General features: G+C 46.3%; 4 protein-coding genes across 5 annotated transcripts; 1 reads left to right on the top strand and 3 right to left on the bottom strand.

Annotated features, from left to right (window-relative positions):
* Nucleotides 1-15718: 15718 nt before the first annotated feature.
* Nucleotides 15719-18276, bottom strand: LOC144116034 (heat shock protein hsp-16.2-like). The gene has a single exon (XM_077650697.1). It carries the CDS (start codon nucleotides 18091-18093, stop codon nucleotides 17437-17439), a length of 657 nt encoding a protein of 218 aa, XP_077506823.1. The 5' UTR covers nucleotides 18094-18276; the 3' UTR covers nucleotides 15719-17436.
* An 18467-nt stretch (nucleotides 18277-36743) lies between these two features.
* Nucleotides 36744-37827, bottom strand: LOC144116033 (heat shock protein 30-like). Its single transcript, XM_077650696.1, has one exon. It carries the CDS (start codon nucleotides 37701-37703, stop codon nucleotides 37125-37127), a length of 579 nt encoding a protein of 192 aa, XP_077506822.1. The 5' UTR covers nucleotides 37704-37827; the 3' UTR covers nucleotides 36744-37124.
* Nucleotides 37828-38497: 670 nt separating this feature from the next.
* LOC144104505 (uncharacterized) lies at nucleotides 38498-93644 on the top strand. Its single transcript, XM_077637578.1, has 5 exons — nucleotides 38498-38573; nucleotides 71686-71834; nucleotides 92272-92401; nucleotides 92732-92864; nucleotides 93446-93644. Exons 2-4 carry the CDS (start codon nucleotides 71686-71688, stop codon nucleotides 92801-92803), a joined length of 351 nt encoding a protein of 116 aa, XP_077493704.1. The 5' UTR covers nucleotides 38498-38573; the 3' UTR covers nucleotides 92804-92864; nucleotides 93446-93644.
* A 1483-nt stretch (nucleotides 93645-95127) lies between these two features.
* Nucleotides 95128-105393, bottom strand: LOC144104494 (uncharacterized). 2 transcript variants are annotated; one of them, XM_077637556.1, is made up of 3 exons: nucleotides 105296-105393; nucleotides 104832-105012; nucleotides 95128-95646 (listed from the first exon to the last, which is right to left on the bottom strand). In XM_077637556.1, exons 2-3 carry the CDS (start codon nucleotides 104843-104845, stop codon nucleotides 95190-95192), a joined length of 471 nt encoding a protein of 156 aa, XP_077493682.1. In that variant the 5' UTR covers nucleotides 104846-105012; nucleotides 105296-105393; the 3' UTR covers nucleotides 95128-95189. The 2 variants fall into 2 exon arrangements, with proteins under 2 accessions (XP_077493682.1, XP_077493691.1); XM_077637565.1 differs by lacking the exon at nucleotides 105296-105393 and having other exon boundaries at nucleotides 104832-105255.
* Between the last annotated feature and the right edge of the window lie 38786 nt (nucleotides 105394-144179).

Here is a 144179-nt window from a genome sequence, read left to right as displayed (position 1 = left end):
ATCACGCGTCCGTTGCCGACGAGTTGCGCTACAGATGTTGTTGTCTTTCTTCTGCACGATATCATCCTTCATCATGGTGCACCACGGCAACTCCTCGTAGACCGCGGCCGCTATTCCTTGTCGAAAGTCGTGGACGACATCATTCGGTCCTGTTCCACTCAACACAAACTTTTCACTGCCTAACATCCTCAGCCTAATGGCCATATATCGCAATCGCGTATAATTCGTCCCGCCATGACACTTGAGGATCTTATCCTTTCTATCTTTTGTTCGCCCGCCATCCTCACTTGCCTTTGGACGCGTTGTTACCGCCCACCATCGCTACGCCCACGGAATACCACAGGATACCATTACACACGCCTCCATGGCGTGCCAAGTTTCTCATGCTGGTCTCTCCGCCTCTCAATTCAAGCAGAATTCCATTTACGACCACCGATATCGGGCCGTCCACTTCTCCTCGGGGTCCTTCTTCGTCCTGTGGTGCCCTTCTCGCCGCGTTGGACTGTCTGAAAAACCGCTGCCCCGATACACCGGTCCTTACCGAGTCGTCCGCCAGGTGACCGACGTCACGCACGACATTAGTCCTGTATATTCTGCGACGTCATCCACCCGCCCTGTGACTGATGTCGTCCATGCGGCTCGTCTTAAGCCATACCACGCCGCTGATACGCCTTCTCCTTAGCACCTGGACGGTGCTTTTGCCCACGGGGTTTATGTTACGACTGTAGGCTTGGACAAAAATGAGCACGAAGCATGGTGCTTGCGTGTGTGGTGGACGAGGAAGATGAAATGTACTCGGGCACTGGCCCTTATTCTATGGCTCCTCTGCTCTCTCTTTCTGTGTATATCAATCCTCTTCTGTAAAAAAATATTTCTACTCGTTACAATACTTTTAAAGAAATGTCACCTATAGCTTCGCGTTTTCAGGAGACAAACCTAGGGCCAAACCAAAACATCTTGAAAAACTTCGAAATTTTCCGACGAGATAGAGAACGGGAGAACAAGCTCTCAGGTGGCATTACCATCATAACGCAAAGCGGTGACCCTGCACGAGAAATATCATTGAAAAGAAATTTTGAGGCTGTAGCAATCAGTGTAGGCACAAAACAGTAACAATAGGCTCTCTATATATATTAGTCCATCTCACAGTTACTGTCCGCGATATGAAAAACCTTTTCCAACAATTGCATGAAACATATTTGGTAGTTGGGCATCTTAATGCGCAATCCCCCGTTTGGTGCAGTCAGCGCACAGACACCAAAGCCAAACAATGGAAGATCTTGTACTTACAAATAACATATGCCTAATGAATACAGGGAAGCCAACATATTGCTTTCCCAGCTCAGAAAAATGAGCTCTCTCTTTTTAAAGTTCGTATCACCATCAGTTTTTAATGGTCTTAATTGGGATGTTTTAAATGATCATCGAGGAAGCGACCACTCACCGATAGTTTGAAAATTATCATTCTCAATCCAAATCACGCCAGCACGACCTCAGCTCTGCAAACTCGAACTATCTGACCGGTCACTGTTTTCCACAAATCCCGCATTACATAAAGAATTCGATGATGGGCTCGGCATATATGAAATAAATTAAAAATTTATCAGCTGTATAATTTCTGCTGCAGAGACACCAATTCCACAAATATCAGGACAAATGAGAAAAAAAATCTCACGGTTTGGTGGACCCAGGAGTGCAGACTAAGAAAAAAAGAACAAATCAAACCAAGAGGAATATTTCGAAGGTACCACACAGCAGAGAAGCTGTTATTATTTAAAAGGGGAAGAGCTAAAGCCCTTCGCATTCGCAGAAATGTCGAAAAAACGTCTTGGAAGAAATATACATCTACAATAAACAGTTCACTACCGTGCAAGAAATTTTGGGATCAGGTACGGAAACTCAGTGGCGACTTTTCTGCCTACACTTTTTTTCGTTCTGTGCACTCCTGGTACACGAACATCATTAGAATACCAGGCAAACATATTAGGTGGGCACTTCGCTGCTGTTTCCAGTTCTTCCAACTACACACACACATTTCAAATATACAATGTCATAGCAGAAAAACAAAAACAAAATTCGCACAAGCGCATATATACAGAAAATAAGTACCGAAACATATTTGTTATCCAAATGGTAGAATGTGCACATTCATAACAATGTACAACAAAAAACCGCATTCAATCAGACCTCACCCGCTCAGCTTCGAGGATAATTGCCAAAATTTGGAAATACTAGACAGCCGAGCCACGTTAGAAAACATAATAATGAAAGACCCGACATATGTGCTACACAACTCGCAGTCGTGAAATCAAGAATGTCAGCATACCCCACTAAGACAGGATAAAATTAATACTCAGTAATCTGAAGGTTAAATGGCAACAAACCTGGGAAAATTAAGTAAATAACAAACTACGTTCGGTAAAGCCCGTACTGGGTGAATGGAAAACCTGTAGTTACCAGGAGCGTTTCATAGGAGTAATTCTATGCCGTCGCCGTACTGCACACACACACACACACCTTACACGCAACTTCCGACTAACAAAAGACGACAATCCTACTTGTGAAAAATGCGGAGATGAAATACAGTACACCGCGTTATTCTCACGCACAGAACTTGAATAACTGAGAAAAAAAGTATTTTGCTCCATGCTAAACTGAACACATTCCTCTTCACCCAGCATTCATTTTAGGTGAAGATGCACTTACTGATATGCCATCTGTTCTTAGCTCTATAAGGAGAGCAGGCCTCCTTGAAAAACACTGAATCCTGGCCCTGTGCCTTGCTACATATGATGATACACCACAGCCACCTTCTTGTTGCTCAGAAAAAGGCTGAGGTTTTTTTTTATTTGATTGGTTGCGAGCCTCGATACCCTTGTTCAGCCAAGGGTCGTCGCTGAGGTTACCGGACCTTTTTTTAAAACTTTCACTAAAAACAAATTTTAAAGTTGCTTTCCTTTGTCATTACTAAAAAGAACGAATTAACCTTTTAGGCCCTCTACATTACTGATAAGTTTTGCATATTTGTAAAATTCAGCAGAAAACGATTTTCCAACACGTTGAACTTGGTGCATGATAGCCTTAGATGCTTATGCGCCACAAACAGAATGCTGCAACAATATTTGCGTTGTTCGACGCTCCCATGGGGAGCAACGTGCCTTGCCCTATCATGGGGAAATATTGCTTGTTTATTGTTTATGGGGTTTAACGTCCCAAAGCGACTCAAGCAATGAGGGACGCCGTAGCGGAGGGCTCCGCATAATTACGGCTGCCTTTATGTGCACCGACATCCCACAGCACATGGGCCTCTAGAATTTTCCCTCCATATAAATGCAACCGCCGCGGTCGATATCCTAACCGCGTCTTTCGGGTAAGCAGCCGAGCACCATAACCACTGAGCCACCGCGGCAGCAGAAAGTCTGGATGGAAATAACAAAAATAGGGTTGCCTTTTTTGAACGGCCCTATAACTATGAAGAAACATCTGTAGTGTCTGATGCTTCTAAGAAAAGCCAAACGTCCGCAGCAACCAAAAATAAAAGTATATGGTATTTGCCGAAAGCTGATTGGCGTGAACTCAAGCTTTTGTTGAAGAATGTCTGCTTGGGCCTCGTGTTTTATAGACGTCTTTCGTAACTTTAATGTTCTGTCCTGGCTAGCCACAGCGCTCCTGGCTGTGCCTAAATGCTTTACAAGACTGCTGCTACACAGCGAGACATGTTTGTATATACACGGTCTCTGTATATTTCTCCCGATCGTTCTTGTCGGCCGGAGCTAGGGACAAGTTTATTTTCTGCAACCAGCATGAGTTAACCTGTGTGGTTTAAACAGGTTGTGCAAGACTAAACAAGAGGCTGTACGCCGATACAATGAAGGTGATAAAAACCAGTCTGCTTGTTTTTTTTAACCCTGGCCAATGTATCATTCCCAGACAACCGGGTTAGTCTCTGGAGCCAGCAGTACAATTCGAAAAAACTCCACAGCAAAGACATCTCCCGAGAGGGGGGGGGGGGGGGGGGTGAGCAGAACTTCTCAGCCCTTCGGAGATTTCGAGTGGTAGAGGTGCGAAAAAGAGCTCCGCTACTGGGTGCTTGCAAAAGACGCCTGCAGAATTCTGCTTCCTCACAATTAGAGCCTCAAAATAAAAATCTGGAAAAGCACTCGCCGTTGTTCTAAGCAAAGATAAAATAAATATTAACACTGCAGACGTTCTGTTGCATTGTTCATATGATTGTTACCGTTTCAAAAAAAAATACCTGACGTGCAGAATGTGCTTGGTTTTAGGAGCAGGTGAAAATAGTATCGGTTACTCAGATAATCACAATTAACAGGTGCACTGCTTTTAAGTAGCAGGTTTCAGCGGAGAGCTCCTTTCATGATAATTTGACTTAATAGCTCAAAGTCAGGTTCGGCGAGAAAAGAGGGATAGCGTACGTGTGTTTTGGTCTATACAAGATGAGGGTCAGGGCCCCAATTGTCCGAGCATTCCATCCAAGGAAGACCGAGCACCAGGCAAGGGGAGAGTTTGTACACTGTGGAAAACCGATGAGCAACCGGTCCTGCTTTCAACAGGCACGAGGAGGATGCTAACTCTAATGCTTCTAATGCTTCCACAGGCAGGAAACATGACGCTCCCGATACGATTGTGTCGTTTCATGCGACGGGAGTCCGACTGCGTTGACGGTGATGCGCAAAATCTCTGAGCTACGTGAACGCTGTTATTGCTAAGCTGACCGAACCTCTAGCTTCACTGTAAAAGTTCAAATCATTGTGCCGCTCTCTCAAGACCTGGTCAAGAAATTAAGAGCCTTTCTTCGACTAGTTTCTGTTTCAGCATATTTTAGCTTATTAATTGAGTTTATTATTTATTTATTACAATAGCTTCAAGGCCTTGGGTGGGGGGGGGGTGTTACGGAAAGGGGTTGAAAAAAAAAATTAAAGTCATAATGCAGCAAAACGAAAATAAAATGTAATACAGCAAAGAAAAAAGCGTAAGCTTACACATATTACAAGATCAGATAAAGTAACAAGGCAGACAAACACAGTTTTCAGCGGCAGTTTTAAATGAAAACGTGAAAAAATATGGGCAACCAAGGTGGGCAGGTGGTTCTTGTGGCTGGCCGTCTTCGGTTTGACTGAATTAAAATATGCACTGGTCCTGCAGTATGGAATGCTTACTTTATAGCGATGATCTTTGACAAGTGATATTTATGATGGTTCAGAAAGAAACCCCTCTATAAACTGGTGGTATTAGCTTACTATCCGTTGCCTACAAAGTATTTACTAAGGTAATCGCTAATAGAGTCAGGGCAACCTTAGACTTTAATGAACCACATGATCAGGCAGGCTTTCGTAAAGGATATCCCACAATAGATCATATTTACACTATCAATCAGGTGATAGAGAAATGCGCAGAATATAACCACCCTCTATATATAGCCTTTATTCATTACGAGAAAGCATTCGACTTAGTGGAAACCTCAGCAGTCATACAGGCATTGAGTAATCAGGGGGTAGAAGAGCCTTGTGTCGAAATACTGGAAGATATATATAGCCTCTGCACAGCTACTATAGTCCTCCATAAATTCAGTAATAAAATTCCAATAAGGAAGGGCGTCTGACAAGGAGACACGATCTCGACAATGCTGTTCACCGCCAGTTTGCAGGAGGTAACCCGAGGCATTTATTTATTTATTTTACAATACTGCCGCTCTCAGCCGAGAGCCTTGCAGAAGGGCATGGACAATGATTTCTTGTAAGCGTACAAGTATACGTGTCAGTGACACTTTCACAATTTCACCAGCGCTGCGACTAGGAACAAGAACAGAGAAGGAAGACAAGGACAAGCGCTTGTCCTTGTCTTCCTTCTCTGTTCTTGTTCCTAGTCGCAGCGCTGGTGAAATTGTGAATATGTACCAACTAGCTCAAACCACCATTTTGCGTCAGTGACACAAGTCACGGAGAAACAATATAATTCGTCAAAATACAAGCGACAAGGTAATAGAAACACACAATAGAAAAAACAACCTAGTGTATAATGACAACAGCGGTGCACGTCATAGTCACAGGCAAAAACGGGAAAGTTTAAAGAAGCAACTGCATTTCAATTCTACTTGTTGAAAGTGCTACTTAAAATAGAGTCGGGAACAAACATTAGAAGATCTTAATAATTTTTGTGATTAACTCTAACTGTAAAACAAACCCGGATAATGAATTTGTCGTTGTTGGTAATGATGAGCTAAGTTCATTTTATTCTCTGATCACGCGAGAAAAAATGAGATCCTGAGTGTGTCGTTAGAGAAAGAATACTCATTTAGCGTATGCTCGTGTTGATGCCGTGTTTTTCTAGCTTGCGAATATGATATGTACTGGGGGGTATTCATTTTATACTGACGATGCAGAATTTCAAAAAGGAACTTAAGTCGAGCTTGTTTTGCTCTCGTCGATAGTGTGTTAAGGCCTGAACAGGCTAAGAGACGCGAGGGTGAGTCAGTAGGACGGTATTTGCTGTGAATGAACCTTACGGCTCTTCTTTGTACGCCTTCAAGTTTAGCAATGTTAGTTGCTGTGTAAGGAAGCCAAACTGTGTTAGCGTATTCTAAAATAGGTCTCACAAATGTTTTGTACGCCATAAGCTTAATATTCATTGGAGCGAGCTTTAGGCGTCTTTTTAGATATAATAACTTTCGCGGTGCAATAATAGTTATGTGTGTTTCCCATTTGAGGCTTGATGTCAATGTTATTCCTAAGTATTTAGGTTGATCGCCCTTTGAAAGAGGCATGTTATTGAATTGCGAACAGTTGGGAATAACAGTAAATTGAGAATACCTAAATCTGCGATTCGCTGATAACATTGCCTTGCTGAGTCACTCAGGAGGTGAACTGCAAATCATGATCAATGAGTTAGACAGGCACAGCAGAACGCTGGGTCTAAAAATTAACATGCAGAAAACCAAGGTAATGTTCAAAAGTCAAGCAAGAGAACAGCAGTTCACAATTGGCAGCGAGAGCCTGGAAGTTGTAAAGGAATACGTCTACTGAGGGCAGGTAGTGACAGCAGATCCGGATCATGAGAGGGAGACAACTAGAAGGATAAGAATGGGGTGGAGCACATATGACAGGTTCTCTCAGATCATGAGTGGCAGTTTACCAATTTCCCTCAAGAGAAAAGTGTGCAACAGCTGTATCTTACCGGTACTCACCTACGGGGCAGAAACCTGGAGGCTAACGAAAACAGTTCAGCTTAAGTTAAGGACCACTCAGCGAGCCCTGGAAAGGAAAATGATAGATGCAACGTTAAGAGACCGGAAGCGGGCAGAGTGGGTGAGAGAACAAACGCGGGTTAATGATATTCTAGTCAAAATCAAGAGGAAGAAATGGGCTTGGACAGGGCATGTAATGCGAAGGCAAGATAACCGCCGGTCCTTAAGGGTAACGGAGTGGATTCCAAGAGAAGGTAAGCGTAGTAGGGGGCGGCAGAAGGTTAGGTGGGCGGATGAGATTAAGAAGTTTGCAGGCAAAGGGTGGATGCAGCTGGCAAAGGACAGGGTTAATTGGAGAGGCCTTTGCCCTGCAGTGGGTGTAGTAAGGCTGATGAAGATCATGATGATGAGCATGCTGATTAGGACAAAACCTTAAAGATTTTGAAGGAATTTACCCACATTGCAATATGTGACATGTTCAAACATTTTGTTTTTCACGGGACACTGGGTGACGATATGGATCTGTGATTAAGGGTATAATAAGCAGCACCAGACTATTATTTGGTACCATCTTACGCAACTTCCAGTCCCCGGGCAACTGTCTTCAATCCAAAGATTGCGAAAACAGTGCACACAAGCAAATGGAAGAATAAATGCTTATTAGTTAAAAATTTTTAACTTATGTCATCAATTCCCGAAAACCAAGAAACCTTGAGGTTACTAATTAGATTTTGTATACCAAGGCTGTCAACCACTATTAGGTCTATTAATGAATTTGAACCGAGCGAAAAGAGGGGAGGGAAACTTGACCGCTCTAAAAAGCTTTAGAGAACTTGTGGCGGGAGCAGCGCAGCACGAGACAAAGAAGAGAGAAGCGGGACACGACGTGGTCGTGTCCAGCTTCTCTCTTCTTTGTCTCCTGCTGCGCTGCTCTCGCCACAAGATTATGCACCAACCAGCCCAACTTTTCTCCTTGTTAAAGTTTTAGAGAAGGCGTCATTGAGCAATTTGAGGACACTGTTATGGAGGGATGGCTTCGCCCCTGTTATCGTTTAGAGCCATTTCTTTATGCTTGGGATCAGCAATGATATTCCAACATTTTTGGCGTTATCAGTCAACAAAGGCGGAAGCGTGCTGCGAAAAACAAAAATCCTCTTTGGCGTCTTTCAATGCTCTTGGATGATCAGAAGCTGTGGCACCGATATAAATCCTAGTGATCAGAAAAATCGCTAATTTTCGCTTGGCGATAAAGTTTTCTTCACTGAAAAGACGTTTTAAGCAAGCATAAAACCATTGGGAACGATGCTGGCATGATATTATGCTTAAATGTATGCATTTCTGCTCGAGAAAATTAGCCTTTTCTTTGAAGAGATGCCAATTCTTATCCACAGTATCGTTAGAAAAGTTTGGAACGTGCTCATCTAAAAGGGTCAAGTAATGAACAAAAAAAACCTGCTTTCGAGTAATCGCTTATTTATTCGGGATTAGGTTGCATATGTGTGTTAGTGCCTTTAAGATTGAACTGATTGCTGGAGTGGTCACTGAGGTCTGGCATAAATGTCAATGAATGAACTAGCTCAGCAAATGCAGTTGCAAGATCAACAATATTGGTGAAAGTAGGTGTAGTGCGAGTTGTCTAGGTAATTAGCTGAGAGAAGTTGAAGTCTGCATAGAAATTTATGAAGCCAATTGTGTCTGATTAAGAAACCAGAGCGGAGGGAAATGCAAAAGTCCAATTTAATTTTGGCATCTTGAAATCGTCAACAACAAAAAAAAAATAGCGAAGAAGGAAATCTAGCCAAAATTTTGTTGAGCACTTTATAAAGGTCGCTACAAAATGAACATTTGCAGGGGCGAGAGCATGCGCAGAAGATTGTATCTTGATTATAAATGCGTGTACAGGCGCATACGATTTCTCCAGAAGAAAGAAGTGGCACGTGTTAAGAATGCATATGGCCTGCGGTCCCTATCAGAACACCTCCTCCTGTTCTGTTGCCACGGACACATCCATATGTAGTGAGATTCTTTTAGCAGTTTAGAATTTCATCATTCGATACCTTAGAAGTCAGCCAGGTTTCGGTGACGACGTGTAACCTGCACATGTCGACGAGAGTACACAAATCATCCCGCTTGGTAAGAACACTACGAATGCGAGAGAACAGAACACATACGTCATTTGGGAGCTCATAAACCTCATGAACGATAATTTGCAAGGCTTGTCTTGACTAAAGCTCTCCTATCATGTACTGGCGTTTGTACGTTCTTAATCTACGATGTCTCATTCAGTTCTATTCAACTTGCATGATCCTTTGTTATGCTACCCTTCACGATTCAGTGCATCCTACTCCATGTGCCAACTGCTTTAGCGGTTTCTCTTGTGCTACCAAGTGTGTAGTTTCCAAACGTATCCTTTGTCTGGCGACAACTCACAAGCTAAGATGCTAAACGCTAAAATTTAATTCTGAAATATGTTATGAAGCATATGTATGGTCTGCGTTACTCCGACACCTGTTTTAAAAGCCCGGCCCTCGCATACGACAAAATAAAATGTTTTTTTTCTAAATGAGCAATATTCAGAAAGACAGGCTCAAATGACAAAATTTGCGAAAATCGTACTGGCGCGAAAAGTCGGAGACGACCACATACAGGACTGACTGGCGCCAACTTCCAACTGAGTTTATTGTTCGAAAAAGCCACTTTATAATCACACGAGCCAAAGGTACAAGCAAAAAGATAAAAGCAAAAAAGCAAAAAAGATAAAAAGGTAACTTAACAAAAGACGCACCTGCAAAAATGACAGAAGCAAGAACTACAACGTTGGCAGTGATTCGCAAAGAAAATCAATCTCTTCTTCTGATACTGACACAGGAGGCTTACTCACATAGGTAGGCCCCCTCTGCTTGATATAACACGCTTAAATTATTTTGCGTTCTAGTTTGTCTTTGGACCTCAAAATGAATCTTGTATTTTCAAAACACGAACAGCATCTGCAGCTTTTTGTCTCCGTTTTTTTTTGCGCCAGTACGCTTTTACGCAAATTATGCCATTCTACAACCAACTAGTTCAAAGAAAAAAATATTGCAGCAATGGAAAGCTTATCCAAGTGTTATCCAAGCTTGCAAGTGTCAAAGGTGCCCACTAACACCTAGAATTCGTGAGGGCCAATCCGGTCGTTAAAAAAAAATTTAACCATTATCCTGCTTCTGTACAATACGCCAGATCCATTAGTGACTGTCTGAGCAGAACTTGGTCACATCTAGACTTTCACATTGAAAAAAAACATTATTTCCATAATTTCTCATTAAACCTTGGCGTAGACTTCCTCTAACATGTAAACACATCGCATAAGAGAGCACTACCCATTCCGTTTCTCTCAGTATGCGTTTAGGTGGATTTGTCTCGTTTCGAGACAAGCCTCTTCACATATTTAATCTTCCTCGCTGAGTTCCTACTTATTCGCCTTCCTTTCTGGTCTGCGCTGCTGATGTGCCGCGCACCCGATAACCCTAGCTCAACAATTCATCCCGCGTCGTGAGGTTCAGCAGCCGAACGCTGTAACCACTGAGCCACCACGGCTGGTTTCGCTACGGTGCTTCAAGTTCCAGCGTTACGGGCGCTTCAAACAACGATAACTGTTGCATGAATAAAACGAAATACGGTGAACCTAGCGCGAAAAGAGAAGCGACTGAACACAGTAGCAGTTTGAGCTAGAGTGCCTCGATGCATCATTCCGTTGGTAACGAACAATATATACATACACCTTACTTGAAGTAACTGTAGCGCAGGTCAGAATCCGAAAAAAAGGAGGCAGCGTCAGTACATACTACGCACAGCACCTCCGCTCCGCCGACTGCCGCGTCGATGCAATTCCAATAAATGTTGTGCAGTCGCCCGCGGCGCCACCTTCTCTTCTTCGGACGCTGCTCGCCGCACAATAAAAGAGCCGAAGGTAGCCGAGCGCGCTGTTTAATGCTAACAGGAACAAAGGGCCTGATGAGAGCAGTTATCGCCGTCTACCAGTATGCTAGAATGCGTTACGCATTTTCTCTTAAGCACCCGTTCTCATGAAGCTTAAAATTTCATATATAAAGAGAATTTTTGCCGGAATAGCCTTTGCGCTGCAAATAAGGGTAGACACTGCGGAGCGTCCTGAGTGTACTAGAAGAAAATAAACCTCTGGCAAATAATTATGCCCCACCCTTTAATAAGTTCGTTCCAAGCGGCCGATACTATTGCGTGTCCACTGGTTCGTCAAAGACTACTTACTGCGGCAGTAAGCGAGCAGCGTTTATTCCGCGTTCCAGCGCTTCTACTTAGCCACAACAACGGCAATTTTTAGGATGCATCGTTAGTGGTGGGAATGCATGGCTTTCAGGAGCGAGCATTTGCAACTTGCGCTGGCCAATGTAGGCAAAATTTACGAGTTTGAAGAATTATATGCAGACGTGTGACATGCTGCGATGCACAAATACAAGGCGCTGCTTTCAAGTAACGACAAATTGCGCCAAAATATCTGGAATAAAAAAATCTGTACGAATAAGGAACATATCTTTGCATGGAAACAGCGCAGCAGACGGGACCGAGAAAGGAAGACACACACACGGGCGCTGACTATCAACTGAAAGAAATTTATTGCAGCAACGTTAATATATAAAGCTCATACATATGAAAAAAGCATGAAACCTTAAAACTAGGTGACAAGATTCTTGTAATCAGCCATCGAGAAATCTGATTTCTTTTCTTTCCATGTTAACAGAACGAGTACTGACGCACTTCTCCCCTCGTTGATGTGTGGCATACACCTTAAAAAGTTAGCGGTCAAGCTGGTTCTTTTCGCGTTTAAGAACCTTGGTCCTGTCCAAAGTAGCAGCGCACTGGCATGAGGTCACGTGTTCAGGCAAGTTCTTCCTTGCGCACTCTTTTATATCTTTATTATGCTCTCGGAGCCTGTCATTCAAAAAGCGCCCAGTTTGTCCTATGTATGCTGATCCACACGATAAAGGAATATCGTAGACGAATTCCTTTGTACAATCAATGAAAGCTTTTTCGTGCTTCTTTCCACACTGTTTTGGCACCGTATCTGCTCAATTGACCAGCTTGCTAAGTTTTTCCAGCTTGTTTGGAGCAGAGAAGACCAACCTGACGTCGGGTCACCCTACATATGCGCTCGAAGTGGCATTCCTACGTTTCGTGATTTTGTGCACGCCTTTTTCGGGGAGTTTTACTTTCCTTGGCACGAAGCGACAAATCCAAAAACAAGTTTTATTTTCCTGCGTTCCGCGCCGAATATACACCCAGTCTTCATAGCCGAGGAGCCAGATTTCGATTTTCGGTATCCAGATCCGCTAACTGGAAAATGAACACAGTGTCTTCGACATGCCTTCAAAATACCGGAAGAATGCCCTTTTCGGGCGCAGTCGCTAAACTTTGGGCTGCACGCCTCCCTTTTTGGGCGGTCACGACCTCCTCATTTCTGCCTTGCTGCATGGCAGCTGGTTTTGAGTGAGCGATTGCGCTCGTTTGCACCGGCACATGTGTCGCAGTGCTTGAACGTCGTTTCTGGGTCGTGCAGAAATCACATTATGAAAAGGGCACGCCCACATGGCGCTCTAACAGCCTTTTCTAAGAATGGTCGCTGAGGGCAAGCGTCCACCATGACACGACAGGCGGCGATGTACACTTGTTGACGGGCGAATCTTGATGGAATCGCGCAGTATCACGCGTTATTCCGCGCCTTTCCACGCCCGTTGTGAGACTTTTGTGGAAAGCAAGCTTTCAAAGAAAGGCTTTCAGAGTATGTTACACGCCTGTTTTAGCATATTTATCTGCAGGTATCACCAAACAAACCGTTTCTTCCGTGATATTTGTACGTCACTATATACCACATCTCTCAATGGTTCTCTTCTCTATCGCACAAGTTCCTCGTATCAGAGACGTGTACTACATATGAAGCTTGATAAGTTGGCATATCTCCTGATTGGTAGAAATAAACTCGAAAATGGAATGGTGTGCTTGCGTCTCCTACGCAACGTTGTTACTTGTCTCATCTCTGTCTTCGCCACAGCGCTCTTGGCCGTGTCTATTTCTGTCCTCGTATAAGGCTGGCGCCACTCAGCGAGGCAAACGTGTGCATAAAGGTTCCGCTGGAGTTGGGAACAAGTTTATTTTGCCTTAAGAGGTGTTGCGAAAAGAAACGCCGCAAAATGCACAGGACGCCGCACAATGGCTGGTAATGTGGGCCCTATCATCTTTAGTTCTCACAACAACACATTAAGTCGAACAGAGTCATTGCGCGCTCAGCACTTAAGAATGCACATGGCAGATACATGGCGGCAAAGTGCATTCACATGCGCGTAATTTGCCATTTCCCCTTTTAGTGGCGAAATGCTGGTTTCCACCACTCCGAATGCGACGGGCTTGTTTGAAAGGAGCAGGGTTTAGGCAAAGTATTAAGGAAGCCTTTGCATAAGACTTCATTAACTATGCTAAGAACAGCCCCTGCACGAAAATGACCAAGAGAAGAAAGGAATGTTGCCGCGATTCGACATACCCTTTTGCACCAGCACATAAAAAATTCGTTGAACCGATTTAGTGTGCACGTTGCTACAGAAAAAAGCAAAACGTTGCAACGGGGCAGAAAACTGAGCTAGTTGGTACACGTTCATTAAGAGAAATCCAGGCGCTCACAAACAACGACACAGAGGAGACACAACGCTTGTCCGCTCTGTGTCGTTGTTTGTGAGCTCCTGGATTTATCATAATGAGCAAAACGTTAAGTCTGCGCATGTTGCCAGCAGCGGGAAAGGGTTCAGTTAGAAAACGCAGCAATTAGCCCTCATCCTGCAGTGACGGTCCACTCTTTGGCTCTTCCTTAGACGTGGGCGGAACGTGTTGGCTAGACAGGATGCTGTTTCAGCGAGAGGCATTGTGCGCGCGCACAGCTGCAGTCGACTTGACTGGGTTTAGTAATACATTCTGGGGGGCTAGTTGGCGCTTGGCTTTGAATAAATGGTCAGGCGCACAACAGACAACACAGGAGGAAGACGAACGAAAGCTGCCGGTCATTATTCAGGCCATCTTAGCATCCAGGTTCGAGAGTGCTATTCACCGATAATTGCGTCCTCCGTGTTCGCCACAACTCCCATTACAACTACAAAAATTAAAATTAAAATCACGAGACGGCAAGAGCCGCATGTTTTTTCGACCAATTACCTGTCATTCACGGTTTAATTTTTATCGATTTATTACGTTTCAGTCTTTATTAGTACCTGCACGTGTGCGGCTCCTTGCTGTTAGTTTCCCTTGTTCTTGCGTGTGCACACTTTGATAATTTCTTTCCCGGATGCGGGCACCGCCCGATGGAAAGTAGAAATCAGCTGAGAAATCTTTAACGCGTAGTGCTATTCGCTTCGTCTGTTTGTGCTGTTATGGCTGTAAGTATGCGCATGAGCATGCGCACTGTCATGTTAACACGTGACATAACATTAGCGTGTATTGAACAGAAGCAATGAGGAAGCCGCGGTGTCTAGTCCCTTCAGTTTTGTGGGGTTAGGCAGCATCAGGCTAGTTCTGTCCAAAGACAGCACCTTAATGTGCTATTCTTGACACTGATTCAACGAAGACTGGTGTAGTACCATTGCTCTGTAGTTCTTCTGCCAAGAAACACTTACTATAATCATAAAAAGATCGACCTGGCTGCGAGTACAGTAAATTCACCACTTCAAACAAGAAATTTTTACATCGAAGCTCACCGACTTAGCGCAATATTTTGCAAAAGCTGATTGGCATTAGTACCCTAGAAGCACCATTTTGACGTTTCAAAGGCGACTACCCGTATGGGCGTTTCACAGGCCCGTTTTGGAGTCTATACGCTCAAGAAAAACCCGATCTTCTTCCGCTTGCGCTCTTTGGTTCTGTCGCGTTCTCGGCGCATTTCACAGACTCAAGGGATCGCCTGCACGAAGCAAATGGTCCAGTTCCCAGTGTTGTCCTGTTCTCAGTTTAAACCCTCTCTTGGTTTCGTGGAAAGAAAACGCGCACAACTGGGTCACAGCGTAAGTCGACACCTCAATCGCGCTTCGAGGTACGTGGCGGTGGTCTCCACTTCAACAACGTTTTACACAGCTTCCATTGACCGCCTAAATTGCTGCTGCTAAATGATTTGCCCGAAGCTATTACAGCGTTCGCTATAAGATGTGAAAACACAGTAGTCAGTGAGCCAGTCGCTCTTGTCAAAAAAGGCAGAAACGGACAATCAATAAAATCAATAAGTAACATCTAAACTCGGCATCACATTCCAGTTGGGGCCACTTTAAAGATGTAAAACAGAAATATATCGGAGTAAATACCTTAGAAACATATCTCTCCGATGCATCAATTTTAAGTCTAATCGAAGCCCATCCCTATAGATTATTAAGAGCATTCGGGTTTAACACGCAGCATTCGCGTCAATATCTGGATGACCCGTGAAAATTATTATTGCGCTTGTTGTTTTCAAGAACTAAGATGTAACAGAAGTTTTTGTGAACATGACAACAAGTTTATTTATTCTGTAAACGTTTATATATTTGTACAAAAAGAGATGTGGGCAGAAAAATGAAGGGTAACGGTTTCAAGTGACGCTTATTGTACAGCAGAGAGAGCTTCAGCATTCGCCTCTTACAAAGCACGGCTTAAATTTTTGGCATATATTACATAAATCAAGAGAAACTGGCGCAGAAACGAGTCCGCGCGTAACATTTCAATCACTTAGTGTAACAAAGAAAAAGAAAAGAACATGCAGAAATAAACGGTGCAGATCTCACCAGAGAAATATTAGCTATCCTAGGTTAACTCAAAAGTACAGAAAAACGGTATAAACAACTTGATAATTGCTATCATAGTGTGAACCATTTACAGTTCTTTGCAGTACTAGACTTCAATACAAGCAGCTCGGAAAATCTCATGCGCACTTATAAATCTACGTTTCTTTCCCTGATGATAAAACGTCTGGTAATGATCTAAGGAACTTAAAGCTCATACCAAAAGCGCATTTTTATACTGTGAAACGATGTTTTGACATCAAGGTCACAGCTTACCTTCACAATGGCTTGAAGTTCAAAGCGCCTCTAAAAGACCGACAAAAAAAGAGATACTTCACAAGTATTCGAGGAATGCCAGTTACGACTGAGTTTTCACGATGCAGCAGTTTGAAACAGAGACTTGAATCGTAGTTGTGGAGACACCAATGCCCCTTCGTTGCCTGAGCTGTAAATCACTTGCAGAGCTTCTGTATTTCCTGTCACTGCTTGCAAGAAGATCGAGAACACTGAAAATGCAGGCAAGGTCACACAACCTGTGGACAGCGTGTATTAAGAAGCAAGGTAACCATTGCCAGTGCTGGTAATCACGAAAAAGATTTGAGACGTTTTCGTGCTCTAGAGATTTTTCGTACTACACTATAACAGTAGTGTTCATTCAAAAATTAGGAAAATAGAATTACGTGACTACGCACGACCTCAAGAATATGAGTTTTGCCATTCGTTTCTTTTTCAGCTATGCTGGAAATGTTCTAAACACAGCAGCAGTAACGAGACCCTGAGTTCACTACACGCATCAAGCAAACAAGGCCCCTCTGCCAGCTTACCTTTGAAGCACATAATTCTTATTTCGCTATGGCGTACCAGTGACGACAACAAATGCTGACAGTTTTGCGATTTTTGTTTTCCCACCCATACGTGCGTTTGCTAACGTCTGCTCTTTTCTCAGAAGCTCACATATCACATCCAGCGCGTATTCGCTCTGCTTAACCAAATCTGCAGCACTTCAACGAGCACGGCACTCTCTCGAGTTAAGGTTATTATCAAGAACCCGGCGCAAACAGAATTTCGAGAACAACACACAGGACACGATCCTCTTTAAGAATAAGCGCCAGTTTGCGTTCCTTCTTCAGCATTTCGCTAACAGCTTAGTGCATCTGATTAACGTTTTCTGATATCTCTAGATCAAGTGCACCATTTAAGTGCCGTTGCGGGATACAGTGAAAGCACGATCTACTAAGTGGCAACGCACTGAAAGAGGCTCGCTGCCTGGAGTTGGTACAGAGAACGGGGCACGCAAAAGCACATAACTGCCTACACGGCTAGCGCCGCACAGAAAATACGGAGTGGGGTGTGCGGAGCTCAGGTCGGGTTTCCGTGCGAGGTGTCCTCGAACTGAAATCCGATCCGAGCCAGCCGCTTTCCTCATCATTTCGCTCAGTAGTCGTTGACATACAGGTACGCCTCGGCCTTCTGGTCTCCTTCGGGCTCGGCCGTGGCGTGCTGCACGGGCTGCGCCTGTGAGCCATAAGCTCCCGGTAGAAGAGCGCAGATCTTGAGCCTGCCGTCTGCGGTCAGGTTGGAGGTGATGCTTTCAACGTCCACGCCGTCCGGCAGCGAGATCTCGCGGTGGGTTTCCTTGGTGCAGCCAGCGCGCTGCCGCTTGCAGTGCACAAGGAGTCGGCCGTCGATGGCCTTGACCGTAATCTCCTCTGGCTCGTACTCGTGCACGTCAACCTCCATCAGGAGCTTGTTGTGCTCGTCCACTGTGGTCTTGACCTCGCGGAAGGCCTTCTCGAATGACGGGAACGTGGGCGCCGGAACGATGTCGCGGAAGAAGTCATCGAAGTCGTCGAAGCCGTACAGAAGCCGCGACCGCATGGGAAAATGGTTGAACATGGAACTCAGCTCGCGGCGCAGGTCGTGCTCGGGCCTCGCCGCTGCCCGCTCCAGGACTTGTTGCACGTGACGCCGCACCTCTGTCCGGTACGACTCCTGTGGGACACTCTGCAGGGAGTGGATAGGGATGACGATCTCGCTGCGTGCCATCGGAGACTCCAGCGCTTCTCTTCGGGACCAGGGCGACCTGTCCATGGTGGTGCGGCACCCCCCTCGGGGTATTTATGGACGAGCGAGGCTCTATCGGGACGCTGAGCGCAAGCAAACCGCGGGGAGATCTGGCGCGCCGGCGTCCAGAACTCTCTGCTGCGAAACGAAGGCGAAGAGCCCGCCGCCCTCTTTTCCTCTTCCTCGAGCTACGTCACAAGCTGGGAGTACGGGGGTCTAAGTTTAGAAAGCGCCACTTCTCAAAGCGGTCTGACGAGTGGCATCTGGCAAGGTTACACCGTACCCTGCGTGACGCTGGTGGCGCCCTCCATTGCCTGTTAGGTTAAGCGCGATGGAAAGCGTGGGGCTTGTCCAAACCACTTGAGCCAACTCTGCGTTCGTGGAATGGATACCAGCTGTCGCGAGGTTCGCATACGAGCTGGCAAGGCCAGCAAGGAAGCCAAAAAGTGAGGCTTAGCGCCCGTTTATGATGGTTCAGCCGCTGCCCGAGGATTATCTTAAAATTTCCAACTGCTTTTAATAACGGTAACGGGGACAAAGAAAATCAAGAGTTCTCTCGAAGTAAAGAATGGACTGCAAGTGACTCATTTCGAGAACTTGATGCCAGGCTTTCGCATTGCATTCGTTTGCCTTCGTGGCGCAGATTTCCTGCTTCTAGACGCGTTTCATGCAATCATGTTGGTTGCGCGAGGAGCTGACTCACATGCTGCGTCGGCAATGCGCACGTGACGTACTCATACGTCCGTGGCTTTCATCACCTCGGGAAGTGAATTAAGGCAGACAGTGCGTCTTTGCTCTTTCTTCCACCGGGCATGACAAACGCAATGGAATACCGCATGTCGCTTGGCGTCAGCGGTATTGAGGATAGTGTAGCCAAGATTGCGTGTCCAGTTCGAGCACTTTTAGCCACAGAAATTGGCCGAAGCGCATAACCGCAGCGGATACTGTGGGCTTTATGCGTGTTTTATACGACGTTCTTTCCTCAGTCGTCAAATTAAACTTCCCATTTCACGCTCACTTCGTTAGGGCAAAATACGCATCACATGCGAGAGAATACAGCAGGGAAAGCAGAAGCAAATATGTTAACAAGATACATATATGTGGTGTGCTACGTTCCGTAAGGCGAAGAGAAATAAATGCAGCCAGCTAATCAGAGCGACGCTGATACGCAGCCAATAGGTGTTCCATCGCGTTCAAGCAGTAACCACAAACGACATTTCCGCAAGCTGCGTTGCGCCTGGTACTGGATTAATCCTAGTGCTCTCACCTCCGACCTCAGTTCTATGCGCTCCGATTCACGCAGAATGTGAACTGCCGCAGTGGTTCGTTCGATATGGTGCTCCACTTCTGAGCCAAGGACGAATCTCGGCCGCGCCGGTCGCATTTTGATGCAGGCGATGTCCGTGCACATTACAGAACATGTGGTCAAAATAAATCAGGAGCCTCCCCTAAGGCGTCTGTCATAGCCCATCTGCCGCTTCTGGACGTTAAACATCACGTACCATACCGCACATAGGGGAGAGCGCAACGAAAGGCGACACAATTCATCGCCTTATTTTTGTTCGCGCGCATCAACGAGGAAGTATAGAAGAATTATTTGGTGCAGTCCTGGCATCCCGGTCAGTAGAAATAAAACGCCTAGCTGAAGTAGAGTACGATAAAATATAATGCTTAAAAAATTCAGCTGATTTGCGGTGTTAATCAAATGCGAAGTAGGGTGCGCTAGCACTGCTTACCCCTGCTCAACTTTTATAAGCGGTGCAAAGTCCGCCGGCGTTCTATGAGGCCGCTCCGCCTTCTCATCGGCTAAGCCCCGCGACGCGGCATCGCCATTGTCTCCTATGCGCTTCAAGGAAAGAGAGAGAGAGCGAGAGAGCAGAGGAGGCTCCCACGAAGTAAATGAGACAGTCTTATTCCCAGCTTAATCTTATATGCGCAGTAAAACCTTTCTCGGTTTTGAGAAGAGGAAAGGCGCATATCTAGTTCACTTTGTCGGCGGACGCCTCAAGCGCCCCACGAACGCCGACTAATACCCCTGTCACACGGGCATTTTCGATCCTCATTAAGACAATGCTCACCGAACTCAATGCAGATCGACGGTTGTCACAGGGCCACTTTCAAGCGAAATCGAGCTCGATCCTGCTTGACTCGATGACGATTCCTCAAGAGTGTTTGAGGTTCCAAGCACAATCGAAAGGACTCTCGCTTTCATGAAGCTATAAAAATAAACACAAATTAACAAAACAAAACCACAATTGCTGTTTTTGTAATTGATTAAAATGTAAGACAGAACATTTTTCAGGGACTATGCCTGCTTATATGCAAACATTTGAAAATAATCTCTACACGGCGCTCCAGGCTTCGCCGCCAGTATAACCAAAGATGGCGTTCTCCTGCTCGTCGCGCGGAAACTGCGGAGCGAGCGCGAAACAGCCGCTCTCATCGACTGCTGGCAGGACCGCCTAAATGATTTGCGGCGCCAGAAGCGAAACGCGCAGTCTATGCTGAAATCGCGGAGGCGTTGGGAACCCTCTGGTTCCATTGCACAGCGGCAGAGGTGCGCACAAGTTTAGAAACCTGACGCATATTCACAGATGTACCGATCTGGCTACGGATTTGTCTGCCGCTGCGACCGACTGCACAGTGTTGCCGGACATCGCCATGTTATCACTGTCTACGGAACATTTGGCTCCACCTAACGCACATCATGGAAACTTCTCAATGAGCATCGAAAATGCCCGTGTAGCACCGGATGTTTCGAGCGTGCTCGAAAATCTCGATGCAGATCGAGTTCAATGAGGATCGAAAGTGCCCGTGTGACAGGGGTATTAAACACTGAGTTCCAAGATTTTAGTCGGCGTTCGTGGTGCGCTTGAGGTGTCCACCGACAAAGTGAACTCGCTATGCGCCTCTAATTTTCTGAAAACCGAGAGAGGTTTGTTTAATATACCGCCCGGCTCAGGCCTCAAACAGCTATCGGCGAAATCCGTGATTGCGGCTCTAAAATTCTAAATGTAGCATTTTGCCCCATACTTTTGGGGTAAAATGTGCCAGTGCACTTAGACGCATTTCTGAAATGAGGATATTATGCAATCTTGCATTGAACGCCCGGCTTCATACTCCCTAAACAGAAAACAGTATAGAGGTAAGTAAGCTTCCCTCTGGCAGACTCCATTTTCTAAAGGGAGTGCGCAGCTTACAATCTTTTTTACTCCCTGATAGGCGTATTCGTGTTCACAGTGTGGACGCGAGCACGGCACTGAAAACACTCATCCAGAGAGAACCCGGCACTGTTTTGTTATACCACCCGCTATAAACTGGGCAGTTTGACAGCCAAGCTGCGCGTTTAATGTGCCTTCGCAGGTCTTAAACTTCATGCCTTCTTCGCAACCATTTTGGGTTTGTTGTCCCGTGTGTTACCCTCTCACCTACTCCCTGACGAATGGACACGTTGATTTGCTTAGATACTCAGTACCTGTACACAAACTTCAGATGGGATTTCACGTCAGTCTGAACAGTGTTTTTACGCACGCGTGTATGCCCGCACGCACTCACATCGCTCTCACCATTGTTTAAACTGTTTTTTTTTATTCTTTTGCAACAGACGCAACAAGCGGCCTTTTTTTACCTCGTAAAGAAACCAGATGCGAGCAGCTGTTGACGTGTAAGGGCAAGGCACAGATCTTTGCAATATTTATTTATTTATTATTTTTTTCAATACTGCAAACCCAACTGGGCTTCTAAGAGAGTAGAGTACATTATGACACGCATTCTATAGGCAACAAGGGGGAAATATACCAAGCATACAAGCTGAACACTAAGCATCAAAAGAAACAGAATAAATTTATTGCAAATAAAACAAGAATGGTTAAATTAGACGTCACAGATCGAGGGGGGAGCAAAAAATATTTAGACAGGGAAGTTAGAATCTATCATTATCTAGCTTATTCCATTCAGTAATTGTCGTAGGGAAGAAGGAATATTTATAACATGTATTGCAAGTGGAATAAGGATTTATTCTTAGGGCGTGTCTCTGTTGTGTAGAGTATCCCGCAGAAATGAAGATTATATGTGGAATGTCTACATTGTAATCGCCTTTGATTAAATTATATAAAAATTTTAGGCGCAAAGCTCTATTTCTGTCGGTTACAGTTGGAAGTTTATCCCTGGTTAAAAGTGGTGTGATTGAAGTGCGCTCAAAACTGTTATGGATGAAGCGAATTGACTTTTTTTGTGGGTGTTGAACGCGATTAATATTGTCACCGATAAACGGTCGGAGCACTCAAAACCAGGTTTAATTAGACGTGCTAGGCGAGGACGAAGACGAAAACCTCTAGCCCCTCGAGAGCGCATGGCATGGCAAGTCCCATCTAAAACAGTTAGGCCGCGGTATGGCGCCACTGGATTGACAAGGGACGGCGCATGTGTTCGGCGGCTGGTGTGGACAGGCCTGAAGTGCTAGCGGGCGTGGTACGGCTTTATCCGTGCTACATGGACGACTTCGGGGGTCGGCCGTCTAGAGGAGCGAACTGTACCCTGGGGAAGAACTTCACAGTTCACCTCACTGACTTCGCGGAGTACCTCGTAGGGGCCAAAATATCGGCGTAGAAGCTTTTCGGAGCGCCCACGCATGCGTATTGGGCTCCAAACCCAGACTTGTTCGCCGGGCTGGTAACTAACAGCTCGGTGGCGGAGGTTATAGCGGTGAGCGTCGAGGGCTTGCTGGTGCCGGATGCGCTGTCGGGCGAGTTGGCGGGCGGCCTCGGCGTGACGAACGAATTGGGCAGCACCCATAACAGATGAGGTACTACTAGTCGGGAGGAACATGGCGTCCAGCATGGTTGTGGCTTCGCGACCATGCACTAAACGAAATGGAGTCAAGCGTGTCGTTTCTTGTAGAGCAGTGTTATAGGCAAATATGACGTAAGGGAGAATGGCGTCCCAGTTGCGGCGGTCTGCGTCAACATACATGGAAAGAATGTCGGCGATCGTCTTGTTGAGCCGTTCGGTGAGGCCGTTCGTTTGAGGCTGGTAAGCGGTTGTTTTGCGGTGACTGGTGCCGCTCAGGCGCATAACCTCCTGCTTAAGGGCCGAGGGGAATACCGTTCCTCTGTCAGTTAAAACGATGGCGGGTGCACCGTGACGAAGCACAATATTTTGAACGAAAAAGTTCGCAATTTCGTCAGCGGTACCCCGAGGTAGACCTTTAGTTTCACAGTACCGGCTGAGGTAGTCGGTGGCGACCACAATGTAGCGGTTACCCAGCGAGGACTCCGGAAATGGGCCGAGTAAGTCCATGCCGACTTGGTGGAAGGGGACATGTGGTGGATTATTAGGCTGCAGTAGCCCGGCTGGCTTAGTCGGCGGCGTCTTGCGACGTTGGCACTCGCGGCAAGTTCTGACGTAACGCTGGAGAACTGAAGCAACGCTGGGCCAGTAGTACTTTTGGCGTATCCGCGCCAAAGTGCGATAAAAACCCATGTGACCAGAAGATGGGTCATCATGGCACGCCTGCAGAACTTCGTCGCGCAAGGCCACAGGCACGATGAGCAGATATGCAGCTTCCGTTGGGTTGTAGTTTTTCTTATACAGAACGCCATCGCGCAAACAGAATGACGACAGTCCACGTGAGAAGATTCGCGGGGGTGACGCAGCGCTTCCTTCAATATACTCAATGAGAGGCCGTAGTTCACTGTCGTCCCTTTGGTGTTGAGTGAGGGCGGACGTGGAGATGGCGCCGGGAAAAAAAGAATCGTCGTCGGGATCAGCTCGGTTGTCCTCGATAGGAGCACGAGACAGACAGTCGGCATTACTGTGCTTCCTACCGGACTTATAAACGATGGTGACATTGAACTCTTGAAGGCGAAGGCTCCAGCGTGCAAGCCGTCCCGAGGGATCTTTGAGGTCCGCCAGCCAATACAGCGAGTGGTGGTCACTGACGACCCTGAAAGGGGGGCCTTATAAGTACGGGCGAAATTAGGTCACTGCCCACACAACGGCCAAGCATTCTTTTTCGGTGGTGGAATAGTTTGCCTCAGATCGTGACAAGGTGCGGCTCGCGTGTGCGATTACGCATTCGAGACCATCTTGCCACTGCACAAAGACCCCACCGAGGCCAATATTGCTGGTGTCTGTGTGCAGTTCAGTGGCGGCTGACTCGTCGAAGTGTCCAACCATTGGCGTCATTTGGAGAGGAGTTCGGAGGTCTTCAAAAGCCTTCTGTTTTTCCAGCCCCAGAAGAACGGTTCGGAATCTTTCGTGAGGCGGGCGAGGGGCTCAGCGATCTGGGAGAAGTTCCGCACAAAACGCCGATAATAGGCGCAGAGACCCAGAAAGCGGCCCACGCTTCGCTTATCGGTGGGCACAGGAAAAACAGCCACGGCGGCTGTCTTATCGGGGTCGAGGCTAACCCCTTTAGCACTCACGATGTGGCCCAAAAACTTCAACTCTTGGAAAGCGAAGTGGCACTTATCGGGCTTCAGGGAAAGTCCGGTCGACCGAATTGCTTCGAACACAGCATGCAGGCGTCTCAGGTGCTCTTCAAACGTATCAGAGAAGATGACAACGTCATACAAGTAGACGAGACAGGACTGCCATTTCGGATCGGTACGAACGGTATCCATCATCCGCTGGAAGGTTGCAGGAGCCGAGCACAGGCCGAAAGGGAGCACCCGGAATTTGTAGAGACCGTCCGGTGTAATAAAGGCGGTCTTTTTCCGGTCGCGTTCGTCCATCTCGATTTGCCAATAGCCGCTGCATAAGTTAGCGATGAGAAGTACATGGCGTGGCGCAGCCGATCCAGGGAGTCATCAATGTGCGGCAGAGGATAAACATCTTTTTTTGTGACTTGTTTAACCGTCGGTAATCAACACAGAACCGTAGGGTTCCATCTTTCTTTGCTGCTAGAACAACAGGCGACGCCCACGGGCTCGTCGACGGCTGTATCACGTCGTCCTGGAGCATTTCTTGAACATGGCGGCGAATGGCATGACGTTCCTTTGAAAAAATCTAGTAAGGCGGCTGACATAACGGCCGCTGGTTGGCGTCGACTATAATTCGGTGCTTTGTGAGCGATGTCTGCCTAACCTTAGAGGTCGAGGCGAAGCAGTCACAGAAAGACTGGATTACGCTTTCGAGGCAGCATTTCTGATTAGACGGGAGGTTCGGGTTCACGTCAGTTTTTATGTGAGTGGCCGGTGCCTCCACTGATGCCGAGGCTTCGGACAAAGCGTACTGTCCCGCGAATTCGCCGAGTTCTTCGATATACGCAATACCTGTTCTACCAGGCAAACACTGAGGTTCACTGCCAAAATTGGTTACCAAGAGCTCGGTTCGGCCATTGTTCAGCTCGACGATTCCGCGAGCTACACAGACTTGCCGACTAAGGAGCAGTGACATGTTGGTTTCAGCGATGCCACGAGTACCAGTGATGTTGTCGCAATCTACGGTAACAAACATGCTAGCTCTTGATGGGATTAATACGTGGCCGTCAAAGACGCGTAACTTAGTCCCGCGTGGCTCGGGATCGCCATCAACAGGGGGTTGAGTGGAAAATGACACGACCAGCTCCTGAAGGTTGATGACAGCACCGTACTCCCGAAGGAAATCCAAACCAAGTATCAGGTATTTGGAGCACTCCGGTAGCACAGCAAAGCAACCAGGGAAAGTAGCACCGCGGATCTGGATTCGTGACGTGCAGACGCCAATTGGCGTAACCACATAGCCGCCGGCGGCGCGGATCTGGGGTCCAGACCAAGAGGTCAGAACCTTTCTGAGGGCCGTATCTAGCCGACTGCTCATTACAGAAAAGTCAGCGCCGGTATCCAAAAGTGCGGTGACATCGCGATTATCAGCGATTACTGGGATATCGGCAGACATCAGTCGGTCACAGCCCGTCGTTGTCGTTGAGGTCGTCGGGTGAGGTCTTCGTGGGTCGGATCGTAGACGCGAATCGTCGGGTACGACTCTTGACTTGATCCAATAGCGGCGGCCCTACCCCCGAGGGACGCCGTCTTCAGTTTTCCCGATGTGGGGACGCGCCTCTGAACTGGCTAGAAAAAGACGTACGGCTTGGCGAAGAAAACCGCCTTGGGGATGGCGAACGGGACTGGCGTCGCCGCGAGGTCGTTGGCTGCACGTTATCGGACAGATACTGCTCGATGTCCCGCGGCCGTTCTCCGTAGCGTGGTCAAGGTGCGTCAGGTGAAAACCCCCTTAAGCCCATTATGCGGTAGGGGCAGTGGAGGAGGATTTGGCCGGGCTCCCCACAGTGGTAGCAGAGCGGCCTATTATTTGGCGTACGCCAAACGCGCGCTTTGCTCATGGTGGACAGGGGCTCCTGCGGTACGACGGGTACAGATGCAGTTGGGTACCGCAGTGAAGGCACAGGAGTGACGGGAGAAAAGGCTTGACTCACTGGCCCAGGACGACTTTGTAGTGCTTGGCTGTATGTCATCACATAGGGCGCTGGCTGCGGAGCTGGTGGCGACTGATCAGCTCGCCGGACTTCATCTCGGACCACGTCCGGTATGGCAGCGACGCTAGCCTGTGGAGCTTCGAAGTGAAGGTTCTCGAGTTCTGCGCGCACCAGGCTCCTCACAAGCTCTCGAAGCTCCTCAGTGGGTAGCGACGTGGGCGTGCAGTGGTGAGCGGCTTCTACACTAGCCTGACGGCCGTAGTGCGCGCCCCGTTCTTGCAGAGAACGCTCCATGTTTGTTGCCTCCTTGGCAAAGTCGGCCACCGTTCTTGGCGGGTTACGTACCAATCCGGCAAACAATTGCTCTTTGACGCCGCGCATTAGGTGGCGTACCTTCTTGTCCTCCGGCATAGCAGGGTCGGCGCGATTGAAGAGTCGCGTCATGTCCTCGATGAACATGGCGACGCTCTCGTTCGGCTACTGCCACCTCGATTGCAAGGCGATTTGAGCCTTCTCCTTTCGTTCGCTGGTGTTGAACGTGGCTAAGAGCTCTCGGCGAAAGATCTCCCAGTTAGTGAAGGAAGATTCGTGGTTCTCATACCACGTCTTGGCCGAGTCCTGTAGTGCAAAGTACACGTTCCGCAATTAGCGCTCGCCGTCCCACTCGTTGAAGCCCGCCACACGGTCAAAGCTGGCCAACCAGTCTTCGACGTCCTCAAACATCTAACCGTGGAATGATGGGGGCGACCGAGGCGTGTGAAGGACGAACGGCGGGGCATTCCCGGAATGCTGACTTGTCTGGCTAGCCGTGGCGGACGTCATGGCCCTTGCTGGTCTTGCGAGTTGGCCGACCACTGGTTGTCGGCCTCGCAGGCGGCGGCTGGCCTAGTGGACTGGTGTTGTAGCCACGCGTTGAGAACTGACGTTAAGAGTGTCCTCGAGGTCAGCGTACATGGATCGTCACCCAGCACCTCCACCAAATATGTCACCGATAAACGGTCGAAGCACTCAAAACCAGGTTTAATTAGACGTGCTAGGCGTCCAAGACAGCAGGCAGCTCGAGCGAGGAAGAAGACGAAAACCTCTAGCCCCTCGACAGCGCAAGGCATGGCAAGTCCCATCTAAAACAGTTCGGCCGCGGTATGGCGCCACTGGATTGATTGGAACTGTGACAATATGTATTTGAGTTTCTTTTGCGTATAAGTGGGCTTTTTCTTCATGCTTGCGAAGCTGTTGCCCATTCTGATTTTTTTCGAAATTGCATAACACTTTGGAACAGTGGCAAATTCCTTCGAATGCACGAACGTCTTTTGAATCGACGGATGACGGTTGTAAAACTGCCTTCTAATGTGTTATCCTCGTTAAGTGCGTTGCCAATTATCATCAGTGGGCGCTAGTTATCATGAGATCCCACGCAAACCAGACTGAAAATCATCGAAGGAACAATCATCAAACCTTGGAAACAAATTCTGTGTTTATACCATTTTTATACATAAGACCTCACACTTTTCTCAACTTTAGATTTTCACTTGCAGTGTTCATGACATCCTCCGTGATTTTTCCTTGGCTAGAGTGTCCTGCTCCGCAGAGACGCCTCGCGGTATTTATTCACGCGGTTGCAGAGGTCGGGAATTCATCTCGGGATATCGCTATGCACCCGTTTTTTCATAATTTTGCTTTGAATAACTACCTCGTGCTATCGCACACAAGCCAAAGTTTTTTACTAGCGCCTCTTCCATATCCTGGTTGTTGTTATGGCACGTTCAAGTCCCATATTTATTCTTTTTACTGTTGATAAAAAATGTGGAGTGCAATATCTGAACATTTCACTAGTAGAGTGAGGGGTACTTACTGTGATAGTATGTGCTATTTTAGAGCGGCTGCAATGTTGGAGAGGTTTTTAACGCTGGATAGAATGACACTGAACACTTTAACACTCATAAATGGTACTGTTTGACGGATGTATACATTGTGTGCTATAGGTAGTTTCAGACTACTGTAATCACAATGTCTAGCGTTGCATGAAGTACGTAGCAAGATTGAAGAATTATGAGATGCACTTGCGTTTGCAATGCTGTTGCCAAGAGTGTGCAGTCTTGTCCTGTAAATACGAGTTAAATGAAAGCGCATGATGTTCAGGTATTCGTTACGTGCTTCTGATGACAAATGCCATGGTACCGACGCTAATATTATTACTGCTTTTTCTGGAAAGTAAGGGGCGGTGCCAGATAGGTTGCATAGCAAGTGGAGCCCCATGACTGAAAGCAGTATGTTACATGACAATGAACTAACTGAAATAAATGCTTTCGTGCTTTAAATAACGTGGCGCAGGTGGAGGTTAATTTCTTGCGCAGTGTTTCTATGAGAGAAATCTAGTTAATACATTTACCTATAGTTATTCCTAAATACTCGTGTCTGCCAAGTACTGACCAAGAGATGAGTACTTGGCAGATACAAGTACTCCGACCTCTAGCGAACATGGTTAGGCACCTGGTTTCTGTCACCGGTGAAAACTAGAAATTTAGCTTTCTCAATGTTAAGTTATAGGTTGTCTCTAAACAATTTCACTGTGTCGTGCATCTCGGAATTTGCAACTATCTAGGGTTCTTGTAGTGACTTATGCGTTAAAATAAGAGCTCTCTCATTGGCGTATAAAACTGGCTATGACAGTGAAGGGAACTGTGGTAGTCCCTATTAAATATTGAACAAAATTCGAAAATTCGGTGCCAAGAACTGAACCCTGTGGCAGTACAATTTTAACCTTTATTTATTGGAGACTGGTAGCCATTATCTTCACATATTGAGTACGATCTGTAAACAAGCATATGAAGAAATCATGAGCGCATAGAAACCGCGGCATTTTAATTTTATTTATATAATGTTTTTATATACTAAGTAAAAGGCTTTTTTAACTCTAGAAATACGCCTAATGCAACTTTCTCATTGTTAAGTCCACTATTATCGATTGCTGCCAATGAAAGTACTGCGACAGATGTGAAAAGATGTTTACGAAACCTATGTTGATTCCGCGTAAGTACGTTATATTTGTCAATAACTTCTCCTATTCTCCTAGCTGTTCGCTTTGAAAAAGTGTAATCATGCAGGATAACGTTGCAATTCGCCTGTAGCTCGTGACAGAATTCGGATAACCCGCTTTGTATGCAGGTGTTTGCCTCCCAATTTTTAGCAGTTCGAGGCAAACCCCTGTTAAGAATGGTTGAAGATATTTTCTGAAATGTGACATAGAACATCAGTGTCTCCCTTTAGTGAGTTTACAGACATTTCATCATAACCCATAGCCTTATTTTCTTTCATTTGGAGAGTGACGCTACTTAAATCCTATGAGGCAGTTTCTATGAATGCAAACGTTATGGGCGATACTTGCACAATGTGACACTTGCGGGTGATTTTAATGTTGATATAAGTAGCAATAGTACTTATAAAACAGATTTTGAAAATGCATTGCTTTCTAATGGCTGCATAAGCCATATTGTTTCTCCCACACAACTAACGACGACAACACAAACAATTCTAGATTTAGTAATAATGAATTATGATGCTAACCTTGTGAGTTCCGGGGTTCTCATTTATTCTATTAGTGACCACTTACCCGTATTTTGCAGCATAACATTTAGTACTCGGCCATACCTCCACCATAAAGTGTAATATTTATCAACCCGTTACACCTACCCTCTTAGAAGCTTTTTATCAGGAGTTGGAAACAGTTTCCTAGAACAGCGTCCTTCAGGCAACAAATGCGAACGTAGCTTATGATGCCTTCTTGAGTTTGTTTCTTCCGGTATACCAACGTCACTTCGTTTTCAAACGCCATACGGGCAATGAGAGATGTTGAAAACCGTGGGTGACAAAGCACCTACTGAAAAAGATTGAAAAGAAATAAAGTCTTTATTAAAAACATTTATGCGAACTCGTACAGCATCTGTTCTCGCTACACTAAAAAAAAATTCGTAATGACTTGACTAAGCAGCTAAGAAAAGCAAGAGAACTGTACTATAAGAATATGTTCGGTTCCAAAGCAAAGCGCACCGACTAAATGTGGAATAACTTATATGCACTGATGGGTCGGAGCGAGAAAAAACAGATAGTTGAAGAAATTTCCCATGAAGGGCAGAAATTAAAAGAAGAATAAATGATACATATTTTTAATGACTACTTCGTTAACAGAGATTTTACTAAAAACCAGAAACATCATACAAAACTTCAGGGCAGGAAAATTCCAGCACAATATTTTTTGAACCAACACATGCAAATGAAGTGTGTTCTCTTTTTTTGAGTTTAAATAATTCTCATAGTGATGATGCTGATGGTATACAAATAAGACCCGTGAAATATGTGATACGTATAATCAGCATCATTCTAGCACACATTTTAAATCTATGCATTTCTACAGCTGTTTTTCCTACAAAAATACAAGTCGCCCATGTGATAGACTTATGAAAAACAGGTGCTAGAAATAATGTATCTAACTATAGACCGGTGTCAATCCTTCCTGCCTTTTCGAAAGGCCTCGAGAAAATAATCCATATCGAATATTGTGCTTCTGCAGCAAGCATAATACAATAACTACTTCGCAATATGGCGTTTAAGGGTCAGGTCTACAGAGCTGGCGCTGTTGGACCATAAGGAATATATTATAAAACATTTTGAAGAGAAACATATTGTTATAGGTATTTTTTGTTGATTTCAGCCAAGCTTCTGCTTATATTAGTCATAATATCCTTTTTGGAAAACTGCATTATTATTGTATACGGTGACATGTTTTGGCTCCGCTAAAAAGTTGCCTATCAAATAGATTTCATTATGTCGACCTCAATGGTTTCACTTCTCACAGAAAACAAACAATTTCAGGAGTCCCACAGGGTAGCATTTCAGACCCTGCCCTATTTAATTTATACATTAACGATATTGTGCACACCTGCTCAGATACCAAGTTTTTTGTGTATGCCGACGACATGAGTGCTAAGGTGTCATCACGTTCTGAAACTGAAATAAATACTAAAGCAAATAATTTTCTGCGCAAATTAGACTCGAGGACTTCCAGCAGTCAATTAAAAATTAAAGCAAAGAAAACAAAGGTAGTAGTTTTTCGACCAAAAGCTAAAGAAATTTCGTCACAAGGAACCATAATATTTAGATCCGCAGCCATTGATGCGGTAGATAGCGTCAAGGTGTTAGGGTATATTTTTACATTGAAATGATCATGTAAACAGTATAATAAGCAAACTGAGCTGCATAACTGAAATTTTAAATCGCAACCGCGGCACTCTTCTAAAAAAAGTTAAACTATTGGTCTACAACGCTCTCTTTTCTCCCATCTAAACTACTCTCATTTAATCTGGGGAACTACCATAAAAACAAATCTGTTGAAGCTTGAACGTCTACAGAACAAAATAGTACGAATAATTGAAAACGCTGAATACACAGCACCATCTTCACAAATATTTGCTTCGCCTAATTTATTGAAAGTAAGAAATATATACAAATACAAATTATTCAGGCAGTACCGTTTAAGTGTCCAACAAGAGTCTCCAGTTTTTGCGGAATAAAAACGGAAAAGGCAGAACTAAAACCTAAATATCCTACCTAGAGCACCCGAACTCCAGAACGACGGAAAGTTCCATGTCACAGTGCCTATAGACAGCAACACTCCGGTATAATCTTCCGCGATTATTGAGTGCTTTAGAAAAAGAAGGAAGTGATGTACTCAATATGTATTTTCCACATATGCACAAATATTTTGCTGCTCATACTCCCTTGTGTGAATAAACACTAAGGTTCATGCTCAATTATATTACATTGTTTTATTTTTCGAAGAAGCTTTTCAGGTGTCCAAAAACAGTGCTCTATTGAAACTGTTATTTATGCTTATTTTATTGTCTGATGCGATATACTGCTCTTTTTCTTCACTTTTTGAAAAAAAAAAGTTATGACATTGTATCTCTGTCTATTGCTCCACTCTGCTGCTGTGTGCACTGTAAGGAGGCGGAGAATTTCTCAAGCCGCAAATGTACGGCTTTTCCCACCGCCTCCTTCCACTTCTTTGTGGAAAATAAACATGTATGTATGTATGTATGTATGTATGTATGTATGTATGTATGTATGTATGTATGTATGTATGTATGTATGTATGTATGTATGTATGTATGTATGTATGTATGTATGTATGTATGTATGTATGTATGTATGTATGTACGTGTGTATGTATGCGTGTGTATGTATGTATGTATGTATGTATGTATGTATGTATGTGTGTGTGTGTGTGTGTGTGCGTGTGTGTGTGTGTGTGTGTGTGTGTATGTATGTATGTATGTATGTATGTATGTATGTATGTATGTATGTATGTATGTATGTATGTATGTATGTATGTATGTATGTATGTATGTATGTATGTATGTATGTATGTATGTATGTATGTATGTATGTATGTATGTATGTATGTATGTATGTATGTATGTATGTATGTATGTATGTATGTATGTATGTATGTATGTATGCATGCATGCATGTATGTATGTATGTATGTATGTATGGGGTTTGTGGCAGAGTCATACCCCATGAAACATGAGGTAGAGGCAAGAAATGGTTTGCTATTTGAATAACGTTTTTGCTAAATGCTTCAGTCAGATATGCATGATCAGTGCTTAAAAACCAGAAAAACAGCGTGTTGGGTCGATCATTTTGTGACTGAGTTTATTACACGCCATAACCCTTTGGAATTACGGTTTGCCCTGCAGATTAATTTGGTGTGGTTTTTGCTTTTTGCTAAAAAGTTATCGCCTTTTCCGCTCTCCCCTTTCTATCTCTCTCACCCTTGCCGCGTGTAGGGTAGCATACTGGACGTCGCCTAGTTAACCCCCCCCCCCCCCATGTTTTTCCGTTCATTTTTTCTCTCTTTCTCTCTGCTTTAGGCTCATATTCATTAGTGAGAATGATAGGTTTCGAGCTATTCTGCAATTTTCTTTAGAGTAAAGGTTTCTTTATTTTGCTTCTTCTTCCTATGCCAGAGTTACTTCATTAATATTCGTGACTCATAGTACTGAATCATCCACCCAGGGAGATATTGGAACAGTAAAGTACGCTGTTCTACGAGTAATGCAGTTCATACTAACGCAGCCTCATTTTAGCATCGAGAAGCTTTTCGTAAGGTGCATGAACACCGTCGTCATACGCTTCCAAAACGCTCTTGTTTGAAGCAGTGCACTGGCTTTTTGGTAATAACATTTCAGCGCACTACCGACGGTTGTGTTACCCATGCGCGAAGCAGCGCGGTCAGGAGATATGAAGATGGGAATATGGTCAGCAATGGACTATGCTCTTAAATCAGCCTGTACACGGTACACGGTAAAGATGTACACGCTAGGTTAGGGAAAAAGACCTAGGTGGTATCCGTGTCGGAACAAGTGTATGATTTCTGAAGCCGTAGGACGAGGCCACGATCTGGTGCTCCATGTTCTCTCGAATGCCTATGTTAATATTAAATATCTTGATATTATTTACCTTCTGCGCGCATTCGAAGACTCTTCTAATCTTTCTTTCATTTTGTAAAAAAGTTTTGTTGCTCGTGAATCTGGTGGTCAGTATATCACCTGGCAATGCTTTTGGTTAAGCAGATAGTATCTCGTATTGTATTTCGCTGGTTGCTGCGTGTCGGTTTATTTTTTGTATGTCAGTTTCGATTATATATACTACACCCACCCCCCTCTCGACCTTCAGCAATTTATTGTTAGGTACATTCATGAATTCATTTTCTTACAATAGAATCGCTGACAAAATAATAATGAAATAATGAGCATTCCTCTGAATTATTATAGATAATATTGAATCAAGATTTGATAATATTGAAATGGTGCCCCGGACGATACATTGAAGCAATTATAGTTTACAAATTTACAATACCTGGTGGCGGTCTGCCAGCCCTGCTATTCTCTAATAATGCTTCCAGAACTTCCAATCTGCGTCTAACACTTTCCGAAAAACCTGTGGTGGTGGCTGAGTGGCTATGCACGGAGTTAGGATGCGGATTGAAAGTTCGCGGGATCGAATCCCGACCATTGGGGCAGCGTTTCGATGGAAGCGAAATGCAATACGAGCTTGTGCTGAGCATTGTCAGCGCACGTTGAAGAACCCCAGCTAGCCTACTGCCTGCACTCTGGCTGCTTGGTCTGCCCATGTCTTGAAGCGCTGCAAGTTTCGTCGTGACGAAACAACTTGCCCGATGAGGCACCCTCATCAAGGCCTAGATAAGTACGGACCCCTCCATTATGGCGTGCTTCATAGCGCATGTGTCGCTTCGGCACTAAACCATACCACAATTTCTGATGGAGTCTTAAAATCTCTCTCTCCACGCCACAATTTCGGCTTTCCCTCGCCAGTTTCAGTGGTAAAAAAATGCCGTCTGAAATACTATTTAAAGCCCGCTTACTGTTCGGAAATTAAACACCGCTTGCCTAGCGTTCCTTCACTTTCAGTGCTGCACTGACTGGAAGAATTACCCGCACTGGTGCCAGCATAGCGCTAGCCATCCTGTGACCCATCCTGTGACAGCGGCGTACTCTCCATGTCGCAGACTCCTTTCCGTCGCTGCTCCGCTTCATGCTGACGTGTGCCCCGAGATCGCTGCCGGGCGACCTGCCGGACTCGTTGGTTGCAGCTTACAGGCCACAGCCAGGCCCAAAATTAGGCGTCACATGCTTTTTGCAGCAATTAGACTTACTGCTGCGGAATGCCTCCCTTTCTTGTTTTCAAACATGGTTGCAAAAATTGATAAACACTTATGTTGTCGGTTTGGATCAAGACATACATGGGCGTTCAAATGAACTATTATGTACGCAAATGTGATTCCCTGGATTCTTTTCCCGAATAAGTGCGACAAGAGGGGCACTCAAGATGTTCCTATCGAATAAAGAAACGCCTCTTTGAGAATCTGCAATTCCAAGCGACGCTCTGAAAGTCAGCAGGCTCGCGATCAGGACAGCCGCACAATTCCTTTCAGTGGAGCTACCTCTCCACACCTGGTGAAATAAAACTTTCAAAGAGCGAAAACTGTCTAGCTCATTCTGACAAAGCACACGCTGTTGAAGCAAGCAAGGCACATAAGAGGACCGCAGTACTAAAGACAGTCATGAAACAGGAAAGAATCACTGAAATAGAATATAGGTACTAGCGTCGCTATTATTTACTTTGGAAAGTAAGCTTAACATTAAACGTCACTTGATGCTTACCACACTTCCTTCGGAGCAGCGCTTTCGAAACAAAAATGTGACAGGCCTTTTGAGGCTTGACACCGCAGCTAAATATAACACATGTCTCTAAACACACCTATAAACACGTAAAAACAGGGTGACTTTCTTAATGGCTTACAGACTTGTGTTTTAAAAACTCAGCGATACTTGGGTACGATCTGATCAGGTAAACTGTACAGCAAGGTGAACGTTATGCTCTTTATATAGAGAAGTAATTAAAAGACTAATTACCTAAAATAACGGATGAACTTTTGATTATTGATTTTTAGGGAGCAAGACTATAGCCGAAATTGAAGACAATCAATACCAAAGGTGAGTTCAGTTTATAATTTTTTTTATCGGCATATGGTTTGAAATATCGAACGTCAAAAATACACGTTTAACAGGTGGTTGACATGGCTTTCATGCGTTGCACATTTACGAAATGGTCTCGCTCGCATCTTTAATACCGAAAATACAGACGCCTTTGGTGCGTTTCATCAAGTAGGAGCATTTTCTATCGTTATTTCAGTGACGATCCACCTTGCAGTGACTCATTTTTATACATATGCAGCGCGGGAAACCCAAGTCAAGTACATTCAAAATGCGTAATTTTGACGGTAAATTTTTCAAACCACATTGCCGACAAAGAAATTTAAAAAAAGTGCTCACCTTCGATGTTGAGGGTTTTCGGTTTCGCTATATAAAGTTGCTTCCTAACGTTAAAAATAAAAAGGTTGCTTAGGTAATTTTTGTGTAAACGTCTAATCATTGCACGCTGTCAGAAATGTGTTGTCCGTCTTGCTGTACAATCCACTTGCGCAGAGCGCACCGACCTATCTCTTACAGTTTTAAAATATGTTAACGGTAAAAAAATTCGCACTTAATAAGGTAGGCATACCATTTTCAAAATAAGAGTTGAACCCGGATGTATGCAACCAAGGGCAGCAAGCACTGAACTCACAGAGGCATGTGACATCGGCGCTGGCTGCCCTGGACAGAGAAACAGACACGCTTGGTCGAACAGTAAATAAACAACTTCATTGCTCGCTGACGGGCACGAGTGTACAACGACGTACAAAAGAATTGATGGAAGCCACAATAAACGAACGTCAAAGGAGAAAACCACAAGAGAGCGATTGCTAAAGCGCGAGCTTCGTCCGTCGCTGTTTGGCGTGGATCGTGCAGAGCCGATCGCGGCTGTCTAGAGAGTTCTACTACCTATCGAGGCGAGGTCATTGAGAACCTTCCCCCCCCCCAAACAGAGCAGACGCTTTCGCTGGAAACGTCCCTTTAGGAAACAAGCGGCGAAATTTTCTCATAGCCGGCAGTGAACCAGTCCGGCCACGGAGTATGCCAATGTTCTCTAGACGAGGCTGATCTACGTCCGCCGCTGGCGCTCATCGCTCGACGGGCTTGGCGCCGAAGTTGTCGCGGCTAACGCTGCGCTCGATCTCGCAGCGCACGGGGATCAGGTACTCGATGCCCTGGCTTTTCTCCACGGGAAGAGGGATCTGCACGATGAGCTTGTTCTCAGGCGTCAGCTTGCACGCGATCTTCTCGACGTCGACGCCCTCGGGCAGCACCACGTTCCTCTTGAGCTCGCGCCTGACGGTGGTGTCGCCTTCGCTCTTCTCGTTGAAGGCGCGGATGGTCATGTTGCGGCCGACGGCCTTCAGGGAGATGTCGTCAGCCTTGAAGCCTTCGACGTCGAGCTCCACGGAGATCTTGTCTTTGTCGTCGCTGGGCAGGACTTTGACTTCCTTGACAATACTCTGCTGGCGCTCGGGCCTCGGCGGTCCCCCGCTCGAGCCGAGCAGCTTGTGCTCGGGAAACATGTCGTCCAGGTAGCGCATGCAGTCCGGGAACTCCTTGGCGAAGTCATCCATCTGGCGCCGCACATCCGCGGCGCTGGAGCCTTCAAAGACCCGGTGCACCTTCTTCACCTCGGTGCGGGTCTGGGTCGTGGCGCTCGACATATCGGCTGGCAAGTCTGCTGGCCCAAGCTGTGCGGGGAGCGTCTGGAGTCGACTGAGCGCGGGAGTACTGGCGGCACGTTCTGCGCTCGTCGCGAGGCGATATATGTCTTGGCTCGTTGGCCGTTCTTCTCACCCTTTCTTTCTTTCTTTCTTTCTTTCTTTCTTTCGGAGCCTTGCTCGCCCACTGCGAGCTTTGGCAGGCTTGCGTGCGCTGCTGGCGCGCTGGTTTCAGTTTTATTTATAGCATTACCGGCGCCGAAAGGAGGCGGGGAAGGTGGCCCGCGGAGGGTCGCTTCCAAAAAAGCCGGCCCTCCCTCGCAACTTTTGCGCACTTTTCATTGCTTTCCTGCTATTTTCATGCGCAAGAAGCTCCTTCGGCCTTACTTCATCGCCGAGCGCGCTCTCTGTCTGCGCCGGCCATCTTGGACCCGGCGCCGAAAAGTGACAAACAACGGAGTAATAAGCCCCCTCGCAGCCAAGGGCGTCAGGGCCATGTCATCTGTGTGACGTCACGCGTACTCCATGCGCGCCACGAGAATGAAAAGCGGTCGTCCGGTGTAGGAGCATGAGTCACGAGCCCCGTTCGAGCCAGAGGGGCGAAAGACGCGTGGGCCACTTATGAGACGAGGAGTCGCGACCTGCTTTTGTTTTCAGGGCACTGATTTACGACCCAATTTTTCCGCGACCCGACTCGGCGTTTGCGGGGCGGGGCGTGAGAGTGAGCTGCAATGAGCCTATCAGTCACTGAGCATGCGTGCCCTCAGTTCACAGAATATTTTCAGAACGAAAGATGACCTCGGTGCAGGTGTCGCTGTCGCCCCAAGCATAACAGCTCACTTTCGCACCCTGCTGGAACAGGAAATTCATGAGGTAAGAACGGTGTCACTAGGTCACTAATCTGGCTCTGTTCGTAAAAAATTAGGACAGCGGAAATTTTTTTTTTCTTCCGCGCCCGACAATGCACAGGCGGCTTTCGGAAGCCTTCTCATGGCAAGAAATTTCAGAAAAGCGCATTTTTCAAAGGGATTAGTTGTTATCAACGCAGTTTTTTTTATGTGCAGTAAGATTCTACTATAGCAATCAACACAACTGCTGATCCCTCATAGGAAGGCTTGCATTTCTTTTCCTATTAACGTTTCCCAAACGTTCCTCATTCGCGTTCTATAACAGTCTTAGCTACTCGATGCGAGCGATGGACAAACTTCAAGAGAATTGTTTTGCTACGTATTCGAAGAATCGACCATTACCCATTACCTTCAGTATTTCCATAGCAGTACCTTACAATATTCCACAGTTGCCTCAGAATTAAAATTGATGGCAAACAATTTTGGACTGGAATTGAGTTCACAGGACTGGATGTTTTATGTAAGCCATTACGTTTCCTTGTTTTTATTTTGGCCGCGAACTGTGATCCATTTGCAGACTGCACCAGGAATAGTCTCTAACCTAACGAGGCAATTACGGTGAGCACAAACAGTGACGCACGTTCTTCGGCGGGTGCAGCCCGAGTTTCCTCTCGTTGGTCTCACTGCAGTTGTTTGCTTACACCCGACAGACAGGAGAGCTAAGTACACGCGCCGAAATCATCCATCTTTTCAGATGGGGAAAGAAATTTCGCATCCGGCATTTCGGTCATTTTGAAACAAGGCGTGGCTTTTTGTGCGCCACTTCATAACTTGGTGAGGGCGAAAATCACACAAGCAACCGCAAACAAGCATGATAGTAATGGCAGTTTCTAAGCATCTGTGCATTGCCATCAGAGATCGTGCATAATAGTCGACTTGATGCTTATAGGACCCATAATAGCTGCAGATCTGTTGGATCAAGCGCAGAAAGGTTTGTTTCCCTGTCTGCACTAGTTTAAGCTCTTGAAACAGCCAGATGCGGCTCAATAAAGAATACGGATTATTTTAATCTTTATGCCGCAAGTTCCAGTTGGTAGCGTACGACTGTACCCTAAACCGCACGGTCGACAAGAACGTACAACGGAATGTGCTGTCGGTGTCAAAAGTCTCCAGAACGCGTAATCGGGAACCGAAGCTGATAGCTATATGATTAGCCGTGGGCTGTACGCCAAACTTGTAGAGGTGAAATTCACACTCGCGTTCTGTGATGTGTCCTAGCGATCGCAGAGGATCGCTAAAAAACGTGGCAGCTATTAGCCGAAATCGCTAGCCGCTCGTCGTGAAGAAATTTCTCTCCCATAGCGCAGGTGCCACAGGTGACCCGAGTGTATAGCCACTGTTGAAGGTGGGGATCGGGGTCGCTTCTCGACACAACCTCGGTCAAGATGATGCCCGCTCCGTCCAGGACAGGAGTGCCGCTGAGTGAAGAATTCGTTAGTGAAGGAAAAAGACTTGGTTTATTTTACATATTTACAAGCTTTTGAGTTCAGAAGTGAGCTCCTTCAACTGCATCTGCAGTCCAGTTTTATACACTGCGTCTTCCCTACATTCCCCAGGTAGGGAACGCCCTCGCAGTGGTGGGTGTGGCCAAAATTTTTACTATCACACACAAACAGACACCTCCGCACACATGGACACGCCCCTGGCATAAGTTGAGTCCGAGGGAAAGGGGTATGCGGCCAGGACCCCGTCGAGCTGGCAGGAGACGTCAGGTGGTTCGCCCGCTCTCCGCCGGTCGGTGAACTTCGAAGAAACCGAGGCATAATCCCCAGTTGTTCGGCCATTAGCGATGGCCGGAGAAGCCTGCAGACCAGCCACTGTGGCGATCCGTTCCGACGCTGGTGCTGTGCCCGTGAGGCCAGGGGTAGTCGGGTCGGTGGAGACGTCGGGGAAAATCGGAAGACAGCCGGAACCACTTCGCGGCCGGCGACAGCGACTCCTTATAGGGATTTTCGCAGAACCTTGCTCCCCGCTTGTCCCACGCAGCAACGACCTGGCGAGCGCGGTAAATGCATACCGCAGACACATGGCGAGAGATTCTGTCTTGGTGGCAATCCTCGAGACATGCTGGCGCCAATCATAATACCAGCTGGCGGCCATTCCTAATACCACACAGTCATGCTAAAAGAGCAGCGCTGCGCACTTTAAAAGCAACCACTCCCCTCCCTGGGTGCTTTACGTTTGACAGAAGTTTTGGATGTCATCTGGCATGTGTAGAATAACAATGAAACCAAAGGTTCAAAGGTGTTCAGTCCGGCGGGGGGCATTCATTGCGATTTGGAAAAAAAATACATGCACATGTTAAAAGGTGCACGGTGCTCCTTTAAAAAAATCGCTATGTAATGCACCTTCCCGCCCCTCTCTTCTCTGTGATGAAGCCGCCCGTATGGGAGCCGATACGTCCATTGTTTTTCTCGTTCTTGCTCCTTTTGGTGAGTGCATGCAGTTGTCAAATCTTATCGTAACTACCAGAAACTTTTACTTTGAAGTGCCTCAGTTTGCAGTTATCTTACTCTAAAGTAGTTTGTAAAGAATTGAAGAGAACGCAAAATACTCTAGTATCTCCTCAAAACTGCGACCCGGTTAAACACGATGCAGTTTGTGGTGGTTCCCGCTGTTCATTAGGCGTTATCGTGGCTAGGGCAGTGCGCAAGGTGCACGCACACCTCGCGTGCTACTCGCGACGGCCTCGGCTCTAACTGCTAAACAACGTCAGTAACCCTCCAAAACTGAAATTCCATTCTCGCCGAAAGTGAAAAAAAGACTTCTCATTGCGTCCTTTTTTTCTCCCTTTTTTTGATGCTCTGCACGATTCCAATGCAAACCACAGCTTCTTGTCTCTGTTCTCGCTCATTCTCTTGCAGGTTTTATGAAGAAAGCGTTCCAGTTTCGTCGGTGCTACCATGAACCCTATGCAATATTGGTACATTTGTTTTTTGTTCCTTTACGGTATCTCCTTCCTCTTTTTTTCTATATCTTATACCCTGGCTTCAAGGTGATCTCTTTTCTTTACACAGAGAGAGTTCTTTACTGAAAAGCACAAAACTTCGCCGGCCTATCAGCACTGTATGCACTTGCCACATGGCACGGTGTAGATATAGGCTAGCTTAACCATTTTCTTCAGCGTACAGGGGTGATGGGAAGAAATGCGAACAAAGCGATCCTATGCGCTTCGCTGTTCTCATTTCTTTTCATCACGCTTTTAGTCCCATGTTAGCAAAAATACACCAGAGTCGTCCATTATGCATTCCACGACAACTCTAGCGTCTTTTCCTTACCAGCTTGGTAAAAGTGCGAAGAAAAAAACTCGAACAGCGCAGTGCGTATGCGCCGCGTTGTGCGCGTTTCTTTCCATCGCGATAGTACAGTACTGAAGAGGTTCAGTGCGCTATGACTTACTTGGGTCATTTTATTTTCTCAAGAAGTCCTTCCTTAGATAGGCTGTTGAAAACTAATGCAAAATATTTTCGTCTTTAAACTGAGTAGATATCCTTTACGGACTCCTGCGTATAGGCTGGGTGTAGATGATGGAATTTGGTATCTACCTGCCTGGGATGCGTTTCTAAGAGTGATTTGATATTTGTGAACACAGACGGCGGATAAGCACTGTTTTTCAACTGTAGAGGTTATCTAGAGAAGGCACACTGTCGAATGCAGCGGCCCTCGTCGATGTGCAAATTAAGCGACTGCCGTTTCAAGTGTTGTCACTCACATATGCCAAAGAAAAAGTCGCTTTTCCTAGTCCTGCACGTTGCCTATCCTGGGGGCGCTCTTTTCTAGCACATGTCTAACACCTCACAATTAGTGTCTACCATCGCACCTCAGTTTACAAGTACATCGCTAGCTATGAGACATGGCCTCAGAGGTGAGGCATTTGACAGAGTTGGCTAAAACCGGCTGATCACTGAAACAGACTGTGTGCTAGACAGGTAGTTAAACAATAAATTTGGCTGGCGGTTGAGCACTGCTAAGAACGAAATATTGTGCGGGAGCACAATTTTTTGCAAGTGGACACCACCGCCACGTAATCGAAAGCGCGCTTGAGGTGTCCTCTGACCCAGGTAGCCAGTTATGGCGGTTTCAAATTTTCATCGTCAATGCCAATTTACTCAATGTACGAAGCGACCCATGCTCCAGTGCCCCGTTTCGGCTGCAGTGTTGTCAACGCCAACGCGTATTGCTCTATTACCGTGTTGATGCCGCAACAATGGCCACGCGAACGTACACAACGTGCCTCCTTTTCCAAAGGTAACCAGGTTGTATAGCGGAACAGTCATCGCACTCATGAAACTATAAATCACGGTGAGCTAAGCAGAACCCTTTCTCTCACCTTCCAATACCTTTTGGTTTTTAGGAGAGCCGTAGGGGCTCCACTAAATGAGAGAAAAACAAAGCATGCACCTTGGTTACTTTTGGCAAAAACTGTACATCATTTTTTCACTGCGGCCACATACCTCAAAGCGCGAATATTATCAATCAATATCTTGGTGCGGGTTAGATGGGGAATCATCGTAGTTGTTCCCTCTCTTTCTTCTTTGTTGCTTCAGGCTGCCGCTTTCTATGCGACTATCAGTTTGACAGTAGTATTATTTGATGGAGATGATGATTTGCGATGCACACAGCGAGAGTGGGTTGTAGTGTAATACAAGACGGGATCGGCTGCAGCGATAGGCTAGCGCTATCGTGCAGTGGCTCGCGAAGCTGATGTGTTCGCGTGGCCGTGGGTTCCCAAGCAGCACAAGTAATTGGCCCAACATTGGAGCCGCATTGCCAAAGGCCGGCCATATAAAGGACCAGGATGGGACCATCCTGTTGCAATATTGGGCCGCTGACCGGTGCTGCTTGGGTTCGAATCCCATTTGCGGTTATATTTATTTATTTATTTATTTATTTATTTATTTATTTATTTATTTATTTATTTATTTATTGTTTGCCGAAGGCAACCCTGGAGGTCAGTCATCCCACAAACCAGTTCGCCGGTTTGATATCATGAAGTAATGCTTCCGCACTAAAATTATCGTTCGAGCGGGGCTCGAACCCGAGACCACCGCCCGTTGGTGGCAGTCACTCTACCTACTGAGCTAACCAGAACGGATAGGAGGTGGCAGAGCGAGAGAGAAATGATATATGATCATTATATAGAAATGCTTAAACATTATGAACGCTCCACACGAACGGACTGACTCAAACTCCCTGCCCTGCTACAGACTGCAGCAGCATGCTGCCCAACCTCGGAGTGGGCGTTGTTTTCACAACAGTCTTCGAACAGCATTAGGGCCTTAATTTGCACCCATTATACGAAAACTTTTCGAACGTTTGAAAACATATACGAATATTTAGAAATATTTCCAACTTGCACTATTTGATACACTGATCTAACCGAATAGAATCATACCGGATTCGCTCTTCAATATTTTCGAATATTTACACATCTCTAGAAATGACGGTATCAAAAATCTATGCCAGCTAACAGCTCGCCTATTCATGGCAGGACAAAATTATTGTGCCACGGATGTAAAGTTATAGCATACAGAAATAAAATGCGAGCAACTACGATCAATTACTCATATAGGACATTCAGTTAGTGCTCTATTCGTAAAAGAATTTACCGACTGAGTGATACAATGTTGGAACTTTGCTTGGCGGTTGTATGGCGCACACACACACACACGCACGCACGCACGCACGAGGCACGCGCGCACGCACACACACACACACACACACACACACACACACACACACACACACACACACACACACACACACACACACACACACACACACACACACACACACACACACACACACGCACGCACATACAAAAATAATATTAAAGATGGGAGTAACACCCTATAATCGACCTCCAGCGCAAACAATTGAAGAACAGCCAATGGTTCACGTTGAGGACGCCGTTTTCTTATATCTTTCCTGAGATAAAAACGCGTAAGCACTTGTCGCAAGCAGCTGAATTGGTGTACTCGCGAATTGTATGTGAAATCATTGTGAAATTCTTTGTTTGATTCCTTGTTTGCTATTTTGGTGAAGCAAGTACGGTTTTCTTTCGTGTTAAAGTCACAAACTTCCCTTAGCGAAACGTAAATGAGGCCACTTACTGCGCCGTTATATGAAATAATTTTTGAATGCCTGATTTATGAGCTGCTCTTGCTTGCGCCTCTCAGTGTTGGCGAAGGAATGAATTCTTGCTCCAGAAACCGTTGAGCTACTTACAGAAACAGAGTTGGCACACATTTAGTCATTTTACGAGTATATGGATACAGCTTAGTTGACCACATTAAAATCATTGTAATTGATTGCTGGCAAAAATAATTGTCCGTAAAAGCATCGATGCGTTGTTCCTACTTGACATGACGTCATGTGGTCTCTGTTAGCTAATCATCGGTTAAAAGCCTTGCACTCGTTTATTCTTAAGTGGCATATTAGTCGACCTTTCAGAATGCGTGCGTCCTCGCCCCCGTAGGGGTTCTAAAGAAAGCACTGATTGGCGACATGAACCCATGGGCCAAGACGCAAGAAGTAAAATATGTGGTGGTAGAATGTGGTGTCAAACGCCCCGAAGCGATGCTGCAAATTCCAACAAGCTGCTTTCGCTGATTAATAAGGTAAGCCGGCAAGCTTGCTCTACTAATTTTTTTATCTAAATTCCGCAAATTCGAAACCGCGACCTTGGGCCCAGCAGCAGGACGCCAAAGCGGTAGACTGTTGAGTGTGAAGTACGCACGTGAACACTACCAACCCAAAGTGCGCATCCGACTTTCTTGCGATGCGGATGAATACAATAAAAGCTTTATCCACAACTAAAGCAATCCGAGTTCCATGAAGCAGTAACCTGAGCGGGCGCACGTCTCAGGAGCTTTGAGAGACTCACCCTTAAATATACTCATTGATTTCTCAAAGACTGCCAGCACAGAACAATCCACGCGCAATCCAAGAAAACGACCGTCGGTGTGCTTACGTAACACCTCCTCCCAGCTACGTTTCAACAGCTGAAGGAGGCTGCACCTCAGAATAGAGCCTTATTCATTACCACAGGAGAGCAGTAGAAGATACACAACCCCGTAACCGAGGACGTTGCCTCTGATTGTGCAATGCTGCGTGCGGGCTCAGCGTATCTTCCGGGAAGAGAATATTCCTTCGCCCCATTAGTAGCGATTTGTAGACTCTCATACCGCGGCTTTTGATGAATGGAAAAAGGATACTGAACCTAGGAGAGAAATAATGACAGAAAAACTGAAAAAAGACAGCAAGAAATCTTATTGAAAGCCACACCTATAGTTCTCAAACTCCACCAGAGACTGCGAATACTGTTATACGGCCACAATCGTCGCTTCGTGATGACGCCCATCTGGAATCATTTTCTTTCCACTATCGGCACATAGCAGTGATGGTGGTCCCCTTGGTGCAAGTCCAAAGGCCCGGGCACAGTCCCCCTTTCTTAGTGGAGCCACGCAATGCCACTCGCACTTCCGCTCTGTGCACAACGTGCCTCCGTCTCCGCCATCTGAGCACGTAAAGCCAACTTAGGGACGCGTACAAGGACCATAACAAACACGAACGCTCTCTGAAAACGTGTATGTCGTAAACCAGCGTCCACATTTCTTCTCTTAATCGTTCGCGTTTTGCGGACGCTTTTTATTGCTAAAGCACTACTCTGGAGGATCAGAGCCTTTCAGGATAATGTATGTGCACCTTGGGAGCATACAAAAAAGTGGCAGAAGCAGAAATCACATCATTGTTTACTACTGGGAGTCGCACGAGCGGCAGAGTGAACAGATCAGCTTCAAAGGCCGTTGTGCGAGACCACCAGGCTATCGCCTCAGCCGAGCACGGCTCCTATTAATCTGCAGGAAGGAAGGAAGGAAGGAAGGCCTCAGACGTTGCTGGCACATACCCACTACGGGGGAGTGGCCAAGACACAAGCGGTTAATTACTGGATACAGGAAAGGTTTGACGGGAAAAGGAGTGCTAATAGTATGTAGTCTGAGAGATTGGAAGAGGGAAGGAAAGGGGTCCAGTTAACTTGGAGATCAAAGACGGGACAATTGTTTAATGTGTATAATAGTACACAATGCCTGTAATGTTGCAATGTCGTACTGACTGAGGGCGGGAAAAAGATTAGAATGGGAGTCGCTGCGTTTCTTGAAGAAAATTTTGGCACAGAAGAGCGCACACTCCTGTCGCTTCGTCCAAGCAAAGAAGCGCCAATGGAAACAACAACCGCGGAAGACACAGGCAAGCCCAGTTGATGAAATAAAATTTGCAAAAGACGCTTCCTCAAATGAGAAAAGCGGCGGCAGAACAGCAGGAAGTGATCTATTGTCTCATGTTCGGCACAAAAAGGGCACAGTGGGGATGCTGCCAGGCCAGATCTGTGAAGGTAGAAATTTAGAAGGGAAACCCGGCAACGCAAGCGCGTGAAAGAGACCTCTAGTCTGCGTGAGCGCCAGTCTTTGCTACTCCAAGGATGCAGAAGATGCTGATATTCGGGAGATGATGTAAGAGCCGAGGCAGCAAATTCCTGAAATATTTTGTAGCTGCGAAACCTCACCGCAGCTGTATATGCACACGATGGCAGGACAGCAACAATTGGGCCGCTGAGAGAGGCTCTTGCTAAGGAATCTGCAACCTCATTTAAGTGAAAGCCCATGTGACCGGGTACCCAAAGCAACCTTACCGAATACAGATGGAGCGGAATCAGGAACTTAAAGAGGCGTAATGGCCGAGAGTCAGTGGGTGAGGATAAGGAAGAGCAAATGGACAGAGAGTCTGTCATAACCACGACCTGGGAAACGGTAGATTCTAATTTTCGTAAGGCTAAGATTACTGCTAATAATTCAGCCAGAAAAATTGGAGTGAAGTCAGGAAGACGGAGAGAAAAAGACCAATCCAGTGAAGGCGAAAAAATTCCCACACATGCCTTTTCGCGATCCTGCGAGGCATCGGTAGCAATAAGAACATGAGAGGAAAAGGACCTTAGGTGGTCCTGCAATAGACCCTGAAGAAGCGGGAAGGGCTGCAGCTTTGCATTCGATGGGAAAATGTCATCGAATTCAATCTGGACAGATGAGGAGTTGTTATATATTTGGCGGACACCTGTGAAATGAATATTTAAGCAATCAAGGAGGGACTGCACGTAACATATCTGCGGGGTATGAAATCGAGACCAGGCAGCACTAGAAAAGGCGGAAGGTTGACTAAGAAATATTATACTGGAAGCGTGAAGAGGTGAGTCGCACAATTTTAAAAATGTTTGAACTGTTAAAAGGCGAACCTAGCTGATAACGAAGGCATTCGCGCCTCAAGGTGTAGAACAGCAGTGGCGACATATTTTGGAAGCCACAGACAAAGGCGCAACGCCTCACGCTCCAAAAGCACAAGAGGGCTAAGTTTATAGGCAGGAGCTCCTGAGAATAAAACACACCCGAACTCCAAAATTGGGCGGACGTACATTTTATAAATCATCAGAAGCGTATGCCTTCTCATGCCTGACCTAGCACTACAAAGCCTGCGCAGGATGCCAATGACCCGAACTCCTTTTGCAGAAACTTGCTCAATGTGTGGCCGCCAGGAGAGAGTAGAGTCGTATATTACACCGAGATACTTCACCGTCTGAACTTGAGGTATTATGTTATTTCTATAGACCAGGCAGATGTTTACAGGAACAGAAACTGGAAATACTAACAATGCGCATTTCTTCACATTAAGGGACAGATGAATTCTTCCTAGCCAGTTGTCAAGAACATTGAGGTAATTTTGCAGGGTTCGATAAAGAGTGTGAATGTCACCTGCTGATGCAAAAAATGCAATATCGTCGGCGTACACATAAGTTTTCACATTTTGAATGCATGGAATTGAGCTTAGAAAAATGTTAAAAGGAACAGGGGAGAGAACTGATCCTTGCGGAACACCTGTCTGTGGAAATCTCCTTGAGGAAATACCATTTTGGCAGCAGTAAAAATCTCTATTTTCCAAAAAAACAGAAAGCCAGGCTACAAAATAGCTTGGGAAGTTGAGTTCCTGTAATCTTAGTAATAGAGTCGAGTGCTCCACGCTGTCGTATGCTTTACTGACATCCAAGGTGACAAGCGCAGCAAACGTTTTTCTATTGCGAGCTAATTTAATACGACTCTCAAGGTCAGAATGAGCACACCAAATTGAACAACCCGGCCTGAAACCAATTTGGCATGGATTCAATACAACATTTTCTGAAATGAATGACATGACACGGCTGAGAAGGACCCTTTCCACCAATTTCACAAGGTTCGATGTTAACGAAATAGGGCGTATATTGTCTCAAGTTAAGCCATCCCCTTGCTTTTTAAGCAATGGAACTATTTCAGCAAGACGCCACTCATGCGGTATCCAAGGCCCTTTAATAGAATGGTTAATTAGAGCCAACAAGTCTGCAGGAGATTCATTGAACAATATTTTGATCATAGATGAAGTGACCTTATCGGGGCCAGGAGCCGCTGGGGATAAGCGCAGAACAATTTGCGACAGCTCAGGCATAGAGACCTCAGTGAAATCACTTGAGGTGCGTGTGAATACTGTAGGAGAAGGTAAAGCAGATGTAAAGCGAAGCTCTAGGCCACACGCAATATCCTCTAAGGCTTTTGCGATGTCAGCAGGGGACTGAACAAGGGATTCAATGTTGGCAGCCAGAGTAATCACCTTGTTGCGTCTCATGAAATTAAACAAAGGTCGTTTATTTCCTGATTGGGAAAGGAAATCATAAAGATTTGTATTATACTCCTCCTTTGCACGGGCGACAGTGCGCTTAAATGTTTCTGCAACATACTTATAATCCAGCCAATTTTTTGGGCATTGATTGATGAGAAGTTTCTTCCAAGCTGCTTTCCGTCGTCTATATGCAAGCGTGCACTCAGCATTCCACCAATTGTTCGCGATTGCACCCTTTGTTCTCTTAAGCAAAAATTCAGACTTTTGCCTTGCATGGTCCAGTACTGAGCATAGATGTGCTGCCTTGCTTACGGCACTTCTCTGAGCGCGAGTGTCTGAAGTGATTTGGAGGGCTGATTTTAGCGTGTCTTTAAAGCGATTGTAATTTATGAACATGCGCTGATGTCGCTCAGGAAGAGTTAATTTACACGCAAACTTGAAACTAATCGGTAGATGACCTCTGTTTGTTGCACAGTCAACAGGCGCCCAAGACATAACAGAGACTCCTGGGGAGGAAAAAGTTAAATCCAAGGCAGAGCGGCATTGACTGCGAACAAACGTAGGCAATCCGGAATTGTTGCAGATCAAGTTTTGCGAGAAGCCTAATCAAATAGTCTAGAACCAAAGCTGTCTGTTTTAAACCCCCAAGTCACGCAGAGCGGCATTGACTGCGAACAAACGTAGGCAATCCGGAATTGTTGCAGATCAAGTTTTGCGAGAAGCCCAATCAAATAGTCTAGAACCAAAGCTGTCTGTTTTAAACCCCCAAGTCACATGGTGCGAATTGAAGTCGCCAAGTAATAGAACCTGAGATCGGCTACTAGACATGAGTGAGTCAAGGGGCCGAGTGTCACGCACACCAGACGGGGAATATGCATTAGCTACCGTAAAGGGCTGTTGACCTGGGACACTGAGGTCAACCGCAAGGATTTCCCATTCATTGTCCGCATATTGAAAAGAAATGCATGCCCTGTGGCAAAACTTTGTAGATATGAGCACTAACAACCCTCCCCCTCGTGATGACCGGTCATGCCGGAACGGATGGTAATCCTTGAGATGATAATTGAAATTTGAAGTTAGCCATGTTTCCTGTAAAGCAACTAAATCAGGTAGAAGCTGATTGCATAGGCAATTTAAATCTGTTGAAGCGGAGAATATAGATCGACAATTCCACTGGAGTACACTTAAGAACCCTATCTTGGCGGAAGTGCCGCAGCCGCGACTGCCTTTTCTAGAATCCTGGTCTTAGCGTTTTGACTTGCGTTACTTTTCTTTGTCTTTGACTGGGGGCAAGATGGACCTGCAATATTCAGAGGAGACCCACTTCGTTTCTGGGCGCGGAGATCAGACTCCATATCCATACAATCCATAGAGGATGCGTCCATAACGCTATGCGAAGGAGATGCCTGAGAGGTCTTTTGTTGCTCACATTATTTTTGGCCCTGTGGAGCGGAATCGATTACTACAGAAGGAGGGGTAGCTTCCGAAGCCAAAGAAGACAAGAGCGGAGCGGTGGACGCCTGCAGAAGATTGGTCATCTGAGCAGCTATGACCTGCGAAATGCACGTGGACACGGTTTCCATAATGCGATCCATTTCATTTGCCACAGCTTTCTCAACTGCCGCTGTAAAAGCCTGGGACCAACTAGAATCCATTATGGGTAGAGATTTGGCGGCCACACTAGAGTAGGCTGAGGCTCTCTCCTTGACTGCGGCAAAAGCCTCTCTTCGCGTGCATCTGCGCTTGTCTATAAGCTCGAGCACCTGAACTTCTTGTGCTCGTGCAGGACAGTCAGGCGAATCAGCAGGTTGAGCACCGCTACACAAACAACATTTCTCTTGCTGTTCAGGACATTCCTCTCTGCAATGACGTTCCCCACAGGCACAGCAGCGTAAGGCCGATTTGCAGGCTTTGCCTCTGTGGCCAAATCACCAGCAGTTTTGACACTGAAGGGGCCGAGAGTTAAAGGCATCTACGCGAAAAACCAATGGCCACACCTTAATCTCTGACGGGCAAAATATTCCTGCAAATGTGGCAATGACGGACTCCGTAGGAATTTTTTCTCCGTCAACCATCCTGCTGCATCGATGGACAGCAATCACTCCCGCAGGCAAGCGTTTCCGCAGAGCTCAATCGAGAGTCGACCCCTCGGACCAAGCCCTTCTAACATGCTCGATGAGGCGGAATGTATGTGCTCACCGGGTGGTTGGCGAATGACGTACACTTCAGCAGGTCTTCAATACAGGCTTTATCCGGCGACCTGCACAAAATACCACCCCTGCCGAACTGCCGGACGTCGGTAATGTGCATGAAATGCTGCGATGTGGACCTAAGAGCCGCCTGCACGGCCTCCGGGTTGTTCAGTCGGATAGCGCCTCCATCGGAAGGCACTAATGCGACTGAAATGCTTGAAACACCGCTGCGGAAAAAGAGGTCAATTGGGAGCTGGTCTTTAGGAAGAGATGCCGACCAAGGGGAAAACCCCTGGCCAGGAGAAGAAGTAGACATTAAGCTCTCGTCCTGCACCCAATCACCCGAGAACAGGAGCAAACAGGCACAGTCAAAAAGGAGAAATCTAGCAAGCTAGAGCAACACCGCCAGGTACTTAGCCACTGCCCCGCAGCCTGGGTAGCTGAGCCACGTCAACAGAACAGTGACCAGCGATCGAAGAGGCAGCCTTCGAACTCAATAGAGCACCCAACTCTCGCGCTGTGCATTGCAGAGCGTCGTCTTCATCAACTTCCATCTGCGATGCGAACAGTTATGCCACCTTCTTCTGAAAAGCAGCTCAAGGTTCAGACTTCGTTGATATTGAGGAAAGGATAGGCGCATAACTGGCTCCGCTGCGTCAGTGGACACCTCAATCGCGCGTCGAGGTTTGTGGCGGTGGTGTGCACCTAAAAAAAAATTCTTTCGAACATAATTTCGTGCTTAGCTATGATAAACCGAAAGCCATTTTTTATTTTACTCTTTCTGCGGCGCCATCTGAAACCAAATTTGCAAAGCACTAACTCGGCGTTGCAAAGATCTTTATTGACATAGGCGCCTTGGGCCAGCGTAAAGTATAGTGGAGTATGACGAACTGTTCTTAAAGAGACATACAACGGCTGCTGAAACGCCGGTGGTTTAAGTCGTCGCTGCTTTAGCGACAAAAGGGGATCACCGAGTCGACATTTAATAAACATTTTAAACATCGCTTCATCTTGACAGAAGAGAAGTGAGAGAGCATGACTAAGAGTTTTGAAGGAAACGTAGAACGGCGGAAGGGCCGACCAGAGGTTTATGCCGCCAGTGCTGTAGCGACAGAAGCGGATCACCGCGGCGACATTTAATAAGCATTTTAAAAAGCGCTTCAACTTGACAGAAGAGAAGTGAGAGAGCGTGGCTAACAGTTTTGAAGGAAACATAGAACGGCGGATGGACCGACCAGAGATTTAGGCCGCCAGTGCTGTAGCGATAAGAGCGGATTATTGTGACGCCGTCTAATGCATAATATAAAATGCACTTCTACTTTGTGATGCCGTGATGCACTTCAACTGCCTGCGATGCTAACCGCCTCATCGCACGACACAATGTGCAGCACTTTTCGCCCTCCTGAAACGAGTCGATGCTAATGAAGGTGAACAGATTGCAAAAGAAACAATCTCAAGCTGACTAGCAACAATCATGACACAGCTTTCAGTCCTTGGTACTATCTGCGGCCAATTCAAGCAACTCCAAGACGCCCAGTCACAACTCACCATATAAAAACAGCTCATACTGCTTGATCAAGGTCTTCTCGCGTAAAGCACACACCACACTACCCTCACCACACTGACCCCACCGGGAATCTATGCCCCCGTCCCGTCGACCGGCTTGACTGGCATTAATGGTTTGGAATATGCTCTCTCTCAAGTAAAGATGGCATCCGGTAAAGATGGCATCCGGTAAACTCCCGGTAAAGATGACATCATGGGGAGCATGCTCCGGAACGCAAGCATAGCTACTAAGTGAAAATTATTAGACATCATCTACAATCACTGGCAAACTGGCTCCCTACCACCACATTTGAAGCAATCGGTAGTCATCCCCGTTCTAAACTTGGAATAAGCCCACCCAACTTGCCAACTTGTGACTTATTTCTGTCACCTCCGTCGTCTGCAAGCTGATGGAACGCATGATCACCGCTCGACTCTCACACTGTCTTGAGACCACCAATGATTTTCACTATTTCCAGAGTCACTTCTGGCCTCAACAAGGAACACAGGATACCTGCGCCTTCTCCCCACTTACCTGAAGAGAACACGCAAACGGTGCAAAGGCGCCCAGACATCCTCATAGCTGACGATCTACACAACGTGTTCGACACCATCAGCCATCCAGCCGATCTCAACGCACTCGTCCAGGAGTTGGAGCCCGCGTAATCAACTTTGTCAAGGTCTTCCTCAATAATCGAACCTATGAAATCTATATTGATGACAATCACACGCCACAGCACTTTACGAACCGCATCGGCGTACACCATGACTCGGTCATATCTCTAACCCCATTTAAGGTCATCATGGCCAAAGTAGCAGGGCAACAAGACAAAATCGACAGCCTCTGGTTTACAGCATATGTGCACAATATCACACTTAGGACCACTTGCCGCAATTCGACACAAGAACAAAACAACATATTATAAACGGCTCTTGACATAATTGAAAATCGACAACGAAATTCGCTCTACGCGCACGCTTCCACCTCCTGAAAAGACAAAATTTCAGGTCATCCATTCACCGTCCAGTGGCGTAGACGTCAGTCTTCACTTCATGACTCCGCCTTGGGAGTGATAACTGGCCTACCCGTACACATACGCATGGATGGACTTCACCGATTCCCGCAGCTACCACCCGTGGTTCCATAAATCGCTACAGATTGGCTCAACCCTTCAAACAACCTTGCAACACACGCTGATTAGACATCACATTCTAATTCGCATCTTTGACGAGACGAGCCTTCACCTGCCCGTATTGGATCGCCTTACAGCAACATGTGAAGAAACCTGGATAACTGTTCCCAAGCCCCGACGAATGAACACCAAAGGGCTTGGTAGAGACCACTGTCAACGTCAAGTACTCGCCACACGGGACCAACAAGCATTTATACCGACGCCGCCCTATACCAGGACGAAGACACTGGCGCTACGTTTCATGCAACCGCCTGCCATAAAGAGCACTCTCCACTGCACGTCACTAGCAATAATGCGTGGAAATACTGGACTACCACCTAACTTTCAATAAGAGCCATCGACGAGGTCCTTCACCTCTGTAGCACAGGACCAGCTAGTACCGTGCACACCTACACCGACAGTCAAAAGGCAACCAAGTCGCAAAACACTCGTTCTTACAAAACATCCCTGGCAAACAGCATAACACAGCACTGCAACTATATCTGCAGGAGACCTCACATGTCTCGGTAAGCATTCACGATACTCCTGGACATCATGCACAAGAGAGCCGGGACCGGACTGCTGAAGAGGCCGTTGGCGCACAGCTAGAGGAAGACCGCAGGCGCAGCCTCGACCTGAGCCCGTAGAACTCGGACCACCCTTATTGCTTTCCGACCCCCATCAATATACCTTAATTCTTCATCACCTGCGTTAAACACTACCAGAGGGGTTTGTTGCCGGAATGTGTCCCCGACATTAAATCTCTGATCCCTTCTGGCCTTCCTCGCTCTGCCGAGGTTCTCGCTCACAAGGCAGAAGCAGGGGCAGCATGCACACCCGACATTCCGAGTCAGTGGCTTCGGGCCAGGATCTGCTGGCCCATTTGCACTTCTGACAGTAACATCGATTTACGGCACCTCATTTGAAGCTGCCCTGGCAGGGCGAGCCACCGCGCCCGCTACACCTCTGCCCTCCACATTCAGACATAATAAGACTGGACGACCCCCAATGGCGACGCCAAGCGCAAGCTCAGTGTCCTGTTCAACTTCGCTTTGGAGTCCGGCGTACTAAACATCACTTAAACAGCCCACTTCCCTCTTAAGCCCAGGCCATCCTTGTAAATAAATATATATGAATGAATGAATGAATGAATGAATGAATGAATGAATGAATGAATGAATCAATCAATCAATCAATCAATCAATCAATGCGAATATTTTATCTGGTTTTGCTCCGAAGGACGCAATGGAGGACGCGCAAGCCATGACCAAATACAACACTCCTAAATAAAATGTTCAACGCCGGCTGAACCCAAGGTGGTTCAGACAAACAAAATAACGGATTACCCTTCCGGCACCCCGGCACCCTTTTTGAGATAGTGGAAGGGCGAGAGTCACTGATTGGCATTTACGAGGTTTGGGTTCGAATTCCTCTCAAACCTTTAACTTTTGGCAGCTTTATTTTCTCAAGGTCGTTCGTTGTATGGAAGGATGCACGAAGAAAACTTTGTTGACAAGGAGAGGTGAATATACAGCCGTTAAATGCTCTAAAACCTTCGTTGTCGTACTGCACGGAATGCTGCAGGTTATTCCTTCACACATCTCAACGGAGCTCCCATACAGGCGCATGCATTTTTCGAGGCTATGCTCCTCTGTTGTCCAGGTGAGCTTAGACCTGCACCAGTCAGATGTCTTCCCACTGAAGCCCGTGTATTACGGGCCTGGCTGTATGAGAAAGGTTGGCCCGCTTCAAGGTGTACAGCACCCGCATGGGCGCACAGCAGGAGCCTATTGACCTTTGCGCACCTGTGCACCTGAGAAGACATACTTATAAAAATGAAGATACGGGATATCAAATAAATTTCACCATAATCGGATAACGCGTGGAATAATTGAGGCTGAATGCATTGCACTTTTGGAAACGGCTGTGTAAGTAGCCCTTATGTCGTGCTGTTGCCAAAGAAGCTTACGTATCTGGGTGATATGGTTTGCTAAAGCAATGTACGGATGGTGCAACTGTGGTATGATGGGATAAAAACTACCTTTCTTTTGTGCAAAAAACAACGGAAAGTATGGATTTACTATATTCGGATCAGTGCAAAAGCACGGATTTTTGCTACGTAGGAAATGACGATGAGCAGGCAGTGCCGCTGGACGGAGCGCTCGCACATTAGTCCAGATGCGGACACGCAAGAGATATTGCTCGGGTCAGAATCACCAGTTTAGTGCTGTGCAGGAGACGACGAAGAGCGGGCAGTGCCGCGGGACCAAGCGCTCGCGCTGGGTGGACAGCCAACGCGAGAAGATAACGGATGATTTTGCTCGGGGTTGGTACCCATCGAATATTGATGGCGCACTAATAAATCGCTGTGGGAAGCTAGCGCTGTGTGTGTCCGGTTCTCTCACTCCTTGCCTTTTTTTGCGCTACGGTTCATTTTCTCTCTTCATTTTTATTATTTTGCCTGAGCGGAAATGCTACTTCGAGACCAGCTGGCAAAAAACAATAAAACCTTAGGTGGCACGATGATAGCGGCGTTAAGCCGCGTTTTCAGCCATCCTTCGGGGACGGAGAGCTTTTCTTTGCCGCTTAGACCAAGCGCAGTAGATCGTTTAGAAAACAAGCTAAACCCAATTCTGTGCATTTGTGCAGGTCGAATGGACTTGCACGCAAGCAACACTTCTTCCACTGCGACAAGGGGCGCTGGGCCCCAGAATGAGTGGCGCGGAGGTACGCACCAAGTTGGAGTTACCGTCCGTCGTGAGAGAACGGCGCTTAGAAAGACGGTTTGAGGGTCCTGGCGTCGTTGCGATTCTGCATACGAATGTGGAGGCTTTCTAGCATTCAACTCGAGAAATCGCACCAAACGTCACGACACGCAGTTGCCTGAGTGCAAAATGAAGAGAAACCTTGGTTTACAGTGTCTGCATCTGTTTGTCGCCGCTCCTAAAATCAGATGCGAGAACTTTTTAGGACGCATAATTTCCGGCACATACATTTGCGCCTTCGATTGCTGCTGGTGCAACTTCCAAAAGTGCCAGAGTTTCAGTAACGTTATGCGCATACAAATTACATGGAGGGAAGCGGAAGAGATGACCAACTATTCGTCTGACCTAATTTTGCGTGGCTGCCTTGTTTTGTCGTAGCATATTTGAACGGATGATCCACTTTTATGCGCAGGTCCTACGTGAAAGAGAAAAGTAAACGCATGAATCATTTTTTCCCGGCGCAGCTGTTTCGCACAGCCTATGCAACTCGGCTGTCCTTGCCTCTGCACAACATGAGGCCGTGCCGAGATGTCGACCCAGAGGGAATGGTCCAAGGGCAAGGCCGTCGCCTCGGGGCTATTTTGAAAGCACCCTTGACTCGCGACGCGCACGCAAGCTGGCTACAAGAAAATAATAAACGAAATTGGAGCAGTTTGGCGCTGCAGCTTGCTTGAGCAGTGTTTTGGAAGGGGGCTTCTCCTTCACTTGTCGGGTATGGGTTTGCTTTCTTCCCACATTATATTTCTTTCTTCGTGACGTGTGGCACATGTCGGTCTGTGATCGAGTTGCACTACTTTTTCTTCGCGGACCGGTGCAGATGGCAAACAGAATTTTCCGCCAAGGTCGTCGATTTTCACGTGTGCATTAGGAAAGGGGTCTGATTCTGTGCGGAGCCACACCAAAGCAGAACGATGGCGGAGTAAGTTTGTCCCACACTTTTCTGGAACTTCCCAGAAGCACGAGCACTGGATTCTCACATGCATGTGTTGCCGTAAACGGAATTGGCACATGGTCTCCCTCGGTCACGTCGGCCTGATGCACGGCTGTGTAGCACGAGACGCGTAAATATTTGGAATGCCGACAAATAATCACGAGGGGTTCTTGGTTGGCTGTGCCAGCAATATGCTGATTAGGCTGCGTGGTTTTACTGAAAAAATCATGCAGTGCATGAAAAGGTTAAAAAGGGCATAAAATCTCATTCCTGATTTCTATTAGGGAGGATAATACTCTCTTAACTGTGTGCTCACAGAGTGTGCTATAGTTTAATACAATGGGCCACTGACCACATCACTGCATAAGAAATTCGTTGGGAGTTCCTAGATCTCACCGTTGTGCACATGTGAACGTGCTTACTAGAGCAAAAATGCTTCGGCTCGTCGTCGAAACTCGATGTGGTCTGGTGTAGGCACAGGGAACGGCGCAGGTGGCCTCAAGTGTATGTGTGTCTACACGAACGTACTCAGTGAATGTAAATATACGTTCAGCTGCAACACCTTTATGTATTGTGCATTGTTTAACTATCTTTGTCTAAACGCCTCTCGCATGACTGTCTGTTACCCATACCAAACAGGGGTAGAACCCTCGGCAAGGTATACCTTGTTAGTAGGTTTTTTTACCTCCATTGGCATTTTTTCTACTTTCGTGTTGTCAGGAAAACAGGAATGGTCAATAAAGATGAATGTGAATGAAAGCGCGGCCCAAATGTTCACTGTGCAGACAGCAATTCCAATTTGCTTTTCACATAGAAACTTTTTTTTGGTCCTTGGTTGGTCGAAGACGCTCAAATTACGTATTTATCCCCAGAAAAGCCAAGCGCCAGTCGTGGCAAAGTTTGTACCTGGTTGCACCGGGGGTCGAACCCAGCATTTCCCACGTTCGAGGCGGATGCTCAAGCCACTAGGCCACCGCTCCGGACCGCTTGCAGAAGTGAAAAGTCGACGACTGGCCGCCTTCTGCAGACAACCGTTAAGCGAAATATAATTTCCTTCCTGATTAAGTTTCCACTTCATATTGAATGAGTTAAAATTAAGAAGCCATCGCATGGTCATCGCTTAACCGCTAAGGGATCGATGAATGTCAAGACTGGAATGATAAATTCCGCATATATGGGCGCTAATTAACCCACCAGAGCTATCACGTCATCCCCTTGAGTGTCCCCTGCCGCTTTGGAGGCTTAATGGTCATGATTCTCGGCTGCGGACCCGAAAGACGCGGGTTCGATCCGGGCCGCCGCGGTCGCATTTCGATGGAAGCGAAATGCTAGAAGCCCATGTATTGTGTGATGTCAATCCACGCTAAAGAACCTGAGCTGGTAAAAAATATTCCGGAGCCCTCCACTACGGCGTTCCTCATAGTCTGAGTCGCTTTGGGACGATAAACATTATGAACCATGAATGCCCCCTCCATTTTTTTTTCTTTTTGTATGCTCTCGCTCCATTGTTCTATTCGACAGTGCTCAATCCAAACATCCTTTATTCTTAGAGCGCCCTCTTCCTTACTTTATTTGAGCGCCCCTCTCTGTCCAGAACAGCGGCAGCAACGCAATAATTCCAGTGTGAACCAAACGCGTTCTCATTAAATAATCCTTCAGGCAAAAAAAAACCACAGTTGGTGCGGATAAGAGCAATTTAAAAAAGTGGGTAGTTCGGTTTCATTAAACATCATGTTTTGATAACGTCACACGTGATCAGCTCACTATATATTCGTTAGGCAGCTCTTACGCAGCGGCCACAAAATCAGTCCACAAAAGGAGTAAATATTTCTTTGGTTCAAACAAATGAGGCATTTCAAGACGGTGAAAACCAACTTTTTTAAAAAGTTTTGCAACTTCTATCACATATGTAGAACGGAAGCTAATTCGTTCTCTTCTATGAATATTCTTTTGCGCGGTTACAGTAACCCGTTTTATGTTTTGCCAAATCAATGTTTTAATGTGGAATTAGGCATGCAAGCACTCTAAACATCGTTCTAGAAACAGGATCCTAAATATTTGACGAAATTGGGTCCCTCCCTCAGGCGTATAACCCACATACCTATATACCCTTGACGGCCCTCTCGAAGAAAATTTGCTGTACAGCGGTGGTGGTTAGTCACCGGCAGTGAAAAAATTTCTTTTCAGATTCAGCAAAGTAAGAGCATTCGCTATCAACCGACTTCGCCGCAGTTCTCTTCGCCAGGCCCTTCCCAAGGCGTTTCCCTTCACCCGCCCGAGCATCCTTCGCTTTTATTCGACGCCTTGCAGTGCGTCAGAGGCTCACGTCATAGCCCTGCCTTGCCAGGGTGTTTCTTGCATCTTTCTATCTGGCGCATTTACGGTGGCGCATCTGTGCTCTCATCGGTGCGCACCTGTCGCCTGGAGACGTCACACTGCGGTCTGTTCGCCATTATTATAATGAGTAAATGTGAGAACTGCTATCTCGAGGAGACGCTACGCTCGCAAGCCCACCGATATAGAATTAAATGATAAACAAATGGTACAGAACCACAGAACCACGGAGAGACATTGGTATCGGGCAATACAAGTAATTAAAGAACGTTTTTCTTTTTTCTTTTTTTTTCTGTGAAAACGATGAGCGAAATGAAAAAGAGCGTTAAAACTGACAGTCGAGAAGATGTTGTCGCTATTCGCCCATGAATCAGAACCAAACACCAATGTAATATTTAATTTGAAAAATACGAGACGCCGACCAGTGAAAAAAGGTTCGTTCTTGACGTTTCGGCTTCCACACGGAAGTTTTGTTCACAATGAATTCTTCACCAAACAAGGGTCGTTTAAATATGGTTGAATAATCGGTGCAAGGAGCGTGCGTATATCGGGTTTATATTACCGTCGTTCCGGTTTAACGTGTGTGACGTAGTTTCTATGATTAGGGATTCCAAATGAAGTCGTGATGCTGCTACTTTTTCGGTTGCGATGATCCTTGCCTTGTCACAGTAAATTTTGTGTCCATTCACGACGGCGTGCTCCGCTAGGGCGTTGTTGCGAATGTTTTCGTTGCGGATGTTTTCACTGGTCGGCGTCTCTTAATTTTCAAATGTACGCGCCCGGCCAGACGGGATTTCGTCACACACTCAACTTCAATGTAATATTTAGTTGCAGTGACGTCACTGGCGCTTGACATGCCAGCGCAGTAGACAAGGTTTTCTTTTTCGATAGGGAGCACAAACGGGCTTTTTTGGATTTTCACCGCCTTTCTGGAAAAGCATGGCCCTAATACACTTGCTCATGATTTTGTCAGCCCGATCAGCGCTCTGGGCTTCTTTGTTTGAAGTGATGCATGCGTTAATAGTTGTTGTTCTATTATGAACTGGTGCGTTCTCTTCGTAGCGTATCCAATAGAGCTGTGAAATGCGTGAAAAAGGGCAACTTGGCCGATATGGAGCTCGAGTCACAAAATCACAGTCATCGTGAGTTTTCTTCAAGAGCTCAAAAAAATTTTAAACAATTCAAGAATCCCGAATAGAAAATTGCAAAAACATGTGTAAAGAAAGGAAGACGCGGGTCTTGAACTGATCAATAATATGCGAGAATTTCGATTTTGCAAAAATCTCATATTCGGGATCAATACGCTCTAAAGTTCGTGTCTAAAAAGTGTCAGGATCTAATTTCGACCTCCAAAAAATAAAATATCTATAGTTTTCGCACCTGCGAAGCCCGAAAATGGCGATTTCGGAGCGAAACGCCGCCTGATTCGCGCACGTCGCTTCCCTCGACTGCGTCCCTTATGGCCGCCATCTCAATTTCATTTGAAAGCTGAGCCCCTTCCCCACTACTTGATATTACTCACTGCTTTGAAATATTTTTGGAACGTCCACATTCCGCTGTTTTTTTAGGTCTTAACAACAACCTCCGAATGGCTGTCGTGCGCACTTCAAATGCAACTTTTTCAGCCTCGTGCTTTTCGCCAACATAGCTAGCATTACGGGAATTTTTATTGTGTTTTTATGGCACACTTTTAATTCATCTCGTACCGATGAATTCGCAAACAACTAAACTGTGAAGCTATGAATTTTTGCTTGGCTGGGCGAAAAATTTTACATTTTGTGAACCGTAATGTCACCCAACTGTACTTCATAATTATGGTGCTGGGACAAAACTTAACATTCTTATAGGATTATGTACTTTAACAACAATATAATTAGCATAGCCCCAGATGGCAGGTCTTTGGCTACAGCCCCATTTCAATCGAAATCAAGAGATGTGGAAAGTGTCTTAACAACCCGTAAGAATTTAATTACCTAGACCAGTTATTTTCGTATATTCTGAAAACTAATTGAGCTCTATTGAAACTAAATATAATTTTGATAGCCGCAAGAGCAAACAGATATGGACACCTCATTGCATTACCTTATCTGAAGACCCACGTCTCGCCTTAAACGGTGAAGTAAAAAATCTCGCGCACAAATATGCAAGTATAGCAGGAATGTCATTTAAAATAATAGTTATTATGAAGACAATCATTTATTCATTCTCATTTTGTTCTTAACAACATGACCTACTCCCTGTGAAGGGGCCAAGAAGAAAAGCCATTTTGTTGCGGCTTGAAAAAATTGGTAGTGGCTTAACTTGGCTAACCCTGGAATTCAGCAAAAAGCAAGCACGCTTGCTAAGCGTCTGAGGCTCGTCCATGGCAGGTCCGCTACACGCTCACGACAGCCGCTATATATATATATATATATATATATATATATATATATATATATATATATATATATATATATATATATATATATATATATATATACCCACATGACTACGTGGCTTAGAGGTGGTATCATATGGTCTTACGACAGCCGCATCGTAAGTCATCACGTGGCATTACATCGCCCCACCGGATGTTCTTAAGGTCAAGGGTTCAACACCACCAATGTAGCACATAAATAAGGTCAAACACCATTATCCTTGGTTGGGCTGCAGGTCGTTATGCTGCCTAACCGAGGACTGCTTTACATAGCGTAGTGAAGGTTTTCACTTCAAAAAATATTGGTACCCTAGGCATTGAGAGCAACGAAGCAACGCGGGTTAAAAAAAAAATAAGCGCATGCCACTTTAACAAGTCACACCTTGAGAAGGGTCCACAGTACAATTCAACAACAGGTTCCCCGCAAGTACTCTTCTAAAACAGCAGTGGGAGATTGTCATGATAAAAGGCTGTATTTATGAAGCGCCTGCTGTGTATTGGTAACATACGAGTAAATTAATAAAACAACGCCTTCAGGTCCAGGAAATTCAGTTCTGAAACGTCTGTTTCTGCTTTCAGGTATTCATTCAGCAGTAGAGGCATGTTATTTCTAAGCATTTGAAAGCAGTAATTGGTACGACATTTTGAAAGTTTCCAACGCTCATTTTTTCTTGTTTTATACGCCGTGTTTCCTAATGATTCTAAGTGCGTTGTGTAAAGTAATAGAGTATTTTCTTTCCTAGTGCTAAGCAAGTAATCACGCTGGAGTTTATATTAATATTTAATGTTTACAGCAATGATCTCGCGCTTTAAGGTTTCTGCGGTGGAATGAAAAGTGGACAGAACACGAATGACTCGTAAAATCTTTTGTATCCTAAAGAGACTAGTAAGATTTTTTTTCTGTTATTGTTCTGTACACTGAATAAGAATAACTTACGTAAGATGAATATAAGGCACAAGGCACAGGAAACAGCTAGCTTAGCGGACATTGGAAAGACGTGGTGATTTCTTTTGAGTACACCGGTTATGAAAATATATATGAAAATATTATTTACGCAACATATAATTTACGTGGTCATCCAATGGCAACGTCTTTGAGAAGTACACACCCAATACTTTACTGCTTTCGTGCCCCTAAATCTTTGTGGATGTTAAGAAAAGGTCATGACCGGAAGCTCGCTGCTTACCCTTGAGGGGAAAAATAAACACTTTTGTTTTTTTTTATTAATATTAAGATTATTATAGCAAGCTTCTAAGATATTGAGCCTCTATTTTGTTTAAAGAATGCTTCAGCACAGGAGGAAGATGCAAACACAAATAAGGTTGTGTCGTCTGCATATATACTGAACATTATTGAGATAGAAACTATATCAGATATGTATATATTAAAGGGTAGGTGACCAAGAATGCGCCTCGTTGGACGCCCAAGACTATTGTTTTCTGATTAGATACTAGGTCATTTACTCGGACAAATTGCTTTTGGTGAGGGCGATAACAGATTAACATACTAAGTGCGTGGCCCGAATACCACAACTGCTTAATTTACCAAAAAGAATACAGTGATTAATGTTCACGAATGCCTGGGTAAAGTCAACCAAAATAACAATAATTAAACTCACATTCTCAAAATTTAGCAAAATATATTCTTTTTAGTGAAGAAGTGCCAGCTCTGTAGGCCGATTTTTAGCAAGTCGTACTGGGATATTGTGATTTATCTTCATTATCATCATCAGCCGAACTACGCCCTCTGCAGGGCAGGAGGCCTCTTCCATATTCCTCCACTTAACCCTGTCTACTGCGGCCACCGTATCCCAGCAAACTTCTTAATCTCATCCGCCCACCTAACCTTCTGCCGCCCCCTGCTACCCTTCCCTTCTCTTGGCATCCAGTGCGTTACCTTTAAGAACATGTCGTTACCTTGCCTTCGCATTACATGCCCTGCCCAAGCCTATTTCCTCCTCTTGATATCGAGTAGGAAGTCATTAACCCGCGAAATGTTCCCTGAACTACTCTGCCCGCTTCCTCTCTCTTAACGTTCCACATCACGCTTTCTATGGCTCGCTGCGTTGCCTTTAAGTTGAACCCTTTTTGCCAGTCTCCATGTTTCTGCCCCGTAGGTGATTACAGGTAAGATGCGGCTGTAGTATATATTTCTCTCGAGGGATATTCGTAAATTGCCATTTCTTGTTTGAGAGAACCTAACATATGCGCCCCACCACATTCTAATTCCTCTACTTATTTCTCTCCATATGACCCGAATCAGCGGTCACTGCCTGCACTAAGTGGACGTATTGCCTTACCACTTCCAGCACTTCGCTACAAATTCTGAACTGCTGTTTCCTTGCTAAAGTGTAGAACATTACTTTGGTTTTCTGCATGTTAATGTTTAGAAACACCATTCTGCTCTGCCTAACTCATTGATCATGCTTTGCAGTTCATCTGAGTGAATTGTCAAGGCAATGTCATCAGCGAATCGCAGATTACTTAAGTTTCTCTGTTAACTGTTATCCCCACCTGTTCCCAATCCAGGCCTCTGAACGCCCCTTTTGAATAGGAGGTGAATAGCTTAGGGCGAGATCGTGTCTACCTGCCTGACACCCTTCCTTATTAGAATTTTATAGCTGACTTTATGGGGGACTATGGTAGCTGTGCTGCTGTTATACATATCTTTCAGTATGTTTACATAAGACTCTTTTATACCCTGATTCCCCATCGCAGGAAGGACTGCTGAGGTTTCCACTGAGTCAAATGCTATCTTGTAATCAATGAAGGCCATATACAATGCGTTTTACCTAAGGCTTGACGAAATTTTTGAAAATAAGTTTTATGAGTTAGAAGAGCGCTTTTTTTTCAGCATATATCATTGTCAGCGGTGCAGTACTGTACATCATATATACAGTTAAAGGTCGCCAGAAAGTGGCTCTCGATGTAAAAGGCGCCGCTTCATAAATATCCTACAGCAAGAATTACTTTAATATGCTTTGTGAAAGCTGAGTTGGAACTTCCGCGTCTTCGCGCCTTTCCATCTCCTCTCCTCTCGCACGCCAAAACGGCGGCGCCCCTCCTGCCTGCCCCACCCACTGATCCCTTCCCTACAGCCGCCGCGGTGGCTGAGTGGTTATGGCGCTCGGCTGCCGGCCCGAAAGACGAGGGTTCGATCCCGGCCGCGGCGGTCGAATTTCGATGGAGGCGAAAATCTAGAGGCCCGTGTGCTGTGCGATGTCAGTGCACGTTAAAGAACCCCAGGTGGCCGAAATATTTCGGAGCCCTTCACTACGGTGTCTCTCATAGCCCGAGTCGCTTTGGGACGTTAAACACCTTTAAAACCGTAAAACCGATCCATTCCCTACATCCGCCTACCTCCGCCAGCTGCGGCGCGCGCGGAGTGGCCAGTGACGTCTGAAAGAATTTGGCGCCGTGAACCAGTGATAACCCGCCACCTCCTCTGCTGACGTGCTTGCATGAAGTGACGTCGTATGCCAGGTTTTATCGAGAAAGTCCAGCCCCGCGCGTCGCCGCGAGGTGCGGAAGCGGGAAGTATTAAAAATGTATTGTAAATTGCCCGCTTAGTTTTGAGGTCTCGTACGCGGCATGGATGCTCGGTGGCCTGAACTCTACATATTTCAAGCATTTTAAAGCCAAGCTCAAACGCCCCTTTCTGTGGTTCTTGAAGTCATGCTAACTAGCATGCTGCGCGGTTAACTAATATCCGAAAGTTTATTTATTTATTTATTTATTTCAGATACCCTTATGGCCCACAGGGCATCATTGAGGGAAGTGGTACACTCATTTAAATTGTTTCAAAAAGAGACAACGCATACATAGAAAAAAACGAACAAATACATAAAATACCCGGAACATGAAATCAGTTCGAAAAGATACAAATACAAAGAAACATTAAAGCACACAAAGAAAAGTGATACAAATTGCAAAACGCCACCATTAGTACAATATTAACAAAGCAAAGCTGGGTAAGGATGAGAAAAAAATATAAGAATGCGCATGATTACAAGCAAAAAGGAAATGTAACTAAAGCTATGGTAAGCAATAATGGGTTGATAATTTCTTCTTAAAGTCATCAAAGTCATTGGTAAATGCAATATTTCGTGGTAGGTGGTTCTCAGTCCAACAATGTTTTTCGAAGGAAATAATTCATGCAGGATGTCGTACGGCACTGTGGAACATCAACTTTGCATGGATGATCTAAGCGGGATGAAACAAACGTTGGCGGCATAATGTATCTTTAAGGTGCAATTCATGTCGTAAACTTTAGAAAACACAGGCGTGATATTTTCCTGCGCAGTGAGAGAGGGGTAAGTGACAATGTATTTTAATTTCTGTGACGCTGGACAAACGATCATAGTTACGGACGATAAAACGTGAAACTTTGTTTTGTACGGCTTCGAGGGCGTCGATAAGAGAGTTACGTTGAATTCCAATGTTAGATCGGAAGCGCTCCGTCGGATCACAAACGGAGCGCGTAGTCCTGCGAGATCGCTCCCTCCCGTTTTGCCAATGGAATGCGTGCGCTCCCGCAGGGGCACTTCAGCGACAGAATAGCTCCACGTTCAGGCAGCACGACGCCGCCCGGCGAAACGCTGCCTCTCGCTTCACCAGCGATTCGTCCTTACCGCCACTCTGTCTCTCACGTTCACGGCAAAGAAAAGGCGCACGAAGCTTTCGCTTTGTGTTAAGATGCCCACACCACAAAATAGTAGTGATGAAACGCGCAAATTTTCAGATTGCTTCCATATTTACAGAGCTGCTAGGCTTATCAAGTGCGCATCAGCTGACGTCAGAAACCGCGCGAGGTTCAAAAAGGTCAACGGTTTTGGTTTCAAAAGCGGTCATGAAGAATTGACATCCTGTTAACAGGTTTTTTTTTAATTTGTGCGGATGCGAACAAAGCGAAAAATAACTACTTTTGGAAGAATTCAATCTGAAAAAAGGTGATAAATACTCCTTGCGTGTTGCCCGGGTCACCGCGTAGCGACAACAGGAAGGATGCAGCTGGTCATGACCGGAAGCAGACGCGGGGGATCTGGCAACGTCACGCGGGGTCCCGGTCATATCTGCCGATTTAGGGAGATCAAATATCGCTGCTCAACGGAGCGATCCGGGATCGACGTATGATCCCGATCTGCCATTTGAGCAGACAACTCGCCCTCCCATTTTGCTTTCGAATACGATTGGTCCCAACAGAGCAAAAAATCTTGATCCGGATCTGCCATTTGAATTTCAACATTAGTGAAAGGGTCCCATACGAAGTTAGCGCATTCTGATTTGGAGTGGACAAGCGAGTTTCACAGAAAATGTTTAACAGGTGTCGGGGCTAAGGAAAAATTTGTTTGCAAATATCCAAGCAGGCGGTTAGCGGAGGCAATGATAGAAGTGATATTTGCCTTCCAAGTTAGGTTTGGCGTTATAATCACGCCTATGTATTTGTTTGATGTTACCTGTTTTAGCAGGGAAGAACAAATAGTGTAGGGAACGTGGCACGGATTGACGCGACGGGAAAAGCGCATTACTTCGCATTTTGTCACGTAGAGTGTCATTTTCATTTTCCATTGCGAACAGCAGTTAGATATAGGAGCTAAGTCTTCCTGGAGTAGTACAATGTCATTAGTATTTATCTCCTGGTAAACAACACAGTTATCCGCAAAAAATCGCACTGTGGCTGTTACGTTGTTAGGCGAGTCATTAATATATATCTAAAACAGCAAGGGACCGATAACAGAACCTTTTCGGACGCCGGCGGTTACAGGAACCAATGATGAGTTAATGCCGTTAGCCTCCACGTACTGGAACCTGTTAGACAAAAAAAAAATCAATCCATCGTAGTACATTTTGGTCGATGCTAAGTTTACTTAGTTTGTCAAGAAGCAAGCTGTGAGAGACTTTGTCAAATGGTTGGAAAATTCTAAATAGACACAGTCAACCTGAAATGCCAAGATCAAGTATGAAGTTAATATCATTTGTAAAATTTAGTTGGTGTGTTTCACAAGAAAAGTGCTTTCAAAAACCATGCTGTGCACGAGTGAAAAAGGATGATGACTCAAGAAAGTTCGCTAATGGTGGCAAGATGACATGTTAAATTACTTTGCAAGGAATGCTGGTTAGTGATACTGGTCGATAGTTGAGTGATAGGTGCTTGGCGCCTGATTTAAGGAGTGGAACCACCTTAGCAAATTCTAGTAGTCTGGGAGGTCACAAGGTTGAAGGGATTGCTGAAATATTTTCGAAAATTATAATAGAAGTATATACTTTAGTGTATTTAAAGATTTTAGTGCTGATATTGTCGGGACCATATGAAGAGAATAACTTTAAACGATCTCTGATACTTATCCTGCCTTCCAAGTCAAAACGAATAAGATCCATTGGAAATATGATATCGGGAGTATAGTCTGGTATTGATGCGCTAAAAGGGACAGAGAATGTATTGCCAAAAGTTTTAAGTGCATTAGAAATTTCACTGTTAGGTAAGCGGTTTGATTGAGAATCCAGGAGAGAGATTGGTGGCTGATCTGTCCCATTGGCAACGTTTCAGAATTTTTTGGTATGAGTTAAAAGAAATGAGGGCAGTGTGACATTAAAGAAATGTTGTTTAGCATCTCTTAACGATTTTTTATAAGCCCTAACTGCGGCTCCTAGAGCTGACCAATGCTTTGATTTTTCTGACATCTCGCCCTGACATGTAATCGCTTTTTTCTGTTCCCAAGGCGTTTTAAGGAACGAGTGAGCCATGGGGACCTACGATTGGTCGTGATGATTTTACAAGCGACGTACAATTCGATTAATTCATGCTATTTTTTTAAACATGCACCAATTGTCGTTACCAGATCGTTCGGCACATGCCAGGACGAAATCTTCGAAAAAAAGCTGGAGAACATCAATAATTGAAGAAAAATTTGCTTTAGCATAATTGTAAATGGTTTTCATTTTATTTGGCATTTTATTCGACGGCAAATTCAACGTCATGTGCCGTAAACAATGATCTCTTAAGCCTGGCAAATAGTTTACATCGGAAACAAAATCTGGGACGCTCGTTAGTAAAAGGTTCATTAAGTTAAAACAGGTAGCTGTCGTCCTTGTCAGCTGGGTGACCATTTGTGTTAGCGAGAAGAAGGAGCACAGGGCTGGAATACTTGTAGACTAAGAAGATCCGTCACCGTCTACTGCAGGGCTAGACCAGTTAATATTCGGGAAATCAGTCACCAAAATAAAAATAGGACGATCAGGAAACTTTGAATTATGTTCAGAATATCATGAAGGTAGTTAGAAAATCCGACGGGCGTAGATGGTGCGCGGTAGCATGCATCAAATAAAAGAGCATTATTGTTAATTTTTACCTGTACACATTTGAACTTCAGTGTAATATCAAAACTAACTTCAAAACATTCGAGATTGTTGGACAAAGCGATTAATACACCATCACGGCGATCAAAAGAACGGTCACAGCGAAATACATGGTAACACTTTTCCGTTGAAGATATTTCATTATTATGCACAGTTTACTTGGGCCAAGTTCCTGTTAGTACAATGATGTCAGCCGCTTTATAGTATCGGCCATGCAAGATAAGCTATAACGATTGCAAATGACACTGCGCATATTTGTAAAAAGAACTGCGCAAGTCGGTGCTCATGTTCATTGAGGTATCTTGGAGACGAAGGGCCAGGGTTAGTTACACCGCGTTTCTCATCTTTTTCTTGAACGCTATCAGTTATGGGCCAGTAGGTATAGCATTTTTTCTTCAAAGTGAGCTTGTTGAAACGAAGACTAAAGGGTTCACCGCAGTCAGTTTGCTTTGCCAATTCAGCCAGTTTTCTCGTGCATGCCTGGTGTCCGGGGCAAAATCTTCACTAATCGAGAACTCGGACTCTTTTAGCTTGCTTTTTGCGCCCAGAAACCGTTCTTTAATTTTGTAGTACGTGAATTTTACTACTATGGTCGCATTTTCTCAGTTTCTACTTTACCCGTCCAACTATTTAACTTTTTAACTGTTAGTATTAGGCTCATTAATTATTGACAGGTGTGTAGCCCACCGTAAGTAATATCCATATCAGTTTGTAGAATTTTTACAAAAGTAGTTACCCTAGGCGCTGTGGCCCAACAAATTTTAGCTACATGGCGACAAAATACATGCGCTTTCAAGACGCTTGCAGGTAAAGCGACCTCTCCAGTACACGTCACTCGTCGATAGAGCCAAAGTTTACTGAGCCACAGTGCCAAGGGTAACCGAGTTACCCAAAGTCTAAAAATTGATTTGAATATTACTTACGGTGGGTTACACGCTTCTCTATAACTAAAGAGCCTAACAGTAATAGTTTAAAAGTAAAATATTCAATATTACTTAACCACCCTGCTGGTTGGTACGTCTTGTACCCGTTCTACACGGATACGATAGTCTGGTCTTGCTTCGGTATTTGTAAACAACTGTTGCCTGACGGAGCACGTGTCTCAACTTTGCTGCGCTAGAAATATTTGCATTATCTCTTAACCTTGTGGTTTGTGAACATGAGTGACGACGAAGAAAGCGCAGCCGATGAAGACTTGCAGATAGCTTAAGGGATGGCCGGAATCACGCAGTTGGACTTCCAAATACAGGCAGCGAAAGCCGAAGCCGACGAGAGTGAAGAACGGCTGCTCTTATTAAACGGCTTGAAACTTGGAGCGCCAGTGTGGCGTCTGTGAGAACGGTGGAAAGAACTCGAAATGAAGGATGGTTCGAGCGCATCGTGCCCCAACTCGGCGAACAGGAGTTAAAAAGACACTTCAGTGTGACGCGTATTACTTAAAATTATTTAAGCGATAAGTGCCGACAAATGCTGGAGCGCATGGACACAAACATGCGCGAGGCCATATTCGTTGAGAAGCGGGTTGCTATTGGACTTTTCAACTTGTGCTCCTCGGCAGAAGACAGGACGGTCGCGCTCGTATTCAGTGTCGGGCGGTCGTCGGCTAATTTGATCTTCGACGATTTCTGTTCGGTTGTTGTTCAAGTTCTGGACGGGGATTGCATCCAGATGCCGACTGCAGACAGCATGGAGGAACATATGCGGGACTTCTTTGCCGTGTCTGCATTCCCGCACGCCGTGGGCGCGCTGGACGGGTGTCACTTTCCTGTGTCGCCACCGGAAGAACACGCCAGCGACTACATCAACTACAAAGGATGGTAAGTTGTTTTCTTAATTTCATTTCACGTTAATATGTATGGCATTTTTTTCGACACTATAATTCATATTGTAGCAGCGGCAGGCATTTACGCTATGTGGCTTACTTCTGAGTACCTTCATGAAGAGCTGTTTCAGTGCCGCTGATCCGAGTGGTAAAAAAGGAGGCACGGCGCCTACAATCAGCCATGTTCTGAACCAAGGTTGAAGTGCCCGTGCTGATTGACGGCGAGCTTATTGGCGGCTTTTGGAGAGAGTGGTGCAGTTGGCGGTGTGGGAAAGAGTTGAAGGGTCGTTTTACACAGTGTTAGGTTTTCATCGAAATAAAGGGGGCCGGTGTTGCCTGATACAAGATACAAGGAGGGGGACTTGTCCCCTCCCACCTTTTTCTTCTATTACCACTGTGGGTCGTACACATTCCAGTTGCAAATTTTGGAAGCTGTGAAATTTGCATAACATTAGTGGATTCTGCTCACCTCTGCTAAAACTGCAGGTGCAGCGTGATCCTTTAGGCCGTCGTCGACCACCGATATATATTCAACCTCATTAGCGTTGGTTGGCCAGGATGGTGCCATGTTTCTTATTGCTGCCAATGATCCCGCTTGCCATGCATCGTTGATGGACTTCAGTTTCAGGTACCAGTTGCCATGATCAGGGGCACAGGAGTGCCACCACTCCTTCTGTGTCACCAAGCATTCCCCCAGACTTCAAAATTGATTAAACCATTCAGTCACTGAGGGCAGCTGAAAGAGGCGCAAAGTACCTTCAGCTTTCACCTATCAAAGTCCAGCCGGATAGTTGAAAATGCATTCGGCAGGGTGAAGGCAAGGTTCCGCTTTGTCATGAAACGCATGGAGTGCACCAGTGACAATTCTTGGACAGCCATTCATGCAAGTTGTATAATAAACAATATGTGCTAGCGTTTCCGGGAGGAAGTACTTCCAGCCAAGCACTTCCGGGAAGAAGTGCTGAGGTTGAGGCAATCAGCATTGCTCTTGAGCAGCCAACACGCACCAGTGATGTTGTGCTGGGCACAGGCTAAGCTGTGCGGGCAGCAATTGTCGATTTTTATCAGCAGCAATGAGTATGTTGTGTCGCAAACAATTGTGTGTTCAGTTGGTATTCTGCTTGACAGAGAGCATTTAAACATGTCCTCAATCAGTGTGTGTGTGTACGTGCATGGTGTATGCCCCAGACCAATACTCATTTATGTCAAGTGAGCACCCTTGTTAGTGGTGATGGTATTTAAGTGTAAATGGTAATAGCGTCTTCTGGTCTGTGTGAGCTCACCAGGATACCAAGCAGAGGAAGGGCTCATCAGCACCCTGTACTTACCTTCTTCCATTCAGTGTGTGTGGGGGATTATGTGTGCGTGTATGCTCTTCAGTGTAGCAAGGAGAGCCAGGACTCGTCGACACGCTGCGAACACTCTTGTGCATGTGTGTGGAAAGGTGTAAATATGTGTGCATATGTGCTCAGTTCATCGAGAGGCAGGACTCATCGGGTTACTGTGAACACTCTTCTGTTTGTGTGTGCGTGGGAAGGTGTAAATATTTGAGTGTAAGTGCTGAGTTCAACGAGAAACCGGACTCATCGGGTTGCTGTGAACGCCCTTGTGTGTGTGTGCATGGAAAGGTGTGTGTCTCATCAGCACCCTGTACTTACCTTGTCCCACTCAGTGTGTGTAGGGGATTATGTGTCTCGTGTGTGTCGTGTCTCCCTCGTTGTCCCTGTCAAACTGCGCGCTGTTCTGTTTAAAAGGTGTAAAGATTAGTAGGTAAGTGCTGAGTTCACCGAGAAGCAGGACTCATCGGGTTGCTGTGAACACCCTACCCTTGTGTGTGTGTGTTTGAAAGGTATAAATATGTGTGTATATACTCAGTTCACCGAGGAGAAGCAGGACTGATCGGCATGTTATTAACACTCGTGTGTGTTTGTTAGAAGGTGCAAATATCTCTGCATACTCATTAGTCTACCGAGGAGAAGAGGAAGGATTGACCACCATACCGTGAACACTCGTAGGTCTAAACAGCGAATATGCATTGCATACTAAGCACTCCAAGGCTAATTAGCGTCAAGAGAACACTCTCAAAAGTGACTTTCATAGTGGTGGAGGTGGTGTTAATAGTGTTCAGTAGCCTCATTTTGTGCATGTATGCAGGTTGGGAATGGTGGACGGGTGTGCCTGTAGTCGTTTTCTGCTCGAGAGGGAAAAGGCTTTTTTCAAGACAATTTATTTAAAGACAGCAGCTTCGCAGTGTTCATGCTAGCCTTGACTCTTCTGCATTCTTCATTGCTGAATACGTTTGTTGTATGAAGATTATCAACCCGCCCCGATGAGTCCAGTCCAGCCTGCTTATTTAGAGCATATTCACTGAGCGTTACTGCAGCTAGTGCGCCATGCCCGGAGTCGTTTCTTCATGGCAGTGGCGTTGGCTCATACCGTGTCATGTTCGCGGTAGAGTACCTTCCTTATATCGGAAGCAACCCTAATGTCTTTGAACGTTGCCAATGCATCTATGTCCACTTTCCTCTGTAAAACGACCTGTTTGCATGAAGTTTGCAGCAGTGCAGTCACCCCAGCGAGAAAAATTCATAATGCACGTTTCTCGCGAAGTCATGGAAGACGAATAATGTAAATTCCAATTTGGACTTCGACAATTTTGCCTACCTCAATGGGGAGACTTATTTGTGTGCTTTGTCTCAACTCTGTCGTTTTGTTTCTAGATCATGCTGAAACAATCATGTTACATCTCCAGAGATAACTTGGTTTAGAAACCTTTGATCAGCGTAAGTTTATGTACTGTAGGCGCGCCCGCTCTAGACGACGAGCGCCAGTGAGGATATACAGACGAACTGTGCATGTCACATGCTCTACCTGTCACGCGAGGCTCCCGGGGTGCGGAGGACGAAGTGATAGAACACACTATATATCATTGAGGCGAGCTGGCAAGCACACACGCAGACATCGAGCATCCAACAATGGCTTGAGATCTTTCAAGCTGGCAAAGCAGCACATTGTATGGTGATTGCTAACTTAGATAAGTTTGGTGCTAAGTTGGTGTGTTAACTACACAGTATGACATTTTTATTCATATTGTTTGATCACTTCAATATCATTTCCTGAGCACTGTATCCTAGACTGTTAAAAGAATGTATAGAAGCAAAATGCACATTATTACGGTCCTTTATAGTAAGCCGCCGCGGTGGCTCAGTCGTTACGGCGCTCGGCTGCTGACCCGAAAGCCGCCGGTTCGATCCCGGCCGCGGCGGTCGTATTTTGATGGAGACGAAGTTCTAGAGGCCCGCGTACTGTGCGATGTCAATGCACGTTAAAGAACCTCAGGTGGTCGGGATTTCTGGAGCCCTTCACTACGCCGTCCTTCATAGCCTGCGTTGCGTTGGGACGTTAAACCCTTATAAACCAAACAATAATTTATTACGCACAAGCCTTAATGTACATGAGCGCTGCAAGAAGTGCATGACACATCAAAATATTCTGCGGGGAACAATAAAGGCACAAAATATTGCCTTTGGCACAGAAGCCCCAGACTCCTCACTTCCCTATTGCTAATGATAGACACACAGAAATTGCCTAGCGATTTTATATGCTGCATGCGAAGCCCTCAGACACCTTAGCGTGACAAATTTTCCTTTCTAATTCGCGTTTGATTTAAAAATACATTTTGATTTTCTTAGCCGCTCTTCATTTATTTCGATTGGTTATGCAGGTATATGCTGGACAGGTTATAGCTATGCTGGAGTAGGCATTAACAGTCAAAACGCACTACAGGATTCTAAGACAGAAAATTTCTGTAGTCTGTAGTCTTATCGTATTCTGGGCATGTCTTGTGTAGTCTGTCTTGTCTTTTGTAGTCCTGTCTTCTGTAGTCTTTCTTGTCTTTTATAGTCTGTCTTCTGTAGTTTGTCCTTTCTTTTGTAGTCTGTCTTGACTTCTGCAGTCTGTCTTGTCTTCTGTAGTTTGCCTTGTCTTCTGTTGTGTCTCTTGTGTAGTGCTCGTACATTGTGTAACAGTCGTTACTGTGTCACCTGTCACTTAACACAGGATTTGTGTTCTGGAGCAGGCAATGCACAAAAATGCACAGCTTGTTAATGGTCGCCTGTCAATTAACACAAGCTTTGTGCATTCCAGAGTAATTCGTGCACAAAAATAGTAGAATTGAAATAAAAATGCTCAATATTTATTTACTGTTTCGTGCTTTTTTTTCGAGCTTGCTGATGCAAGCTGTCCAGCGTTCTCCTGGCCGCAGGTTCCTAGATAAATCGCCCATGAGTCAATAAAAATGGTTTTTGTCTTGGCTGAAAGAAAGAAAAAATAGAGATCACCGCTGCTACCTGCGTAAAAAAATGTGAAAGCGTTGACGCCTCCTCGACACTGGTCGCCTTTCAAATTTGGCGCCATGGTTGTTTTCTTGTTGACTTGATTGGTTATCAATTAACTCTTATTTTACCCTCATTTCATTCCAGCAACGATTTCCAGTTTTCAAATTTTCCTCATGGATTTTTCCTGCCCACTCACTGAATACCCGTCCAGTCTAATCACCCGTTCATTGCGATTCGCTTCTCAATAATTGCCTAATTGCCTCCAATTTATCATTCTTTTTCCTATCTCCTGGTTAAGTATAGGACACTTATCACTGGTCACGTGATTGCTCATTTCGAGTTTTCAAACTTGGTGCCAAGCTTTGGCTTTGTCCACACTTCCAGTTTTTCAAACTTGGCACTACGCTGTAGCTCCACCTACTTTCAGCGTTTTCAAATTTCGCGGCACTTTTTCTCTGGCCCAGCCACTTTTTGGACATTTTTGGCTGTAAATAATTATCCGATCATGAAATTTTCTTTTCGAGCAGCATCCTCACATCATCCTCTGCCAATTACACAACCAATCGTATGACGCTATCTCTTCTGAGTTGTCCACAACTGCTGCGGACACGATCCCCGACAACATAGCCTAGTAAACGTCTCACTTTATTCAAAATGTTGTAATACTGAACAAGGCTTATGACTGGCCGAGTTGGTACTGACTCACCTTAAAACCAGCTAGAACACACAAGAAGACATGAGCTCAAGAGGCGGGACTAACAAAAATTTAATTGAAGATTTTGATTATTTGATTTGTGAGCATTTAACGTCCCAACGCGACACAGGCTATGAGGAATGCCGTAGTGGAGGGCTCCAGAAATTTCGACCACCTGGGGTTCTTTAGCGTGCACTGACAACGCACAGTACACGGGCCTCTAAAATTTCGCCTGCATTGAAATTTGACTTGTGCGACCAGGATCGAACCTGCGTATTTCGGGACAGCAGCCGAGCGCCATAACCACTGAGCCACCGCGGCGGCATCATTGAAGGAAAGCCGCAAAAGAAGACCCGCGAAGAGATACAAGCGCACAATAACACAAAGCAGTGAAAGGGCGAAGTGCAATCAAAGCTCACTCGCATACTAATGAATCATCTAAAAAAGCAAATTCCTTACGGTGAAGGTTTACCGATGGCTTAGCCACACGTGTCCTTAGCCTTACCGATGTACTAAGCCTCAACTATCTACCGACAGATTTATCCCTTCCATAAACCGCTGATGTGTCGTGGAAATTAGGCGTGCAAAGAGACAGGTCATCCTAAGATTTGCATTCACAAGATTGAGCATGCAGTGCCAGATTAGAATTTGCCTTCCCCCTATAGAGTGAAAGTGCTCAGTCAGGTGCAAATTCAGATATCTGCCTGTCTGCCCATATTAGGTGCAGCCATAAGGCAGTGGAACGCAATAAACTCCTTTACTTTTGCAAGTGGTGAACCTTTTTTGTGACTCTGTTCATGGTGGACGATTAGCCATAGTTTTATCAAGCCTTTTTTTAATGGCGGCGCAAAGGCCTCCTGTCTTGCACTTCGCTGTTAAGACAACAGCAGCATTACGCTTTCCTATGACTTTCTTGAGACTGTGAAATACTGTGGAAGTAAGGTGTATCAGCATCATCGGAGTATGTGCTCCTTACCCTCGAGCGAGTGAAAACATACTATGAGAGGTTGTTGAGATGGGCAAGTGGGAACCCAGCTGTTTGGAAACCTGCTACAAGAATGCGTCCTCAGCAGTGATGGCATGACTTATGTAAAGCTGATGTCATGCACAAGATTGCAAACCCATCAAGTGTTTCCATCTTTACTGAGCTTAACCAGCGACAAATACACCTCTTCACCATCCTTCTCCAGCAACGAGTGGTCCGACTCGTAGTTAAAAAGAGCCTTTCCCGATCTTTAGCTGTAGCCCCGACAAACATATTCGTCCACAAAGCGCAGGTCTGCATCAAGAAACTGCTAACGGTTCTGCTTAGACAATTCTGATGTAAAAGACAGGCCTTGACTGCATGCCTTAAAGACTCCTAAAGCATCTTGTGCCAACTTATCTGAGCCTTCTATGTCCTGAAAAATTAGATAGTCATGAAGATAACGAAATGCTACTATGCCAAGGTCTTCCAAACAGGGCTCTAATGCCTTATCGACTTCAGACAAAAAAAGGTTGCTGAGCAAAGGTACGACCTGCGTGTAAATACCGCCCTGCCAACTGAAAAATGCGGATTTGCAGTAAAAGGACAACAGCCCCATGAAGCCAGCAATCGAAACCACGCAATCATCTGTAAAAGCATGTTCATTGTTCACCCTGATGCAGTTTGCACATGCCTCAGAGGTCTATCATGTGACAATGAATAGTGCAGGCCCTCCATGTCGATGCTCACTGCAGAGCACCTGCCCAGGTTGCTGTCCACAAGAAACTAGAACTCCACAGAACTCCACTTTTGTGAGTTGGCAAGGCGGTATTTACATCAGAAATCAGGCATATGCAGAGGGTCCCAGGTTGCACTGTTCCTCCGCGACATTCTTCTGTCCAGAGTCGATACCGCATCAAAGCCCTGTTTGGAAGACCTCGGCATAGTAGCATTTCGTTATGTTGATAGCTACCTAATTTTTTTGCACAAGGAGGGCTCAGATAAGTTGGCACAAGACGTTTTAGAAATCTTTAGGCATATGGTCAAAGCCTATCTTTTATGTCTGAATTTCACTAAGCATAACCGTTTGTAGCTTCTTGACTTAGACCTGCGCTTTGCGGACGACCACATATGTTGGCGCCACAGCCCAAGATCAGGAAGCCTCCTAGCTACGAGTTGAACCACTCGAGGCTGGTGAAGGACAGGTGGGCAATCCCATGCATCACGACCGCTTTATGGAAGTCATGCCTTCACAGTGTTTAGAATGCACTCTCGGAGCAGGGTTCTAAGCAAATGGCACCTGGGTTCCCACTTGCCCATCTCGCGCACCTGTCAGAGTGTGTTTTTACTCTCTCGAGGGAACGGAACACCATTCACATGATGCTGACGTGTGTGAGCAGCACAAAAAGACGGGCTCTATACCTTACCTCCACGCCATTTCGCACCATACCAAGAAAGTTGCACCAAAGTATGATGTTGCTGTTGTCTTGACCACTAAAAGTAAGGTAGGAGCCCTTTGCTTCTTCGTTAAAACTAGGCTTGATACAACTACGGGTAATCGTCCGCTATGCACAGTGGCAGATAAAAAATTTTCACCACTTGCCAAAGTAAACGGGTTTTTTGCATTCCACTGCCTCGTAGCTGAAACTACTATGGGCAGACAAGCAGATATCTGAATGTGCGCCTGGCTGAGAGCACTTTCACTGTATAGCGAATTTTCACCTGATACTGCACGTTCAATCTCGTGAATGCAATCGGAGGACGACCTTTCTCTTTGCACGCCTGATTTCTGCGGCACATCAGTGGTTTAGGGAAGTGATAAATCTGTTCTGATATAGTTGAGGCTTACTACATCAGTAAGGCTAAAAACAAGTGCCTAACTAAACCGTCGGTGAACCTTCACTCTAAGGAATTAGTTTTTTAGATGGTTTACTAGTACATCAGTGCCTTTCGATTGTTTTTTGCCCTCTCACTGCTTTGGGGTTTTGCGTGCTTGAATCTCTTTGCAGGTCTTCTTTTGCCACTTTCCTTCAATAAAATTTCAGTTGTTAGACCAGCCTCATCTTGTGCTCATCTCTTCTCCTGTTTTGTGTCTTCCGGCTGGTTTTAAGATGTAATACTGAAAGCCGGAAGACAGCCATTTTAGAGTCAAGTGCACTTATATTGGCCACAGCTATAATGAATGTTCATTTATTACTAAAAATAGTGCTTAATTAATTTAAGCATGAAGTATATGACACTGCATCAAAATAAAAAAAAGGACTAAGCCTCTAACCCTCATGGCCAAACGGCAGTTACAGCAAACAAAAAAAACACCATAAACCTGCCCCACATGCAAAAGCTTGCACTTCAGGCCAATGCAGAAATAAGATCAGATTACTTCCCAAACTGCATGACACTGCCACGCAAAGTAAAGATTGTGACAGGCAATAAGGGGCAACAAAAAAGCGAACTGTAGGTAGCAGCCAATCTCATGCAGACAAGCTACAAGGTCAGGCCAACATAGACGTGGAAGGAGAAATTTGAAAAAAAGCCACAACAAGCACATAATAAGTTTTAAGGTTTTCACAGCTCTTTAAATGGCAAATACTTTCCTGAAAAAACATAACAGAAGCGGCAATTTTTTTCATGTACTTCATTATTCTTAAAGCATGGGCGGGCGTAAGTAGTCAGATTAGTGCATGCATCCCTAAGCAATGCCATGCCAAAAACTGTACTTACGGAAAAAGCTTCCCTTACTGAGTGAATACCACTGGCCATCCACTAATCTCCAGCCTGCTCCAGGTCCTTGGCAAAAATCACACGCAACTTGGGGGCTTGCACAACTTCCATGCAACTCTTGGTCTTTAGCTGGAAAAAAATTGAGGGATCAGTGATATATCAAATTTTACATGCATTGCTTTGTTTCAATGACCGACTAAGAAAACAACAGCGGTTTCTGTGAGTGCAACTATTTTTTCACACTAGCTTTCTACAGTAAACCACGTTTATCGCGACCTAATTCACACTGACTTGCTGCACGGCCCCAGCACTACTGTGTATAGCTCTATGGTTTCAAATGCTTGTTAGCTCTGAGCCCTTGGGCTTGCACTCGTTAATGCAGAAAACCTCGGAAAGGGCAACTAGAGTTTCGAGCTTTAAGCCATAGGTATTCAGAAGCTCAGTGGTCTGTGGGAGAAATTTTGGCTGGGTGACAAAGTAGCAAATGCTGCTCCAGCTACTTTCACTCCATTGCAAAAAATTCGCACAGCAGAGACCTGTCCTCCATTTTGCATTGCAGAAACAATCACTGAAATTCAAAGCACGCATACTAAATGCACACCTACCTTCCAACACAGCTTCATAATAATGGGTATAATTATTGGAACGAAATACCAGTCAGTGCATGTAGTTTTCAGTTTATCCAAAAATTCTAAGCAACCGACAAACAATAAACATTAAAAGGGAAATAAAATAACCAGAATTGTTTAAAAAATCTGTCAGAAGAATGATGTGACATCGACTACACTCCAGCAGTTCTTGGGCATTGTGCACCTTCAAAACACACTTTCTTACAGGCACATTTGCACAGAAATTGCATTGAACCTGATATTTAAGAATCTTTATTGGTGCAACAGTAAGGAGAAACCAGGTTTTACTCAAAACGAAGGGCCCTACACATTGCATCACAAGCCCAGATGGTGCACTTGAGTCGCCTCTTATGCTTATGCAAGAAACAGGAACAGAGATATCTTGACTAAATCAAAAAAAGAGGAAGTGCAATGCATGTGTAATGCAGAGATGATATAAGCAATACCACACTAAAACACTGGGAGGATTCCAAGAGTAGGTGAATGCATGAATGGGTGGCAATCAGATGGTTAAATGAGATTAGGAAATTTGAGGAAAAAGGGTGGTAGCATGTGGCACAGGACACAGTTACCTAAAATGAACTAGAGCACCATTGTTCTGCACTAATTTTAACAGCACATTCACACGACAGACAAAATCACTAACTCCAGGAACAGACTGCGCATCATGCAACTCAACGTCAATCACTATTGCAAATGGCAGCAGCACCGCAGACTGCACATGAGGAAAAGTAGACATATTTTTGCTCTCAACTTTGAGCAGCAGTCAGCTGCGCTTTTAAGAGCAAAGCTTTAAAGTACGGCAACATTGGCACTTTGTTTTACTGACATGAGGGTGCTTGTGAGCGTGCAAGTCCCATGTTTGTTTTTTGCACCAAATGTGTTAATTGCGAGGTGTTTAACTAAAGAGGGGCATCTAACATGGGCATCAGGTCTTCATTACTTCCCTTCTATATCCCTCCCTTATATCACGGTTCAAGTGTCCACCAAAATGTGAGACAGTTACTGTTACATTTCCTTGAATTTTCCTTCAACTAATTTTAAATTTTTCAAGTATACAGCTTTAAGGTAGAGGTACAAACTGTGCAGTATAACCACATGCTATGGCAATAAACCAGCAATAAATCTGTGCTGACAGCAGCTTGCCCAGTGCATTGCAAGGATGCTATGGCATACAAGAATTGGTGTCATCGTGCAATGTTACAATACTGACTGACAATTTGGTCTCTGTATCAGAAATACTGATAAACCATCATTGTAGAGCACAATGTTTTTAAAGGGATAACTGAACATATAGGTCCTTTTTGAGGACACATATGCATACCAGGCAACAGGTGTGCAATGTCAAAGCACGTTTATGTTAACAGCAGCTGCGTGAAGAGCTACATCAGCGACTATATTTTGTACAAGTCTACAGTTCCAGTAATTATAAGCTGAGGTACTGCTGTGAAGTGCATGTAGAGTTTCATGCATTTCTAAACCTAGCTGCAAGCCTATATTGAAAATATTTTTCTAAATAGGCAGCTAAGATATGCATCACTGAAAAAGAATAACTACCATGAACGGATCAGGAGGGATGACACAGCCGAAGGCAGGAAGCACGCATGGCCCAATAGATGCTGGCCGCTGGCAACTGCAAATAAATACATCCAGAGCAACAGCTGTCGGTGGCTGTAGCCATGTCATGAATGAAAAGAGAGGAAATCGTCTACTGCTTTAGAAATTAAACTTAGACATAGTATAAGCAAATAAAAATACCAATGAGCTAGCCCATGACAAAAGAAATGAACAGATTTTATGTAATGCACCCATATACATTCTTTGAGAAGAGTCACAATGACTGTTATAACCACACTGAAAGATGAGCTGGCTGAAATACCGCACACCAATTTGAATATAGGATGTGCAGGTTTTCATTAATTCCTATCATGGTGCCTTGCACCAATATCTAGGTATTAAATTGAATGTTGCAACCAGTCTGCCTTGGTTAAATGAGAAGAGAGAATGGAAAAAAGCATGCCTTCGCTAGCAAGAAGCTTGATATCTCACAGCACAGCTTAGCATCATAGAAAAATTGCTAGCGCATTTAACAAATCTGCATAAAATTAAAAGATGCACAAATTTGTCGACTGGCAATGCAAGTAAGGGCAAGAGAAAAAAAAATACCAAAAAACACTCGTGAGTGCGGCGAAGGGAGGTCTGTGGGTAGGATTCCGTGCCTGGGAAGAGTTCTGAGCTCGCAGAATCGCCGGCGTCACAGCTGATGGCACGCAACCAAGAATAAATAACAAAGCGAAAATAAGTAACAAAAAAACCATCGACAATGGCAAACGACTTGAATGCGGGCCGCAAAAGCGAGGGATATAGCAAAAAGGTAGAAATGCTAAATAATTGTGCAGTTGCATCTCCGACAGCTCGCAGTGCTCAGAAGGAGAGGGAGCATCAACGTTTACAGCTCAGGAGACGCAAGATTGGTCTAATTTTGACATAACACTGCCTCAAATCCTGTTCCACTGGGGAAGCACAGACAAGTTTACAAATGACAAGGCGATGAATATGAACTAGCCTTTCGCATACGATCACTGTCTCAGAATTTAATATGACGCATATTAAGGCACAAGCACTAATCCGATGAGTACTAACCCTGAGCAAAATAGTGCGGTGTCTGATCGCAGCTGGCCTAGCGCGAGCGCTCCGCCGCGCGGCACTTCTCGCTCATCGTCTTATACGCAGTGCAAATCCATGCTTTTGCACCGAGTGTCGAAGTGCTAGCAAGAGAAAGCGTAACTCTGTTGTGATATCTGGTGTCATTTTTATTTACCACGGCACGCGAGTACTCAATGCACATAAAGACAATGAGAACAACACTTGCCATGAGGGATATAGGCCCTGCTTTTTTGGCGCCGCATTATAGCTTCGGCAACCGCAGGCGGACTGCCTCCACTCACATCACTATATAGCCGCTTACAAATAGCGCGTGTGAATACAGATCATTAGCAAAGAAACGCAGAGCGGGACTCACCGGCCATGCGATTCATCCAGGCTTAGTAAAACGGCGCAGGAGTCTTCGTTCCCTTTACAGATGACAAGACGTCGCAGCACTGTCTTTCTTCATGGTTTACCCGTTGAAACTCGCCAATGTTGACAGGCCGAAATCCTGGTCGTTGGCTTCCAAAACACACTCCTGCTCACCTTCCTATTGAATGAGTTCTTCACGTGTCCGCCGTACAAGTACTCAAGCAATGCCTCAAAGAGGCAAATAATACAAAACACGACGCGTCGGTTGCACTGCAATGGCGCCGACGGCTGCGCTTTCGTGTCGGTGAAAAATTGCAACCGACAAAAAATTTGTTTTTTAAACCATGAATATTTCTATTATCTTGACGACAAAGACACTGCATTTATTTTAAATTATTTTTACATTATTTAAGAATACTAAAGCGCTTTCAGTTACTTTTTCTGGCATGTCGTTTGTAGAAGCTACGATCCTGTGATCCCCTGAAGTGACCCGGATGCCCTAGCAGACGACGGAGCATACGACGGTGTTGACAGAATGCAATATCGTTTGATGCCAGATAAAATCACTAAGTTGCGACAAAAACAGCGGAGAAAAGCGCCGTATCTCAAGCTGGCGAATATCGTGGATAAGTTGAACGCAATTGGCACGATGGAGAGTAGCTGCGATGCATTAATTTGCGCGACACTGGCACGCTCACCGGAGATCACGAAACTTAACAGCTTAATCGGTGACCAGTACAAGCGGATTGCTTTGATATCAACTGCGTTACGAAACTACGTCGATACTTGCGTCTCACTTTAGCTAATATGCAACAGCGGCTAGCACTCGCCGCATCCTGATCGCGTGTAGTTTAACAAGCAAGAGCCTACTAGCGCATCGAAGCAGCCGTGTTTTCGAGTTCGTATCGTTACGATAAATACGAGCTGTTTCGGCACGTACTGGAATTGAAGTTCTCAGCCTGTGCGTCACGGACGGTGACGATGGCGTCGCGGACGATCTTAACTAAGACTCGCCGCAACGCAGCCGATAACCCGAGCATATGGGTGTTAAAGGTTGTTCACCAGTACTGCAAACGTGGGCATAAAGTATCGCTCAGTCGCAGCGCCAGTCGCTCGCTTCTCGATTTTCCAGCCTTCCGAGGGAAGGTCGCAAGCTGTTGAGCCAATCAGTGAGCCAGCCGGAGTGAGCGAGGCGAGCTTTCGGGAACGACGCCGCCCGCGGGCGCGCCGGGCAATGATCTACGCACTACCCCCTGGCTGCCCAAGTCGTCGCTAAGCCTAGCCGGTTTCACATCGATGCAGCAGCTGAGTGCACTTCGAAACTGGCTAGCGCTGAGGTGTTGCTCTCGTCATCGTTTTACTGTGAACCTCGTCTCATAGTAAAACAAAGATATGCTCGATTTCCGCGACACCTTCAGGAGCGGAGCCAGCTGAGGCTAGGAGAGCCGCGATTGAGCAGCAGCAATTAAATGCGCCGTGGGGAGACATTTGTTTGTATTCCTGTTATCGCTTCTACCAACGACTCGATATTGGCCAACGATACTCCATCCGACGGCTTAGTACGGACTTGAACAAACATTACTGTCGCATTTTTCTGACGCTGGCGGCCGGTATTCAGGCTGGCATGCCGTGCCCGTACGTTATCATGTCGCTCAACTGTATGGCCGTGGTGCACATAAAAACCCCCAGACATGCTCCTTTTCGCTGAGATTGTCATAGCACACAGTCACACTGGGACCAGAGTAGTTTAGAGGACCGAGCACGGGTGCACAGGAGCTAGACTGTGTCAAAGCAGGCGAAACTCTTTAAAGGGCGCGGTTGACGTCAGTCCCATACTTTATTCTCATTTCGACCGAGAATCAAATCGGTTCAAACTCGCCGGCCGCCGCATTTCACCTTCGGCTGCATACGTTGCTGTCTATATTTAGCGACATTTTCGTGTCACCGTCATGAAATTTTCAGTGAGGGCAATGAACGACGTCGTAAAGTGTTTTTTGCTATTTTATTATAAGCACCACGTCACTGCCGCAAAAAAAAAATTCTCCGCCAACACTGCATCAGCGTTGGACTAAAGAGCGTTAGCTACGAGAGCTTCAAGTGCTTAGATCGGGGTGCTCAGCAAACGTGGAGAAGACAAAATACAAACATCTGAGGGCGTTTCGTTTCGGAAACATTCGTTCTAAGATACAAGCAGCGTCATCTACTTCAAATATTTTGCACTACTATTGCGATTTACAGCCACCTTCGCTATATCCGGTATGTTTCCTCCTTATATATCAGTTAACCAATTTTATAAACGTGTGCATTACAACAAGACGAATTGTTTGACCGCATCCGGAACCCTCTGCGACAAACGATTAGGCCTTATGGTTGTCTGGAAGTCCCCGGAATGCACGGTTTGGGGGCGAAAAGGTCGTCGGTGCGAATTCCACACATATCTTGGGCTTCATCTAAATATTTATTTTATCCTTACGAACATGACAAGTCAAATGACACCACTTCGATCGTTATGCGTCAAACGGGCGGCCCCCAAATTTGATGCAAATGGGGGTCCCCGGGGTTCCACTTCGATAGCCGCTATACTGGCATATGTAAAACGGATCGAAGGTATCTGTGACAACTGAGGTTCTACGCGCCCGCTTTTGCTATGTGATATAGTGTGGTAACTGTCTTGGCCAATTTGACCTTCCCTGCAGACAGACGTGTCCTTGGCAAACGTAAGTATTAAGAGCTGACGCTCTTGAAACTGAAACGCGGAAAAATGATATCGGGGTTGCTTTGAACATTTATACAGAGAACTGCGTGCATGTACATACATGCTGCCTTTGTGTAGCCGGATGCTTATGGCGAGTAATTTTCCCTGATTGACGATTAACGACATTCTTTTCCGCGACGCATAGAAGTGTCCTTGGCCTTTTCTGCGCATGTAGTAGTAGCGGTACATTATGTTACATGGCTTGAACATGTCACAGAAGCCAAGAGGACACTGACTTTCAGTAGCGCCATTAGACTTGCGCACACCGATTGGTGTGCAGGCGCTGTCGTGGCTGCAGCTACATGCCGCCACCGCAAGCGCGTGCGGATACGCAGGCACCGCTGGCTTCGTCGCTTGTGCATTACAGCTTTTTGGGCTTTCAAAGCCGCATTATACTCTTGAGCATGCTCTAGTTTCGTCACATTGTCATGTGGGAAAAGAAGGGAATTAGGTGAGTGCTCGAGCAGCACGTGCCTCACCTCTAAGCCAATTCTCGTTCGGTGAGAGAGCCAGGTCGCGAGAAGCGAGTTGAAAACTAGATTCACCAATGTGAATGAGCACTTCATTTCGCTCGGTGCCCGTCACCAACAGACCAGAGCACCTCGCATCCTCTTCGCGACTCGCCACAGTGAACGCGCTTTGAAGTATCTTTGGTCAATTTGATCCTATCGCTGTCAGACGACCGCACGACAGTATTTCTAGAATTCTGCAGTAAAATTATTACCCTCACCAGGAATCTGTCGTATGACACATCCCACGATAGGTATCTATCGCGTGGCACAATCCTCGACAGGTATCTGTCGCGCGACTCAACCCACGACAGGTATCTGTCGCGCGGCATATCCCACGACAAGCCGTTGTGCCGCGCGACAGGCCGCACGACAGGTACTTTTGTCGCGTGAAAAGAGGCGCGATAGAAGTCTGTCGCGCGACTGCGCGCGTCTGAACCCACGACAGGCAACTTTGCTGAGGCACGCAATCTCTGTCGCGCGGCACGACTCCCTCTGTCACGCGACAGTACCTGCGACAGAAACCTGTCGCGCGACAAATGCTGCGACAGGGACCTTTTTCGCACGACAAAATGCAGGAAAGATGTCTGTCGTGCGGCAGAACCTACTACAAACAACTTTGTCGCGCGAAAGAACCCACGACACGAAGCTTGTCGCACGACACAAGGCACGGCAAGACAGCTTGTCTTGCGACGCAAAATTGTGTCGCGCGACAGATGCGCGACAAAAAATTCTGTCGTGCGTTTTGATTGGGTTCCCTCAACTTATGTACAATTTTCTTTCAGCTTTTACCTATCACAGACTGTAAAATGAGTAAATAAGGTAGTCCTTCATAAAAGGGACTATTCAGTGAATAAAAAGTCGCTTGTAAATGTTTTCAATGCTTAGAAATGATGCTAAGAAGCATTCACACCTAGTATGAATCTTCGGAACTGAGGCGGCAATTCATTAGGAATTTTTAAAAACTGTGTTTTTTTAAAATTCGCGGGCCGTTTGGTGTGCTCGTAGTGACCGATTTTGAAACTAAAATCGTGAAAAAAGACGTCACTGTACCCATGACGTCGCCAGGCCACCACATGCTGTCATTCGCTGGAGCCACGGCAGGCACGATGTCACGGGCACACTTCCGGTAGCCGTGAAAATCGTCTGCTCGTGCCGCCGCGCGACCGTGTCGGGCAAGCGCGAGCCAGGGCATTGCCTTCGCGCATATGGTTTCAATTTTTCTCTGCCACCTCCATCTGTCGGGAGTTCCGGAGCCACTCGCAGAGGCTCGCCGAGTCGCTACTGTCGTCGCTGGCGTTCAGTCGGTACGGCGTGAACGCATAGGACTCGATGCCCATCGCGGCCTAAAGCCCCAACTTGACGGATACTTCCGAGGTGTATATGCGAAGCGCCTACGCGTCTGGCGGCGCTCCGCGACAGACGTCGAAAGCGGTGCGAATCTCATGGCCAGTTGCTAGCGCGCGCTTGTGCTCGCGTATCGCTAGCTCCGACGTATCGTTGCTAGACAGCATAGGCTAAAATCGGCCGGAACTTTTTGACTGCCACATGAAGCGTTTAGCTTTTTAGAGCAGCCGGAGAAGTAAATCCATTTATAAACTGAATTGTGGTTTGCACAATAGCTTTTTATGCAAACACCAACGCATCTCTTCGCAGTTTTCTTCGGCGTTTAGCGTAATCTGCACCACCATCGACATAGCATCGCTTGGATCCCAGTTAAGCTCGTCGGTATTGCGCTCCTCTACAAGCTTCATTATTTGCAATAATGCCAGCGGTGTGTGCACGAAGACGAGTTTTACTGCTTGTGATAAGAACAGCACTTCTGCTCATTGTGAGGAAGAGGCAGGAGCGTCGCCAGCGGAGACTGCACCGGTGGTGGGTTCGGCCCGTGTTCGTGGCGCGCAGGCAAGAAGGCCTATATCACAATGCGGTGTCTTCGTTTCCTGTATGTGTAAAAGGTCCGTTTAGAGTATTGAAAAGACATTTAGCGCAACAGCTGAGCGGCCTAGTGGTTAAAACATCCGACCCCTATGTCGTAGATGCGCAGTTAGGTCGCCAGTGCCTCCGGGTACCCACTATGATACACTGGGTACAGAGGTACAGAGATCCTTTCCCCCTGGTCTGGTAGTCGGCTTCTCTGCATTAAACTGCTTGGAAAATGTGCCTTTGACTGCACCTTGTGCAAAGATGAATGCTTTGTCCCATGGGGATATTTCATCAATGATTTTATTGCGTCTACACAGTGTAGTCACTTATAGGTCCCCTAACGACAGCGGACGTAATCTAGCTAACAAGTTAAAGCCACGCAACAGCAAATATTGCTACATTTTGTGGTGCTGTGCAGTGGTACGTGCGGACGGAATTCTAGCAGCAGGTACATTGCCGGGTGTGCACTGTGAAAAAAAAAAGTTCGCCGCTGTTGTAGCTATGTCCAAAATGAACAGCAACTACCACTCTGTGGCAACGAACTCAAACTGACACAAACATAACTGCTTGTATTTGAGGTGTAATGGTTATGAAAAAAAGCCAGCTACCAATACGCCATCATACATGTTTTAATCTTCTGTAGTGGTGTCCACACATTCCGTTAACATAAGAAGTGACATTCAACAGCGGTAGTGGGTGGGAGGGGGTAGTTAGTGCCGGAAAGGAATGGAGGCTTTGGCACAGGTGGAACTGCAGTGCCGGTAATTCGGTAATTGCTGTGTTTGATGGGACTAAATTAGCAGTCGTGTTCTATCTGAACTGAATGCTAGACACTTAGTGCATATATATATATATATATATATATATATATATATATATATATATATTCTCTTGAAAGCGTTGAGTTCCACTTGGAGGCCAACTATCATTCACCGTTGGAGATGTGAAGCAACTCGGATGAAGTGCGCTCCAAAGTTCTTCGTTGCCAACAGAGATCACATAAAAATGCAAAGGAGTTTCACGTCAGTGTATTCGAACATTGGCAACTGATGAATAAGCGCGGTCTTCGGAAGTGGGGGCTCCTCTAGGTGGTCTCCAGGTTGCATCGCTATTGCAAAACAGTGTCAGGAGAACCAAGGGGCATCAAAAATTGACTGCATCTGCACTGCTCGTGGAGAAGTGTAGTGCCTGCGTTGCTGAGATGCAACTTTGAAATAATAAGGCTAGTGAGGCAGAAGGGCAGCACTGACATTGACAAGATGCAGCTTTGAAAACCACTTCTATACCTCAGCTAACTTAATAATATGCACACTCCGTCAGGTCGTCAGGCCACAACTTTCACTTGTGCGATCATTGTCTCTTGAATGTTTGTTGTTGTGAAGCATTCAAGAATTAGGCTTCACTCCAATCAGAAGAAACCTAGCATTTTAAGGCCCTTTGAACTTTAATAGCATCTTGATATCTCCATTGTGCGGCTGAAATAAAAATATTTGACTCTGAAGACTTTTCACAGATGCTGTACACAGCAAGACTGCTTCATTAAGTCACAGAAACCACCCACAATAGTTGTGCTGTAATAGAGCATCACAGTGTATTGCAGACATGCTGTCTGCTTTTTGCTTGCTGGCATAACAAACCGCATATTTTGCTTCTACAGGTGCGCCGCATGCGTGAAGGTAACCATGAACTTTTGCGAAAGTTTTTACGGATGACTGCAGTGCTGTTTGTCGAAGTGCTGAGATTTGTTTTGCCAGACCTCACACGGCAGCATGTTGTGAGACAGCCCCTGGAGCCAGGCGAGCGACTGGCAATAGCATTGACGTTTTTAAAGCTTAAGTTATACATTCTGAGAAGAAGCATTTCGGCACATAGTTGTGTGATAGTTTGGCGAAATGGAGATGCTACCTTTTAAGCCTTGTAATGGTCCTCTCAAAAAATAAAAAATGGAAGGACGAGAAATACCGGAGCAGCTGTTTCTTAGAGAGCTGAAACCAATTAAGGCAAATGAAGCAGTGCTAAATACTCAAAAACATATTCTGAAAAAGACTGCCCCGCCGCAGTGGCTCAGTGGTTAGGGCGCTCGACTACTGATCCGGAGTTCCCGGGTTCGAACCCGACCGCGGCGGCTGCGTTTTTATGGAGGAAAAACGCTAAGGCGCCCATGTGCTGTGCGATGTCAGTGCACGTTAAAGATCCCCAGGTGGTCGAAATTATGCCGGAGCCCTCCACTATGGCACCTATTCTACCTTTCTTCTTTCACTCCCTCCTTATCCCTTCCCTTACGGCGCGGTTCAGGTGTCCAAAGATATATGAGACAGATACTGCGCCATTTCCTTCCCCCCCAAAAAAACCAATTATTAAAAAGGCGAAGAAAAGAAAAGAAGTCAGATAATAGCAATAAGTCACAACTGGAGAAGCCAGAACAAAAACAAAATGGTTAAGACATGGCCAAAGAGTAGGGAACCCATAGCAATGCAGGAGCACAGAACAGGAAGGCCGGGATGTAGCACCCGAGGACTTAAAAAGAAAAAAACCAAGCAAATGCAGCCAAGGACAGTCCGAATGTGACGAAAGTGAACTGAGAAGGAACAAAAAAAGGCTGGAGAAGAGCGTCGCTACAGATATACGGTAAGGTAACAGAAGCAGTGCAGTAGAACAAATGAGACATGGGCAAAATTTGAATGCATGGAAGTGCTAAACCTTTAATCTAGCATTGCTAGAATCTAGGAGCATCACATCAAGAAATGACTTTCCCTGCCATACCTCTACAAAAGCTGCATATAAAACTGAGACGCTGGCAGAATAATCGAAAAGACATGAAAAACGGAGGTGCAAGACAAAGTTACGTCATGTGTTTATCCTTTTGCTCTATTTTCTAGCTATCTTTCTTCAGGGCAAGTTATTTGCAATGTTGCTCTTGCGTTCCGCGTGGACATCGAGACAACACGGCGTTGCATCCACGAAACATGTCAGGCCATTTTGGAACGACTGAAAGATCATTTCATGCAGGTGAGGTAGGCCTTTGCAACATTCTTCCACTCTGCTATGAGAGTTGGCGCTGGTTGTCTTTCAGAGGTGTACCCTCTCATGTGGCAGTTTTTCATGTTGTGAGCTTATAGCGGCTTTTCAACAGGCTTCATAGCCACTCGGGATTTTTAGAATTCGTCGTGAAGTAGTGTTCGTGCACTGAAAGGAACTTAACAGGAGAAATATTACAAAAAAAAACGTGTTCCACATGTCTGTCATTGGATGTTGACTTTTGGTCATGTAACATTTTGCAAGGTTGCCGCTGTCTATCTCACTCAAAGTGCTGCTGACTGCTTCCACACACCTACAAAGGCGAATATGGGAAGGAATTGCCAGAGATTTTGCCCTGCGATGGCAGTTTCCGAACTTCTTCGGAGCGGTTGACGGCAAGCACGTGGCCATCATCTGCCCTCCAAACTCCGGGAGCAAGTTCTACAACTACAAGGTAAAATTGTGCATATTCAGTACGCTACTTCTATTTAGATATGTTTTGAAATGTCATCTCTAAATGAACTGGCATTGATTTCATGACTCTTGTATACGCATTTGGAGCAACACCTAATTGGACAAGTCATACTTGAGCTCCTTATACTCCATTTCATACACAGCAGGCAACGCTGCCAAAGCTAGCGTGTCTTTTCGCACACTGTCCGTGCCCTAATAGTAGTTCACATTCAGTGAACATTACAGTAATGCTAGAGAGCCCGAACACATGAGTGCCAAACAGCATCTAATATGGTTTCGCGGCGGACGTACTATTTCCATAGGCTTCACAGCATTGCCCGCTATGTGTAAAACGGCATACAGTAACCGGGTGTCTGTTGTGTGCAAAGTTGTTAACATGGCAAACAGGGAAACCAACCAAACCATTCTCGCATGTCTCTTGTAACACTGTCTCTTATAATGAGATTTTACTGTGCCATGCTGTATAGCATGCAGTCATGCCTTGTCATTGTCACACTGAACATTTCAGACTATGTGTGCTGCCGCCTGTTCTAATTGCCTGTGCTACGCTCTTCATTTCAGGGCACATACTCTGTTGTGCTCATGGCTGTCGTCGACAGTGAATGCAAGTATATCCTTGTGGATGTCGGTGCTGAAGGCCGGCTTAGTGATGGTGGCACACTGAAAAAAAAGTGACTTCGCGTGTGACCTTAGCGAGGGACGCCTGTACATTCCAAGAATTGGAAGACTGCCTGGGACGCAAGAGACTACGTACTTCGCTTTCGTGAGCGACGAAGCCTTCCAGCTTCGAGTTGACTTTATGCGCCCTTATCCATGTAGGCAGCTAGACAATCAGAAGAGGATATTCAACTACCGGTTAAGCAGAGCCCGTACGGTATGATGTGGCATTATTTAATCACGGTTGCCAAGTTGTCACTGCAAGAAGGTGGTAGAACACAGGCTTACTTCAAAACAGAGAATATGAAAATAACTTCAACAACTGTTGGAATTATACTGACATTGAATTAATGCAAGCTTTTTCAATACACTTTATATTCACAACACGGAAATGTCAGCTTGAATAAATGGAAAGCTCAAAGCAAGCAGGCCTGGGCAAATTGAATTTCATTGTATCTGTAAACCCATGCATGTGTTCGTTGATAAATGCACTGGATATGCCACAACCTTTGTTCGTTGATTGATATCGTTTTTTCCACCGACGCTGTGCTGAGAATGCCTTCGAAATTACAGCGGCCAGGTGGCGCATCCTACTGCGCACAATCGCTCTGCACCCGAGTAATGTGGACTACATTGTGAAGGCTGCCTGCATCCTTCACAACTTCCTGACTATCCGAAATCCACAGTCGCAGTCCTTGACAGACAGGGAAGACATGTCTGGGAATGTTGTGGAAGGGTACTGGCGGCGAGGCAAACAATATGTGTTGGGGGAGAGCTGTGTGGAGCGTCAGTACTTCCCGCTGGCTCCAGCATGTGCACTAAACCACCACACTGATGCTGCTGCGGCCAGGGAGCAGTTTTCTGCGTATTTCTGCAGCAAGGCTGGTGTAATTCCCTGGCAGTGGCAGCAGCCAGGAATATCAAAGGAAGCAGTTGAGCAGGGTGCAAGACCAACAGTGTCATCCTACACAGTAAAGGTAAGGTACTCTATTGTTTAAGAGAAATGCATAGGAACTTACTACGTTAGCTTTGGCCATGCATGAAGCTGTTTGTGGCACTATGTATTCAGGAACGAACACATAACAGCACCGCACTTACTGGGAAGAAGGACAGCCAGGCCCACTTATAACGGCCACTGCTATAATGAACGCTCACGGCAAACAAGAGTGGGGATACTGTCAAAATATATATTTGGGCAATAGCGCTGTGTCTCAGATAAAACGCACAACCTTGGTAAGTGCTAGACTCGCAACGTCGAGAGTGAAATTTGTGCACACCGGCGATTTTGTGAGGCTTGCGCCACAAATTGACGCCTCTTTACGCGTAATGTGCTTGGGCAATCAAAATCACGGCCTCTGTGGTGCCTGTTACAAATTCTTTCCTTGGGGTAAAGGAATTGTCTATACTCGTGAATCTCAATGCCTGTGTCAGGCACATAACCAAGCAGATGTTCCTGACCAAAATCTCTCGCGCGTCACAATTTCACATTGTGGCACCAAAGTTACTATTTTGGTGTCACATTTTAAGCATATTCTAGAGCCAAAAGAAAAATGACAAACAGTGCAACTTCATTCAAAAGTAAATTCATTAAAAACTTGTAGTAGCTTGACGCCCAGGTCAGTCAGCTGATTCTTGTTCACGCGCTTCATCATTTTGGCCATTGAAAGACAAAAGAGGTCGTACTCGTCATGTCCCTCACTGGTCTGCAGTGCATCTGGAGTTTTCCGACGTGCTCAGCCAGAGTATCATCAGCACATTCCTTTCTCCTCTTTCGTTTGTTCTCTGTAGGCGCTGATGACTGCAGCACTGATGCCTCTTGTTCCAGCAAGGAAACAGGTGCCTGGAGAGAAGGCACCGGCTGGCTCGATGCAGGCGACTCGTGGCGCGACGGTAGCGACTCGTGGCGTGATGGCAGTGGTTCGTCAGCCAACACCTTGTGCACGAGTGACGCCTGCAATGCACCGTCCAGGCGCCACTCCTCCAACTCTATGATGGTCTCTGATGGCCCTGGGGCACTGTTGTGCTGGTACGCCGGCGTACTGCTTGCCCCTGGCACACCGTTTGGACCTGGCTCCCTGGAATGCTGCCTGTAGTTTCCTGAGGTCCTGTATATGAGAGTGTGCGTGTATATGCACCATGAAGTTGCGTGTTTCAAGTTACTGTTTGCAAGAATGTTTCGATATATGCTTAACGAGCCTTTTTACTTTCATTCGTCGCTTTGAGGTCATGCAATGATCTTTGCAGAACAGACTGACCCTATTCTGGCTCATGACAGCTGTACATACTGTGGAATCCTCATATCCTGTTCCCTCTTGTGTCTTGCATACCATTTTTTGAGCATACTGTCTTGTATATCCAGCTTTTTTGAATTTTATCTTGTAAATTCATGTCTACATTATTGTGAAATTTTTATACTGCTTTAAGATATTGGCCTGCTTATGTGCCTAAATTTTTTCTTTCGTGCACTGCAATACTTCTTCTTTTGGCTACTTTTGCTATGAATTACTATTACTCACTTCTTCATGAAGACTACCATAGTATAAAGGTGAAACAGTGCGCTACTCTCTGAGGTTTTGGTGTGCAGTTAATGCAACAAAAGTGCTGCCATTCTTCAACTGCTTGGTTGCATAAAGACGTTGCTGCCAACTGGAAGTTATATGAAATAAAATCTGATACATGTAAGTTACATATGCATAGTGGTGACCCAAATAACTATATGTGTGGAGTTGGAGCACATTGTACGGGAAATAAAATATGCAGTTTCAATGATGGCACTTAGTAGTTGTCTCACACATTAGGCATATTATTGCCGCCAATATTTGCAATGTTTGTTCGTTTTTTCCAATCTGCTGCCACTCCACCTTATCGCTTTCTTTGCGGCGCAAGACGCGACTAGATTTATCTCGATTGATCGCAGCCAGGCAGAGCTGATTCTTCGTTGTCCCGGAATGCTCTAGTAACTTTGACGCTTTATCTCGAAAGTTCGCTATCAGCTTTAAATTGAGCACGGCCGACAGCGGCGGCCATTCTCTTCGACGACCGCCCAGCACGCTTGTCGTTTCGCCGCCGTCGAGTGATTCAGTCCATTTTGGGTGCAAGTCTGCCCAATAAACAGTTTTATTTTAGAAGACCCTTTTGTCCGTTTTCATCGCTGCTTCGACTGCCGTCACCACTACGTGACATCTGGTGGAGGTGCGGGGTGGCCTTCCATGTTCCGGACGGCCCCTTCAAGTCGTGAAGCCAGCCCACAGCGCTTCTCACCCGAGGACGAGCCAGCAGCTCAGCGAGCCAGCCGACGTCTCCAGGGAGAAGAGCCTGAGTTCGGGAAACTGCCGGACCGCACCAGACAACGAAAAGACTCTGCTACGAGCACCGCAATCTCGCCGAAGATGTCGACACCGATCATGCTACAGCAGCCGCGGGTGCCGCCAACTTTCAATGGATCCCTAGGCGAAGACCCTGAAGAATGGTTGGATCAATTTAAGCGCGTGGCGTCATTCAACAAAGGGATGATGCGGCAAAAATTGGACACGTGTTCTTCTCATTGGATGGCTCCACACGCACGTGGTACGAAAACTACCAGTCGCCTCTTACGACATGGGAGCTATTCAAGAGAGAACTATTGAAGGTATTCACCAGTGTCGTGAGGAAAGAAAGAGCCGAACGACTCCTGGAGTCCAGGATCCAGCTTCCCAATCAGCCCGTCCGCGGTTACGTCGCGGAGATGAAGCGCCTATTTCGCCGCGCCGACCCCGGGATGACCGAGGAAAAGAAAGTTCAGTTTTTAATGCGCGGCGTAAAAGAACAACTCTTTGGCAGCCTCGTCCGCCAGCTGCCAAAAACAGTCGAGGAATTCACGCAAGAAGCCTGCACGATTGAGAAGACCCTCGACGTCCGAGCTCGGTAGTACAACCGCCCTTCTTCTGCCTGTGCAATCCGTTCGGACACGCCGGCCACCACCAGCGACAGCCTGCGGGAAATCCGCGAAATCGTTCGAGAGGAGCTACGCCGCTTACTGCCATCCTCCCCACAGCCACAAGCAGCGACTCTGATGGATGTGGTACGAGAAGAAGTGCAACAGGCACTTGGCACCCCGGCGGCCACAGAACCCCAGGCCATGAACTACGCCGCTGCAGTAAGGACTGCTCAGCCCCAACGACATACCCCAAGTCCTCCCCGAGATGAGCCACTTGTTCCACAACGCCGCCCCCCAGCCCCCGCCCGCCCAGTCGATGACCGACGCCCAAGCCCCAGGAAATGCGACGCCTGGAGGACTTCCGACAACCGGCCGTTGTGCTTCCATTGCGGTGAGGCCGGCCATATTCTTCGTCACTGCCCGTACCGACGTATCGGTCTTCGAATATTTCCCGTTAACGCCCCACGACCGCGCTTCGGACAACGTCCGCAGGAAATCGACGAGTACCTGCGTCGAGAAGAGTTCACGCCGAACCGCTTTTCGCGCTCACCATCGCCGTCAACCTCGCGCTTTGCGTCGCCACGCCGCAGCTACGCAGCCGCGGAACGAGGAAGGTCTCCCAGCCCCCGTAGGGGAAACTAAAGGCAGCAACATCTGGAGCTGAGGTTGCTCAAGAGCGAAACGCCGAGGATCCTCCACCGACCACGCCCCATGAAGACGCTGCACCCGCGACGCCGCATGAAGAACCGGCACTCGGTGCACCGACGCCGCACACAACGAGAACCCCGACCACGACGCAGGCTGCCTTGAAAACGACGCCGCCACCCAGAAGAGCTTCGTCCACACGCCCCACCCGCGACTCGCATACGCGACGAAGCCGTGACCCGACGCCGAGAGCGATATGCAATCCATGAGCCAGGACCTCCGGCTTAGCAGTGACTAACGACATCCGGAATGTTACCGCTCTAGTCGACACAGGAGCCGATTACACGGTGATGAATGGAACATTCGCTGCGCAGCTGAGAAAAGTCACAACGGCTTGGGATGGCCCACAAATTCGCACCGCAGGGGCCACCTCATTATGCCATCAGGACGATGCACAGCGCGAGTGACTGTCAAAGGACTTACCTATCCTTGCACCTTTGTTGTGCTACCGCAATGCTCCCACGAAGTGATTTTGGGTATGGATTTCCTTAATGAGCACCAGGCGATCATCGACCTCCGATCCAAGCAGATCACGCTTTCGACGGACAAAGCCATCGCTTCGATGAAAACTGGGGAAACTCACGTTGCCCTGAGTGTCCTGGAGGAAGAAGTGAGCGTCACACCCCGATCAAGCGTTATCTTTACCGTAGACGCCACGAAAGCCATTAACGCTGAAGCTATCATCGAGGGGAACATGCAGTTGCTTCTAGACCGAGGAATCAGCATCGCAAGAGGCATCGCACATTTCCGCAATGGCCAGGCCGAAGTACTGCTGACTAACTTCAGCGAAGAAAACCGGCACATTACCAGAGAAACGACGATTGCTTTCTTCGACGAAATATCTGACGTACGAGACTCCTTCGCCCTCTTCGACCCCTCTCCAGAAGCTTCTCCTGACCAAGAGAACTCGCCCACTTTCGACATCAACTGAGCCCGGCACCGGAACAGACAAGACCAGATCCGCGATCTGCTTCAAAGCTACAGTGAGCGTTTTTCGACATCGCCTAAGGTGCGACAGACGCCAATTGCCAAACATCGCATTATAACGGATCAACACGTCCGGCCTCTCAGTCAAAGCCCCTACAGTGTGTCACCGCGAGAACGACAAGCCATCCGGGACCAAGTCGAATAAATAATTCGCGACGACGTCATTCAGCCTTCAAACAGCCCATGGGCGGCACCGGTTGTTCTAGTGAGAAAGACGGCGCACTTCGATTATGCGTGGATTACCGCCGCTTGAACAACATAACAAAGAAGGATGTCTACCCCCTCCCCCACATCGACGACACACTGGACCGCCTCTGCAACGCCAAATATTTCTCATCAATGGACCTCAAGAGCGGCTACTGGCAAAGTGAGGTCGACGAAAGAAATCGCGAGAAGACAGCATTCATAACTCCGGATGGGCTGTTTGAGTTCAAGGTGATGCCATTTGGTCTCTGTTCCGCACCAGTGACGTTTCAACGAGTAATGGATACTGTGCTGGCCTGCCTGAAGTGGCAAATTTGTCTAGTATATTTAGATGACGTCGTTATCTTCACCTCAAACTTTGAAGAGAACCTCAAAAGACTTCGAACAGTAGTGGGCACCAGCATGTCGTCTGGCCTAACCTTGAAAGCAGAGAAATGCCACTTTGCCAACGAAGAGCTGCTGTTTCTAGACCACATAGCTAGCAAGGAAGGAGTACGCCCAGACCCGCAGAAAACAGCTGCTATTGAACAGTTTCCACCGCCGGCCGATAAGAAAGCAGTGCGCAGGTTTCTCAGATTGTGCGCATATTACCGACGATTTGTGAAAAACTTTTCGCGCATCGCCGAGCCCCTGACCCAACTGACGAAGGCAGACGTGCCGTTTAAATGGGAAGCGCCGCAAGCATAAGCCTTCAAGGAACTTCAGCGTCGTTTACAGTCCCCACCGATCCTTGCGCATTTTCATGAAAACGCCGATACTGAAGTTCATACCGACGCAAGCAGCGTGGGACTAGGCGCCGTCCTCGTTCAAAAAAGTGACAGACTGGAGAAAGTCATCGCATACGCTAGCCGTTCCCTTTCCAAGGCCGAGGCTAACTATTCGACAACTGAGAAGGAGTGCCTTGCCATAATCTGGGCTACGTCGAAATTCCACCCCTACATCTACGGACGGCCGTTCAAGGTGGTCAGCGACCACCACGAGCTCTGCTGGCTTTCCAATTTGAAGGACCCCTCTGGCCGCCTCGCTCGATGGAGTCTGCGTCTCCAGGAGTTTGACGTCACCGTCGTTTACAAGTCCGGACGCAAGCACTCTGACGCCGATTGCCTCTCACGAGCCCCTGTAGATGCACCGCCGCCGTACGACGATGAGGACGCCTTCCTGGGAGCAGCTCTTTTGCTCAGCAGCAACGCTCGGACCCCGACCTAAAATGCCTCATCGAGTACCTGGAAGGCAAGGTTTCTTCACCCCCCGCTTCTTTGAAGCGAGGACTGTCTTCCTTCTGTGTGCAGAATGAGGTCCTTGTGAAGAACTTTGCAGCGCACAAAACATCCTACCTCTTTGTTGTACCTACTTGTCTCCGCGAAGAAGTTCTACAGGTTTCCCACGACGAGCCGACAGCTGGACATCTCGGGTTTACTCGCACCCTCCGCCGCATTCAAGACAAGTATTACTGGCCCCGACTGTCTGCCGATGTCGCGCACTATGTGAAAACCTGCCGAGATTGTCAGCAACGAAAGACTCCTGCCACACGACCAGCAGGATTGCTGAACTCCATTGAACCTCCCTCATGGTCCTTTCAGCAGATTGGCATGGACTTGCTTGGCCCTTTTCCAACGTCAACATCTGGAAATAAGTGGATCATCATAGCGACCTACTACCTGACCCGCTACGCCGAGGCGAAAGCCCTAGCGAACGGAACAGCAGCAGAAGTCGCCAAATTTTTCGTGGAGTGCATTCTTCTTCGGCACGGCGCCCCCGATGTGCTCATCACGGACAGAGGAACAGCATTCACGGCGGAACTAACGCAAGCCATCCTGCGCTACAGCCAAACCAGCCACCGGACGACAACTCCATACCATCCGCAGACCAAGGGACTGTCCGAGCGCCTGAACAAAGCCATCGCCGATATGCTCGCCATGTATGTCGATGCCGAACACAAAACCTGGGATGTCATCCTGCCTTACGTCGTCTTCGCCTACAACACCGCAGTGCAGGAGACCACCCAGATTACGCCTTTTAGACTCGTCCATGGCAGGGAGGCCACAACCACGCTAGACGCCATGCTGCCCAACGTTACAGAAGAAGAGAACGTCGACGTTGCCGCCTACCTTCAACGCGCAGAAGAAGCTCGAAGGCTTGTCCGATTACGGATCAAAGATCAGCAGCGGTCCGACGCCAGACGCTACAACCTAAGAAGACGCAACGCGGAATACAAGCCAGGAGACAAAGTCTGGGTGTGGACGCCCATTCGCCGCCGTGGATTGAGTGAAAAGCTTTTGCGCCGCTATTTCGGCCCGTACTATGTTCTTCGTCGGCTGGGTGAACTGGATTATGAAGTCATCCCTGACGCAATGACTGCATCCCAGCGACGCCGCGTACGACCAGAAGTTGTCCATGTAGTCCGTCTGAAGCCGTATTATGAGCGATAAAAGCCGCTGCAATTTCATGCTCTAGTTTCGCAAGATCCGTTTTTTTTTCTCTTAATAGTCGCTTTATTTGTTTTAATGCATCGGGTCGATGCTTCTTGTAGAGGGGAGTAATGCCGCGAATATTGGCAATGTTTGTTCGTTTTTCAAATATGCCGCCACACCACCTTATCGCTTTCTTTGCGACGCAAGACTAGATTTTTCTCGATTCATCGCAGCCGGGCAGAGCTGATTCTACATTGTTTCGGAATGTTCTAGTAAATTTGCACGCTTTATCTCGAAAGTTCGCTATCAGCTTTAAATTGAGCACGGCCGACAGCGGTGGGCATTCTGTTCGACGACCGCCGAGCACGCTTGTCGCTTCGCCGCCGCCGAGTGATTCAGTCCATTTTGGGTGCAAGTCAGCTGAATGAAGTTTTCTTTTAGAAGACTCTTTCGTAAGTCTTCATCGCTGCTTCGACTGCCGTCACCACTACGTGACATTATGCAGCTCCTTGGCTTGTCTATACAGTATCTGTATAGCTGCAGGAAATAAGCACTTTAACATGGCATTCCTGTCCGGTCGATTAAGCAGTGAGTGTTTGAGTGAATAATGGTGAACCGTTGGTAATATTGCCTATGATCCTTAGCTTAGAAGTGTGAGGGTTCAGGCTAGTGGGTAATTCACGTGCCGTTCCATAGCGCGAAACAAGGAAGGAAAGAGCACTTGTGCCTTGTCTCTTGTTTGGTGCCACGAAATCTCGCGTAGATATTAGTTGTGACAGTTTACATGATAGAAAAACATATTTTATCTGCAATGCACAAAGCACATTGCAAACAGTGGTGTTCCTTTTGTACACATAACGCGTTCAATTTTTTTAGATGAATATGCAAAAACATGGAACCTTCATGAGGCCTCTTGGGTTCACACAGTATGTTGAGCATTTGTGTTGGAGTCGCATATTATGTGTTAACTGCTTCCAGTCAATGCAAAGCGGCGTTATTTTCGTTAAGTGCGCTATATATTTTGTAAGTTACAGTGCCATTTGCTGTGTTTGATGGTCTTAACTCATATGCGACCTCTTCATTTTAACAGTATTTCATTGTGAGGGCTTTGTATTTGAGGTGTAGAGGCAAGTAAAGCTGAAAGTGTTGATCGTATTTCTGGTCATGCTGCTTTGTGATAATTTGAACGTGATCTAAACTTACTGCTTAAGCAGCCAAGAGTCAAGCTGTGATCACTGCATCATAAAAGTGTCGTTGCGTATTCCCAATTGTCACATTTTCTTCATTAATAATGGAGCTGATATGCCCGCAAACATATTTTCAGCACTTCTGTTTGGCTGAACGTATCCACACGGCCTGCCACGTGCATTTCATGGCGAGGGAACTGTTTCAATACAAATGGTTGGCATGTTAATTCCCACATCCACATAATAGCTACTAATAAAAAATAAAATCTGAGCATTTATTTCCGCCACCTGGCATTCCTGACCATGAACTGGAATCTGGGCGACAGGGCATCCTTTTAAATAGAATAGCATGAGCTGCAGGTACGTCTTTACAAGCATCTACAAGTGTGAGATAACACTGCAGAGAAAATGTCCAAATGGGATTCTTTATTGTCATAGTTCAAATGGTTTATTGGCCCATTCCCTGTAGCTGCTGGAACCAGTAACTGCTGATAGCGCGAACATTTACTTGGATAAACAATCCGTGTAATATTTCCGTAGATTTCATCGCTTTCTGACAAGTTACAAAATGTTTTAATGAGTTGCTTTATGACAATAAACACACTCCAAAAATTCAGAACAACAGAAGCAACCTACACTAAAATGTGTTGCCCCGCAGGACCACGCAGATCTGCCTATAGTGAGAACATGCAGCTTTAATCGTAACAATTCAGTGCCAAAAAGGCCAACAACAAAGCACGGCAATACACACAACTTATATGAGAAACATAAACTCACATTGGTTGAAATTTACTATGTGCTCATGCTTATATACTCCCTCATTAAGGGCATCCAACAGGTGTTAGCGGAGAACAGCTAGTTAATAAACATAGTTTTCTCATTAAATTTCAGCACTATTTTTGCAATGTGTAGCAGAAAACCTCGAATAGATTTTGATCAAAAATTTGTGCGTTGAGGAACACCATTACAACATATACAACAGAAAAAGTTGTAAATCTGACAACAAAAAGTGCAGTAGGAGCCAGTAGATCCCACTTCCAACAAGAAGCTCCCAGCAGGGACCATTTCAACCAGCAGCTAACCAGAGGCTTCCTTTTGGGACAAGTAGATGAAAGCCAAAAACTAGTTTGTGCCCTACAGGGGCTATTTCAATCAGCAGCAAACCAGAAGGCTACCTTCTGGGACCAGATGAAACCATTAGAAAACAATCAAATTAACTGATTTTCACCAGGGGATAAAAATAATACCTCATAAATTATAAAGAAAAACGCGGAAAGGAAGAATTCATCCAATAACAATAGCAAAAATTCCACCTGTTATCTTGCAAACTTCCAACACTCTCGTGGCTGAAATAAATGCCGAGATTTCATTTTTAATGTGTGGACGTCAGTGGCATTCAAGTTGCATGAAAAGCCCATTAAGAAACACATAATGTTTGCTTAGAATGGCTATTTAAGAATACACATTACTGAGAAATTAAGACAGCATATATGAAGTCTGCGCATTTTTAAAGTGCCTGATTTTCATACACCTATCGTTAGCTCCCGCCAGTGTCACGGCGGCTAGGCGTTCTGCTTGCTCAGCGGCGCAAGCAGCAGCAGGATGGTTGTGTCGGGCGCATTTGCACTACATTTTCCGTTGAATTTACGACCTGGAGCAATTGCCAACAGCACGCTCAGCTGCAGCTTTGTCCGAGAATATGCCGCATTTTCTTGCAACAAGTCCTGCATCAAGAACACGTTCGCTTCGGATGTAATCGCATCACGTCAAATAGCGCTTGCTTCACGCATGCAACGTTCCCGCCACGGCGAACGACGGCACTGCTTGAGTTCCTTAAAGCGAACAGCTCGTTATGGGAATAAAAATATTGAAGAACTTACGGCCTGGTGACCATCGTGTCCTTGAGGAACAACAGCTGTTCGTAATGTGCCCACACGAAATCCGTGGGCTCGATGTCGTCCGCGCCAGCGCCGCTCTTCCGCCCCAACTGACGTGCCGTGTACAGGCGGCGGAATTTGTCGCGCAGCGATTTCCAGCGCTTTCGTACAAGGTCCACGCTTTCTGCACAATTGTAACGCGAAAAGTTTCAAGCATATTTCAACCATGAAGTGCTCATCATTAGCAAAGTGTATGCCTGCCTGGTACTCCCTGTAGTACATCCTCCGCCACAGCTCTCCGAAGTGCTGCTTTCACGTTATTTTTATGCAGCCTGTCGCTTGACAGCCAAAGCGAGCGCCGCCTCTCTACAGCAGCAATGAGTAGTTAGTTATTTATAACCTCAGACATCGCCGCAACCATAGGTGAACCAAGCGAAACCGAAAAAGCGGCACGAAAAAGTCCATACCGAATGTTGGGAGAGCTGCGCTCTCATTGGTGCACGTCGGTCAGAAACCGGCGAGCCCCATACGGCACGCGCGCCCGCGGGCGCGCGCCGAGGCGTAAATATCTGTCTGCGCCCTGCTCGCGCCCCGCTCGCGCCTCGCGCATTCGCAGACCGGTTTTCCAGACGCTCGTGCGAGTAGGCGTTTCGCGTGTACAACTCGGAAGTGTTCATCGAGTTGGGGCTTAAGAGCGAGCAGTCGCGCCTCGAGGTCCGGGTCCATTACTGGCAATTTACTGCTAACTACAACAGACAACAAGCAAATAAACCCGACGCGCGCCGCTATCGCGCCGCCGACACTGCTGCTGGGGTGCTAGGAGCGACAACCGGAAGTTGCAAAAGGAACGTCAGCGGACGACGTATCCATGGGCGGGGCCCAGTCCCAGAGCTGTTTTCTTTATTTTGTCTGGTGCCCCGCGTGTACGAGTTGAGGGGGGAGAGGTAGGAGCGTAATTTTTAATCGTCTATATCTTGGTTGTTAGTGATGCTAGCTTAAAGATTCTTGCATTGGGGTGACAAGTGATGAATTGCCTATCTCGCGTCTGCTGTACGTAATCTCAATTAATATATTGCATAGTCCCTTTAATAATAGTCGATAACAGTCTATACTGCGAATTGTAGATTTGTAAAGCGCTTCTGCCAGGACGATATTGTGATGTTTAAAAAAAAAGCCTGGATTTGAATTGACGAATACTTCCACGTTCCTTTCTACGATGTAGTCGGCTTTTTTTTAAATGAAAGACAACCTTAAAGGTGCGCGGTCCTGTCAGAAAATTGCACTGAGAGCTTTTGTTGACTCGCGTTTCTATGAGCCGCACTCCATGTTTTTTACTCGCACTCGGGTATAGCGGCGCCACCGAATCCTACTTAGCCTTTGCGGACTAAGACATATAAGTCAGGTACCACGATATAGACACGTTGTGCGCTGCGTGCGTAGAGGAGGAGGAAACGGCTGAACTCTTGATACTTTTCTGTAAAGGGCTTCACCCTACAGTATAAAGCAGCGGTGCTGATTTATCCAAAGCGTTAGGGTTTAAGGACAGTGAAGGGAAGGTAGATTTTAAGCGGATAGAAGTAACCAAGCGAAGGATATCTTATTGGTGGCTAAAATCAAGACAAAAGTAAAATTTCGAAAGTCATATATGCCTAGGTGGTTTGAACCACCGCCCGATTTAAAGGGTTCATTCAGCCTTATCCATCCATCCATCTGTATGTCGCAGATCGGCATTTGTCCACAAAACGTAATAAGGTAAGCTCTCTCTTGATAGAAAAGGTTTCAGTCTTGGGATATGGAGAAAATCTAGAGCAGTGGGAACCATGTTTGCTGCTTCCGCGTCCTCAATTAGGCGCTCGTGCCGATGCTCAAAAGTGTACAAGTTTGAGCTTGAATATGGTTAGAAACAAAATAACGCTACATGTTCTTTCGAATTCTTTTTAGCCTCCTTGTTGAGGCTTGTTTCAGGAGTTTTGAAAAGAAATAGGATAAGGGTTTTTGTTCTTTATGATTTTTGAAAAACATTACATTCAAAAATGCATGATTTTGTAGAATACTTCGACTTCCCTATAATATATAAAAATGAGTCTGTACACTTGTTTAGCACCTCGATGCTTATGTATCGTGCTAATTTGGAAGATATGTGCTTCATATTTGCGGAGGAAAAAATTCTTGAAAATAGCCTTGTTTGAGACGTGTCGTATTCAAACTTTTTTCCAGTAGGCAAATATTTCCTAACAATGGCGGAAATAACACTGAAATATTCCTTCTCCCCAGAACACTTAGCACGAAAAATATATCCATCACGGCTTTCATATCTAGATTCTTACGTCATTGCAAATTTGCGAAATTGAGATGCTGCCTCTACCATGACGTCATTTGTAACTTTTTTCTGCACAAATATTGGCATTTTCACAAAATGAAATTCACTGTTGGCCTACCGAATAATGTGTGCATAATACAAAAAAATAATAGAAAAGAATAAAAATGTGAAAAATCTAGGCAGTTTGATCTCACATCAAATCACACAATAGTGAACTTAACTATCAGAGTTCGGCGTCTATTTGCAATTAAGAGCTTTTTAGCCGCTAGTTATAAATAGCCATATCGGTTTTCAGAATTTTGGCCCGCGATTAGCCTTTGTGGTGCGCCTCGAAAAAGTTTGCATTTTTCGACTGGTTACGTGCGCTGGAGGGGTGGCTTTGCCTCGGTGCTGTCAACAGCGCTTGTATTTTGGCATGATATATCCAGATTATATCGAGGCACAGCGCCGAGGGTAATCGCAGTTCGTAAATTCCAAGGACTCATATGGCTATTACCAACGACCGGCTACAAATAGCTAATTGCAACCAGTTCCTTAACTGCGATAGTTAAAAAGTTAGTTACCAGAAATCAGTTAGCCTGCTTACTAAGTACAATTCACCGACTTTCCGTTGTCCGCGAACCGTGGCAATACTATGCCTTAAAAGCCATATTGTCACGTAGTGGTGACGGCAGCCGAAGCAGCGATGAAGACGGACAAAAGGGTCTTCTAAACGAAAACTGTTTATTGGGCTGACTTGCACCCAAAATGGACTGAATCACTCGGCGGCGGCGAAGCGACAAGCGTGCTCGGCGGTCGTCGAACAGAATGCCCGCCGTTGTCGGCCGTGCTCAATTTAAAGCTGATAGCGAACTTTCGAGATAAAGCGCGCAAAGTTACTAGAACATTCCCGAACAACGTAGAATCAGCTCTGCCTGGCTGCGATCAACCGGGATAAATATAGTCGCGTCTTGCGTCGCAAACAAAGCCATAAAGTGGGGTGGCGGCAGATTTGAAAAACGAACAAACACTGCAAATATTCGCGGAATTACTTCCTTCTCAAACAAGCATCGACTAGTAAGAGAATAAAACGGATCTTGCGAAAATGGAGCATGGAAATGCAGCGGCCTTTAGCGCGCATAATACGGCTTCAGACGGACTTTATGGACAGCTTCTGGTCGTACGCGGCGTCGCTGGGATGAATTCATTGCGTCAAGGATGACCATAATCCAATCCACCTAGCCGACGAAGAACCTTGTACGGGCCGAAATAGTGGCGCAAAAGCTTTTCACTCAATCCACGGCGGCGATTGGGCGTCCACACCCAGACTTGGTCTCCTGGCTTGTATTCCGCGTAGCGTCTTAGTTGGTTGTAGCGTCTGGCGTCGGACCGCTGCTGATCTTTGATCCGTAATCGGGCAAGCCTTCGAGCTGTTTCTGCGCGTTCAAGGTGGGAGGCAACGTCGACGTTCTCTTCTTCTGTAACGTTGGACAGCATGGCGTCTAGCGTGGTCGTGGCCACCCTGCCATGGACGAGCCTAAAAGGCGTCATCTGGGTGGTCTCCTAAACTGCGGTGCTGTAGGCGAAGACGACGTAAGGTAGGATGACATCCCTGGTTTTGTGTTCGGCATCGACACACATGGCGAGCATATCGGCGATAGTTTTGTTCAGGCGCTCGGTCAGTCCTTTGGACTGCGGATGGTATGCAGTTGCCCTCCGGTGGCCGGTTTGGCTGTAAAGCAGGATGGCTTGCGTCAGTTCTGCCGTGAATGCTGTTCCTCTGTCCGTGATGAGCACATCGGGGGTGCCGTGTCAAAGAAGAATGCATGCCACGAAAAATTTGGCGACTTCTGCTGCTGTTCGTTCGGTAGGGCCTTCGCCTCGGCGTAGCGGGTTAGGTAGTCGGTCGCTATGATGATCCACTTATTTCCAGATGTTGACGTTGGAAAAGGGCCAAGCAAGTCCATGTCGATCTGCTGAAAGGGCCTCGAGGGAGGTTCAATGGGGTTCAGAATTCCTGCTGGTCGTGTGGGAGGGGTCTTTCGTCGCTGACAATCTCGGCAGGATTTCCCATAGTGTGCTACATCGGCAGACAGTCGGGGCCAGTAATACTTGTTTAGAATGCGGCGGAGGGTGCGAGTAAACCCGAGATGTCCAGCTGTCGGCTCGTCGTGTGAAGACAGTAGAAATTCTTCGCGGAGACAAGCAGGTACAACAAGGAGGGAGGCTGTTTTGCTCGCTCCTAAGTTCTTCTTCACGAGGACCTCATTCTGCACACGAAAGACAGTCCTCGCTTGAATGAAGCGGGGGGTGAAGAAACCTTGCCTTCCAGGTACTCGATGAGGCCTTTTAGGTGGGCGTCCGAGTGTTGCTGCTGGGCAAAAGAGCTGGGTCTGATGTATCCCAGGAAGGCGTCCTCATCGTCGTCCGGCGGCGGTGTATTTACAGGGGCTCATGAGAGGCAATCGGCGTCAGAGTGCTTGCGTCCGGACTTGTAAACGACGGTGACGTCAAACTCCTGGAGACGCAGACTCCATCGAGCGAGTAGGCCAGAGGGGTCTTTCAAATTGGCGAGCCAGCACAGCGCGTGGTAATCGTTTACCACCTTGATTGGTCGTCCGTACAGGTAGGCCCGGAATTTTGACGTGGCCCAGATGATGGCAAGGCACTCCTTCTCAGTTGTCGAATAGTTAGCCTTGGTCTTGGAAAGGAAACGGCTAGCGTATGCGATCACCTTCTCCAGGACGCAGCTTTTTTGAATGAGAACGGCACCTTTGCCCACGCTGCTTGCGTCGGTGTGAGCTTCAGTATCGGCGTTTTCATCAAAATGCTCGAGGATCGGAGGGGACTGTGAACGACGCTGATGTTCCTTGAAGGCTTCTGCTTGCGGCGCTTCCCATTTAAACGGCACGTCTGTTTTCCTCAGTTGGGTCAGGGGCTCGGCGATGCGCGGAAAGTTTCTCACAAATCGTCGGTAATATGCGCACAGTCCGAGAAATCTGCGCACTGCGTTCTCATCGGCCGGTGGTGGAAAATGTTCAATAGCAGCTGTTTTCTGCGGTTCCGGGCGTACTCCCTCCTTGCTAACGATGTGGCCTAGAAACAGTACCTCTTCGTAGGCAAAGTGGCATTTCTCTGCTTTCAAGGTTAGGCCAGACGACTTGATGGCGTCCAGTAGTGTGCGAAGTCTTTTCAGGTGCTCTTCAAAGTTCGTGGCGAAGACTACATCGTCATCTAAATATACCAGACAAATTTGCCACTTCAGCCCTGCCAGCAATGTACCCATTACCCGCTGAAACGTCGCTGGTGCGGAACAGAGACCAAACGGCATCACCTTGAACTCAAACAGCCCATCCGGAGTGATGAATGCTGTCTTCTCCGGATCTTTTCCGTCGACCTCAATTTGCCAGTAGCCGCTCTTGAGGTCCATCAATGAGAAATATTTGGCGTTGCAGAGGCGGTCCAGTGTGTCGTCGATGCGGGGGAGGGGGTAGACGTCATTCTTTGTTATGTTCAAGTGGCGGTAATCCACGCAGAATCGAAGTGCGCCGTCATTCTTTCTCACTAGAACAACCGGTGCCGCCGATGGGCTCTTTGAAGGCTGGATGATGTCGTCGCGGAGCATTTCTTTGACTTGGTCCTGGATGGCTTGTCGTTCTCGCGGTGACACACGGTAGGGGCTTTGACGGAGAGGTCGGACGTGTTGATCCGTTATAATGCGATGCTTGGCAATTGGCGTTTGTCGCACTTTCGGCGATGTCGAAAAACACTCACAGTAACTTTGAAGCAGATTGCGGATCTGGTCTTGTTTGTTCCGGTGCAGCGCTGGGTAGGTGTCGAAAGTGGGCGAGTTCTCTTGGACAGGCGAATCTTCTACGGAGGGGTCGGAGAGGGCGAAGGAGTCTCTTACGTCGGATATTTCATCTAAGAAAGCAATCGTCGTTTTTCTGTTAATGTGTCGGTATTCTTCGCTGAAACTAGTTAGCAGTACTTCGGCCTGGCCATTGCGGAAATGTGCGATGCCTCTTGCGATGCTGATTCCTCGGTCTAGAAGCAACTGCATGTTACCCTCGATGATGGCTTCAGCGTTAATGGCGTTCGTGCCGCCTACGATAACGATAACGCTTGAAAGGGGGGGGGGACGCTCACTTCTTCCTCCAGGACACTCAGGCCGACGTGATTTTTCGAGTTTTCATCGAAGCGATATCTTCGTCCGTCGAAAGCGTGATCAGCTTGGATCGCAGGTCAATGATCGTCTGATGCTCATTAAGTAAATCCATACCCAAGATCACTTCGCGGGAGCATTGCGGTAGCAAAACAAAGGTCGCAGGATAGGTATGTGCTTTGACAGTCACTCGGGCTGTGCATCGTCCTGATGGCGTAATGAGGTGGCCCCCTGCGGTGCGAATTCGTGGGCCGTTTCAAGCCATTGTGACTTTTCTGAGCTGCGCAGCGAATGTTCCACTTATCACCGAGTAATCGGCTCCTGTGTCGACCAGAGCGGTAACTCGACGGCCGACGATAGTCACTTCTAAGTCGGAGGTTCTGGCTCTTGCATCGCATGTCGCTCTCGGCTTCGGGTCACGGCTTTGTCGCGTATGCGAGTCGCGGGTAGGGCGTGTGGTCGAAGCTCTTCTGGGTGGCGGCGTCGTTTTCAAGGCAGCTTGCGCCGTGGTAGGGGTTCTCATTGTGTGCGGCGTCGGTGCAGCGAGTGTTGGTTCTTCATGCGGCGTCGCGGGTGCAGCGTCTTCATGGCCCGTGGTTGGTGGAGGGTCTTCGGCGTTTCCCTCTGAGCAACCTCACCTCCAGAGGTTGCTGTCTTTAGTTTCCCCTACGGGGGCTGGGAGACCTTCCTCGTACCACGGCTGCGTAGCTGCGGCGTGGTGACGCAAAGCACGAGGTTGACGGCGATGGTGAGCGCGAAAAGCGGTTCGGCGTGAACTCTTCTCAACGCAGGTACTCGTCGATTTCCTGCGGACGTTGTCCGAAGCGTGGTCGTGGGGCGTTAACGGCAAATCCTCGAAAACCGATAAATCAGTAAGGGCAGTGACGAACAATATGGCCGGGCTCACCGCATTGGAAGCACAACGGCCGGTTGTCGGAAGTCCTCCTGGCGTCGCATTTCCTGGGGCTTGAGCGTCGGTCATCGACTGGGCGGGCGGGGGCTGGGAGGCGGCGTTGTGGAACAAGTGGCTCATCTCGGGGAGGACTTGGGGTATGTCGTTGGGGCTGAGCAGTCCTTACTGCAGCGGCGTAGTTCATGGCCTGGGGTTCTGTGGCCGCCGGGGTGCCAAGTGCCTGTTGCACTTCTTCTCGTACCACGTCCATCAGAGTCGCTGCTTGTGGCTGTGGGGAGGATGGCAGTAAGCGGCGTAGCTCCTCTCGAACGATTTCGCGGATTTCCCGCAGGCTGTCGCTGGTGGTGGCCGGCGTGTCCGAACGGATTGCACAGGCAGAGAAAGGGCGGTTGTACTGCCGAGCTCGGACGTCGAGGGTCTTCTCAATCGTGCAAGCTTCTTGCACGAATTCTACTGTTTTTGGCGCCTGGCGGACGAGGCTGCCAAAGAGTTTTCTTTTAAGCCGCGCATTAAAAACTGAACTTTCTTTTCCTCGGTCATCTCGGGGTCGGCGCGGCGAAATGTGCGCTTCGTCTCCTCGACGTAACCGCGGACGGGCTCATTCGGAAGCTGGATCCTGGACTCGAGGAGTCGTTCGGCTCTTTCTTTCCTCACAACACTAGTGAATACCTTCAATAGTTCTCTCTTGAATAGCTCCCATGTCGTAAGGGACGGCTCGTAGTTTTCGTACCACGTGCGTGCGGAGCCATCCAATGAGAAGAACACGTGTCCAATTTTTTCCGCATCATGGCACTTGTTGAATGATGCCACGTGGTCAAATTGGTCCAACCATCCTTCAGGGTCTTCGCCTAGGAATCTATTGAAAGTTTGCGGCGCCCGCGGATGCTGCAGTATGATCGGTATCGACATCTTCGGCGAGGTTGCGGTGCTCGTAGCAGCGTCTTTTTGTTGTCTGGTGCTGTCCGGCAGTTTCCCGGACTCAGGCTCCTCTCCCTGGAGACGTCGGCTGGCTCGCTGAGCTGCTGACTCGTCCTCGGGTGCGAAGCGCGGAGGGCTGGCTTCACGACTTGAAGGGGGCGTCCGGAACATGGAAGGAAACCCAGCACCTCCACCAGATGTCACTTAGTGGGGACGGCAGTCGAATCAGCGATGAAGACGGACAAAAGGGTCTTCTAAAAGAAAACTGTTTATTGGGCGGACTTGCACCCAAAATGGACTGAATCACTCGGCGGCGGCGAAGCGACAAGCGTGCTCGGCGGTCGTCGAAGAGAATGCCCACCGCTGTCGGCCGTGCTCAATTTAAAGCTGATAGCGAACTTTCGAGAAAAAGTGTGCAAAGTTACTAGAACATTCCCGAACAACGTAGAATCAGCTCTGCCTGGATGCGATCAATCGAGATAAATATAGTCGCGTCTTGCATCGCAAACAAAGCGATAAAATGGTCGTTGGGTAAAGGTATTGCGCAAAATAATACAAGCATGGATGAGAAGGGCACAAGGACGGGCGCAGTACCTTTTGCGCAGTACCTTTACTCAATGATGTACGACCGACTAGCCCAACAACATGCACCCCCGATAAAATGGTGTGGCGGCAGATTAGAAAAACGAACAAACACTGCAAATATTCGTAGCAATATTTTTACAATAACGGCCTGCTGGCCGAGTTTGTGCGTGATGAAATGAACGGTGGCGCACGAAGGGCACAAACAAGAAAGAGACACCACATGCCCACACTACCAGCTGTTTATTACACAAAAAAGTGGAATATTTAAACATTCAGCCCAAGCATGAGATTCATGGCATTATCGTTCCGAACCCAGCACGTGGAGAGAAGCCGCTCATCAGGATAAGAGAGAAAAAAATCTTTAACCCCTGCAGAGAAACTAACAGATTCTGATAGAAAGAATTAGAAACAAAAAGGAGGGGGCCATCTCTTAGCAAAATCAGTGTCAAACAATCGTAGCAACAGCAGTCATAAATGAGAATCAAAAGCAGTCAGAAAAAAGCAAAAAATAAATAAAGCATCAATAACAAATAATCGTAGCAAAAACAGGGTAAAAAAGATGAAGCAAAATCAGTCAGAAACCGACCAATTAAAAAAAGAAAAAACAATAACAAGTAATTAACCACCCACCGAAAAAAACAACAGACGGCCGTTAGAAAAGCAGGGTGGAAAAGTCTCACAGTACATGACGTCACAAAAAACTGTCGAGAAAGGAAACTTCATTTCTACGGAGGGATACCGAAGAGTAGCTAACACAAGTATTTCCCTTCTTTGTGATCGTAAAAGCCTCAAGGATTTCACGTGCCACCTGATCGCGACTACTGCCCAGAATCTTTATTCCGTTAAGCACTCGATCACCCTTGCAATCTTTACAATGGGGAGGCAAATTCGACCCGACTTTATTTTCTAACAATTTATGATGCTCCCGTGCTCTGTCCTTAATGCAGAGACCTTTCTGGCCTATATAGACCCTTCCACACGTCAGTGAGATTTCGTACATCACTCTGACGGTACAAGATACGAAATCCTTGCCGTGCCTATTTTAGCACAGGGCTTTGTTCTTCTGGCCGATCCGCGGGAATAACCCGCTCAGCTTTTTGGGCGCGGAGAAAACCACAGGTACGTCGAGCCGGCCAGCAATCATTTTCAGCCTGTGTGTTCCATGCGTGTTCAGTGTGTTCAGTTCCATGCGGAACTGAACAGAATAAATCTTCAACGTCCACAAGAAACAAGTATCCAATAACAGACTGGTCTTTTAAAAAGGCGTCCACCTCTGTAAAAAGTTTTGGTGGCGAAGGGATCGCCCGCTTCCAGTCCTTTCAAGTGCTTCAGAAGAAATTTCCTCACCTTTTGCTGCCAAGAGTTCCGATCGCAAACAATGAATCTGAAAGGCATGTCGGGCTTATGGGTTTTCACCGTAATTAACACATCAAGAGGCCCTTTCTTGCAATCGCTGATTCCCTTGGCCAGCCTGGACAGCTGCAGCTCATTACACAAAGAGATGGCTTTCGTTTTCTCGCTACAGGCACTCTTCTTCACCTGAACAATGTTATTCAATATGGCCTGCGTCGCCTTTTCTTTGAATAGGCCAGTTGGAACAACCGCAAAACCGCCTTCTTTGTCCGCTTGAAGGAGCCTTAGGTCATTATCCTTGATGGAACGGCTGAACAGTTGATACTTTTCTGTAAAGGGCTTGACCCTACAGTGGAAGGCAGCGGGGCTGATTTATACAAGGCATTGATTTTAATGACAGTGAAGGTAAAGTAGATTTTAAGCAGGTAGAAGTAAACAAGCGAAGGTTATCTGATTGGTGGCTAAAATCAAGAGAAGATTAAAATTTCATAGGTCATGGCTAGGTGGCTTGAGCCACCCCCCGATTTAAACGGTTCAGCTGTATCCATCCATCCATCCATCCTTGCTGAACGACACGACGGGTTGCTTGCGCTTCTTTGGGTAAAGGTCCTTTTTCCGGGATGTCCTCAGAATTCCGTCAACACCGTCCAAAAGGCACCTTTCCCGGTCCACACAAGCTTTATCTGCCAACTTCCTGTTCAGGGAGAGGAGCTCGATGGCTGGGATTCTCGGAGGAGCACTGTACTTCGGCACTTTCGTTAGAGTAGTGTCCACTTCTTCTGGAACGGAGGCATTCCCAAGGACCACCAGGCGCCCAGGCTTCACCGTCTTCTTCTCAGGCTTCCGCGTGAGAACAGTAAGGTAACGTTGCTACAAAAACTTTGTATTTGCGTTGCAAGAAGTCTTACAGCATCCAGTTCCTTTTCAGCAAGCCATTTTAGGTTAAGGGTGAAACACAAAACGCGCAAACAATCATAAAACAAAGGAACTTTTCTCCACAGTTCAGATTTCAGAATGCGCGTTTCCTCCCTTCTTTCCTTGCTTCCCTTGACAGTGACCAAGTCCTGCGAATTTTTAGATACTTGGATGACTTCTTGGAGACACTAAAAAGTACTAACTCTACATTGACGCTCCCCAGCACAGTGGAAAGAATCTTATCCGTTTTTAGACAACAAGGAAAAGGGCTCGCTTTTATTCACGATCTACCAGGCAAAAACAGCTTGAAGTTTTGAGATATTAATATCAAGTTTTATAAGGGCGAGTGTGTTGGATGTGTTCCCCCCGAGCAAAAAAGAAACTGCTTCCGTAGAGATCAGCGCACTCTAAAACCGATAAAAGGGCTATCGCTTCGCTTTGCCTCGAATCTGCATTGCTTAAGTCCTGTGCTTACAAGGCTGAGGGAAGCTTCTAAAATCAGATCGAAAGGCTTCAAATGACTGGCTTCCCGTGTTCTGTGGTTTCCAGCGTAGCAGAAACCCTCCTTCAAATAATGAAAGGGAAGAAGAAAAAATCCCATGCTAATCCGGGATCAAGGCGAGCACAAGTGGTCCCCTTTATACACAGAGTGGCACACAGATTGAAAATGGTTGCTGGCCGGCTCGACGTACCTGTCGTTTTCTCCGCGCCCAAAAGCTGAGCGGGTTATTCCCACGGATCGGCCAGAAGAAAGCCCAGTGCTAAAAGAGGCACAGCAAGGATTTCGCATCTTGTGCCGTCAGAGTGGTGTACGAAATCTCACTGACGTGTGGAAGGGTCTATATAGGACAGATGGGTCGTTGCCTTAACGACAGAGCATGGGAGCATCAGAAATTCGTTAGAAAACGGAGGCTGGTCAAATTTCCCTCCCCATTCTAAAGATTGCAAGTGTGAGCGAGTGCTTAACGGAATAAGGATTCTGGGCAGGAGTCGCGATCAGGTGGCACGTGAAATTCTTGAGGCCTTTACGATCACAAAGAAGGGTAGTACATGTTTTAGCGACTCTTCGGTATCCCTCCGTAGTTCCTTTCGTGGCAGTTTTTTGTGACGTCATGTACTGTGCGACTTTTCAGCCCTGCATTTCTAACGGCCGTCTGTTGTTTGTTTAGGTGGGTTGTTAATGTTTGTTATTTGTCTTATCTTTTTCTTTTTTGTTGTTTTTTCTGTTTCTGACTGCTTTTGCTTCTTACGTTTGACTCCGCTTTTGCTGCGATTGTGATTTGATATTGGTTTTTACATTTTATTTTTATTTTTGTCTTGGTTTCAGACTGCTTTTGCACCTCATGTATGACTGCTGTTGCTGCCATTTTTTGACACGGCTTTTGCTAAGAGATGGTCCCTCCTTTTCGCTTCTAATTGATTTTATCAGAATCTGTTTTTTTGCAGGGGTTAAAGTTTTCTTGTATGTTATCCTGATGTAGCGGCTTTTTTCCACGCGCTGGGTTCGGAGCGATAATGCGATGAGTCTCATGATTGAGCTGAATGCTTTAATATGCCAAATTTTTGAACCAAAAAGCATACTGTTGAAAATTATTTCTTCTCTGAAACACCTAGTGTGTACATATAGTGTACGACAGACAATTTGGGTTTGATGCCCCAGCGGCCAGTTCCGTCGAAGGTGTCAAATCCGATGGAAGACGAAGCTGAGGAAGTTCAGTTTGGCGCTCACGAACGCTTGACTACCGAGCTGCTGTGTACCAAAGTAGGATACAACATAAAAAACCAGCAGATGCTAACACTGGGCCACGGTCCACGGCGCCCTGCATTGCTCCGCGAGCCAAACACAACAGTAAACAAAACCGGCTTTTTAATGTTTACTCCAATAAACGAGCCCGGTATCAAAATTCTAGAACTTATAATTTTTTCTAGTGATCAGTTTCTTGTTTCGGTGAGGAGAAAACTTCTAACTATGGACTACTTTTTTGTCGTGGAAGAATTATGTGCGGTTGTCTTGAATGTAGGCGGAGCTTCACTGCAGACTTAAGTTGCATCCGACTATAGGCAACCTGCAGATGTAACTCCGGGGCCGGCGACGGCGCCTCTAGAGTCGGCCCGAGCGTCCGCTGGGGGCTGCAGCCGAGCAAGCCTGAGCAATCCCCGCCAACCGAGTAGCATCGCCGCCGCTGTTTCGTCGAGAAGCCTTGTTTTTGCGCTTGCGTTTCCATGGGTCCGCTTCGCAACAACAAAAATTGCTGTGTAGTAGGGCGTAACAGCAAGTACAGCAACCAGGCATCAAGTTTTTCTCTTTCCCATCGAGACCCTGGGAGAGAGAACGGCGCCAGCGTTGGATTCAATTAGTTTGTCTTCAGAAGTAAGATTTCGGTTCTTATTAATGTGATGGACAATATACTTAGGAAATCGGCGCTCAGAGTTGTTTTTATATATCGGTTTGAAGCCACTGCATGAAGAAAGAAGCTCAGATTGCTATTGTCGTGCCGTTAACGAGCTCTAACGCAAGTGTAAAAGCGCCCGCACGAGTAGACCAAGGCGGTCGAGTACGATCTTCACGTCTGTCCTAGCATCGTTTACACGAAACCGCGGTGCTCTCACAACGACGCTAGCATCGCGATCTATATGCATGTTTCCACTCCACTGCGCTTGTGACCTTTTAAAGCGTTTATCTTTAAAATGCTGTGGATCTTGTTTTGTCGTAGATTCCAAACCTCAGTAAACGTTTGAAGAGGTCGTGTTAAACGCTTCGGCGGCAGCCTTTGCATGTTACTTGGGTTCTTACTTTACTTGTTTGTAGGTTATATAATGGGCTCTGGGAACCGCGTTTATTGCTTTTCAGGCACTGTCAGCATGCTGCTGCGCTAGCGTGAACTCCTTTATTGCGCCTTCCAGTTAAAGACAGGCTGCGGATGGTCATTGTTATTTTTATTGATGCATGCTGCTTCTAGGCAAGTGCAAAGGGAAAAGAAGAAAGCTGCAGGAAGGTATCAGGATCCTGCCCCACACCTATATTGACCTGTCCCTGCCATTGATTACTCCGCAGAACCAGCTAATGAAATTGCACCTATGGAATGTAGCAAGTTGATGTAAGATTTTTCTTTTCCTCGAGTGATGAATTATACGTATTGGACTCCCACACAACTGAAAATGTGGTGTTATGTGGTGTTTATCGGTCCTTCTGTAATCCAGGCATCTACAGTGACCGAAGATCAACCGGAGTGCGTTACTGGAGAGCTTATCTTTCATCTACAGTGGAGCAAGGAACTGTGTGTGATATCGATTTTTGTGACAAGGCCATTGGCCCAGTGCATAAGCAGCCCTACTTCGGTGGGTTTAAAGCGCTGTGTAACGATGAATTTACACTGCAGTCATTAACAGCAGTGTCTCTTCATATATTTGCCCTTCTGCTTAGTGTTCTTCCTGCCTCAACACAACGGGTGAATGGACGTTCCCTTGAAGACAAACTCCTTTTGTTTTTGATGAAGTTAAAACATGGCCTTCCATTTTACTTTCCGGCAACATTATTTTACATTCACAGCACGACAGCCTCTCGAAATTTCAAATAAATTCTTGAATATTTGAAACCAGTTACAAAGACCTGGTTATCAGGCCGTCACGATTAGCTGTACAACGAACAATTCCAGCTAGCTTTCGTGAGCACTGCCTTATGTGTAGAGTTATTATTGACTGCACAGAACATGAAACAGAAATGCCACCAGACACTGAGAAGCGTAACCTGTGGTATTCTAACTACAATGGACGGTATACACTAAAATATCTAATTGGCATAGCTCCTAACGGGTTGGTAACATTTATTTCTGAGGGCTTTGGAGGCAGGACCACAGATGAAGTAATCACCACTGAGGGCAAATTGTTGTCTCTTCTGGAACCCGGCGACGGTATATTGGGCGACAATTGCTTTCCAGCCATTAGAACTGGGGTTGGTGCACACCAAGCAACTTTGGTAATGCCGCCTTTTGCAACAAGTCCTCAGTTTACCGAGTCAGAAGTGGATGCTACTTATGAAACAGCATCGGTACGCATCCATATAGAGCGAGTGATACAACGACTGAAGTTATTTCAAATTTTAGCTAACAGAATTCCACATGAATTGGCTGGATATGTTAACGATATCCTCCACGTTGTTGCTGTTATCACTAACGTTAAGCCTGGAATCTTCGCAAAGGATTACTGCAGTGACTTATGCGTTGGACCAATATTGGAGTGCCCTAACACATGCTCAGGGAAAGAAAAATTAGGACGACTTATGGCATATTTTACCGTCAAGGCAAGTGCCATAGCTTTTTAAACGCCATTCTTCATTAATTGAAATAATCGAACGGTATCCCAGATTGTCTGCGCTTCAAAAACAATCAAATCTATATTTTCTGTCTGAGCAGTGAGTGCATTTTCGTTACGTTTCATGCGCAGCGAAAGCCAATTCATTATTTTATGTTTGTTTCATTACTACACTGTCAGTGCGTTCTGTGATCAATGCATTATTTCTCTATTTTTCTCATTTTATTTCTTTTTCCAAACTAGAACCGTTATGTTATGTGTTTTCTGTTGCAATGAGGAAAACTGCCGTACCGTTGCTTGTGCTCCTTGTGATGTGACACCAGTGGGGTGCTAGGGGCCTAGAAAGATGATTTATGTCTTCCTTTTTGCCGCGGCACCGTGACAATGCTGCCCTGTATTGTCAAGAGCTGCAATGAACTCAAATTGTTAGCTTCAACTTGCTGGAAAGGTTGGAAGGCTGACAGTAAACACAACGCAGGATTGCACTTGATTTCTACTGTTTATTGCGCTGACAGACTATTACAGTGCAGAATGTGGTACTACACATGCGATTGTCTAAAATGACTGGAGTGGAGCCTTTGTTAATAGAATAAATAAAATGTACTGCATCCACATGTAATAAACGACTGCTCAGCCTTATTGCCAGTGAAAGCGCTGCTTAGGGGGGGGGGGGGGGGGGGGATTATCACATTTTCCTGTTTTCGAATCTTGCCTTCAAAAAATGAAAATAAAACTGACGCATATTTGCGACTGCCGAAGACAAGAATCTATTGTCCCTCACAACATGAATTGTGAGGGAGTCCAGACTTGAATACACATAGAAGTAGCACTTTTCGAGGCCAAGAACATGCAAGCTAACTTGTATCTGTGTGTAATATGGGGAACTGCATAATAAATTCGTCTTTGTCGTTACATAGGTACTTTAGCAAGGGCCTCTCTTTCAACTTCTGGTTTCTCCTGGGGTAGGGACATTTTATTTCCAGCAGAAATGTTTCACCGTCTTGATCCCTGAAGTCACATTTTGTTTAGTGAACGACAAAACATGTTTATGCAACTGCTTACTTGAAAATCCACTCCTGAGAGCACGCCAACCATGGATCGTCTGAGCATACCGCAAGGCCAAATTGAGAGACCCTTGTACCATGTTCAGCCTCAAATTTTTTTCTCGCCTCTGGCTCCTTTGCTAAACCATATTGTAACGCAGGACCAGTGAACTGTGTTTCTGAGACAATGCGTTGAGCACGGTTATAGAGGAGCTCTTCACTGCAGATCAGTACCCTGTGTGCCTGCAGAAGAAAACAACAAAGGTGTTTTAGCACTGGCACGCGCACATGAAGACCAGAAGAGGTTCTGTGCTGCGCAAAAGAGAAGTTCAACACTACTGATATAACTTTGCGGCTGTGATTCTCCAAAATCTTTCATTACTCCAAATGCCTCTGTCTGTCTGTTCTACAGCGTAAGTCTTTGATGTCCTTTGCATCCACCATCACGCACTGGTGATATATTCCTTGTTCAACGCCTAAAAGCTTGCATGATTTATATAAAGAGTATCGTGATGCAATATCATTACATTTTAATTTGGTCTTTGAAAAAATGTTTCCTTAATTGGTAAATAATGGCATGCTGACTAAAAAATATAATTTACCAAACCTCTGAGGAAAGTTAAGTCGTTTAAAAGTAATTCGGCCTCCGCTTTCTTGTGTTTCATAACAGCGAAAGCTTTCTCCTTTTCTGAGCCATTCAAAATGTTCTAGTTCCTTTTCAGAGCATACGGAAGCGGCTGGGGCGACTACGTCGTTGGGTGGTGCCTCTGCGCGAAGCATGTCGGTCAACAACCATTTGATGTCCGCAAAAAACCTTATCACACGACCGACATCAACGTTTTTCGCACGCAATTAAACATAAAATAAGATTACATTCCCGCATTCCCGAAAGTAAGCCCCGGCACCATTATTTCTTTCCAAATACCTCTGAGGACTTCATACCTGTTGTACCCCCCCAATGCCCTATGTTTCATTATCCCGGCATCTCCTCGCCCTTTTGCTATGAGAGACTGTTCGTGCTTTACCTTGTACACATACCCCTTGTTTACCCATACCCTGAGATATTTGTATTCGGCCACTCGGGGTATTTCATGGCCTTGTATTGTAAGCTCCTTATCAGTTGCGCCGTTAAAAACCATCACACCTGACTTAGTTGCGCTAAAACTGAAACCTAGACTGTCTCCTTCGTCTCCACAGCAATTCACCAAAGTTTGCAAACCTTCCTGGCTTTCTGCTAACAGTACAGTATCTTCCGCATACATTAAACCCGGTAGTCATTGCTCAACAACATTTCCGCCTAATGTGTATGACAGATCATAACCTAATTTGCTTCCATGTAGCCTTCTTTCCATATTTATGATATAAAACATGAACAGCAGGGGTGATAGAGGACAACCTTTCCTTAATCCTTTGTGTATCTGGATAGTTGTTGTACCCTTAATTACTTCCCATGTTATTTCAACTTCATTTTCTCGATATATTTCCTGTAGAAAATTAATTACCTCATGACTGACACCTTCACCTTTTAATATGTTCCACAGGAGTTCCCTGTTCACGTTGTCGTATGCACCGCTTATGTCCAAGAAGGCGAAATACAGAGGTCTGTTTACCGCCTTAGCTATTTCTATGCTCTGGGTAAGCACGGACTGGCAGTCATCTAAGCGCCTACTACTTCTGGACCCGTTCTGAAGTTTTCCGAGTATTCTATTACTTTCGACCCATGACTGCATTTTTATTTTCACTGCCTGCATCGCCAGCCTGTATGTAACTGATGTTATCGTAATCGGTCGGAATGATTTTATGTTCTTCTTATTGCCTTTTCCTTTATAAATCAAATTCATTTTACTCTGTTTCCAGCTGTGCGGAATTTGCTGATTCGTTATGACTGCCTCCAATACTTTATCAGCGTTTCCTTGCCTCTTAGGGCAAGTTCATTAATTAGCTTGACTGGAATTTCGTCGATCCCTGCTGACGTACATGTTGGAATATTTGCTTCCACCTTTTTCCAGTTAAGATTCGTCAGTTCCACGCTGTTTTCTATTGTGCGTTCCTGTGTTGCTCCCTCATTTGGGGTGATTACTCTATCGTCTTTTTTAAATGACTCAGCTATAATTGATGAAATGTAGTTCACAGCGTCATCTCCCTCTAAACATTTTCCTTCGGCATCGTGAATCTGTTCCTGCTTTCTGTGATTCGCTTTGCCCAGCCAGCTTATATGGTTCCAGAATTTTCTTGGCCCCCCTTTAGTTGCATCGCGAACTTCAGCCAGCCAGCGATCAGAGGACTGCTTTATTTTAGCCTGGACGAGGACCTGCACTTGCTGTTTCTTTTATCGATAAGATTCCCATTTTAGGCCTATTTCCTCTTCAGATAACTGCGCCCTCTTTGCTTCTCTGTGTTCCCGTGATGCCAACCGTCATTGTTCGATGGCCTCCCTAATTTCCTTATTCCACCAACTTCTTAGCTTCCTCTTTCCTCTCCAGCGGTTTACTCCCTTTACTTGTTTTATTTTTGTACTAATGAGGAGTTCTAACTTATTATAATCCCCCTTTTCCATGGGATGTGTCTCTATTGCTTCCTCTATGCACGCCGCTATTGGCGCTATTTGTTCGTCATTTAATTTTCCGCACTCTTTTTGACTCCCCTTCATTTCTCTTTTGAGCAGGGCTCCAAACTGTAGACTAATACGCTTATGATCATTACTGAGGCTGTACTTCCCCTCTTCGTCTATTTCCATCATTGCGAGCTTGCTATGCATCCCCTGCGAGATTAAGCAGTAGTCAATGGTCGTTTGCCTGTTACGGGATTCCCACGTGATTTGTTCCTCACACTTAGTTTCTCTATTTACAATAACTAGGTTGTTTCGCTCACAGAAGTATCGCATCAACTAACCCGTTATAATCTGTGTATCCATCCAGATCCTTGATGTGGCCATTCATGTCACCCAGAAAATAATATCGGTGCCTTCTCCTAACTGCTCTACATCGTCATTGAGACATTTAACTAGATCCTTGTTCTATTGCCTGCATTTGTCCCCTGTTCCTCAATAAAATACTCCTAGCCATGTCCTTTTACCGGCAATTGTGCCCGATACCCATACATGTTCTCTGCAAGTTGACTTTATTTGCCAATTTGTTCCTTGATGTTTCAGCATACCTACTCCGCCTCCCTTCCTCTCCGTTGTTGTTATTTTGCTCAATTCACAGATGTAGCTATCAATAAACAGTGGGTCTTCTAGATCCCTGAGATGTGTCTCGCATAGCGCGTATACACCTACTTATTCGTCCTTCAACTGCTGTTCTATCTCTAACCACATCGCTCTCTTTCTACCGCCTTGCATGTTTATGTACCTGATCTTAGTGTTAAATTTCTTTTTTGTAGCTTTCTTCCTGGACTTCTTAGTGGCCATTTTATTGGCGTCAGCCTTCATTGCTACACTTTCTACTTTGCTTCTACCTACCCCTATGCCCTGAGCCGCAGTGGACCCCCTAAAAAAGCTACTGCCCGGCCTGTCAGGCGACACCCGATCTCGGCTCCTACCCTTCTATTAAAGTGGATGCCATCTCGTGTAAAGCCTCCGCCAAAGCCGGCTCTATGCACTTCCCTGTTTATGTCTGCCACTGCAAAGCCTTTCTCCTGGCTTAACTTCCTTATTTCCCGATTAACAGCCACAACGTACTTGGCAATTTCTCCGTTCCATCCTTGCACTTCCGGCACTGTGCACACCACGATCTGGACTTGCTGTGCTATCGCCCTAAATCGTCAACTCCCTCCGATAATCTTTCCACTACTTTTGCGGCTTCACCATTCAAGACATAATTTAGTCCAGCCGCTATCACTACCAAATTGCGCTCTTCAACATTCTTCGAAAGTTTGTTTCTCTCAGTACTGCTTCCATTTTCCTGCCTGGGAATGTCCCGACTGCTACCCGCTTATCACCCTTTACACGCTCCATTATAGTTCTTTTGCATCTACTCATATTTGAGTCACCACCGATAAGTACTTGGGCACTCGCTTCCTCCATCCTAACTTCCGGTTTATTATGCCGCCTCTTATCTGTGGCTGCGACCTCATTCCCGGAAGTTATCTTGTTCCCCTTCTCTCCATCTCCAACAGACTTCCTAGCTGTCACGTTTGCGTAGCTGTTCCTGTCTGAACCCGCCTGACCTAACTCCTTATCGCTGTCCATGCCAGCGCAGGCCCCATCATCGTGGCTGGAGTTGGAATGTCCGCCAATGTCGCTTCGCTTGGCGGTGTCAGCCATTTTAGCGTTCAACAATTCACTAAGCTGCTCTTGGAGTTTGCGCTTCTCTGCCCTCTCTACCTGCAGCTCTTTTTCTAGGGAATCCATACGTAGCGCTAGGCTGGTGTTTGCTTCGTCAGCCCTGTCCAGGCGTGCACCTAATACGCAGCATTTGTACATAAAATCCGCGCCTTCGGCTTCCACTACAGATTCGAACCGCGTTTCTTTCAGATTCACCAACGTCTCGCACTCCTTGTAATTTACCTTCAGTTGCTTGACCATATTAGCAGCAGTCTATTATTCCTACCACAAAATGCTAGAAAAAAAACCCCTTACAACCACGTGCTCAAATAAAATTCTGCCTACCGCTAAAGCCAATCACCTAGAAAGGAATACTAACTACCTGTCTTCTACTAACTAAAGGAATACTAACTACCTGGCTCACAAGTGAGCCCTGCAGATCTATAGCTGTCAGCCGGAAAAGGCCCGGCCGTTAGGTCACTGACCTGCTCTTCCGCGAGCACTTCACCTAAGTAGCCTAGATCTAAAACTAGCCTAAATCTAAGCTCTCAAAATATTAAAGGAAATAACTCATCGATTTGTCGTAGTCACGTGCTCTCGCAGTCGTCCGTCCGTCAGGTCCCGGTCACCACGCGTAATCCGAAGAGCACCGAGACAAGCGTCCGCACCGCACGGCTGTCAACTGTCAGCCTAAATCTGATGCTCAGCGCCATCTGGTGTTAAAATGAATAATCACGTCGTAGAACGGAGGAGACAATGCCGTTGGAGCGTGATCGCTGGTTCGTGAACTTTCTGTTGCGTTCGTAGGCTTTGTCTCTGCTTTACTATTCCGAAGAGCAAGAGCTTTTCGAGGTTAGTTTAGCAACACGTCTTGATCGCCGCAGTTGCTGGCAATGTCGACACTGGGTATGATTTCGCACCACTGCGGAAAACATGACACCGCTGATACTGCGCTACAAGTTTCGAAGCCAAACTCCTTGGGAGTGCTTCATATTTCGCTCAAGTATTTCTGAGAACGGCGGGAGGATTTGCACCGCAGATTATGTGTACCTCTGTAATGAAGCGCTCTGAAGCAGTCAGGTTTCGTGGCATTGCACGTTGTCAATATTCAAGGGCATTTTCGCGAGCTGCATGCAGTACGCACAGTAAACTTTTTCATCATTGTTTTTTGTGCTTTCGAAAAACTGTCCTACTATCTTAAACAAGTCAGTATTTGTGTACTGTGGTTACCCTTCACACGTCGTATTTTAAAACGCATGTAGTGAGCATGGCAGTGAACCAACGGAAACATACTTGAGCATGAAACAAATGCCTGCCCTTGAGCCTCAATACATGCCTACTAGCTTACGATCGTGTATGACTACCATTGCATGTGTTTGAGCGAGGTTACCACACTTCATGCTTTCTAGATTAGCAGCACACGCGGGTTCCGCAGGTGCCTCATATATATCGTGCACCTGCAAGGCTTGATTTCAGGGCACTGCAAGCATGACGCCGCTACATATAGGACGCTGCTGTCGTAATACATGGCGGTGGTAATTGCCACCCCCCCAAAAAAAAAACGCAGGCGTGGGGGTGATACATGTGATCATCTTGAGCTCACTAGTCAGCATGAGAACGTGCTGTCTGCCTTTAGGAGCCAAAAATCACTCAACATTGTAAGTTGTTCTATTCAGTGTCGCGGAATGAAATATTTGTTCTGAGAAAACCAGAAAAACAAGCTTCTTTCTATCGTCTGCACCACTAAGCGAAATTTGAAGCTAGTATGAACTTGACATTCCTTCCTCTGCCCCTTTAATGCACCTTCTACCGTGGAATATGACAGCACAGAGCATGCGCACAAAAAGAAAGCGTCAGTGAAGCCAATTACGGCATACCTATTTCAACAGAACGAAGTGTCATCGTGAAGCACAGCCTACAGCAGCACATTTAAGTACACACAATTTGTTTCGGTTCGATGTAAGACAATTAAAGCTATGTGGGATTAGCATGCATTCTTAAACAAACCCTGCGCGAAAGTTTTCGTGTTGCGTACGCAAATACTAACACTGAAGCAAATAAAAAACAAAAGCGCTCCGAGTGCAGTTCAAGCGATGTGAATTTTAGTTTCTCAATACAGCTAGCAACGCCGACCCGCTGAATTGTTTTTAGAGTGCACAGCCTAATTATGCCTCTCAGCCAGCCTTAAGGAGCCACTGTAGGAGCCTCGCGGCGGTATAATGAGGGGAAGATTGTCAACATATGTAAGGCGGTGCCTTATGTCGCTTCCTGATGTTAACAGCGCAGAACGTAGACGACACACGAGGAGAGAAGGACACACAACGAGTGTCGACTTTCGACAACATTTAATTAGGAAGGGCAGAGATTGTTATATTCGCACGGACAGCACACGTGTCACGCTCACGTCATTTTACACCATTATACACACGTCGTCCTGCACACTCAGAGCACGCCCAATAGCTGAAGTTCCTTTTTTGTTAACAATATGGACGGCTTGCTTACACATTGGTCCCTTCGCCTGGCTGTCTCTACCGCCTCAATAATCTCGCGGACTAATTATTCCCCGTGTTTATTCGACACTTGACATTGCTTGAATTCCGCGGCGCATGTTTTGGAAGCGCAATCCCTTACATGAATATCTAAGTGCCTCTGTACTTGGTCAGCGTTAATTTTGTGCTCTTTCAGTCTCTCGTTGGTGCACCTTCCCCTCTGCCCAACATAATCGTTCCCACATTTTAAAGGTATAGACTACACAAACGGGTTCCGTGCATTGAAAGAAACGATTCTGGTGATTTATTGTACACCCTTGCTGCTGTTTTGGCTGATCTGCATTCACACCCCGGCAGAGGATCTTCAGTTATGTTGTGGCTGTGAGAACGACATTAACGCCTGCTTTGCCACCTATCTTTTTCAGGCGTCGGGATACTTTATAAGACAGGGTCACAATCCTTCGTTTTTGTTTCGCTTCCCTGCTCTCGCCACCTTGTTCAGCACCGACACTCTCGAGTTTGGGGTTCTTTTTCAACCGCTCCGCCACAGATACAAGCAGGTGCGAGGGCTAGCCATCTTCAGTAAGGCGGTCAACCTGGCGATGAAAACCAGACTCCATTGCGTGAATGCACGACTTCTTAAGCGCATTAAACAAACAAAGAATTGCAACGGCTCTTTTAACCAGTTTTCAATGCGCCGACTAGAAAGGGAGCGGCGCCTTGTCACTTCTGGGTTCATATGCACAGCACACCTTTCCCCTTGCGAACTCAAGCCTGAGATCTAGGAATATCAGTGACGCCTGCGTGATAACCTCGTGCATGATAACATGCGGCTAAAGCAGGCTAATGCCTCTAAAGTAACCTCAAGCGAAATCATCTCAAGCTATCACAAAGTACTTAGTAACCTAAACACTCTTCGAACGCCTTTCCCAGTGAGGATGCTGTCTTCTGAACGAGGTAAAAATCACTAAGTACTCGTGCGATACAAGACGAGATGCACACATCGCATTTCTGCAAGTACACATACTTTGACAGGACATGTGTGGACTTCAAATACACAATACACGTCGCTTGGAATTCCCGACACAATATTTTCTCCTTCAGGCGTCGGCCGCGGCTTGCACATTTTGCCGTCTGGTCTGCGCATCTTACATTCGCCACCAGCATAGGGGCCGCATTGCGTTTAGGAAATTAAAGCTTGCATGACGAAGATATGAACGAGTGAGCCGCATGCCGATTTGCCGTGCCCGTTCAACTACTGAATCTATGTCGGTAGCCGCTTTTATTCGCGTTTCCACGACGGAAACAAGTAGAAAACACTCTCGTTTCAGCCCTCTTCGGTGTGGCATTTGCAAACGCCGCCGTATGCTGACGCGTTTTGGCGTTTCATTGGTCGCCGTTCCACATTTCTAGCCGCGGTAGCTGCCCTCGTCCAACCAAACAGTTAAGCGTGGCCCGCATGGGGCGTTTTTTGCCCGCTAAATGGCGTCGCGTGCCCGACCCCGCGCCGGCGTCGACGAATTCACTCCCGCATGGTCAGCAGCCGAGCGGCGTTTTTTTTTCCGCCCAGTTGTGCGATGCACAGGAAGCGGGTGCGCAGGAAGTGAAGTGAAACCGCTGGCTCTCGCGCGCAAAATGCTCGCGAGCGCGCATCCTCCATGGGAGCGCGTCTGTCTCGGCCGGCGTGCACCGGCGTGGCTCCGTCCAGAATCACGTGACGCCGGCTCCTGCTCTCATTGGCCCTCTGTCGCTGCCCTCTCTCGGCGTCGGCGTTTTTTTCTGCTGCGCCAAAACCCGACGATTTCGCAAAAACGTCCTCTCCGGCGGCAAAAAAAAAAAAAAAAAACACGCCCTGCTGCCGTTTTTCTCCCGGAAAAACGCTCCATGCAGGCCACGCTTTAGGCGATGGCCGCCGGAGGCGCTAGTGGTACGCGGGGGGAAACTCCAGCGCAGGTTCCCTATTAAACACATGAGAATTGCTGAAGAGATTTTACTTTTTGCAATAAGCAGGGGAAATGAAATGGCCTTTGTTAATCGAATACGGTGCTTGGTACACAAAATTGAACTCGGAGCTTTGCTGACGAAACGTCCGGTTCCTTATCATACAAAATGTCTGCTGCCTTTGATTTGCTTTTAAAGTGAAAGATTTACTAGGCTATGGCGGCGGTGATCGTGTGCGCAAAATGTGTCGGCAGCAGTTGTGGACAACTCAAAAGAGATAGCGTCAAACCAGTGTTTGTAATCGAAAGAGAATGATGTGAGAATGATGTCTGAAAAATGTTTTCGAAATCGGATGAATAGTTAATTGCTTAGAGCCAAAATTGTCCCAAAAGTAGGCGGGGCCAGAGCAAAAGTGCCACGAAATTTGAAAACGCCGGAATTAGGCGAAGCTACAGCGTAACGCTAAATTTGAAAAACCGGAAGTGTGGACGGAGCGAAAGCGTGGCGCAAAGTTTGAAAACTTGAAATGAGCAATCACGTGACGAGTGATAAGTGATGGATACGTAACCAGGCGATATAAAAAGAATGATAAATTAGAGGCAATTCGGCAATTAATGAGAAGCAAAAGCTAACGGACGGGTATATCGACTTATCCGGTATGCAGTGAGTTGGCGGGAACGAAGCGTGGCGGATAATTTGAAAACTCTAAATAGTTGCCGGGATGAAACTAGGTTGTAATCAGAGGTAATCGATAACCAATCAATCAAATGAAGGAGAAAACAACCATGCTGCCAATTTGAAAGGCGACCAGTGTCGAGGAGGAGTCAACGCTTTCGCCTTTTTCCAATGCTGGTAGCGTCAGTGATCTCTAATTTTTCTTTTTCGTTATGAAACTTGTGTTCACAAAGTCTGCAACGCCATCGCAGGCTATCATGGAAAGTGTAATCCACTTGAACACGCCAAGAGCGCTCATCAGCGCGCCCCGGTTATCGCTTCAGTGAACGGTCGACTTCCCCGAGAGAGGAGGAGGATAAGAGCGAGGGTTCAGGGGCGACTGCCAATCTCTGGAATGGCAAAACCCTCGCCTCTTTGCATCGCTGCCTGGTTTTGAGCTCGGCCACCAGGGCGCTGCGGAGGCGGTGGCGCGTTGCAAGTTACACTGCGCGCCATAGTACCATAAATGACCTGGATGAGCTAGAGAGGATTAATCCGGGGGCTTATGTTGATGTCATAACCAATACTAAAATAAACCACAGTTGCGAAAGTTTACCGCAGAAATATATCAGGAGGCGTTAATTAGATCTCGGGCGAGTAGGTTCCTTGAACAACCATCTCGACGTGCATTAAGTAATGAAAGGGAAGCTGCTCTTGCAAAGGAAGCACTAGATATTCAGCATGACGTAAATAGTTATAATGACACCCCGGAGATTGTCGCGGCTTTTCATGACTATTATGCGCATCTTTTTGGAGGTAGTTGCAGCCATATTTGCGGGTCAGACTTTATTCGCTTCTATGATGCGTTTGCTCGACTTGACGAAGAGCAGCGAGGTATAATCGATGGTCCTCTTTGCTTGGACGAAGTCAAATTGGCTATTTCCGCTCTGCAGAGGCAGAAGTCTCCTGGCCCGGGTGGCTTGAGTAGCGAAATCTACAAAACTTTTTCGCCTTGCTTGTCGTCTGCCTTGTTAGAAGTCTTCAGAGTTGCTTACGATGTTGGCTTTTTATCGGGATTGATTTCCATGAAATAAAAAAAAACTGTAGGTAGCCTAGTGGTCTCGCGCAGCATCCTGTGAAGCTGATCTGTTCGCGCTGCCGCGGGTTCGACTCCCAGTCCTGGATGTTATGTCTTCCTTTCCATCTAGGTATATTTTGACCTTCTCTATGCTGAAGGTCAAATTCAGACCGCAGACAAGTCATGGGGTGTTGAGAAAGGTGGGTGCATCAAATAGAGCTATCGCTCTAAAAACGAGCACAGAACCAAACACACCCCCCCCGCTCGTTTCTTGTGGTTTGATGGCCACGTGTGGTGCTTCGTACATCAGCGAAACCCGAAGATGCAGTAATGAGGGGTTTAGTTATTTATTTTATTTATTTATTTCAAATACTGCAGACCATACATGGTCCTAGCAGGAGAGGCTCATTCGAACATTTTACATAACAAGAAATGACAAGCATATGCATGCAGATAATATTGACAGAGATGAAAAAATAAAAACTACAATGAAATCTAAAGAACTAAAGGCAAGCATCGTAAATTAAACCAACAAAACGATGATTAAGAAACTCATGAAATAAGGAGGTAAAGCTCTAATTCGGGTGCAAAATTACCAGGCAGAAAGATGTCAGAGTGTAAGGTATTCCATTAAAACACAGTCCTGGGAAAGAATGCAGTTTTAAATGTGTTTTTGCGGGCGGAAATTGGGGCCAAAGAGTGTTCCTGCCTGTGTGCCTGGTCCTCCTCGTACAACGAGTTTTGATGCTTGTAGGCAACTTCATTTATTTTTTCCTTGTAGGCATTGATAAAGCAAGGTGTGGCGAGTAAACTTGCTTCGGGATTCCAAAGTGTGTATGTTGTGTTCCTTCATTACCATAGATGGTGAATCAAGCCTTCTATATTTGCCAAAAATAAATCGCACAGATTTCCTTTGCACACGCTCAAGTTGTACTATATCTTTTTTATTATGTGGGTCCCATACAACCGCCGCATAGTCGAGTTTAGCCCTTACGCAGCTGTTATATGCGAAATGTTTAGTGCTAGCCGGCAGGAGCAGTCCTAAGTTTCCGCTTAAGGAACCACAGTTTGCGAAGCACTGCAGCAGAAATTTCTGATGTGTGTTTCGACCAGTTTAAGATATTTGTGAGCGTAACCCCTAGATATTTATACGACTCAACCTCTGAAATATTGTTGTTATGAAGCTTATATTGTAAAAGTAAACAGGTGTATCTTCCTTGTTACTCTTAAAAGTACCGTTTTATTAATGTTTAATTGCATACCCCACTTTGCACACAAGCTGGAAATAGCTTCTAAAGTGTCTTGAAATGTTTCTTTATCTTTTGTGCATGTAATTTCTTTAAACACAACGCAGCCGTCGGCAAATAACCGGGCAGACACTTGCGTAGGAATAACATCTAACAAATCATTCAGGAAAACCAGAACAGGAGCAGGCCCGAAGAATCTTCACTGGGGCACCAGAAGTATCATTCAACATCCGAGAAGAACAGTTTCTAATGGTGACATACTGTTTCCTCTCAGTAAGATAGGCTTTGATCCGGTGAACAATACTTGGAGGAAGACCAATACATTCCAGTTAAAACAGCAGTTTAGCATGTGATACCCGGTAAAAAGCCCTGGAAAAGTTTACGAACAAAACATCTAACTGACCGTTCCCGTCTAATATATAACCAAGTTCATGCACACTCGATAACAGTTGTGTAACAGATAACAAGCCTTTCCGAAAACCGTGCCGTAATTCTGATAATACGTGGTTGTCTTCTAAGTGTTGTCGTATATACGATGTTATAACGTGTTCTAGCATTTTAAAGTACGTGCTTGTGATCGAGATTGGACGATAGTTCTCGACAGTTAACGGTTCACTTTTTTTTTATAAACTGGGACCACATGTTCCTTGCGCCTGAAAGCTGGCATTTCATCTGAATTTAGTGATAACTGGGATAGGTTAATCAGAAATGCCGCTATCTATTCGGCGTAACGCCTTAGGAAAGCATTTGGTGTTTCGTCCGGCCCTGGTGGTTTCCTATCATCAAGTTTAGGAAGAGTGGCTACGACTCCATCACGACCGACTCTAATACTTGCCGGTTCAGTACAGTTCAAACAGAGCTGTCCGTATTGTTCAGGTCTTGAAAAAATGTTCTGGAAATACGTGTTAAAATGTTCCGCAATCTTGCAAGCATCAGAGGTTGGAACTTCGCAAATATTTATTTTCTGAATGTCATAATTTCCCTGCTTCAAAAAGCGGCAGAACATTTGAACATCGCTGCTAAAAAATTCAATAAGTCCACGGTCGGAATAAGTACTTGTTGATTCTCTTATTTTATGCAATAAGCTGTGTTCTAAGTCTGCGAAAAGTGGCGTTGACTCTTTTTTTTTGGTACCTGAGCCTCCTAATTTTTCGTTTATTATGAACAACTTCTCAAGTTATCCAAGGTTTACGGCTTCGTTTGCGAACTTGTTTCGCAGGGAACAATGTATGGATGCAAAACCTAACTGCACCGCAAAATTTATTCCTCAAAGCTTCGACATAATCTTCAGCTATGTTCCGAACCAAGTCCAGGTAGTCAATAATCGAGGTGTCATCTGCCCGAGAGAACTCATTCCTAGAAACAACTGTTTTAGGTGGTTTAGCATATTTAGACGGTAATGTAAGAGAGAAGAATATTAATTTGTGATCTGATATTTCGTTTTCAATTTTCACGGAAGCTCCCCGAAATATTTCAATGGTAAGTAAAAGATCCCGAATGGAGTTACCACAAGTAAGTTCGTGCACCGTTTGCTCTAAGTTTACTGAAAACATAATATCTAGAAGCGTATCACTCTGCAGGGAAATTCCATATTTGATATGGCTCCAGTAAAACAAAGGAAAGTTAAAATCTCCAGTTATTATAAGGTTTTTACCTCGCAGCCTAAGAAGATTGTCTTATAGATTCGACATTGTAGTTTTAAGGCGCCAAAATCACCTTTTAAGGCGCCTTAAAAGTACAATGATAAATTACCAACCAGCCCAAGAAGAAGTTTTCTTAAGATTCGACATGAACACGTCAGCTGCGTTTGGGGGGCGGTACACTGCGCAAAGGAAAATTGTGAACTCGGAATATCTAACTTTCAATAATAAACGTTTGCATCCAGTGATTGATTCACTTTAAATAACATCAATAGACGTTTTTACAACAACTTCGACTCCTCAACCTCTAGATACCCCATCGCGCCAAAAAAGTTTATACCCAGGAGGCACAATTTCATCGTCCCGTATAGATTCGTGCAGCCAAGTTTCATTGATGACACATAAGTGAGGATCGTACAAAAGAAGAAACGCTTCCAAGTCACCTGTTTTATTTACCAGACTTTCCGAGTAAAAAGATGGGAGGCGTAGCTTACCGGTTTTTAATTGCTAACTTTCGGTCAGGGAAGGTTGGCGAAAGGTTAAAGGCGTACAAAAGACTGCTAGGCGGGGATAACCTGTCATAGCACGTACTACTGCACGTGCGGTAGCAAAGGTAAAAAGAAAATGATAGTGTGCTTTTTGTTGTTTCCCAGAGGGACGCTTGTCTCTAGGTATTGTGACGAGCTAGTCCGTGAACCGATGGAAGGCTTCGACATACGCATGATTAGGGCAAACTTTATCACTCAAACCTTGGTAGGGTTGACAAATGAGAGATAGAATCTGTATTAATGAAAAAGCATTTCTTGTCTCATGAGTGGCATGTGCAGGACCTGTCAGCAGAGAGTGTCAGCACAAAAATGACGATAAGAAAAAAGAAATGCGCCGGCTTTGCGGTTCGAACCCAGGCCCAATATGTGCCAGGCGGGCACGACAAAAAGAAAAATATAAGCATGTTTACGCCCCAAAACACCAGGTCACCTTACCCCTGCATGAACCCTCATTCCAAAACATCAAAATTCTGGGAGGCACACCCATGCATCGAGATAGGGGAGCCAGCTGGGCGGCTCTTCCAGGGCTGCATACACTCCCCGCACCAAAGCGCCCTGACCACGAAACAAAGATTTCGACGACCGCGGTGATACGGCGTGGTGGTCCATCATGCGGCTCCTCCAGAGACTCCAGAAAAATGAATAGATCAGATGGCAAAACACAGTTTTTCTCCATAGGCAAAAAACGGATACTGTAGGGTGTGATGTCAATGTACTTCTTAATTGTTCTTTGTAAAATGCCCCAGAAGAATGTAGCATCATTACAAAGAATAAAACAATTGTCAATAGTCTCTGTTGTATTGCACAGGCGGCAATTTATCGTCCATGGCACAAACATCTCCTTAGCATGAGCCATACCCTCACAGACAGCTTCAATGTGTGGAGTTTAAAGAACGTTTTTGCAGTAGAAGAAATACACATTCATCTAACACGTTCTAAAACGCTGGTTTCAAGGAACTCCTGAAAAGGTTGCCAATTCAATGGTACAGGAAGCAAATACTCTGTAAGTGCCTCAATCATCCGCTTTCTAGAAAGACCACGAAGGGTCGTTGGTTCAAGCGTGTTAGAGGAGCACCAAGTGAACGCGTTGCTGTGTGTACGACGGTAAAGTGTGCTGGGGATGTGTACTGATGTTTGACAGCGCCGACTTGCAAAAAAAGTTGCTGACGTCATCCAAGGGCCATATCATGGGTCAAGTGACAACACTGACTTGCAAAAAAAGTTGCCGACCTCATCCAAAGGTCTCGTGATAAGTGTAACATGACAACGATGATTGCAAAAATAATTGCTGATGTTTATATGACAGTGCTTTCGCATTGCTCCAATGCAGCAGATTGCACCGCTCTCCAATTGTTTTCTTTAGCCTCCTCACACGTGTTTCAACTATAATCTGTTTTACATGCATGTTTGAAAAAGGCCGCCTCCGTCTGGAAGACGTTGAATTAGCGAGCCTTAGCTTTATTGGCCAAGCGTAAAACGAAAGTCTTGGCACTTCCAGCGGGGCCAGTGAAGAAAACAATGAACAGTTCGGAAAAGTAACGTAACTTTTCCACCTAGCAGAGCGATCGACGCCTAGTCCCATCTATCAGAGAAATAACGATGCACGTCTACCCGTTGTCGAGTTAAACCCCACTCAGATACGTCCCAAACGAAATTCGCTTCATTTGGGGGGAGTCGAATTTCAAAAGGTCGTCCGTTTCTTCGAGGATGGTTCACAAACAATTCCTCTAGTGTCGTTCGGCTTGGAAGATGAACAGGAGGCGAGCTTGTAGATGATGACAGCAGAGCATATATTTACAACATACATATACAGAGAGTTAAACTGGAAAAAGCAGAACTGAATTTACAAAAGAACAAACTTTGCACTACTTTACTCATCGACCGGGCAGGTTAGAGCCTAAGTAGCATCACATTACATGCTAAGCATGGAGCCTCAGCTCAGACTGGACTCCATCCGTTTACATGCGCTTTTAAGCACTTGATTAACAAAGGACTAAGGGCGGTCATTTTCAGTGGCCCGCCCAAATCATCAATTCTCCAATCACAAATAACATGCGAGATGGGGACAACCACTTGGGTTGGGCTTAGCCTCGAACCCAGAGTCTGTTAACAATACAAACTAAATAAACAACAAAAACGCCACCACTCTCTCTCAAGTGAGAGTATCCACAGGCTCTCCCTTCGGAGCTAATCCTTGCCTCAGGCATGCATACCGCCACCCACCATCGGTCCGCGTCGCTCGTCAGCAACAGAGGAGGGGGCGAAAGGGCCCACGATGCTGCCGCGCTACCGACGGCGGGACACAGCTAATAAGCATGAAGGGGTTCGTCTGTCGCTCCGGGAAACCAGATTAAGGGTCGCCCCTGTCTTCCCACATTCTTGGCGAGTCTTGCCTGTCCGCCATGACAGGTGTCCGTCACGGCCATCCTGGGAATGCGCTTTTATTCACTAGCGCCTGTCTTTCCACATTGTTGGCGAGTACTGCCTGTCCGCCATGACAGGTGTCCGTCACGGCCCTCCTGGGAATGCGCTTTTGTTCACGAGGCACGGCGGGAAGCTGTGGGTGCCTTCCCGGCGATAGCCTACGTCGTAAGGGGTGGGGGGGGGGGGGTCCGTGCGTCAAGCGACAATTTTCGTTCCCGGTATGTACTCGGGGGCTCTCGCTTATACTGGGGAGCGGTTTCCGCGTGTGCCGGCGTCCTGCTTTCTGCAAAGGTATGCAGCTGGAAAAGAGGGGCGGCCTTACAGGGGGTCAAGGTGGGCCTAGAATTCATGCTTGAGGGTGCGATATGGTAACGCTTAAATTAGCAGTTGCATGTATACAATTTTTACCTATTATTGAATTGGGGTTTTATTTCTATACCACAACCCATAGGGTTTATTTGCCTACCAATTTCAGCACACAACTGTCCCCGGATGGTGCCCATTCCTGTAGGATTATATATAGCGGAACAAATGTATCCGTTGTAGATGGCGCAACACGTCTCAATGCGAGATGTGCTGTTTTCGAGTTGCTGCCACAGACGGCGCTGTGATCTTAGGGTGGGTAAAGGCTGTTAGCAGACTCCACGGAATCTGGAATCCTGATCAGTTAGAGCTGACGCTCTTAAAAACCAGTGCGAAAGAAGGGGACGGAAGCAGGGGAACACGGACAAGCGCTGACTTTAGTGCTTTACATCTTTTCTAACATCTCTTGAGTGACGATTCATTTGTGTGACGGCTGTTGCTTTTTGGTTTTGTGGGGGATTGTTTCGTATGTATACGTGTTCCTGTCTCGAATAAAGTTTCAGTGTTGAGTTAGCGCTCATCCTTGGGTTTTTTCTTTGTTCGTTTGTCTTTTCGCGCGGTGTTTCAATCATAAACTAAAATTTCTCTCCGACGCGTATGCTTCATGCCAGTGTTCTCGCTTTTCAGGCCGAGCCGTCATTAGTTTAAAGCGACATAAGCATTATTTTCTCAAAAAAGGGTAAAAGCAGCGCTTAACGAACTTTATTCGTTACTGCTGATATGCAAGACAACAACTGGGAGAATCACAATAGTGCGAAGACATTACAGTGAGCGCGATGCACGGCTGAGTGGGTTATATAACAGGGAGCTTTATTTATCTAGCAGCCCAAAATAATCTCTGAGACGGGCCGTGCCCTTCTGGGCCCGGCGCTGGAGCCGCCCTAAAATAGCCGCGATAACCAGCGGCTGGTGCAACAACACGCGCTTTGGCGCAACAAGGCGGCCGGGCTCCTGGGGAGGGGGACTCCGACAACGCGGTGCGGGCCGCCGGTATGCGTGTCACGGCGTAATCGTGTTTCACGACTCGGCAGGGCTGAGCTGGTAACATTAGAAAGAACGATGGAAGACGTCACTGCTAAGATGAACGACGTGCGCAAAACAATCAACGAACCACATACACGGGAGAAACACAAGGACTGGCGCAACACTAACAATTATTTTATTCTTCTCACACCAACGCATAGATATACATTTTTCCACACTTGCGAAAGCTAACAAAAATTCCAGTCATGCGAGATTACTGGCGACGATGCGTGCACAAAAACTTCAATTCGGCGAAGTAAAGTTCTGTATCATCATGCAACAACTAGGCCCAACAGAAGTGTCACTGCTAAGAACAATGACGCGCCTCATTTGCGGAAAGGGGCGGGGGGGGGGGGGGGGTGGAGGCTGGAAAATCCACGGCGAAGGACTTCCACATGAGTGCCCGTCAGGGCATTGATTATTAACAACGTGCGTCATACTTTCCTAGATCGGCCCGCCTTCGAATTTTCATCGTTCCTCGCAGTTTAAATGCTGCCGCTGGTTCGCCACCCGATGTGGCGATATGTCACTTTGCATGTCACACGCGTACAGAGAACGCGTGCTTCACACATGTTGCTATCATAAGCTTTGCTCATAAGGACCGCGTTAGACAGCGTTCGCCCGTACTGCCGCATCTTGTCGGAAGCGGAAACTATTCATAGTCCCATAATTAGCCGTGAGGTGGCGCCACCGATTCTGATGGCGTCGGTGCAGGGTTGAGTTTCCGCTGGAGCACTGCGCGCAAAGCATTAAGAGGCCCGAGCCCGAGACTCAAAGCCCGCGCCCGCCCGAACCCGCTCAAGTATGCCTGGGCTCGGCCTGCCCAGCTGAACTCGAAGCCCGGACCGGCTTGGGCCCGTTCCGGCTACTTGTGACTGAGAGCCAGTAGTCTCCTGCTACACAAGTAAAGAATCTCCCGGCAAAGTCGCTCAAGTCGCCGCAGCATTTGAAAAAATCGGTTTCGTAAACACAGAAAAAAGAGAAGCTTGGGCGGGTTCGCCCTCTCAGCTTTGTAAACAGTATCTTATCTGTGAACAGAACCAAAGTTCCGACCGCCAAATGAAAATGGTTCCATACACGTACAAAAAACTTTGCTTTATCTCTGAATTTTTAATCAGTCAATTTTTACGGCCCGCAGTGCATAAATATTAAACGCGCTCGAAGCCGTAGCAAGGAAATTTCTTTTATAATGATGAAGAATGAGCGAGTTGAATTCCTGGACGCTCTTGTTGCGGTTCTATGAAGACAACAAGCTAAACCGCCTCTTTATTGCGGAGTGTGTGTTTGAAGCCCTGAGGTGTCTAAAACGAATATGCTCTTATCCAATAGCGTTTCATGTAGCGTATATAGAGGGTATCCCAGCTAACGTTAGCCAAGGTTTAAAAATACGCCGTGGCACTCTAAGACGACGCAACCCAATGCATGGTGCTGGCTATAGTATGTAGTAAGTCAGTCTATATTTTGTGTTGTGTTTAATTGCATAATAAGTTGAGAATAATTAACCAAATTATTTGCCTCTTATTGCGCGTGAAAAAAAGGTAGTACACCTTTGGTAACGTTTTAGCTACGGGCACAGTTGTCGATCGTTCGTGAGGCACGTTAGGGGCTCAACTATCTGAGAAAATTTCTACACAAAACGCCAATAGCAGGCGCAGAGACCAGGAAAGTGGCGCACACTTCGGCTTTCGGTTGGCATGGGGAAAGCAGCGACGGCGTCTGTCTTATCGGGGTTTGGGCCAACCCCCTTAGTGCTCACAATCGTGCGCAGAAACCAGCTCTTGGAAAGAGAAATGACACTTTTCGGGCCTGAGGGAGAAACCGGCCTATCGAATTGTTTCGAAAACAGCGCGCAGGTGTCTTAGGTGCTCTTCCAGCGTGTCGGAGAGAATCACACCATCAACCAGGTGCACGGGGAAGTACTACCATTTCAGATCGGAAAGCGCGTAGTCTCATCGGCCGCAAAATGCTCCAGGAACTGAGCCCAGACCGAAAGAGAGGATCTGGAATTCCTACAAGCTCCCGCAGGGATAAAGTAGGTCCTCTCCCGGTCGCGTTAGTACACCTCAGTTTGCCAAAAGCCTCTGCGTAATTCGAGCGATAAGAAGTAAGTGGCGCACCTGGTCCAGGCAGTCATCAGTGCGCGGCAAAAGATAAATGCCTTTTTGGTGACTGTTTAGAGGACGGGAATCAATACAGAACCGTAGGGTTCTGTCTTGCCGGAGAATGGAATGATGTTTCTTCGATGAGAACCGATAAGGCGGCTAACGTGACCGTCTATGGCTTACATCGACTATAATTCAGTGCCGTGTGAGCGGTGTCTGTCTAACCTTGGAGGTCCAGGCTAAGCAGTCGCGGAAAGAGCCGATAATGATTTAGGTGCAGCGTTTTCGATCACAAGGGAGCTTCGTTTCGCGTCGGTCTTCACGCCAGGACTCAGATCCTCTACTGATTCCGTTTTCCGGACCGACCCCCGGACGACGTGGCCCTCAGCTTTCCCGATCTGGGGAGAGACCTTTAAGGTGCCCAGAGGACGATGGGCGGCTGGGAAAAGAGAATTGTCTTGGGGATGGCGATCAGGACTGGCGTCGCTGCGAGGTCGCGGGCTGCACGTTACCGGCCAGGTATTGCTCTCTATCCCGTTGTCGTTCAATGTAGCGCGCTCGACGTGCGTCAGGTCAAACACCATTACACGCATTCTGTGATTACCTTTTTGCTTTGTTCCACCCAACCATTGGATTGTTTGTTTCATTTTTTTTCTAGAAGTCGCTCACCTCGACCATTTGCCACTACGTTGTAAGGTGCAGCGAGAGTAGTGTGGGCCGTGACGGCGTAGAGGTGGAGAATCCGCGTCGCGTGTAAGAGGACCGGGGCTCGAAACCTATACCGCCCAATTATCCGACGGGCTTTATAAGAAAAAGAACAAGAAAATTTCACGTATCGATGAAATTGCATTACCAGGCCTGCGGTGCGGCCTGATCTAGGTGACCACATCCGAAAACGCACTCTCTCACCAGAACAGGACTTGGCCACCCTGCTGTAGTACTTGGCCACAACCTTCTATGAACAAAACAATTAACCCTCGGCCCTCAGTCCCCAGCGGCCGCGGAGCAACTGACCATGGCGGCGGCAAGACCTGTGACGCAGCGGAGGGTGCTAATATTCCCTGGCTCCGGACAGGCCGCCATTGGAATCTGAACCTGGGAACTTTTAACGCTAGATCCTTATCAAACGAAGCTTGTCGAGCAATGCTTTTCGAGGAACAAGCGGGTATTAAATGGGATGTAATAGAGATTAGTGAAGTTAAGAGGACACGTGAAGCGTATACAGTAGTAAAGGACGGACACATACTATGCAGTCGTGGATTAACGGACAGACGAGAACTAGGTGTGGGATTTCTTATGAATGAGGATATAGATGGCAATGTAGATGAATTCCGTAGTATTACCGAGAGGGTGGCAGCTATCGTAATTAGCCTTAAAGGGGCTGTGAAGGGGGCTCTAATAAAGTTGTGGCATGACGGAGATATTGATGCACGCCGCTTCACGAATAGTGTCTTGGAAGGATTTTTTAAAAGCGCATTGTAGAAGCTCAGCTATCTGTAGTTAAAATTTGAATTTCAGCGTCTTCGCGCCTTCCCTCTCCTCTCGTCAATTTTTGCACGCTGGAATGCAGGCGCTCTTTCGCCGACCCCCCTCTGGGATCGGAGCTTCCCGACCCGCCGGAAATAAGCGGATTATTGGCCCCGGCCACGGTAGCTGCCTGACGTCTGAAAGAATATAAACAATGGCCAACTCTCACTTTGTCTGCGCAGATGCAGGGGACAGAGGAGGGTGCGAGCATGAAAAAGTCGCCGGGAAGGGCTCGCCAACTCTGACGCATGATTGTGGGCCCCGCAATAAGGTGTTTGTCTGGCCTGGTCGGTACAGCGTACTAACTGTTGCGTCGTCTGTTGCGTGTAGAAGAGTAATATTTGGCTCTGGTTTTCATGGCAACACAGCGCAGTGATCAAGTGAGTTAATGTGCTCTCCTCGGAAGGCGTTTCAGAGCCCCTTTAATAAGAGGTACAAACTGAAGGTGGTACAGGTTTACGCGCCTATTTTTAGCTATTATGACCAGATCGTAGAAAGCTGCAGTGATTACGGGGAAACGGCAGTTAGCAAAAGAAAAACGCAGTACACTGTGCTGATGGCCTACCTCAATGCCAAGGTAAGGAATAAACAGGCTGGCAGAAGGGTCACGCTTCTCCAACGCCTTCGAAACCTCATGCGAGCACCGGCAAGAAACAGCCTTTCATCACAAGGTTGGCCCGGCTCTTGAGTTCAGGCTACCCCTACACGCTGGTAATTTCCGTGGCTGAAGATATGATCACACGTCTAAATAAGCTAGCTTTCAACACAACAGAAGAGCCAGATCGGAACAAGAAAGCAGCTGTGATATAATACCTGCATACCATCTCACACAACCTGAGAAAAAATAGGCAAACGAGCAGGTGTGCAAGAATGCAATTCAACCGACAATCAGGATAGGAACTGCACCATTAGGCATCAGCAGCGGTTTGTTGCAGGCACAGAAATCTTGGTGTATTTATCCCATTTGCCTCGCAGATGAGCCTACGTTGGCCAGACTTGCAGATGTCTGGTTGAAAGGCTCAGGGAGCATAACTACAAAGTAACCATTGCCTCTCGACACCAAGGCATACATTGCAGTGACTGTGGTCAGTGCAAGGAACAAGGACCTTCCTTTGAGCAGACCCCAGTTCTGCGCAGGTGTGCAGAAAAGACCACAAGAGAAATTGTTGAGGGTGGAGAAATCGTAAAGCTTAAAGAAAATTGCGTCAGCGCGCCCTCTTTTTGTTAAGTGACAAGGAGCATCATTTCTTGTGCATAATAACGCAGTAATGATTGCTTCGAGACTGTCCTTTCACGTGTGTTCCAGATCGGGTGTGCAGTAATGTGTTTGGGGTTAGTTTATGAAGTTTCCTCGTGTTGCACGTTGTTCATCGTCGCTATGAAGAAGGATCCTGACGTATCACATATATGTTTGTAGTTTTTCGGCGCGCGCTTTTGTGCTGCAATGTATCAATGCAGAGCTTGACGTGAAAATAAATTAGTTGAGGTACGGCGCTTTGTGGTGTGTTCTCTGTCTCTCTTCAACTTTTTTTGTGCACCGGGAATCATT

Source organism: Amblyomma americanum, chromosome 1 (genome assembly GCF_052857255.1).
Source record: "Amblyomma americanum isolate KBUSLIRL-KWMA chromosome 1, ASM5285725v1, whole genome shotgun sequence".
NCBI classification, from domain to species: Eukaryota; Metazoa; Arthropoda; class Arachnida; order Ixodida; family Ixodidae; genus Amblyomma; species Amblyomma americanum.
The sequence above is the reverse complement of the archived record's forward strand: the minus strand, read 5'-3'. Positions and strand labels throughout refer to the sequence as shown.

Excerpts from the sequence above, each read along its gene's own strand:
- LOC144104505 (XM_077637578.1), top strand. The coding sequence starts at position 71,686 with ATGCCGACTGCAGACAGCATGGAGGAACATATGCGGGACTTCTTTGCC. Across the intron at positions 71,835-92,271 it reads TACATCAACTACAAAGGATG|CTATCTTTCTTCAGGGCAAG; the intron begins GTAAGTTGTTTT and ends TCTATTTTCTAG. Across the intron at positions 92,402-92,731 it reads TGAAAGATCATTTCATGCAG|GCGAATATGGGAAGGAATTG; the intron begins GTGAGGTAGGCC and ends ACACCTACAAAG.
- LOC144116034 (XM_077650697.1), bottom strand. The coding sequence starts at position 18,093 with ATGGACAGGTCGCCCTGGTCCCGAAGAGAAGCGCTGGAGTCTCCGATG.
- LOC144116033 (XM_077650696.1), bottom strand. The coding sequence starts at position 37,703 with ATGTCGAGCGCCACGACCCAGACCCGCACCGAGGTGAAGAAGGTGCAC.